The following is a 116,223-nucleotide window of genomic DNA, read 5'->3' as shown; positions in this document are numbered from 1 at the left end:
TTTATGTTCACACTACACCTCCCCCTCACTTCATCATTTGCAGTCCCCTGTCCCCCCTCACTTCATCATTTGCAGTCCCCTGCCCCACTCCCCATTTCATCATTCGCAGTCCTCCCCCCCTCACCCATTTTATTAATTTTATAAAGAAAAAAAAATGTTTTTCATAAAGGTTTTTCATACTTACCTCACTAACAATCGCCTACAGGGGCAGCTCTGCTTCTGGTGTCCTGGCAATAGCCAGTGGCGCTAGTACATGCCAGCGAGTTTGCGACGACATCATGGGATGGCATGGCATACACGCCATCACCAGACATCCAGAAAAAGCAGAAGGAGCTGCAGCTGCGCAGCTGTTCAGGTTTGCCAGGCCGTGAAGCTTCGGGAAAGCTCCCAGTGCCGAGGTGTGTTCTGCTGCGCACAGCACTTTATTACACCCTGGGGCCAGGTGAGCCGAAGCACAAGAGGGGGGTCCAGACTGGGTCCAGGCCCCCCTTTTTACTTCTGCTCTCCAGGCGCCATACAGCAGTAAGGGCAGTAGTACCATGATGGCGGCTCTGTAAAAGGTTGTCGATGTGAAGCCAGTGCTGCAGACAATAACAAACACCAGGTGGAGATTCAGTTATGGACCGAGGGAGGGCCAGTAAAGCATGGTTTGTTTTTTAAACTGTTGTACATGGCAGTCATAGTTTGCACTATTTTTTGGGGGTGGGTCTCCGATTCCTTCCTTTACCATGGTGTTTTGTAACAGTTATATATAGTCTGTGGCATTTTTCAGTTCTTCACACTCTTCTAATATCCAAATCAGAGCAGAAAAATTTGATGAAAGTCCCGATCGTGGTCACAATGAGCCGGCGAGATGCCAGGCAACAATTGAAAACATATTATATAAAACTGGTGAATATTATGTGGCTTAGACAGACAGCAGACTTTGGTAAATCGCATACTAACTAGTAAAATAGTGGCTGTATTAGTGGATAGTAAACTTATCTTTAGTACCCAGTGCCAGGCAGCTGCTGCCAAGCCAACTAAAATGATGAGTGTCATAGAAAGAGGCAGATATAATAATGAAGGGTCCATATAAGTCACTAATGAGGTCACATGTAGACTACTGTGTACAGTGCTGTGTACCTGTATGTAAGAAGGACAAGGCTGAACTTGAGCGGGTGCAGAGAACAGTGACCAAGGTTATTAAGGGAATGAGTGACTGCAGAAGACGGGCTATCAGACCGGGAGTTATTCAGTTTTGAAAATCGAAGGCTTAGGGGTAATTTTATTCCAATGCACAAATCTATGAGGAGACAGTGCAGAGATCTGTATAATGAACTTTTTACATATAGGTCTGCAACAGTGATAAAGGAGCCTCCTCTATATCTACAGGAAAGAAGGTCAATCGTAATCACTGACGGTGATTCTTTACTGTAAGAGCAGTGACACCGTGCATTATTTACTGTAAGAGCAGTGAGATTATGGATTCTTTACTGTAAGAGCAGTGAGACTATGGATTCTTTACTGTAAGAGCAGTGAGATTTGGATTCTTTACTGGAAGAGCAGTGATACTATGGATTCTTTACTGTAAGAGCAGTGACACTATGGAGCACTCTGTCACTCAATATTGTAATAGTCAATTCATTACACAAGTTTCAAAAGTGCATGAATGCCTTTTTTAGAAAGATATAATATATGTTATTGGTTCTAGATTCTGTTATGGGAATTTGATCCATTGAACTCGTCTGATTGCCATGCATGAAGTCAGTGAGGAATTTTTACCCCAAAATTGGGCTCTTAGCATCTGCCTAATGGGGTTTTTGTCTTCCTCTGGATCAACATGTCAGGATGCAGGTTGAACTTGATGGACTTTTGTCTCTTTTTAACCTTATAACTGGTGTAACTGGGTTGTGGAGACTCAGGGGTCGGTGGGCGCCCATGTCAACTAGCCGAAACCTCATTGAGCAGAGATCGTCTCGCCGCATGCCTGCTTTTTTTTTAACGTGGGCATAATGCTACTCAGACAACACAGGATGAGGATAGCACAATGTGGCAATGCTATATTGAACCACAAAACAGGCAGATAACACATAGAACAGTCCCTGCAAAATACCCCAAGATGGTGCATATTACTGAGTCTCACCCTTCCGCTAACTCGCCAGGATAATGACAGCTGTTACTTCAGAGCTCCTAGGCTCAAAGAGGAGGTAACAAGAAGCTTCGGAAGATAACAGTCCATTGAGGTACAAGGCCAGTTGACCCAAGGGTCACAACCTGGCTTCTCCGAACATCTCCATGGAGCCAGGCGACCGGTAGGTCCCAATCCTGGCTTTCTAAAAAACATATCCATGGTCCAGTGATGGTCAATGGAGCAAATCTGTAGTCTTCCAACTGAGGCCAAGGTCCCCTAGGTTGTTTCTTGTAGAATGATAGATCCGTGTCCCTCGTGTCCCCTGGATGTTTGGATGTCTTGGCAGAATCTTTAGCTGTCTCTCTCTGTCAGACTATAAAAAGGCATGTAACCTATTTTTATACTTAACAAGTGTCCTTCATTTAGTTTTGACATAAAGGCATAGTTTTTCCTCCTCTGTTTTCAAAGTCAACAAACTATCCGGCCTGCACAATGCATAATTAGCATATCAGTATTCATCAATCGTCATCAAGGATAAGAGCACAATATGTTATATGAAATGTCAACTTACAAGACATTATTACAGTCTTAGGGTATGCGCACACGTCAGGATTTCTTGCAGAAAATTCCTGAAGAAAACTGGACATTTTCTGCAAGAAAACCACATGCGTTTTTTTCATGTTTTTGATTCGTTTTTTTGCACGTTTTTGACGCGTTTTTTGTGCGTTTTTTCCCGGAGCTTCCCAAAGCATTAAATACATGAAAAATCCGCAAAATTAATGAACATGATGCGATTTTTACCATGATGCTTTTTTTGCGGAAAAAAAACGCATCATGTGCACAAAAATTGCAGAATGCATTATAATTGATGGGATGCATATGTATGTGTTTTTTATGCATTTTTATCATGCAAAAATGCAGAAAAAAATGCAACGTGTGCACACAGCCTTACACAAACAAAAGTCAGAAAGAAATGCTTAAATTCAAAAGTCAACACATAGATAACAGTCTGTTCTTCTTGGTTTGCTAAAATAGATGTCTGGTTAATTAAGATACAATGCTGTGTCTCCACTTGGGTGTTAACTGGAGACCTGGAATTTTACTAATGCATCAATGTATATATACATTATATGAATAAAAAGTATGTACCCCCTCCACATTCACCTTTAGGAGCTTTTCTGATCTCCCATTCTTCATCCATATACTTCAATATGGAGTAGGCAGATATTTTGGCTCCCTCTCTACTGGGAAAGATTTCTGTAAGACTTTGGAGATGTCTGTGGGAATTTTGCCCCTTCATCCAGAAGAGCATTTGTAGGGTCAGACCCTGATGTTGGGGGGAGGCCGGGCTCACTGTTTCCATTATAGGTGTTGGATGGGGCTGAGGCCGCTCACGTTCTTCCCTCCATGTCTGTCCAGTGATGGCAACTTTACACCACTCCATCCGAAGCTCAACATTGTGCTTGGTGATGTTCAGCCATGAAGCTCCCGGTGGGGCGCAGTGTTTGTGCTGATAGTTGAGGAGGTCTGGACTCTGCAGTTATGGGGTCAGCGGAGCGGTGGTGACTTTTCTGCCCTCTGCTCCTCAGCACTCTGTATCTTTACTGTCACAATGAGGTTTTGTCAAACATCTCTAACATCTCTAGCTGTCATGGCGGCGACAGGGTCTGTGGATTCCACAGATTTAGACAATCCCCCTTGTGACTCTATAGATTGCTATGGCCAGCAAAGAGTGACTCAAGCGTCGACTTCTAGAGCTGCAGCTCCTAGCCAGGTTACAAGGAATTAAATCTTTGCTGCACTCAGATTGTTGATTTCCTGTGGTCACTTGCTACTGGAGAACTAGTCATGTCTGCTCTTTTTCTATGTAAGTTGACTCCACAGATCAGGGGATACCAGCAATAGTGTTCCCTATACTGGTCTAGGAGAGGTGGACGTTCTGGTTATTAGTGGTTATTTCCATAGTTGTTGTGAGCGGTGTTTGCTTAACCCTTGCCTTTTTCCCTAGTAGTCTTTATATTACTTTGTTGACTCTCAAGCTTTACACTCTATATTCTTTTGTGTGTTGTGTGATTGTGCTTCACTTCAGACTAATGCTACTCAGGAGCATAGTAAGGAATGAGACTCAGGCATCTCCACCTTCAAGAGTACTCCCGAGTGCAGGGATAGCTAGGAACCCCTCGCCTGAGAGTCAACATAGGAGCACCCTTACCATCCCGTGGTCACACCGTGACAATTACGGGGTCTCCTCTTTGTTGCTGTGGTTCCTTCCACTTCTCAATAATATCACTCATAGCTGATAGGGGAGATTCAGATAGAAAAATGTCATGGACGGACTTGTCACCCCGGTGGCTCCTATTGCAGGACCACGCTGGTATCAGTGAGCTCTGCACCACCGGCTGCTGTGTCACATGGTTGTAAAGGCAGATAGCATGGCGGGGACCAGAGATTATACACCGCAACGGGGGGGCTGCATATTATATACCAAGGGCAATGCCGCTGAAGGGAAAACCTGAATTCAGTGATTAAGACATATGACCCAATACTTTTCTCCATAAAATAAACATATTTTGTAATAGCTATTTTACATCACTGTTGATTTACTTTATAGAGTTCCTAATTTAATCATGTCTGGTCCCGTCTTTAGGACTTGCCTTTTATCATCACTATCTGGAAATCAGTGTGACATCCTGTGATCAGGACTGATGCTGACAGGATGATGACTCCGTGAACACCACACATCAGCTTCTTCTTTAGATACAATGTGAATGATACACATCTTGCCATCACTGCAGAACACACCATCCATTTATGATTATTCTAGTGTATTTATTCAACCTTTTATTACTTTCATTCTGCAGATATGTCTAAATATGCATGAAAATGGCTGAAATGTGCAAAACCTGTCACAGTTCAATGCAGAGGTGATATAAGGCTGTGCCCATCACAGATCTAGAAAATGCTTCTTGAAATGTAAGATTCTGAACACATACAAATCTGTACAATAATGGATTTAGCTACATTGTAAAAGTTCAGTTTTGTGCTTGGTACATTGACGATGTCCTAATGATACAGTGGGGAAAATAAGTATTTGATACACTGACGATTTTGCAATTTTTCCCACCTACAAAGAATCTAGAGGTCTGTAATTTTTATCGTAGGTACCTGTGAGAGATAGAATCTAAAGAAAAAAATCCAGAAAATCACATTGTAGGATGTTTACATAATTAATTTGTATTTTTTTGCATGAAATAAGTATTTGATCACCAGCCAACCAGCAAGAATTCTGGCTGTCACAGACCTGTTAGTTTTTCTTTAAGAAGCCTCATACTCTGCACTCAGTACCTACCGTGGAGGAAATAAGTATTTGATCCCTTGCTGATGAACTTGCAGGCACATCTGGAGAAGCAAAATGGTAGAATTTTTTTTCTTAATGTAGACTATGTGGAAAGTTTCCTAACTTTTTTATTTAGGAAGCAAATGGGCAAAACAATTTTTTTTTTGTGAAGGTTTGCATATTTAGTCTTCAAAGTTACTTTTTTTTACCAAAGTCCAAGCTATATTCTAAAATGTGCACTTGTCATTCCTTCTTCCATTGTTATCCAGCAGACATTACTCGTCCAGGAGGTAGATCATCAGGGAGGCAACAATGAAGGACGCTTTTATGGAACTGTGTGAAAGGGAAAAGGAAAACAAAGTTGGCATAAAGTAAGTGGTATTGGATGGCCAAGGAAAAGCTGAGTTACTGAGTGATCAGTGTTTTCCACGCTTTGCGTCTCCTTCTGAGAATAATGTTTTTTTTTGGCTATTTAACGTGATTAATACTAACCTGTTCGGTTCATTGTGTCCTTTACTGTATAAAATTATTAACCTGCGGGTCAACGGTTGAAGGAGTCAAAGTGAATGAGATTTCTGAAATCTCTCATGCTGCCTAATTTATTCTCGCGGATTTGCATCATCAAAACGTTTTTGCAGCACGTCAATAATTTTAGCTTTTTCCAACATTCTTTTCACCCATTCAAATGAATATGAAAAAAACGCATGCAAAACATTTCAAATAGGCGCGTATTTTATGAAGCATTTTTCCTGCCAACACTTTGGTTTTCGCGGCGGAAAAATCTGCTACAAATATTCACTTTTGTGCAAATAACCGGACTTAATTCGCCAATACACAATAGATTGCTGACACTTGAGCGCTCATTGAGTCATCAGCTATCGCCCAACCATGATGTGTGTCATTGTTCTTCTACCAAGAAGTCCATAGGGTAATGTTTTAATAGTTATATTTTTTTTAACATAGGAGACAGTATTATAGTAGCTTTATTCCTCCACATTGGGGGGCAGTTTTAGGTATGCAAGTAGAGAGCCAGTCTCAAGTCTTTAGCAGCCTCTAACAGGTTTTCCTCCAGGATTGCCCTGTATTTAGCTCCATCCATCTTCCCATCAACTCTCACCAGCTTCCCTGCCCCTGCTAAAGAAAAGCCTTTATACACTGGATAAAAAATGGGGAGGATTAACACCCAAATTACGGCAGTTTTACAGACTCTATATAGTTTTTGTACCAATTTGTGTTCATCCAAGGCTAAGTACACGGGACAAGAACATGAAGACTACCCAACTGGGATTAAAAAAAAATTATATACCTTTGTTAAATACATACAATATCTAAAATTCCTAAAAATATAATGGGGAAGTGACAAAGAGACCCCACATATCCAAGATGGCAGAGAAAATAATAAATGTACAGTACAGACCAAAAGTTTGGACACACCTTCTAATTTAAAGATTTTTCTGTATTTTCATGACTATGAAAATTGTACATTCACACTGAAGGCATCAAAACTATGAATTATCACATGTGGAATTATGTACTTAACAAAAAAAGTGTAAAACAACTGAAATTGTGTCTTATATTCTAGGTTCTTCAAAGTAGCCACCTTTTGCTTTGATGACTGTTTTGCACACTCTTGGCATTCTCTTGATGAGCTTCAAGAGGTAGTCATGTGGGGCCATTATACAGTATGGAGCACCGTGTGGCCATTATACAGTATGGAACATCATGTGGGGCCATTATACAGTATGGAGCACTGTGTGGCCATTATACAGTATTGAGCATCATGTGGGCCATTATACAGTATGGAGCACTGTGTGGCCATTATACAGCATGAAGCATCATGTGTGGCCATTATACAGTATGAAGCATCATGTGTGGCCATTATACAGTATGGAGCATCATGTGTAGCCATTATACTGTACCCAGCATCATGTGGGGCCATTATAGAGTATGAAATACTATGTGGCCATTATACAGCATGGAGCATCAAGTAGGGCCATTATACAGTATGAAGCACTGTGTGGCCATTATACAGTATTGAGCATCATGTGGGCCATCATATAGTATGGAGCACTGTGTGTCCATTATACAGTATGGAGCATCATGTGTGGCCATTATACAGTATTGAGCATCATGTGTGGCCATTATTCAGCATTGAGCATCATGTGGGGCCATTATACAGTATGGAGCACTGTGTGGCCATTATACAGTATGGAGCATAATGTAGGGCCATTATACTGTACACAGCATCATGTAGGGCCATTATACAGTATGGAGCACTGTGTAGCCATTATACAGTATTGAGCATCATGTGTGACCATTATACAGTATTGAGCATCATGTGTGGCCATTATTCAGCATTGAGCATCATGTGTGGCCATTATACAGTATTGAGCATCATGTGTGGCCATTATACAGTATGGAGCATCATGTGTAGCCATTATACTGTACCCAGCATCATGTGGGGCCATTATAGAGTATGAAATACTATGTGGCCATTATACAGCATGGAGCATCAAGTAGGGCCATTATACAGTATGAAGCACTGTGTGGCCATTATACAGTATTGAGCATCATGTGGGCCATCATACAGTATGGAGCACTGTGTGTCCATTATACAGTATGGAGCATCATGTGTGGCCATTATACAGTATTGAGCATCATGTGTGGCCATTATTCAGCATTGAGCATCATGTGGGGCCATTATACAGTATGGAGCACTGTGTGGCCATTATACAGTATGGAGCATAATGTAGGGCCATTATACTGTACACAGCATCATGTAGGGCCATTATACAGTATGGAGCACTGTGTAGCCATTATACAGTATTGAGCATCATGTGTGACCATTATACAGTATTGAGCATCATGTGTGGCCATTATTCAGCATTGAGCATCATGTGTGGCCATTATACAGTATTGAGCATCATGTGGGGCCATTATACAGTATTGAGCCTCATGTGGGGTCATTTTACAGTATGGAGCACTGTGTGGCCATTATACAGTATGGAGCATAATGTAGGGCCATTATACTGTACGCAGCATCATGTAGGGCCATTATACAGTATGGAGCATTGTGTGGCCATTATACAGTATTGAGCATCATGTGTGGCCATTATACAGTATGGAGCATCATGTAGGGCCATTATACAGTATGGAGCATTGTGTGGCCATTATACAGTATTGAGAATTATGTGGGGCCATTATACAGTATGGAGCACTGTGTGGCCATTATACAGTATGGAGCATCATGTAGAGCCATTATACTGTATGCAGCTTCATGTGTGGCCATTATACGGTATGGAGCACTGTGTGGCCATTATATAGTATTGAGCATCATATGTGGCCATTATACAGTATGGAGCACTGTGTGGCCATATTTTTGTCTGTTTACAATTATTGTTTATGAAACAGTGTAATCAGCAGTGCTAAATGGGTGTGGTTGGGGCATGGGTATGGGTGTGACCAGATGTGAAATGGGTGTGGTCAGGGGCATGGCCTAAAATTTGCCGCTGTGTGCGCCGCTACCTTTGTCCCTCTTTGCCTTCTTCAAAAGTTGGGTGGTATGGATGAAGCGCTCTCAATCTCTACAGTGGAGCTACAACTAACAGTGGGCAGAGCTGCATGTGGCAGGAGCATGCAGGAGGGAAGGGGCAGAGATGCATTTATCTCTCTGCCTCTTGTCCTGCTGCAAACCAGCACAACATACAGTCTGTGGGCCTCATGCAGCCTGCCAAAAGATGTCGTCTGGCCCGTAGAGAATCAAGAGACTTTAGTTCTCATCTTCCTGTACTCAGCTCTTTTCACGTCTTTCAGATGCAAATATAGTTGGGCACTTTGGCGCCAGGACAGTAGCAGAGCAGAGGACGTCTTGTCAGTCTCCGTCCTGATGTGCAGCAGCATGATGTGGTGACAAAAAGAAAGCATGTAGAGAATTAAAGGAAGTAGGTAGTGATGAGGCATTAAATAAATACAGAAAATTAAATAATTTCTGTAAAAAGCAAATCAAGGCAGTAAAGATTGAGACAGAGAGACTCATTGCCAGAGAGAGTAAAAATAATCCCAAAATATTCTTTAACTACGTAAATAGTAAGAAACTAAAAAATGATAGTGTTGGCCCCCTTAAAAATAGTCTGGGTGAAATGGTGGATGAGGATGAGGAAAAAGCCAATATGCTAAATTACTTTTTTTCATCAGTATTTACACAAGAAAATCCCATGGCAGACAATATGATCAGTGATAACAAAAAATCACCATTAAATGTCACCTGCTTAACCCAGCAGGAAGTACGTCGGCATCTAAAAATCACTAAAATTGACAAATCTCCGGGCCCGGATGGGATACACCCCCGAGTACTGCAGGAATTAAGTACAGTCATTGATAGACCATTATTTTTAATCTTTAAAGACTCCATAATAACAGGGTCTGTACCAGAGGACTGGCGTATAGCAAATGTGGTGCCAATATTCAAAAAGGAGACAAAAACTGAACTCGGTAATTATAGGCCAGTAAGCTTCACCTCTACTGTGGGTAAAATCCTGGAGGGCATTCTAAGGGACGCTATACTGGAGTATCTGAAGAGGAATAACCTCATGACCCAGTATCAGCACGGGTTTACTAGGGACCGTTCATGTCAGACTAATCTGATCAGTTTCTATGAAGAGGTAAGTTCCGGACTGGACCAAGGGAACCCAGTGGATGTAGTGTATATGGACTTTTCAAAAGCTTTTGATACGGTGTCACACAAAAGGTTGATACATAAAATGAGAATAATGGGGATAGGGGAAAATATGTGTAAGTGGGTTGAGAGCTGGCTCAGGGATAGGAAACAAAGGGTGGTTATTAATGGAGCACACTCGGACTGGGTAGCGGTTAGCAGTGGGGTACCACAGGGGTCAGTATTGGGCCCTCTTCTTTTTAACATATTTATTAATGACCTTGTAGGGGGCATACAGAGTAGAATTTCAATATTTGCAGATGACACTAAACTCTGCAGGGTAATCAATACAGAGGAGGACAATTTTATATTACAGGAGGATTTATGTAAACTAGAAGCTTGGGCTGATAAATGGCAAATGAGCTTTAATGGGGATAAATGTAAGGTCATGCACTTGGGTAGAAGTAATAAGATCTATAACTATATGCTTAATCCTAAAACTGTGGGCAAAACCGTCAATGTTAAAGACCTGGGTGTATGGGTGGATGACAAACTCATGTTCAGTGGCCAGTGTCAGGCAGCTGCTGCAAAGGCAAATAAAATAATGGGATGCATTAAAAGAGGCATAGATGCTCATGAGGAGAACATAATTTTACCTCTATACAAGTCACTAGTTCGACCACACTTAGAATACTGTGCACAGTTCTGGTCTCCGGTGTATAAGAAAGACATAGCTGAACTGGAGCGGGTGCAGAGAAGAGCAACCAAGGTTATTAGAGGACTGGGGGGTCTGCAATACCAAGATAGGTTATTACACTTGGGGCTATTTAGTTTGGAAAAGCAAAGGCTAAGGGGTGATCTTATTACAATGTATAAATATATGAGGGGACAGTACAAAGACCTTTCTGATGATGTTTTTACACGTAGACCTGAGACGGGGAAAAGGGGGCATCCTCTACGTCTGGAGGAAGGAAGGTTTAAGCATAATAACAGACGCGGATTCTTTACTGTAAGAGCAGTAAGACTATGGAACTCTCTGCCGTATGATGTTGTAATGAGTGATTCACTACTAAACTTTAAGAGGGGACTGGATGCCTTTCTTGAAAAGTATAATGTTGCAGGGTATATATACTAGATTCCTTGATAGGGCGTTGATCCAGGGAACTAGTCTGATTGCCATATGTGGAGTCGGGAAGGAATTTTTTTCCCCAGTGTGGAGCTTACTATTTGCCACATGGTTTTTTTTTGCCTTCCTCTGGATCAACATGTTAGGGCAAGTTAGGTTAGGCTATGGGTTGAACTACATGGACTTAAAGTCTTCCTTCAACCTGAATAACTATGTTACTATCATGCACTGACCTCATCACACTACTGCCGTCGCCACAGCGCAGAGGTGGCGAGGATGCAACAGGAGACAGTAAGCACTCCAGGAGGAGCCGAAGATTAAGTACAGGTGGAGTTGGTGTTAGTGTTACTTTTACTTTAAGGGCATCGGGAGGAAGGGGGCACAGTATGCAGAGGGGCAACGTGGGAGATATTTTGGAGAGGGATTATGTGTGGGAGACATTGTGGATAGGATCAGTTTGGGGGAGATATTATGGAAAGAGGCAGTGTGGGGGACATAATAGAGAGAGGCAGTGTGGGGGGCACATTGTGGAGAGAGGCACTGTGGAGAGATATTATGGAGAACAGCAATGTGAGGGGACATTCTGGAGAGAAGAAGTATGGGGGGCATTACTGAGAGAGGCATTGCTGGGAGACGTGGCTAGGAACAGTGGGGGGAGTTTATTGAGAGAAGCAGAGTGTGTGACATTATGGATAGGGGCGGTCTAGAGGGATGTAATGGAGAGAGGCCGTGTGGTGGGACATTAAGGAAAGACAGTGGGGAGGAGACATAATTGATTGGAGCAGTGGTGATGTGTAAATGTACTGATGATGGTTCTGGACTGAATTCATGTAAATTTTAAATTTTTTTGTGGTCATTCGGATTGGTTCAGTATGCAAAACATGTTGTGTACTGTCCAGTACAGGCACAAGAAGCAGAGAGATAAGCACAGCACATCCACTTTTTTTGTAGCTACATTGTGGTGGAAAAGGTCAAGAGAGCAGCACTGCTCACCTCTCACCTCTGCTCTGTCTCTTGTGCTTTGTGGGAGCCAGCAACCCATATTGACAACCTTATATTTAAACTGAGTCCTGACAGCTGCTGATCAATGTCAGGACATAATGTACACAACATGTATCTATAGTTTTCACACTTGGCTATTTATTACTTTGCATGGTTGAATACTGTCATCAGCAAAATGTTACCATTCTGCTGGGGCGTAACGATCGCAGTCGCAGAGGGTGCGACCGGGCCCGTGCTGGAGGGGAGCCTTGTAACACCAATGCCTACTTCAGCTGGATGTGTGTCAGAGGACCAACCCCCAGCTGTATGCTTTAGCTTAGCTGGATGTCAAAAATGGGGGGACACCAGGCTGTTTTTTAAATTATTTATTTAAATAATTAAAAAAAAAAAAACCGGCGTGGGGACCTCTCTATTTTTGGTGACCAGCGATGATAACTTGACAGCTGAGGTTTGCAGCCCTTGGCTGTCAGCTTTGCCTGTGCTGGTTATCAAAAATATAACAGACCCCATGTCGCTTTTTTAACATTTATTTATAGTGCAGGCGCCGGCTGATGAACACTCCCATCAGCAGCACCTGCTCTCACTGTTATTAGCAACAGCAGGCATAGGTTGATGGGAGTAGTACTCACATCAGCCAATTACTCTGTGACCGGTTGTAAACTTTTTACTGCCAGTCACAGCTGCTGGCTTGTGCTGTCATCTGACAGTGTGGGAATCGCAGCTCTCTGACCAGTGGTAATCTTACCGCCGATCAGAGGCAGTGTTTGCAGCATTGCCACACAGATAACAATGGATGTTCAGGCCTCGCATTCAACTGAATGGGGTCCGGGTTCAGGTATTATTCTGGTACCTGAACCAAACTTTTTTTAAATGTTCATTCGAACCCGCCGGACCTTAACATTCAGAGATTCATTCATCACTAATTACAACCTGTTCTCACATTTCCTAGTAGCTCAGTGTTTTATTAAGTTGATTCCTAAGTGAAAAGTCACCAGTTCAAATCGAGGAGCAGCCATGAAGGAAGTTTTCGAAGAAAAGAGAAACTGCATCATCCAGCTCATCGATAGTAATCTCTCGGCCAAGAAAATGGCCAAACTGCATCATGTGAGCGCAATGACAGTTGGAAAAATATTAAATGAAGTCCATCCATTCAAGAGCCAAGAGGTGGATGTCTAGGCAAAATATCGGAGTCAACAAGTCATCACAAGATCTATCAGTTCTAGCGTGACAGTTCAGGTGGCTCATATGCTTTGTAACAGTCAGGCCGCCGTCACACATGCGAGTTTTACGGACGTAAGAGCGCAGAATCTACGTCCGTAAAACTCGCAAAAAATACGGCACAATTATTCTCTATGCCCCTGCTCCTATTTGCCGTATTTTACTGATCAGTATTATACGGCTTTCTACGGCCGTACAAAATCGCAGCATGCTGCGTTTGTCACCGTACTGCGCAAGAAATACGCCAATGAAAGTCTATGGAAGCGTGAAAAATACGGATTACACACGGACAAGCAGTGTGACTTGCGAGAAATACGCAGCGCTGTTAGAGAGAAAAGCCGGTAATTCAGTGCGGTGTACAGTAAAATCACACTGACAGCTTACAGTAGAATAGGTAGAATAAATGTGTACACATAGAATAGGTATATATATATATATATATATGTCAGTGAGACACATATATGTATATATATTAATATTTATTCCAGCGCTAGACAGCTTGAAAGCCGGTAATTCAATTACCGGCTTTTTCCTTCTCCTTCCTAAAACCCGACATGATTTGAGACATGGTTTACATACAGTAAACCATGTCTTCTCTCCATTTTTTTTGCAGATTCCACACTACTAATGTCAGTAGTGTGTATCTGCAAAATTTGGCCGTTCTAGCTCTTAAAATAAAGGGTTAAATGGCGGAAAAAATTGGCGTGGGCTCCCGCGCAATTTTCTCCGCCAGAGTAGTAAAGCCAGTGACTGAGGGCAGATATTAATAGCCTGGAGAGGGTCCACGGTTATTGGCCCCCCCCTGGCTAAAAATATCTGCCCCCAGCCACCCCAGAAAAGGCACATCTGGAAGATGCGCCTATTCTGGCACTTGGCCACTCTCTTCCCATTCCCGTGTAGCGGTGGGATATGGGGTAATGAAGGGTTAATGCCACCTTGCTATTGTAAGGGGACATTAAGCCTAATTAATAATGGAGAGGCGTCAATTATGACACCTATCCATTATTAATCCAATTGTAGTGAAGGGTTAAATAAAACACAAACACATTATTAAAAATTATTTTAATGAAATAAAAACAATGGTTGTTGCAGTATTTTATTCAACGCCCAATCCAGTCACTGAAGACCCTCGTTCTGTGAGTAAAAAAACATAATAAACCAACAATATACTTACCCTCCGCAGATCTGTAACGTCCAACGATGTAAATCCTTCTGAAGGGGTTAAAACATTTTGCAGCAAGGAGCTGTGCTAATGCAGGCTGCTCCTCCTCCTCCTCCTCCTCCTCCTCCTCCTCCTCCTCCTCCTCCTCCTCCTCCTCCTCGCTGCAAAACCCCAGGGAATGAGGCTAAAAATAGATCAATGATCTAGAAAGCTCCCTGGCTTTCTAGGTAATTTCCCACGATCTATGAACAGCCAGCAGAGGGCGCCTCACCGCAAATAAAGCTAAATATAGATCATTGATCTATTTTTAGCCTCATTCCCTGGGGTTTTGCAGCGAGGAGCAGCCTGCATTAGCACAGCTCCTTGCTGCAAAATGTTTTAACCCCTTCAGAAGGATTTACATCGTTGGACGTTACAGATCTGCGGAGGGTAAGTATATTGTTGGTTTATTATGTTTTTTTACTCACAGAACGAGGGTCTTCAGTGACTGGATTGGGCGTTGAATAAAATACTGCAACACCCATTGTTTTTATTTCATTAAAATAATTTTAAATAATGTGTTTGTGTTTTATTTAACCCTTCACTACATTTGGATTAATAATGGATAGGTGTCATAATTGACGCCTCTCCATTATTAATTAGGCTTAATGTCACCTTACAATAGCAAGGTGGCATTAACCCTTCATTACCCCATATCCCACCGCTACACGGGAATGGGAAGAGAGTGGCCAAGTGCCAGAATAGGCGCATCTTCCAGATGTGCCTTTTCTGGGGTGGCTGGGGGCAGATATTTTTAGCCAGGGGGGGCCAATAACCGTGGACCCTCTCCAGGCTATTAATATCTGCCCTCAGTCACTGGCTTTACTACTCTGGCGGAGAAAATTGTGCGGGAGCCCACGCCAATTTTTTCCGCCATTTAACCCTTTATTTTAAGAGCTAGAACGGCCAAATTTTGCAGATACACACTACTGACATTAGTAGTGTGGAATCTGCAAAAAAAATGGAGAGAAGACATGGTTTACTGTATGTAAACCATGTCTCAAATCATGTCGGGTTTTAGGAAGGAGAAGGAAAAAGCCGGTAATTGAATTACCGGCTTTCAAGCTGTCTAGCGCTGGAATAAATATTAATATATATACATATATGTGTCTCACTGACATATATATATATATATACCTATTCTATGTGTAGACATTTATTCTACCTATTCTACTGGAAGCTGTCAGTGTGATTTTACTGTACACCGCACTGAATTACCGGCTTTTCTCTCTAACAGCGCTGCGTATTTCTCGCAAGTCACACTGCTTGTCCGTGTGTAATCCGTATTTTTCACGCTTCCATAGACTTTCATTGGCGTATTTCTTGCGCAGTACGGTGACAAACGCATCATGCTGCGATTTTGTACGGCCGTAGAAAGCCGTATAATACTGATCAGTAAAATACGGCAAATAGGAGCAGGGGCATAGAGAATAATTGTGCCGTATTTTTTGCGAGTTTTACGGACGTAGATTCTGCGCTCTTACGTCCGTAAAACTCGCATGTGTGACGCCGGCCTTAGCCAAAAATTCTCTGGAAGAGATATATGTAGGACGCAGGTTAACAAGAAAGGAAGAGTCCTTGATGAATCACTTTTCTGTAGAAGCGTTTGCTCGCCTTAGACAGTATCAAAGATGCTTTCCATGTGCCAAAATGAACACGTCTATGTTTGGTTGCCAAGAAAATAACGATAGAGAACTTGGTTTTGTGAGTGGCTATTTTTCATTTTTAGGAAGGTTATTGAGGAGGGTTTTTTTTTAACTCCTTGCTCTCCAACTTTAGGAACAAGTCAATTCTTGTCTATCCAGTTACAGAACTGAAATGTGTTAATGCACCATGATACAAAACTAAGAAGGTCAATCAGCTGATGGCTTGGCCATGACCAGACTTGAAAAAATCAACAAATAATATATTTCCAGGGCCACTCTTTGATGTCATTTATACTTGCTTTCAGAAAAGATTATTGAGTTGATGGTTCTTTATTTTAATCCGGATTTCACATTGGCCAGAAAACTGATCCACTACGGTGGAGCTCCCAGGAAAATGAACCGTGCCGCCATAGCGAGGAGCATCTCCAATCATATGAGCTAGTTGGTAGAACTAGGGCTCGCTCCTGCCATTGTACTTTGTCATGTATGTCTGATCATTGGTTGTCAGCATGGGCCGGTCGGCTCCTCCCCAGTAAAATCACATTCAGACACTATAAAGAGCTGTATCTGCTAGTTCACCTGTTACGCACTGTCTGTGCCTGAGGACTCGGATGTACTGCTGATCTGTATGGGATTATACGTCTGCTGCCGTGATGGTAAAAAATCAGGAAACGCCAGGCCCAAACAATCTGCCAGATGAACTGATATTTTTTGTGAACGGGAAAAAGGTAAAAAAAAATAACCCCAATTTTTTTTTTTTTTTTTACTTTAATTAAGTTGGATTACTTTTTCATTAGTAATTAAAATATTCTCTTTGAACGTAAAGCTAAAAATAAGGAATCGATTTAAAAAAAAAAAAATGCTTTTGATTTCTCTTTTTAGTTTAAATTCAAATTTATTTTTTTTTTCCTTTATTTTTTTATGTAAGTTGATAACATGGTCCTGCAATAAAACAATCAATATTCATTCCAACAGGGCATAAAATGCAACAGATTTTCTATCTGTACAGTAGCGGCGCTATGCACTCACGATGCAAAAAAAATAAAAATATTTGCAGGGTAAATTGATAAGTGCTGTGAATTTCGGATCCGCAGCTTGTTAGTTTATACTGTGAGTCCATAGTTTACCTTCTGCAATGCGCTGGGTGAATTGACAGCTGTTCTGCACAAATTTTCAAAGCAATATCTGCAGCATTTCAATTATGATCTACGTTTGCACAATGAGTTTTTGGTGAGTTTTTATGCTGCATATTTTTTTTAAAAAATGCCAGTAACCTATTTTACTTAATGGGTGCAGAAAATCTGTCACATCAAGCGTTCAACGTGGGAACATAGCCTGATAAACATTAACTGCAGGTCTACAATGAAAATACATGTGTGAAGGTAATAATTATGAAGCGATACTTTTATCAATTGAAAAAATGTAAGAAAACAAATTTTTCACATTTTTTAATATTTAAATTGCATTTCGAAATATAATTTTAATATTTAGATTTTTTAAGAATTTTAATATATTCATTCACTTTTATTGCAATTTTAATTAACCTGACATTGCAATAAATTATTTTGAAGCTTTCACAATTCTGAAACATTATTCTGCATGAAAAAAAAAAGTTATTTTGATTGTTAAGAACTAAAATGTAATTGCTTTTGATGGTAATATGATATTGCATTAAGCAGAGATTTATATTTTGTGATACATATGGTCATACATTGAGAGATGTGATACTTTTATAAATTGTAAAAATGTAAAAAAACACATTTTTCAATTTTTGTAATATTTAATTGCATTTCGAAATATAATTTTAATATTTTCATTTTTTTTTATAATTTCACTTTTATTGCAATTTTAATTAACCTGACATTGCAATAAATTATTTTGTCACTATCACAATTCTGAAATATTATTCTGCATGAAAAAAAGTTATTTTGGTTGTTATGAACTTGAATGTAATTGCATTTGATGGGAATATTATATTGCATTAAGCAGAGATTTTTATATGTTGTGATACATACGGTTGAGAGACTCCATTGGATCCCAGAGTAAAAATTATTCAGAAAAAAACATATATGCATTAGCATGTAAAAGTTTGGGCACCCCTTGTGAAAATTACTTTTATTGTGAACAGTTAAGCAAGTTGAAGATGAAATGATTTCTAAAGGTAGGTGCACACAGTAAGCGCTGTGCTCCAGATGTCCAAGAAATCCCAGGTTTCCAGCTTCATAAAAACCCAGCCTCCTCTAACCTTGTGCCAAAAACAGCAGCCATAGGATCTTCTAAGCATCTGCCGAGCACTGTGAGAATGAAAATGATGGAGGCCACAAAGCAAACGAAGGCTATAAGAAGATGGCAAAGTGTTTTCAAGTTTCCCTTTCCTCAGTTTCAAATATAATTAAGAAATGGCAGTTACCAGGAACAGTGGAGATCAAGATAAGGTCTGGAAGACCAAGCAAAATTTCAATGAGGGCTGCTTGTAAGATTGTTAGAGAGGCAAATCAGAACCCCCGCTTGACTGCCAAAGACCTTCAGAAAGATATAGCAGACTCTGGAGTTGTGGTACATTGTTCTACTGTTCAGAGACACTTGCAATATGGCCTTCATGGAAGAGTCATCAAAAGAAAACCTCTCCTGTGTCCTCACCATAAAATTCAGCATCAGAAGTGTGCAAGAGAACATCTAAACAAGCCTGGTGCTTTTTGGAAACAAGTGCTATGGACTGATGAGGCTAAAACAGAAATCTTTGGTAACAATTCTTAACCCCTTCATGACCCAGCCTATTTTGACCTTAAAGACCTTGCCGTTTTTTGCAATTCTGACCAGTGTCCCTTCATGAGGTAATAACTCAGGAACGCTTCAATGGATCCTAGCGGTTCTGAGATTGTTTTTTCGTGACATATTGGGCTTCATGTTAGTGGTAAATTTAGGTCAATAAATTCTGTGTTTATTTGTGATAAAAACGGAAATTTGGCGAAAATTTTGAAAATTTCGCAATTTTCACATTTTGAATTTTTATTCTGTTAAACCAGAGAGTTATGTGACACAAAATAGTTAATAAATAACATTTCCCACACGTCTACTTTACATCAGCACAATTTTGGAAACAAAATTTTTTTTTGCTAGGAAGTTATAAGGGTTAAAATTTGACCAGCGATTTCTCATTTTTACAGCGAAATTTACAAAACCATTTTTTTTAGGGACCACCTCACATTTGAAGTCAGTTTGAGGGGTCTATATGGCTGAAAATACCCAAAAGTGACACCATTCTAAAAACTGCACCCCTCAAGGTGCACAAAACCACATTCAAGAAGTTTATTAACCCTTCAGGTGCTTCACAGCAGCAGAAGCAACATGGAAGGAAAAAATGAACATTTAACATTTTAGTCACAAAAATGATTTTTCAGCAACAATTTTTTTATTTTCCCAATGGTAAAAGGAGAAACTGAACCACGTACGTTGTTGTCCAATTTGTCCTGAGTACGCTGATACCTCATATGTGGGGGTAAACCACTGTTTGGGCGCACGGCAGGGCTTGGAAGGGAAGGAGCGCCATTTGACTTTTTGAATGAAAAATTGGCTGCACTCTTTAGCGGACACCATGTCACATTTGGAGAGCCCCCGTGTGCCTAAAAATTGGAGCTCCCCCACAAGTGACCCCATTTTGGAAACTAGACGCCCCAAGGAACTTATCTCGATGCATAGTGAGCCCTTTAAACCCCCAGGTGCTTCACAAATTGATCCGTAAAAATGAAAAAGTACTTTTTTTTCACAAAAAAATTCTTTTAGCCTCAATTTTTTCATTTTCACATGGACAACAGGATAAAATGGATCCTAAAATTTGTTTGGCAATTTCTCCTGAGTACACCGATACTTCACATGTGGGGGTAAACCACTGTTTGGGCACATGGTAAGGCTCGGAAGGGAAGGAGCGCCATTTGACTTTTTGAATGAAAAATTAGCTCCAATTGTTAGCGGACACCATGTCGCATTTGGAGAGCCCCTGTGTGCCTATGCAATGGAGCTCCCCCACAAGTGACCCCATTTTGGAAACTAGACCCCCCAAGGAACTTATCTAGATGCATACTGAGCACTTTAAACCCCCAGGTGCTTCACAGAAGTTTATAATGCAGAGCCATGAAAATAAAAAATAATTTTTCTTTTCTCAAAAATGATTTTTTAGCCTGGAATTTCCTATTTTGCCAATGGTAATAGGAGAAATTGGACCACAAATGTTGTTGTCCAGTTTGTCCTGAGTATGCAGATACCCCATATGTGGGGGTAAACCACTGTTTGGGCGCACGGCAGGGCTCAGAAGGGAAGGCACGCCATTTGGCTTTTTAAATGGAAAATTATCTCCAATCATTAGCGGACACCATGTCGCGTTTGGAGAGCCCCTGTGTGCCTAAACATTGGAGATCCCCCACAAATTACCCCATTTTTGGAAACTAGACCCCCAAAGGAACTAATCTAGATGTGTAGTGAGCACTTTGAACCCTCAAGTGCTTCACAGAAGTTTATAACGCAGAGCCATGAAAATAAAAAAAAAAAATTATTTTCTCAAAAATGAATTTTAGCCCGCAATTTTTTATTTTCCCAAGGGTAACAGGAGAAATTTGACCCCAAAAGTTGTTGTCCAGTTTCTCCTGAGTACGCTGATACCCCATATGTGGGGGTAAACCACTGTTTAGGCACATGCTGGGGCTCGGAAGTGAAGTAGTGACGTTTTGAAATGCAGACTTTGATGGAATGCTCTGTGGGCGTCACGTTGCGTTTGCAGAGCCCCTGATGTGGCTAAACAGTAGAAACCCCCCACAAGTGACCCCATTTTGGAAACTAGACCCCGAAAGGAACTTATCTAGATGTGAGGTGAGCACTTTGAACCCCCAAGTGCTTCACAGAAGTTCATAACACAGAGCAGTGAAAATAATAAATACGTTTTCTTTCCTCAAAAATAATTTTTTAGCCCAGAATTTTTTATTTTCCCAAGGGTTACAGGAGAAATTGGACCACAAAAGTTGTTGTCCAGTTTCTCCTGAGTACGCTGATGCCCCATGTGTGGGGGTAAACCACTGTTTGGGCACACGTGGGGGCTCAGAAGGGAAGTAGTGACTTTTGAAATGCAGACTTTGATGGAATGGTCTGCGGGCGTCACGTTGCGTTTGCAGAGCCCCTGGTGTGCCTAAACAGTAGAAACCCCCCACAAGTGACCCCATTTTGGAAACTAGACCCCCCAAGGAACTTATCTAGATATGTGGTGAGCACTTTTAACCCCCAAGTGCTTCACAGACGTTTACAACGCAGAGCCGTGAAAATAAAAAATCATTTTTCTTTCCTCAAAAATGATGTTTTAGCAAGCAATTTTTTATTTTCTCAAGGGTAACAGGAGAAATTGGACCCCAGTAATTGTTGCGCAGTTTGTCCTGAGTATGCTGGTACCCCATATGTGGGGGTAAACCACTGTTTGGGCACACGTCGGGGTTCGGAAGTGAGGGAGCACCATTTGAATTTTTGAATACAAGATTGGCTGGAATCAATGGTGGCGCCATGTTGCGTTTGGAGACCCCCTGAAGTGCCTAAACAGTGGAAACCCCTCAATTCTACCTCCAACACACCCCTAACCCTTATCCCAACTGTAGCCGTAACCCTAATCACAACCCTAACCCCAACACACCCCTAACCACAACCCTAACCCCAACACACCCCTAACCCTAACCACAACCCTAATTCCAACCCAACTCTAAGGCTATGTGCCAACGTTGCGGATTCGTATGAGATTTTTCAGCATCATTTTTGAAAAATCCGCGGGTAAAAGGCACTGCGTTTTACCTGTGGATTTACCGTGGATTTCCAGTGTTTTTTGTGCGGATTTCACCTGTGGATTCCTATTGAGGAACAGGTGTAAAACGCTGCGGAATCCGCACAAAGAATTGGCATGCTGCGGAAAATACAACGCAGCGTTCCCGCGCGGTATTTTCTGCACCATGGGCACAGCGGATTTGGTTTTCCATATGTTTACATGGTACTGTAAACCTGATGGAACACTGCTGCGGATCCGCAGCGGCCAATCCGCACCGTGTGCACATAGCCTAATTCTAAAGGTATGTGCACACGCTGCGGAAAACGCTGCGGATCCGCAGCAGTTTCCCATGAGTTTACAGTTCAATGTGAACCTAGGGGAACCAAAAATCGCTGTACACATGCTGCGGAAAAACTGCACGGAAACGCAGCGGTTTACATTCCGCAGCATGTCACTTCTTTCTGCGGATTCCGCAGCGGTTTTACAACTGCTCAAATAGAAAATCGCAGTTGTAAAACCGCAGTGAAATGCGCAGAAAAACCGCGGTAAATCCACGATAAATCGGCAGCGGTTTAGCACTGTGGATTTTTCAAATCCGCTGCGGAAAAATCCGCATAGGACCAGAATACGTGTGCACATACCGAAACCCTAACCCTAGCCCTAACCCTAGCCCTAACCCTACCCCTAACCCTACCCCTAACCCTAACCCTAACCCTAACCCTAGCCCTACCCCTAACCCTAACCCTAGCCCTAACCCTACCCCTAACCCTAACCCTACCCCTAACCCTACCCCTAACCCTAACCCTAGTTCTTACCCCAACCTTAGTGAAAAAAAAAAAAATTCTTTATTTTTTTTATTGTCCCTATCTATGGGGGTGACAAAGGGGGGGGGGGGTCATTTACTATTTTTTTTATTTTGATCACTGAGATAGGTTATATCTCAGTGATCAAAATTCACTCTGGAACGAATCTGCCGGCCGGCAGATTCGGCGGGCGCACTGCACATGCGCCCGCCATTTTGGAAGATGGCGGCGCCCAGGAAAGAAGACGGACGGACCTCGGGCGGCCAGGTAAGTATAAGGGGGGGGAGATCAGGGCACGGGGGGGGGGCGTCGGAGCACGGGGGGGTGGATCGGATCATGGGGGGGGGTGGATCGGATCATGGGGGGTGGGTGGATCGGAACACGGGAGGGAGGATTGGAGCACGGGGAAGGATTGGAGCACGGGGTGAGGGATCGCTGTGCGGGGGGGTGGATCGGAGCACGGGGGGGTCGCTGTGTGCGGGGGGGGGATCGGAGTGCGGGGGGGTTTGATTGGAGCGCGGGGGGTGTGATTGGTGCACGGGGAAGCGGACAGGAGGACGGGGGAGCGGAGCACAGGACGGAGGGGAGCGGACCACAGATCGGGGGGCTGGGGGGGCGATCGGAGGAGTGGGGTGGGTGCACATAAGTGTTTCCAGCCATAGCCGATGATATTGCAGCATCGGCCATGGCTGGATTGTAATATTTCACCAGTTTTTTAGGTGAAATATTACAAATCGCTCTGATTGGCAGTTTCACTTTCAACAGCCAATCAGAGCGATCGTAGCCACGAGGGGGTGAAGCCACCCCCCCTGGGCTAAACTACCACTCCCCCTGTCCCTGCAGATCGGGTGAAATGGGAGTTAACCCTTTCACCCGGCCTGCAGGGACGCGATCTTTCCATGACGCATATGCTGCGTCATGGGTCGGAATGGCACCGACTTTCATGACGCAGCGTATGCGTCAAAGGTCGGGAAGGGGTTAAAGGGATGTGTGGAAAAAAAAAGGGCACAGAATTTCACAAAAGCAACATCTCGCCAACCATTAAGCATGGGGGTGGATCATTGATGCTTTGTGGTTGTGTTGCAGCCAATGGCACAGGGAACATTTCACGGGTAGAGGGAAGAATGGATTCAATGAAACTTCAACACATTCTTGATGCAAACATAATCCCATCTGTGAAAAATCTGAAGGTGAGAAGAGGAAGAGGATGGCTTCTACAAATGGATAATGATCCTAAACACACAGCAAAATCCACAATAGAAGACCTCAAAAGCCGCAAGTTGAAGGTTTTACAATGGCCCTCACAGTCCCCTGATCTGAACATCATTGAAAATATATGTCTAGACCTCAAAATAGTAGAGGAAGCAAGACGCCCCAGGAATCTCACAGAACTGGAAGAATTCTCCAAGGAAGAATGGATGAAAATGCCTCAAACAACAAGTGAAAGACTCTTGTCTGGGTACAAAAAGTGTTTACAAGCTGTGATACTTATTAGGTACTAACCATGCAAAGTTCCCAAACTTTTGCATTGGCCAATTTTCCTTTCTGTAATTTTTGAAATGTAAAAGATTACCCTATATAAGAAAAAAATTATATATACCGTACTTTTTTTTTGCATTAAATAATAAGGAAATGTGTCGTCTTTAACTTTAGCCCATTTAGAGATTATTTAATCTTCAACTTGCTGAACTGTTCACAATAACAATAATTTTTACCAGGGGTGCCCAAACTTTTACATACCACTGTAAATACATACTGGGTCAAGCATGTGCCACAGGGACTCTCTGTCGAGCCCATTGGGTCACTGAGATTTTATGTATGCACTTTCTCAATGCAAATGCTGAGCAAACCTCTGTAAACAGATTGCACTGAATGTGAAACTATTTTATGTGGTTGCAATTATTTATTCCCTGTAAGTTTATAGAACTTTTTGCAATTTGTTTTAAAGGGGTTGTCCACCTCTGCAAACACTTTTTTATTTTTACTTTAATGGACGTATTTGGGGATGAAACACATTTTTTTAAAATTGGATTTCATCAACCATTTGTACCATTTGTTTTTTAAACCTCAGTGTTTGATTAATGCATGCGTTGCTGGCTGCAGAATAGTATTTCAGAGGTTGTTCTGAAGGTTTGACGGGAGAGTTTGTAGCCCTGTCTTTTTTTCTGACCAGTTCAAAGCTAATGTGACCACAAACCACATGAAAGTTAAAAGTGCACAGAAACAAAGAGCCTGTAAAACCAAGTGGTGAAACATTTTTAAAGGGAACCTGTCAGCAGGATTGTGCTCAGTAACCTACAGACAGTGTCAGGTCGGCGCCATTGTACTGATTACAATGATACCTGGTGATGAAATCCGTCTTGTGTATATAGAGGTGATCCGATAGCTGCTACTGCGTAAGCGCCAGTGGCGCCATGTTAGAAGAGGACATTTTTTCTTCTCTAGCAAGTCGGCGCCACCAGCGCCTGAGCAATAGCAGCTGCTGGCGATTTCCAATAGCTGCTACTGCGCATGCGCCAGTGGTGCCATCTTGCAGGAGGACATTTTTTTTCTTCTCTAGTAAGTCGGCGCCGCCAGCGCCTGAGCAATAGCAGCTGCTGGTGATTGACAATAGCTGCTATTGCGCATGCGCCAGTGGTGCCATCTTGGAGAAGGACATTTTGTTTCTTCTCTAGTAAGTCGGCGCCACCAGCGCCTGCGCAATAGCAGCTGCTGGCGATCGCCAATAGCCGCTACTGCGCAGGCGCCAGTTGTGCCATCTTGGAGGACATTTTTTTCTCTAGCAAGATGGCACCACCAGCGCATGCGCAGTAGCGGCAGCTATCGGATCACCTCTATATACACCGATAGCTGCTACTGCGCAGGCGCAGCGGGTGCCATTTTCAAATGGAATTTTTTTGGGGGGGAATATCAGGAGAACCTCAACCAGATTAATTATATGCACAGTACATATGCGATTATGCTGTAGCCCAGGTGCCACGGCCAGCGCCTGCCTGCAGAAGTTTTTTTTTTTTCAATATATATATAAAATATTCGTTATGTAAACTAGGGGGCCAGTCAGTGAGGGCTCAGTGACCTGTTAGAAGCCATACACATGAATACCTAATCAGAGCACCACATGAAGACCCCCCACAGGCCGCCCTGGAGCACGAGCATATGATTAGCTCAAAACTGAAAATAAAGATAAATATATATTATTAAGTTATATTAGACCACTAAATGGTATCAATAACATTTTTTTTAAGTTATCCCGCAAAAAACAAGAGCCCAACCAAAATGCCAAGAACAATGGTGCAGTTTGTGACTGTTCCCAAACCCCCAGTAAACAAAAAAATGTATGCAAATTTTGCAATACATTATAATGTTTACCCCATAGACACCGCGTCCCATAAAAAATTGCCCTAATATGTCAAAGTAGACATTAAATAAGAAAACAGAATAGACTTTCTAAATATGGAGATGAAAATTGAATGAAATGACTGCGTTCTTAAGGGTTAATATTCTAATTTCTGTATGGTAGAATAGGAAATTAGGCTACTTTCACACTAGCGGCGGAATCTCCTCGTCGCAATGCGCCGGGCAGAGATTCCGACGCTAGCGTTTGACGCACTGCACAACGGGTGCAGCGGATGCATTTCTCCGGCGCATCCGCTGCCCCATTGTGAGGTGCAGAGAGGTGGGGGCGGAGTTCTGGCCGCGCATGCGCAGTCGGAAAAAGCGGTCCGTCAGGAGCAAAAAACGTAACATGTAACGTTTTTTGCTCCCGGTGGTCCGCCACAACACGGCGCAACCGTCGTACGACGGTTGTAACGTGTGGCAAAGCGTCGCAATGCGTCGCTAATGATAAACAACTTTGCAGGATGCGTTTTTTGCCATAAACGACGCATTGGGACGTCTGGCAAAAAACACCAGTGTGAAAGTAGCCTTATTGTTACTTTATATAACGTTTAACCAATTCTTGGACATCCCTACATTCAGCACCAGCGATGTATCTTGGTACAATGTCGATAAATAAGGGAACAGCCCCAATGTGTCCCGTCCTGCACTGGCAGCAGAGCCGAGTAGTTTACGGTTTATCCAGGTCTTCAGCCTCTAATGTCAATATCGCATGTTCCAAATTCACTGAAAGCAAACAGAGACCTTGGACAGTGAGGGATGGATAGAGAAAGTACACTAGAAAGTTATCACAAATACCATGGGGAGGCTTAGTATTAAGAAATCCCTTCTGTGTTTGGAAGGGGCAGTTGCAGGAAAGATTGTGCATTGTGGGCCAATTATAAGGGCTCTTATATCTGATGGATAGGGATCAGGCAGACGGCTGTAGAAAGCTTACCTAGATCGGACTGGCCGGAGGCTCTCCCGACCAGAGCGTGACAGCTGCACAGAAACACATGGAGCTGTCGCGCTTGGGTCGGCCGGTCCATGCAGTCCGGTCCGATCTCAGTCCAATTTATATGGTCATCTGACTGCGTCCTTACACTGTGCAGAAACCTCTTGATCCTCAGGAGTGGCTGCAAACAGAAAAGGGTCACCGTGTAAGAACAAAATTTGGCTCCCTTGCAGTCCACTAGATCATCATAATGCACAATATCACCTGTTTTGGAGCAGAAGTGGGCCCCCTTACCTTTGGGGCCCTTGTGCAGCTGCCCGGGTTGCACAACATATTGTATGTCTGTCTATGTTGAACCATTGAGGATGGGAGGTGGTAGTGTCACTCTGCTAGAATACATACAAGTAGCTTTTTTTGGGCCAGTAGATGACTTCAGGTAACAGATGCCTCCATGTCTCAAGGAAGCTACTAAAATAAATGCATCTATGTTTTGAGGAGACAGTTCGCCATTTGACTCCAGGAAGATATTTTGCACTGACAAGTTCTATTTTAATTGGGCACTTAATGAAAGTGGTTGTCCAGTACCTATATACTAAGGGTCTTCAGTATCAGTTTGCTGGGGATTTGATCCCCCACCAATCGGCTTTTATCTGGTCTTGCTGCCGCCAGATGTACACAGAACAGCACAGCGCCATTCTCTGGGTAGTGGCTGTTCTCAGTACTGCAGCTTAGCCCCTATAGAAGTGAATGTGATCTGAGCTGCAGTGTATACAGCACAGCGCCATTCTCTGGGTAGTGGCTGTTCTCAGTACTGCAGCTTAGCCCCTATAGAAGTGAATGTGATCTGAGCTGCAGTGTATACAGCACAGCGCCATTCTCTGGGTAGTGGCTGTTCTCAGTACTGCAGCTTAGCCCCTATAGAAGTGAATGTGATCTGAGCTGCAGTGTATACAGCACAGCGCCATTCTCTGGGTAGTGGCTGTTCTTAGTACTGCAGCTTATCCCCTATAGAAGTGAATGTGATCTGAGCTGCAGTGTATACAGCACAGCGCCATTCTCTGGGTAGTGGCTGTTCTCAGTACTGCAGCTTAGCCCCTATAGAAGTGAATATGATCTGAGCTGCAGTGTATACAGCACAGCGCCATTCTCTGGGTAGTGGCTGTTCTCAGTACTGCAGCTTAGCCCCTATAGAAGTGAATGTGATCTGAGCTGCAGTGTATACAGCACAGCGCCATTCTCTGGGTAGTGGCTGTTCTCAGTACTGCAGCTTAGCCCCTATAGAAGTGAATGTGATCTGAGCTGCAGTGTATACAGTGTAGGGAGCTGCTCTTTTTCGGGCTTTGTACAGTGTGACTGTATGGCCGCAGTGGGAACGGTAAACTCCAATCTGAGGATAGACCATCAATGTATAAGTCCCCCGGACAACCCCTCTGAAATTCCGAATTTACTGATTTTACATAGATGTTACCGAAATTTGCAGTTAAAAATGGTGGAACAAGCACAACTTACTGCGGGCAATGAAACCTGGGCCAAGCGTGTTTACCAATGTCAAGTTTAATACGTGCATCTTCTTGAGGTCGCTATTTAATACGTTACGCATTGTACAATTCCTCTTACAAAACATCTTTTTACTGTTTGTTTTTTTAAGAATTTCACCTTGAATGCCTTCTGCTCTAGTCACATCCAGAGCTGCATTTAGCGTTCTGCAGTCGTATCTCAGTGATGCACCTTGCTGGTTCAGTATCTGGTGGATTGTGGGAGTTGTAGTGCTTGCGCTATTTTCTATACATGAATCGCAGACAGAGTTTCTTTTACATGTGGCCACCTTTGCTTTGCTGGAGGGTTTATCTTAATGTCATGTCCAGTGTCTTATGCAATTGTATATATTTACTTGATCGATTTGAACCGTGAGCCTTTTTTTTCTGTCAATCAGCAACAACTATGTACATATAATCCGTGCAAAAGAATTTAACCCTTTTTGAGTTAGTGCCATATTTGTAATATTAATATCGCTTTATTGCTTGAATTTATATGGAATCTCTTTGAAACTTTTCCATTACTTTTCGTATTCTAGTACAAAAAATATTATTATGACGGTGCTAATTTCTTTATCTCTTCTTAGGGAATCTGTCAGTATATTGTAGCATGTCAAAAACTGTATAGTGACAAACCATTATACCAGTTAGATTCTGCAAACTGGTCCTATATGTATGACAAATCCATATGACCCCTGTGTCCTCTACTAATAATGATTGTCTACCTCTGTCGGATAGCTTAGAGCTATAGAAATAGTTCGCTCAGTGTATTTCTGCCATATCCTATGACTAAGGGCACTGGGACGCCAGAAACGCGTCAGGTTCTTAGATATACATTTTGGATTCCATGTTTTTAATGAAATTTTAATAAAGCATTAACTCATTTTTACACATTGTGAACGGATGCACCCCTCATTTCCCTATCCTTGAGTATTTTTTATATACAGGGTGGGCCATTTATATGCATACACCTGGGTGGGCCATTTATAAAGTTGGCTCCAAAATGGCCGCCGTGTTCACCACCCATCTTGAAAAGTTTTCCCCCTCCCATATACTAATGTGCCACAAACAGGAAGTTGATATCACCAACCCTTCCCACTTTATTTAGGTGTAACCATATACATGGCCCACCCAGGTCTATACATATAAATGGCCCACCCTGTACGAAACCTCCATTAACCCCTTCACACTTCAGCCACTTTTCATGTTTGCACTTTTGTTTTTGCTCTCCTTCTTCCACAGAGATCCATAACTTTTCTTTAATTTTTCCACCAAAGAGTGTGACTCCGGCCATACACAATTCATTTTATCAAATAATGTACTGAAAAAATGGTAAAAAAAAAAAAGTTCCAAGTGCAGTAAAATGGTGAAAAGAAAAACAATGCAAATCCACCTGTAAAAGCCAAACTGCAAAGTTTTGAATGAATTTCAGCGGAGGAAATTATTTGTAACACAAATTACAAGGACTTATGTAAGGAAAAAAAAGCCCCCCCCGTGCCATCATGTGTATGACCAGCAGGTGGCATATATCCATCCCTTTTATCCCATGTATATCGCTTACAAAAGTTTTACTGTTTTCTGCAAGTTTTGAGTCTTGAATTTTTACCTGTTGAAATATTGCCTTTTGTACATTTCTTCTTATTTATTTTTGTAGGTTATCGAGAAAAATGCGGATCCTAAGATGACATTATTAACTTATCTTCGAAGGAAATGTATCCACATTGCATGTATATTTGAGTTTTTACATATATATGGAGCAAAAAGGAGGGAATTATGACATTTGCAGTGCCCGTGTGATAGCCCCTAAACAGTTTTGCTACAGAGAGCGTCTCTTGTACAGGAGATGGACCCCAAAATCTGCGGCCCCCGATTCATCATTATCTTTGTGCCTTTTTGACTTTTATGTTTGCACCTTATTTAATTTACTTTTATTTGGTTTCCCTTTTTTTTTGCCATCATGTGGGTTTCCTTATCCAAATGTTTTAGCCTAATTCATCATTTGCAACTTTTTGAAATATTTCTAAATTTTTGCGCTATTGTTCTGTGGCAAAGAACAAAATCCATTCAACATTTTCAAGTATAATGGTACTTTTTTTTCTAAGAGGGTGAAAAAGAGGTAAAAGACAAATAAAAAAAGCATATTTGATTTTGCGCAAAAATTCATCAACCTGCACGTGCTCCATTATGAAGAATTTGGCGCAAAGAATGACAGCGAATGACAGAAGACAAAAAAGTAATAAGCAATTGATGAATCGAGGCTGTTGATTTCAGCGTGTACCATGTAATACATAATTTCTCCTGTGGGGGTGCTGTGGGGAAATGAAACAAATTCTCCTACAGGTCACAGGTGATTTGCTGGGGCTTTACCCCCTTTTACAGTGTCCAATTTAAATTTTTTCTTCCAAGAGCCATAGCTTTTTTTTTAATTATTTTTGACTCCACATAGCCATATAGGCTCTTGGGTTTTTTTGTGGGACAAGCTTAGGTTTTGAATGACCCCATTCATTTTACCATAAAATGTATTAAAAATCAAGGAAAAAAAATTCCAAGTGCGGTGAAATGGTTAAAACAAATTCCTCCATTGTTTGGGGGTTTTATTTTTATGGCCAGTGCGATTGCAGCGATACTAAACGTGTCTAAATATTTTTATTATTTTAATCTTTTAAAATTTCGAGGGAAATATGGGAAATAAAATATACATATATTTTTTGTCAGTGGGTTTTTTTTTTTTTTTGTGCCGTTCAGCAGTCATTTTTACTTATGCCATTTAGTAGTAAATACTGTTTTGATCGCTTTATTACCTTTCTTTGGGGAGGTGAGGCGACGGAAAAACATCAATTCTGGCATTTTGTTGTTTTTTTTTCTTTACAGGATCTACTTAATGGGTTAAAAATATTATAATTTGATAGTTTGGACTTTTACAGGTATCAAATATGTTTATTTTTATTTATTTAAATGGGGGAAAAGCGGGATGCTTTGAATGGCACCAGCGCAGCTCCTGAGCCCCTCCACATAGTGATGGCACACTACTGCTGCACATGTACAGCAGGCATCACCGAGGGGTTAAATGGACTATGTTTGGTTATGTAATACTGATAGGACATATTAGTGTCAGATCTGTGGGGGTCTGACAACCAGCACCCCCCATAGTCAACTGTTTTACAGCTGAGGATATTGTAATGTATAAGAATTAGATCTGTCTCTTTAAGAAAGCGAGGGCGGGAGTTGAGAGGAGTTTCAGTTTCAGTTCTGGCCTGAGGAGGAAATCTTATGCTGCTGTATGTTGTGTGCTGGAGGAAATGAGAAGAATAAACTACAGTTAAAGCTTACTCTCTCTTAAATTCCTTACACCGTGTGGACATTACAACTGGCGACGAGGATGGGATGCGATCACCTGCTACTGTGAGTACTGACCCCTGCTTTACTGCTTCACACGCCAGCGCCACTGAGAGACTCCATCATGGCTGAATACTTGCACATGTTCCCACAGTTTGATATGACTGATGTCACTAATCTCTCTCATAACTGGAGAAAATGGTTAAATCGATTTGAGAATTTCCTGGAAGCAATAGATATAAAAGAGGAGAACAGAAAAAAAGCCGTGTTCCTGCATTGTGCGGGCACAGGAATCTATGACATATACAGCACATTACCAGCAGCGGAGACAGACACGTACAGCAAATGCTCCAAAGCTCTCACTGACTACTTCAACCCTAAACAAAACATCAGATATGAAAGATACAAGTTCAGGATTGCTAAGCAGCTTCCAGAAGAATCCATAGACACCTATGTCACCCGGGTGTGCATTTACTGACGTAGATGATGAAATCCTAACTCAAGTAATTGTCACCTGCTCGTCTAATACCATAAGGCGTAAAGCTCTGCAGCAGGATCTCTCTCTGCATGATTTACTCAAGATGGCCCGTGCTATAAAGATAGCAGATCGTCAGGCAAGTGCAATGGAGAGTGGGGATAATGTACATGTGCATAATCTCCAACATAACAGTGCACAAGGCAAGCAGGCCCCGCAACAGAAGAAATGTCATAGATGTGGACAAGATTTCCCTCACCACATGAACAAATGTCCAGCTATAGGACAAACTTGCAGTAAATGTGGAAAAGGGAACCATTTTGCAGTTGTCTGCAAATCAGCGCCCAACAAGTCTCCTCTGCCAATTATAAAACCTGCAAATATAAAAATGGTAAATCAGGATATAGAAGAAATGTCTGTGGCTGAGAACTGTGTGTTCACGACGTCTGCCACTGGCTCAGTGCAGTCTCCATGTATTACACTCACCATCTGCAACACGGATATCACCTTTACCATAGATACAGGAGCTTCGGTGGATATCATAGACAGCAATACTTATGAACAGTTGAAAACAAAGCCAGTCTTACAGCAAGTGCAGACTAAAATCTTTCCATATGGATCTAAAACACCTCTAGTTACAATGGGACAATTTGATGCTGAACTTAGCTATAAAGAAAATAGGCAGAAAACCACTTTTCACACATTACAAGGATCCGGAGGCTGTCGTCTTCTCAGCTATCACACTGCCTTGAAGCTAGGACTCATCCAGATTGTTCATACCATAACTGACCCTGCGGACCTGGATGTACAAGCCATGGTGAATAGTTTTCCCTCCCTATTTAGTGGATTAGGAAAATTAAAGGACTCTCAAGTGCATCTTCATGTGGATGACAGTGTCCGTCCAGTAGCCCAGGCTCACAGGCGTATTCCATTTCACCTGAGAAAGAAGGTAGAAAAGGAACTCCAATTACTCATGGATGATGATGTCATTGAAACTGTTTCTGGTCCCACTCCGTGGGTCTCTCCACTTGTGGTAGTTCCAAAACCAAGGACTCCAGAGCAGGTAAGACTGTGTGTTGACATGCGCCTGCCCAACACTGCTATTCAAAGGGAAAGACACATCTCACCCACAATTGATGACATTATTAATTTATTAAATGGAGCAACTGTTTTTTCAAAGCTCGACCTCAATAAGGGCTATCATCAATTAAAATTGAGTCCAGAATCCAGATACTTAACAACATTTTCCACCCATGTGGGTCTCAGAAGATACAAAAGATTGACGTTTGGGGTCTGCTCAGCAGCAGAAATTTTTCAAGATACGATAAGGAGTGTCATTCAACATATTCCAAATGCCTTTAATTACAGTGATGACATACTGGTTTTTGGGAAAACTCAAGCTGAACATAATCGTGCTCTATATGCTATCTTTGAATGTCTGCTCTCTGCTGGACTCACTTTAAACAAAGAAAAATGCGAATTTGATAAAAATTCATTGGAGTTTTATGGTCACATTTTCTTGGCGGAAGGAGTACGACCTGATCCCAAGAAAGTGGAATCCATCAGAGCAGCTTCAATTCCACAGGATGCCAGTGAAGTGCGCTCTTTTCTTGGAATGGCAAGTTACTGTGCTAGATATATTCCAAATTTTTCGACAATCAGCACTCCATTAAGGGAACTTACGAAACAAAATTGCGTTTTTCAATGGTCCCAAGACTGTCAGGCCTCTTTTGAAACAATCAAAAAGGAACTCTGCTCAACAACCACCATGGCCTATTTTGATCCAGCTCTTCGAACCGAACTGATTGTGGATGCTAGTCCCGTGGGACTGGGTGCAATTTTAGCACAATACAAGGATGACAATCAAAGTCCCCACATCATTTCTTATGCAAGTAAAAGCTTAACAAGCACTGAAAGAAAGTATTCACAACCTGAAAAAGAAAGCTTGGCAGTCGTCTGGGGATGTGAACACTTTCACTTATTTCTCTATGGCGCTCCCTTCACCATTGTCACAGATCATCAAGCTCTCCTTACAATTTTTGGAAATCCCCGAGCTAAAATGCCAGCACGGATTGAACGATGGGGTCTACGTCTACAGGACTATAATTACAAAATTGTTCACAAACCTGGAAAATACAGCAATCCGGCTGATTATCTCTCAAGACATCCCACGAATGATGATTTACCTGTGCATTCCTCCATTGAAGAATACATCCACTTTGTTGCAGCTCACGCCGTGCCAAAAGCACTTTCTGTTGATCAGTTTGTGAATACGACAACAAGTGACAAGACACTCTGTGCCTTAATACAAATTATTCAAAATAGAAGGTGGCATGAAATTCAAAAGAAAAAATTTCCTGAAGATGGGATTGATCTGAAAGAGTTAAAACTATTTTCAAATGTACGTGAGGAATTATCAGTCACTGAAGATCAACTCATCCTTGGTGGTACCAAACTGGTTGTACCTAAGGCCTTGCGCAACCTAGTCATACAGATAGCACACGAAGGTCATCTAGGAATTGTTGGCACAAAAAAGTTACTCAGAGAAAAAGTGTGGTTCCCAAATATGGATAAATTGGTGGAAGAGAAGATTGGACATTGCTCCACTTGTCAATTAATTACTCCATCATCAACTCTAGAGCCATTACAAATGTCTCCGTTACCCACTGCTGTATGGGAGGAAGTGGCAGTCGACATATATGGACCATTACCAAATGGCCAATACATTCTAGTAACAATTGATGAATATTCTAGATACCCTGTCATTTCATTCATCTCTTCAACGTCTGCTAATAGTGTCATACCAGAACTGGACGACATATTCTCTGCATATGGCATTCCAAGAGTGGTCAAAACAGATAATGGACCTCCATTCAATGGACATGTGTTTGCACAGTTTTCTGAATACTTGGGGTTCGGCCACAGAAAAATCACACCTTGCTGGCCGCAAGCTAATGGAATCGTAGAACGTTTCATGCGCACCATGGGGAAACGAATCAAGGCAGCTAGCCTGGAGCACACCCCACTGAAACAGTCACTATACAAATTCCTGCGCAATTACCGCAACACGCCACATACCACCACTAATGCTGCGCCATCTCATCTAATGTTCAGCAGAACTCTTCGTACACGGATCCCTGATGTGACCAGTCATCCCTTACCAAATGACTCTTCAGTTCGATCAACGGATTTCTTTAACAAGCAAGCCATGAAACATTATGCAGACAGAAGGCGACGGGCACAGCCATGTGCCATCAAAAGAGGTGATATGGTTGTTGTGCGACAAAAATCAACCAACAAAACCTCAGCTGTATATAGTCCTGCAAAATATAATGTTACTGAGAGGAAAGGCAGTATGGTCACGGCTGAGCGAGACGGACACTCCATCACTCGAAATTCCTCACATTTTAAAATCATACCGCAGAACAATGGTAATGAACTCCCACCAGTGGAAGATTTGATACCCGACGGTGGAGAGGACCAACAAGAGGTGACTGATCCGTCAGCACTGGACACCCCCAATGAACGCAGACATTACCCTACACGGGAAAGAAGGGCTCCATCGAGACTTATTGAAGAGATATAGTTTAAAAAAAAGGGGAATAAGACAATAAGACATATGGTTTTTCTTGGACATTTTTATGTTGTTACATTGTCAATATTTGTTTTAGGTTGCTAATATATGTATATAAAAAAAAAGAAAAGAGGGATGATGTAATGTATAAGAATTAGATCTGTCTCTTTAAGAAAGCGAGGGCGGGAGTTGAGAGTAGTTTCTGTTTCAGTTCTGGCCTGAGGAGGAAAATGTTATGCTGCTGTTATGCTGTGTGCTGGAGGAAATGAGAAGAATAAACTACAGTTAAAACTTACTCTCTCTTAAATTCCTTACACCGTGTGGACATTACAGATATCAGATGTAAACAATGGACAGACTGCATATGTTACCCATAGCAACCAATCACAGCGCAGCTTTCATTTCGCCAGAGCAGCTTAAGAAATGAAAGCTGAGCTCTGATTGGTTGCTAGGGGCAACAAAGGCCTACTTTATTTTAGGCAGCTTTGATAAAGGGAGCTAAATATTTCCAGAATGAAAGGCGCCAATACTTTTACATGAGTCTGATTCATCTCATTATCACCTTAACATCGCCGTCCCCAGTGGGGTTAACTGGGACGAAGCTGGGCTGCGGGGAAGGAGGCTGCGGAGCCTGCACCGTGATGATCTCCAGGTTCTGCGTATTCCAGCAGAAGATCCTGTATCCTTTCACATAAGATCCTAATATGGAGGCAGAGACTTTAATTACATGGCAAAAAAATGGTCCATGTAGGTTTGAGGCAAATTTCCTTAGAGCTGCTCCCTGTGCGCAGCCGTTCCTTCCTAATAATCCCCCGTTTTCTCCGGGTCCATGTTGTAACATAGTAACATAGTAAGGCCGAAAAAAGACATTTGTCCATCCAGTTCAGCCTATATTCCATCATAATAAATCCCCAGATCTACGTCCTTCTACAGAACCTAATTGTATGATACAATAATGTTCTGCTCCAGGAAGACATCCAGGCCTCTCTTGAACCCCTCGACTGAGTTCGCCATCACCACCTCCTCAGGCAAGCAATTCCAGATTCTCACTGCCCTAACAGTAAAGAATCCTCTTCTATGTTGGTGGAAAAACCTTCTCTCCTCCAGACGCAAAGAATGCCCCCTTGTGCCCGTCACCTTCCTTGGTATAAACAGATCCTCAGCGAGATATTTGTATTGTCCCCTTATATACTTATACATGGTTATTAGATCGCCCCTCAGTCGTCTTTTTTCTAGACTAAATAATCCTAATTTCGCTAATCTATCTGGGTATTGTAGTTCTCCCATCCCCTTTATTAATTTTGTTGCCCTCCTTTGTACTCTCTCTAGTTCCATTATATCCTTCCTGAGCACCGGTGCCCAAAACTGGACACAGTACTCCATGTGCGGTCTAACTAGGGATTTGTACAGAGGCAGTATAATGCTCTCATCATGTGTATCCAGACCTCTTTTAATGCACCCCATGATCCTGTTTGCCTTGGCAGCTGCTGCCTGGCACAGCGATGGTTGTGTCGCAATACGCTGTCCCCCCGTGTTTGTGTGCATTCTTAAGTGGAGCTGCAGTGTAAAGCATGGGGGAAAGACCTAAAAACAGTGTTACAATATTAAAAATAGTCATCCTTGTATGAAAAATATTCTGTTTAACGGTGACATCCTATACGCCGTCCATCATAGACACTACGCTGTGAACGCCTGCCTTGCTCCCATCTGTTCTCTGAACTGTGCGGCGGTCACCACGGTGGAAGGGATTGGCAGCACGAAAACCAGGCTGCACCCCATTCAGGTGAGTAGAACACCTGCAATCATTGGAAAGATTTGTCCGCGACATATTCCCAATCTATGTCCTCATGTTAGGATCGAGCATACAGCGAAGAGGGTGCGGTGCTGGAGTATGCCATCACGGCCCTCCAAAATAAGGAAAATCAGCATTACACCATGATAGGGATAAAGATAGCCATAGTGACCCCAAAATAATGACATCTCCATAACATCAGTTATGATGATCCAATAATAATGACAGTGACCCCATAAAAATAGAGTGACCCCATAATAATGGCATTTGCAGTGATCGTGTAATAAAGACTCCATATTAGTGACAGCCACAGTGACCGTATAATACTAGCAGTGACGGTGACCCCACAATAGACGGTCACATAATAAAGTCACCGCAGTGACCCCATAAGAGGCAGACACTGTTTTCAGCTTCTCTTTATGGTTCCTCCACAAGTGTCACCATCAGCCCCCCAGAGTCCCCCAAACACGGCATTTAACCCCTTCTCCACTGCAGCCACAGCTATGGAGCCTCACACTGTCAGGTTCACGTGGCTTCAGACTGAGAGTCCACAGTGATTTTAAGGCTGCTTTTTTTTTTGCCATCAGTCACAATCCATCGAATTTTGAAAAAAAAAAAAACGGATCCGGCAAAAGTTGCCATCGGATCCGTTTTTTTCTCATAGTCTTGTATTAGCAATGGATTGCGACGGATAGCCTCACGTTTCATCCGTTGTTCGCCGGATCCATCGAAAATTGTTTATCCGGCGGCCAGAGAAAACGGACATAGTAACGTTTTTGTGTACGTAGAAAAAAATGGACAGCGACGGATCCATCGCTGTCCGTGGTTTGCTAGAATGGAAGCCTATGGCGCCGGATCCATCAAATGACGGAATCCGGCAACGAATTCCGTTTTTTTTTTAACTGAGCATGCTCCCATTATTTTAGGATTCAATTAGCTAGATCAGCTAGTTGGATCCGGCAAAAAAAAATGGATCCGTTGCATCAGTTTTTCACAATCTGAAACGGATCATTTTTTTTCAAAATTTGACGGATTGTGACTGATGGCAAAAAATGATGTGTTAAAGCGGCCTTAGTTGCACAATTATGGTAAAATTGCCAAAATCCGGGAAGTAATTCTTGTGACTATGACATGGATGAGGTCGGCTGCAATAATTGCGACTGTCACACCATAGAAGTCGATGTAGCCATTCGGAAGACTTAATGGCCGTGGTCATAATTTTCTGACTTATTTTTCCAACTGCAGGAAAGAATAGCGAAGAGTCACGGTTCACAATGCGGGTTCTGCACGCCCGGGATTGTCATGTCTCTGTACGCGTTACTGCGCAATACACCGCAGCCCGACATGGAGAAGATAGAAGACGCTTTCCAAGGTGACATGATACCAGGATATTGTGAGACTTGCAATAGCTCACAACAGCACAGAGTATTTCAGGAGAGGCATGTGCTGGTCTGGTAAGGGGACAGTCCCCTGTCCATTTACGTGATGTTAATGAGGATGGAGCAGTGTCATGATTTGAAGAAAGGGGTGGTGGAGGGGTAGAAACAAGGGGGATGTCAATGACGAAAAAGATGGAGCAGTGTTCCCAGCAGCACAGAGTATTTCAGAAGAGGAGTGATGATCTTGTGTGGGGACATGTCTCATGATGTGTCATAGATCTTGAAAAGATGAGGAATTGAAACATTATACAATAAGTTTTATGTGATAAGATCGGATAACTTCTTAAAGGGGGTGTAGGATTACAGAATCGGGGCAGCTTTCTTGCAAAGCAAATAGCGCCACTCGTGTCCACAGGTTGCGTGTGGTATTGCAGTTCTGCTTTGCTTATTTCACTGGAACCAAGCTATAGTTTCAAACTGCAATCAGTGGTCAAATGTGACACTGTTTCTGGAAGGAAGCAAACAGGATTTTTTTTTTTAAACCCTGGACAACCCCTTTAACATGGGACTGGATACAAACTGATTCACATTAGTCATAAACCAGAACAGGATCTAATGTCTGACCGTCCCCACAACAGGGAATCTGTGCCGTTGTACGGGATATCGACCTATTCTGCAGGGATTCAGGACATTTGCCAAAGTGAGTACCCCAGTCAATGTCTGGAGGAAATGACTGGTAACGTATTTCTGACTACTCTCATCATATTTCTGACTACTCTCATCATCCTTGATGCTACTTTGATTAAAATGACAATAAAACAATCCCTAAAAATACTATTTTTTCTCAGAAACTTTAATTTTACCTTCTCTTCTTGGAGGCTATCCTCTTGATCAATAGATTTGAGGAATGGTGCAAAGTTTAGGATGTTTGTCATTTGCTTGTAGGAAGTAGAAACCTCCCCCCTTTCTGACACTTCATCAAGGATATAGACACTTTGCAATTTTTATTTACGGTATTTTTTTATTTTTATTTTAATGCTTGTATTTTTGGATAAATATTGTGTTTGCAATTGGTCTTTATTAAAAATGTTACACCATTTGGCTTTTAGTTCTTTGCTTTACTGTCATATTGCTGGTTTCGCTCAGACCAGACTGTGAAAAACAAATTGCAGCACGGTGCGAGTGGCCGTGTATATCGGACAAGACTCGCCAATTCAGGTCAATGGGTGCAAGAATGAAAATCGCATGGCACACAGACCATGCGTATGCCTTGCTATTTTTACGCACCCATCTCATAGGAAACCCAACATTTCATCAGCTGAGTACAGTAAATTCACAGCGTGAACCATCAGAATATAATAGAAGAGGTATACATAGAATAAAAAAAAATGGCGTGTGGTCTACCATATTATTTTTAACCAGCTGAAGGAAAGCCGACAGCTTTGGGCTGATATTTACAGTCTAGGAAGGGGGGTAATAAACATGGAGCTTACTAGGCTATTAATATCAGTTCCCAGCTGTTTACTTAGCCTTTACTGGTTATTTAAAAGGGGTGACCCCCCAAAAATATGATGTGAGGTCCCCTCTATAATAACCAGCAAAGGCTAGGCAAACAGCTGCCTCCTGAAATTAATAGCCTAGGAAAGGGCCATGGATATTGGCCCCCTCCCAGACTAAGATCATCAGTGCTTAGGCGCCCCAGAAATGGAGCATCCATCAGATGCACCAATGCTGGCACTTAGCCTCCGCTCTTCCCACTTGCCTCGTGCAGTGGCAAGTAGGGTAATAGTATTGAGGTTGATGTCAGCTTTGTATTGGCAGCTAACACCTCCATTACTAACCTCATAGTCAAATGTAATAAAGACAGAGACAAAGTAAAGTCTTTTATTTGAGCTAAAAACTACATGACCCTCTTTTACCCAATTATTAATATACAAAAAAAAATAAAAAACAAAGACATGCTCTCCTGTCTGCCGATAATCCATTTGTCTACGATGAGCTCAGCTACATCTGGATGCTTTGCTGAATGGCCGCATAAAATGCGACCGCTCAGCCTGGCATCCAGGAGACACTGAGCTGCGCATGTGAACGCAGCTTCAGTGCTGAACGCTGACGTCAGTAAGGTGACTGGAGTTCATAGATGAACTCTGGTCACCTCACTGACTTGTGTGAGAATTTCTCAGGCAGCTCAATGTCTCCTGGATGCCAGGCTGAGCGGTCAAAATTTATGTGACTGCTCAGCAAAGCATCCAGATGTAGCTGAGTTGGGCTCATCATGGGAAAAATGGATTATAGGTGGACAGACGAGGATGCCTCTGTCTGTATTACATTTGACTATGGGGTTAGTAATTGGGGTGTCTTACAGACCTCTCCCCTACTAACCTCTGGGATTGATGTCAGCTGACATTACAAAGCCGACATCAACCCCAATACTATTACCCCACTTGCCAACGCACCAGGGCAAGGGGGAAAAGCGGAGGCTAAGCGCCAGAATTGGCACATCTAATGGATGCGCCATTTCAGGGGCTGCTGATGGCTGATGTTCTTAGTCTGGGAGGGGGCCAATATCCATGGCCCCTTCCTAGGCTATTAACATCAGCCCGCAGATGTCTGCGTAGCCTTTGCTGATTATTAATTATAATGGGGACTCCACGTAATTTTACGCATGTGCATGTCATATAGATGTCATATGGATGCCAGGTGAGAAAAATCGCATTGTACTTGCATGACACTAAGGCCCACTTTTCATAAACAACATCGGACCGATTTTATTAACGCTGATGAGTGTGAACCCTAAAAAGGAGGAAAATGTGTTCATGCCTTGCTGCAGTTAGGCCAGCTCATTCCTGCCCATTCTCGATTTACCTTTTTTGTCCAACCAATTTCTGGTATTTTGGGTGATATTGAGACATTTATATCACCTGCGACATCGCCGCTTGTTTCTGCCACAGTGAATTATCTTATGTTCGTCCGCAGTTTTATAACAGAGTTTTATATTCTCAGGATGGGTGTTGTGGCAGAAAGACAGAAAATGGCTGCTGTATGGATAAAAAAGAGGAAAAAAAGGTAAGAATATTGTATTAACAATTGCTATGGGAAAAAAATAAAAGTGCCATGAGGCATCCAAATAAACTACCCATATAATGGTAGCATGCAATGCCCAGGTAGTAGTGCCATATAGTGCACAAATATCATTGCCATAAGGTGTCCAAGTATCAGTGCTGAAATAACAGTGCAGTGCCCAAAAACAGTGTTATAAAATATTACCATGCAGTGCTCAAATACCAGGGCCACACCATTATATTCTCAGGATGTATGTTGTGGCAGAAAATCAGAGAATGGCTGCTGTGTGGATGGAAAAGAGGAAAACAAGGTAAGACGCAGTCACTGTGTTACATTATGTCCTAGGAAACAAATAACAGTGCCATAAGCTGCCCATATAACTGGCGTGCAATGCCCAAAAAGTAGTGCCACATCATGACAGGTGTAAATGTCATGCACTCTCCAAATATCAGTGCTAAAATACTAAATCAATACAGTGCCCCATAAACAGTAGCGCATACACGCCATAAATAATAATGCTATACAGTGGTAAAAAACTAGTTACATCCAATGCCATACACTGCACATAGAGTAATACCATATATTGTACAAATAATAGCAACATACACGGCTAAAAAATCTAAATAACTGAACCATAATGGCCCAAAAAACAACACCATACAGTTCCCAAAGAATAATTCCATACAGTGCACAAATAAAAGTGCCATACATCACCAAAATAGCAATGTCATATACTTCTGAAATAACATTGTCATGCAGTTCACAAATCATTGTTCCATACTGTGGCCAAATAGCAATATTATGCACTCCGCAAATACCAGTGCAACCAGGAGCCAAATATTACTGTTTATAATACCGAAATACCATTTATGAACATTACCCCAACTACAGTGCCGTACAGTGGAGAAATACTATAGAAAATGCACAGAAAAAAAAAATCTCAGCAATTCTTCCTTTGATCCTATTATGTTTTATATTAAACTTTAGACTGAGAGATATAAAAAAAATTAAACTAATCTGTGTCCCAGGATATCAGCCATGTCCCCTGCCCTCATCTGCACTGTCCCCTGCCTGGCTATTACAAAGCTGGCTGCAGCAGGAGCCTCTCCCCTCTTTTCTATATCCCACCCCTAGTCCTGGAGACTGACACATAGAGCCAGCGAGATTATTTGTGACTCGAGTGCCTCTACTGTCATTTGTGAACCAGACGAGCCTCTTGACTTTTTAGCGGGGGGGGGGGGGGGGGGGTGGTTGAATACTTTTGCAAGATAAATATATATAAACTAATTAGGAAATAACTCCAAAAATTAAAGTAATGGCCCTCACTACTGTCAACTTCAGATGTTGTTGTCCACTGCTTGACCTCAGGGGCACTATTGGCCCTAACCCCACTGTCATGCCAATGCTTGGGGGACTTGAGCGCCGCCCTCTAGTGGGCAGAGAATGTATTGTAGAGATGGGACCTACAGCTGCTTCTTGTATTCCTTATAGACGCCGTCATCTTCTGTTTTGATTGACCCATCCGACTTCAGACCCTTGGATCCAACACAAGAACCGATCTTCCCTCCAGAGTTACTGGCAGGTTCACCACCTGTGCTACAAGTTTCTCACTTTTTTCTACATAGTGACATATTAAATATCATAGCATAATTATGTACTCACCTTGGAGATACTTGCCTTTCATACTTCCTTCCTCGGCTTTGCAGCAGCTTACTGACACTAGATGCTTAGAGTAAATTTGTGGTCTGCTGCTGTCCCTTATCCTATTCCTCCCTTCACAATTTGATCTGCTCAATCTGAGGTTTGATAATCTATAAATTGTACCACAAATCATCTGCTAATCTGCAACCATTGCACATGAGCGTATTCCAGCCATGGGCCTCTACCGTGCGTAATATGGCCCCGATTCATCATTTGCAATTTCTTGAAGTCACTTTTCATTTTTATACTCACTGATGGTTTTTGTGCCAAATTTTTCAAAATGGGGCAAGCGGTTCATCGATTTAGCACAATATCAAAATTGCTTTTTTTGTTTTTATCTTTAACCAATTTTTGTGACTTTTCAGCAGCAAAGGTTAAAAAGAACTTTTATAAAGTCTCTTACTTGTCTAAAAATGTGTCAAATTGAAAACTTATCTGGAAAAGAAGAGAAAGTAAAGAGTGAAATATGTAAAAAAAAAAATGCAACATTTAGTAATAGGCGCATTTCATAAAGCTTCTTAAACATCCGGATTAGCAAAGTAAAATAAAAAAAGAGACTTAAAAAAGAAAAGAGAACTTAAAAATACTTCACAAATACTGAAGCCCCTAAAAAAGCGCAAATTACCCCTGGAAAGTGAAGGAAAAGCAATGATGAATCGGGGCCTATGTGCCTAATAAGCTGCACCACTGCAACGACGAGCTGTTCTCATATATGTTCTCTTTACAGTTATATGGGGGTGCATCTCCAAAGCAGATGGTATTTAAAGGGGAAGATGTCACCTGGTATCAGCCCTCCAACCTCAAAGAGCTACTGAATCTAAAGGCTCAGTATCCTAATGCTAAACTTGTGGTGGGGAACACAGAAGTAGGTGAGGAGTGAGAGGAAGCGCTCAATATAGGTATATAAGGAACCGCTGCAAATCAGTCTGAGATAGGAAGACGTGTTATGTTCTCAGAGAAGTTGTTAAAGTCATCATTTTTTACTGGGGACAAAAATGAATGCAAAAAATACTCCTCCTAGGGTAAAATTGTGTCGTTAGTATATTAATTAGATTACTGATCCTGTACTGATCCTGAGTAACTGTAAGCCCTAGAGACTGTCAGCAGGTCGGCTTTTGTCTTGCATCTATAATATAACGCTGGGAGCGTCACTCTGTCCGAAGCCTTTATAGACTGCGCAGGCGCAAGCGCCGGCGCAGTCTGGCCCCCACAGAGTAACGCTCCCAGGAGATCGCGGTATGCGTAAGCACTGAACGCATACCGCGATCTCCACCGGAGAGTCAGGGACCGCCAGGAGGGTAAGTATATTCACCTTTCCCCGTCCCAGCGCTGCGTGCGGCTCCGTCTCCCGGCTCCTCTGCTGTGACAGTTCAGAGGGCGCGATGACGCGCTTAATGCGCGCCGGCGCCGCCCTCTGGCCAGTCACAGGCAGGGGAGCCGGAGTGTGTCTTCAAGAAAATGGCGCCGGAAAGCGCGGACTGCGCAGGCGCCGATTCCTGCTGCCGGAATTGGCGCCTGCGCAGTCCGCGCTTTCCGGCGCCATTTTCTTGAAGACACACTCCGGCTCCACTGCAGGTGTGTCTTCAAGAAAATGGCACCAGAAAGCGCGGATGCGCAGGCGCCGATTCCGGCAGCAGGAATCGGCGCCTGCGCAGTCCGCGCTTTCCGGCGCCATTTTCTTGAAGACACACTCCGGCTCCACTGCAGGTGTGTCTTCAAGAAAATGACGCCGGAAAGCGCGGACTGCGCAGGCGCCGATTCCTGCTGCCGGAATCGGCGCCTGCGCAGTCCGCACTTTCCGGCGCCATTTTCTTGAAGACACTCCGGCTCCACTGCAGGTGTGTCTTCAAGAAAATGGCGCCAGAAAGCGCGGACTGCGCAGGCGCCGATTCCGGCAGCAGGAGGACGAAGAAAATGGGCGGAAAGGAATGGCGTAAGTAACAAATTGCTGTGGCATGAAGCTGTGGCACTTCATGCCACAGCAATTTGTTATTTACGCCACCTGATTCCTTTCCTTGGTCCTGCTGCTGGAATCGGCGCCTGCGCAGTCCGCGCTTTCCGGCGCCATTTTCTTGAAGACACACTGCCGGCGCCATTTTCTTGAAGACACACTGCAGGTGTGTCTTCAAGAAAATGGCGCCGGAAAGCGCGGACTGCGCAGGCGCAGATTCTGCCAGCAGGAGGACCAAGAAAATGGCGGCGGAAAGGAATCAGGTGGCACAAGTAACAAATTGCTGTGGCATGAGGCTGTGGCACTTCATGCCACAGCTATTTGTTACTTACGCCACCTGATACGGGGCATATACTATGGAGCATCTTATGGAGCAGCGTATGGGGCATATGGATGGGAGCAGCAAATTAAAGAACGGTGCCGCAGGATGGGAGCAGCACATGACAGAACGGGGGCGCAGGATGGGAGCAGCACATGACAGAACGGGGGTGCAGGATGGCAGCAGCACATGGCAGAACGGGGGCGCAGGATGGGAGCAGCACATGACAGGATGGGAGCAGCAAATGACAGAACGGGGGCGCAGGATGGGAGCAGCACATGACAGAACGGGGGGCGCAGGATGGGAGCAGCACATGACAGAACGGGGGCGCAGGATGGGAGCAGCACATGACAGAACGGGGGCGCAGGATGGGAGCAGCACATGACAGAACGGGGGGAGCAGGATGGGAGCAGCACATGACAGGATGGGAGCAGCAAATGACAGAATGGAGGCGCAGGATGGGAGCAGCACATGACAGAACGGGGGCGCAGGATGGGAGCAGCACATGACAGAACAGGGGCGCAGGATGGGAGCAGCACATGACAGGATGGGAGCAGCAAATGACAGAATGGAGGCGCAGGATGGGAGCAGCACATGACAGAATGGGGGCGCAGGATGGGAGCAGCACATGACAGAACGGGGGCGCAGGATGGGAGCAGCACATGACAGGATGGGAGCAGCAAATGACAGAATGGAGGCGCAGGATGGGAGCAGCACATGACAGAACGGGGGCGCAGGATGGGAGCAGCACATGACAGGATGGGGATGCAGGATGGAGCAGCACATGACAGAACGGGGGGCGCAGAATGGAGCAGCACATGACAGGATGGGGGCGCAGGATGGAGCAGCACATGACAGGATGGGGATGCAGGATGGAGCAGCACATGACAGAACGGGGGGCGCAGGATGGAGCAGCACATGACAGGATGGGGGCGCAGGATGGGAACAGCACATGACAGGATGGGAGCAGCACATGACAGGATGGGAGCAGCAAATGACAGAATGGAGGCGCAGGATGGGAGCAGCACATGACAGAACGGGGGCGCAGGATGGGAGCAGCACATGACAGGATGGGGCGCAGGATGGAGCAGCACATGACAGGATGGTGACGCAGGATGGGAGCAGCACATGACAGGATGGGGACGCAGGATGGAGCAGCACATACCAGGATGGAGACCATATACCAATTTAAATGCTCGCCACCCGGGCGTAGAACGGGTTCAATAGCTAGTCCTTATATAATTGATGTAGACTTTGTTTTTTTTTAAGATTCCTTATCCCTCATTGTCATTTTGTAGGTATTGAAATGAAATTTAAGAACATGTTGTACCCGGTCATCATCGCCCCGAGTTCGGTTGCAGAATTGAATGCAGTTGAGCAGACTGAAGAAGGTGAGGTGCGGAAATCAGCGATCGGCTGATCCTATGGTTGTGCCTGTATCATTCCGTCAATCATCCATTCATAGGGATCCGATTTGGCGCTGCCTGCAGTTTGACCACCCTTGGTGACGTCCTCGGCAAAGCGGTATCAGACCATCCCCCGTATAAGACAGAAGTGTTCCGGGCGGTGCTGGAGCAGCTGAGGTGGTTTGCAGGACAACAGATCCGTAATGTTGCTGTAAGTACGAACCCCTGAATGTGTATCCCCCAATATCATTTGATTGGACTTTCAAAAACATAGTCAGATATTCTCCATTCACAACCAGAGCTGCATTCAGAAATCTGCCAGCTTCTACTTGGCACCTCTCAGCTCATCCCTAGTAGACTGGCTGAGTATACACACATAGATAGATCCCAATGCAATTTCCCCTACAGTATTCGGTTGCCATTTTTCATACATGGGCTCTTGGACCCCCTCAGTGACCATGATTTGGAAGAAACGGCAACCTATACATATGGCGTAAAGCCACTGTATGTATATGAGTGTATATTAATACTGTGTCTATAAACGCTATCTCCTACTCTTCCAGGCCATTGGTGGAAATATCATGACGGCCAGTCCCATATCTGACCTGAATCCAGTCTTTATGGCAAGTGGCAGCAAACTGCATATAATCTCCGAAGGTAAGAAAAAGATCCCTTATTTATGGTCTCAGAGCAGCGGGGATAACAGTATGGCTACAAAACCATTTACATTGCACTGTTCTAATATGACACAGGGGGTGCTATGAGCACGGGGGGCTTAGGGGTCCAACTAGAATTGAAGCCCCCTACAATCACAAGATGATGAAATTTAGTATAATCTACAAGAACTCTCTACAGTCACCACTAGGGGGAGCTCCCTGTATACAGAGATACATGATAATATACTCTGCAGTAACCACTAGGGGGAGCTCCCTGTATACAGAGATACATGATAAGATCCTGTCTGCAGCCACCACTAGAGGGAGCTCCCTCTATACAGAGATACATGATAAGATCCTGTCTGCAGCCACCACTAGGGGGAGCTCCCTGTATACAGAGATACATGATAAGATCCTGTCTGCAGCCACCACTAGGGGGAGCTCCCCGTATACAGAGATACATGATACGATTCTGTCTGCATCCACCACTAGGGGGAGCTCCCTGTATACAGAGATACATGATAAGATCCTGTCTGCAGTCACCACTAGGGGGAGCTCCCTGTATACAGAGATACATGATAAGATCCTGTCTGCAGCCACCACTAGGGGGAGCTCCCTGTATACAGAGATACATGATAACATCCTGTCTGCAGCCACCACTAGGGGGAGCTCCCTGTATACAGAGATACATGATAAAATCCTGTCTGCAGTCACCACTAGGGGGAGCTCCCTGTATACAGAGATACATGATAAGATTCTGTCTGCAGCCGCCACTAGGGGGAGCTCCCTGTATGCAAAGATACATGATAAGATCCTGTCTGCAGCCACCACTAGAGGGAGCTCCCTGTATACAGAGATACATGATAAGATTCTGTCTGCAGCCACCACTAGGGGGAGCTCCCTGTATACAGAGATACATGATAAGATCCTGTCTGCAGTCACCACTAGGGGGAGCTCCCTGTATACAGAGATACATGATAATGTTCTGTCTGCAGTCACCACTAGGGGGAGCTCCCTGTATACAGAGATACATGATAATGTTCTGTCTGCAGCCACCACTAGGGGGAGCTCCCTGTATACAGAGATACATGATAATGTTCTGTCTGCAGTCACCACTAGGGGGAGCTCCCTGTATACAGAGATACATGATAATGTTCTGTCTGCAGTCACCACTAGGGGGAGCTCCCTGTATACAGAGATACATGATAATGTTCTGTCTGCAGTCACCACTAGGGGGAGCTCCCTGTATACAGAGATACATGATAATGTTCTGTCTGCAGCCACCACTAGGGGGAGCTCCCTGTATACAGAGATAATACATGATAATGTTCTGTCTGCAGTCACCACTAGGGGGAGCTCCCTGTATACAAAGATACATGATAATGTTCTGTCTGCAGCCACCACTAGGGGGAGCTCCCTGTATACAGAGATACATGATAATGTTCTGTCTGCAGCCACCACTAGGGGGAGCTCCCTGTATACAGAGATACATGATAATGTTCTGTCTGCAGCCACCACTAGGGGGAGCTCCCTGTATACAGAGATAATACATGATAATGTTCTGTCTGCAGTCACCACTAGGGGGAGCTCCCTGTATACAGAGATACATGATAATGTTCTGTCTGCAGCCACCACTAGGGGAGCTCCTTGTATACAGAGATACATGATAAGATTCTGTCTGCAGCCACCACTAGGGGGAGCTCCCTGTATACAGAGATACATGATAAGATCCTGTCTGCAGCCACCACTAGGGGGAGCTCCCTGTATACAGAGATACATGATAAGATCCTGTCTGCAGTCACCACTAGGGGGAGCTCTCTGTATACAGAGATACATGATAAGATCCTGTCTGCAGTCACCACTAGGGGGAGCTCGCTGTATATAGAGATACATGATAAGATTCTGTCTGCAGCCACCACTAGGGGGAGCTCCCTGTATATAGAGATACATGATAAGATCCTGTCTGCAGCCACCACTAGGGGGAGCTCCCTGTATACAGAGATACATGATAATGTTCTGTCTGCAGCCACCACTAGGGGGAGCTCCCTGTATACAGAGATACATGATAATGTTCTGTCTGCAGTCACCACTAGGGGGAGCTCCCTGTATACAGAGATACATGATAATGTTCTGTCTGCAGCCACCACTAGGGGGAGCTCCCTGTATACAGAGATACATGATAATGTTCTGTCTGCAGTCACCACTAGGGGGAGCTCCCTGTATACAGAGATACATGATAATGTTCTGTCTGCAGTCACCACTAGGGGGAGCTCCCTGTATACAGAGATACATGATAATGTTCTGTCTGCAGCCACCACTAGTGGGAGCTCCCTGTATACAGAGATACATGATAATGTTCTGTCTGCAGCCACCACTAGGGGGAGCTCCCTGTATACAGAGATAATACATGATAATGTTCTGTCTGCAGTCACCACTAGGGGGAGCTCCCTGTATACAGAGATACATGATAATGTTCTGTCTGCAGCCACCACTAGGGGGAGCTCCCTGTATACAGAGATACATGATAAGATTCTGTCTGCAGCCACCACTAGGGGGAGCTCCCTGTATACAGAGATACATGATAATGTTCTGTCTGCAGCCACCACTAGGGGGAGCTCCCTGTATACAGAGATACATGATAATGTTCTGTCTGCAGCCACCACTAGGGGGAGCTCCCTGTATACAGAGATACATGATAATGTTCTGTCTGCAGCCACCACTAGGGGGAGCTCCCTGTATACAGAGATAATACATGATAATGTTCTGTCTGCAGTCACCACTAGGGGGAGCTCCCTGTATACAGAGATACATGATAATGTTCTGTCTGCAGCCACCACTAGGGGAGCTCCTTGTATACAGAGATACATGATAAGATTCTGTCTGCAGCCACCACTAGGGGGAGCTCCCTGTATACAGAGATACATGATAAGATCCTGTCTGCAGTCACCACTAGGGGGAGCTCGCTGTATACAGAGATACATGATAAGATTCTGTCTGCAGCCACCACTAGGGGGAGCTCCCTGCATACAGAGATACATGATAAGATCCTGTCTGCAGTCACCACTAGGGGGAGCTCCCTGTATACAGAGATACATGATAAGATCCTGTCTGCAGCCACCACTAGGGGGAGCTCCCTGCATACAGAGATACATGATAAGATCCTGTCTGCAGTCACCACTAGGGGGAGCTCCCTGTATACAGAGATACATGATAAGATCCTGTCTGCAGTCACCACTAGGGGGAGCTCGCTGTATACAGAGATACATGATAAGATTCTGTCTGCAGCCACCACTAGGGGGAGCTCCCTGTATACAGAGATACATGATAATGTTCTGTCTGCAGCCACCACTAGGGGGAGCTCCCTGTATACAGAGATAATACATGATAATGTTCTGTCTGCAGTCACCACTAGGGGGAGCTCCCTGTATACAGAGATACATGATAATGTTCTGTCTGCAGCCACCACTAGGGGGAGCTCCCTGTATACAGAGATACATGATAAGATTCTGTCTGCAGTCACCACTAGGGGAAGCTCCTTGTATACAGAGATACATGATAATGTTCTGTCTGCAGCCACCACTAGGGGGAGCTCCCTGTATACAGAGATACATGATAATGTTCTGTCTGCAGCCACCACTAGGGGGAGCTCCCTGTATACAGAGATACATGATAATGTTCTGTCTGCAGCCACCACTAGGGGGAGCTCCCTGTATACAGAGATACATGATAATGTTCTGTCTGCAGCCACCACTAGGGGGAGCTCACTTCATATTATCTTATTATGGAGATCATTGGATGCACCCGTGAATGAAGCAATATGTAAAACACGAGTCCGATTTCTATCAGCCCCATTAGGACGGAGCAGTGGTGCCTATGCCTGACCGTCCATTCATTCCCTATGTGGCTACCAAGTGCTGCTCTGGGCTTTTTTCAGCAGCCCCTGTCAGGAATATGCCCTTAGTGCTGCTCTGTTCCCTTCTGCCGATCAGTGCGGTTCCTGGTGGTCGGACCCTGCAGACAGGGGACAACTTCTCTTTATTACACATCTGATCAGATGCCTCCAGCGTTACCTGACCGTCCACAAATCGTTTTACAGGAAAGGAGCGGACCGTGCAGATGGACGAGAATTTCTTCACCGGATACAGGAAAACTATATTAAAGCCACAAGAAATTCTCCTGTCTGTCGAGATTCCCTTCTCCAAAAAGGTGATTAGTGTCAATTTAGCCTTCATGAAGAAACGACTGTAAAGAGGATCTGTCCATGTTTCTGCCAAACTATTGTGTGATCCTCTGTTATTCCTACTGGAAATGTAGCAGTGAATTGACTTCGGTAGCTTCTATACAGAGTCAGTAGTGATCGGATCGTATAAGGACTGATTAACGTGATTTATACATTTCCAGGAGGAATAACAGAGGAACAACACAATTAGATATTATAAAAACAAATACTACGAAATTGTTATTGTAAGGTCAATAGAAATATTCACTAAAAAGTCCGAACCCTGATCCTTCCTCACAGGAACGCCCCGGTAATCAGTGTGGGGGGCTGTAGACAGCCCCTCATATCTCAGCTCCCCCCCCCCCCCCGATAATTGTTACATCAGACGGATTGTAAGGCCGGGGTCACACTAGACCGTAATACGGACGAGTGCAAGGCGATAAAAAATCGCATAGCACTCGTCCCAATGTTAATCTATGGGGCAGCTCCCATCATCCGATATTTTCTCGGCCGTATTCAGGATCCGAGTGAAATCGCAGCATGCTGCGATTGTCAGCGTATCTCGGCCGAGAATCGCCAATGAAAGTCTATGGGGGTGAGAAAAAAATCGCACAGCACACGGACCAGCAGTGTGACTTGCGAGAAATTCTCAGGCATTGGGCAGGTGACAGGAAAGGCTCAGCCATTATTTGCTCATTTTGCAAGTGTGTGAGAAAATCTCACCATACGGATGCCATACGGATGTCACACGGATGTCACACGGATCATTTAATGCGAGAAAATCGCATCCTCGCACTGCACACGGATCACTGTTTTGGTAACATTTGTGCGATTCTCGTCCGTCAAAAACGGACCGTTTTTTTATACGTTGTGTGTGTCCCCGGCCTAACACTGAGGATCCTCAGACTGGATACAATTGTGCCCCAGTAATCAGTGTGGGGGGCTGCAGACAGCCCCTCATATCTCAGCTCCCCCGCCTGATAATTGTTACATCAGATGGATTGTATCACTGAGGATCCTCAGACTGGATAAAACTGTTCCCTGGTAATCAGTGTGGGGGGCTGCAGACAGCCCCTCATATCTCAGCTTCCCCCCCCTGATAATTGTTACATCAGACGGATTGTATGGGCCCCTTTCCACTTGTGAGAAAAACGGACGAGTGCAATCCGATAAAAAATCGGATTGCACTCGGACCAATGTTTTTCAATAGGTGACATTCCATTTGCGATTTTTTTTCCCAGCCGAAATCGGACTGAGAAAAATCTGTGTCGGCTGAGAAAAAAATCGCAGCATGCTGCGTATTGCTGAGATTCTCGGACGAGACTCGCCAATGTAAGTCAATGGGTGCGAGAGAAAAAACGCACAGCACTCGCACCATGCGAGTGCTCTCCGATTTTTACGCACCCGTGTCCTTAGAAAAGCCGGCAATTCAGCGCAGAGTACAGTAAAATCACACTGACAGGTTAGATGAGAGTAGATATATACACATAGAATAGGTATATATACATATATATATGTCAGGGAGACACCTATATATATATATATTTATATTTAATGCAGCGCGAGATAGCTTTAAAGCTGGTAATTCAATTCCCGGCTTTTGCTTTCTCCTTCACAAACCCGACATGATATGAGACCTGGTTACATACAGTAAACCATTTCATATCACCATTTTTTTTGCATATTCCACACTACTAATGTCAGTAGTGTGTATATGCAAAATTTGGCCGTTCTAGCTATTATATTTAAGGGTTAAATGGCGGAAAAAATTGGCGTGGGCTCCCGCACAATTTTCTCCGCCAGAGTAGTAAAGCCAGTGACTGAGGGCAGATATTAATAGCCTGGAGAGGGTCCATGGTTATTGCCCCCCCCCTGGCTAAAAACATCTGCCCCCAGCCACCCCAGAAAAGGCACATCTGGAAGATGCGCCTATTCTGGCACTTGGCCACTCTCTAGGAAAGTTTCTTTCTAGGAAAGTTCCCACGATCTATGAACAGCCAGCAGAGGGCGCCTCACCGCAAATGCAGGTAAATATAGGTCATTGACCTACTTTACCTTCATTCCCCGGGGTTTTGCAGCGAGGAGTAGCGCTGCATTAGCAGAACTCCTGGCTGCAAAATATTTTAACCCCTTCAAATGGATTTTCATAGTTGGACATTACAGATCCTCGGAAGGTAAGGATATTGTTGGTTTATTATGTTTTTTTTATTTACAGATCGAGGGTCTTCAGTGATTGGATTGGGCGTTAAATAAAATATTACAACAACCTTTGTTTTTATTTCATTAAAATAATTTTTAATAATGTGTTTCTGTAATTTTTTAACCCTTTACTAGTATTGGATTAATAATGGATAGGTGTCATAATTGACGCCTCTCCATTATTAATTAGGCTTAATGTCACCTTACAATAGCAAGGTGGCATTAACCCTTCATTACCCCATATCCCACCGCTACACGGGAATGGGAAGAGAGTGGCCAAGTGCCAGAATAGACGCATCTTCCAGATGTGCCTTTTCTGGGGTGGCTGGGGGCAGGTGTTTTTAGCCAGGGGGGGGCCAATAACCGTGGACCCTCTCCAGGCTATTAATATCTGCCCTCTGTCACTGGCTTTACTACTCTGGCGGAGAAAATTGTGCGGGAGCCCACGCCAATTTTTTCCGCCATTTAACCCTTGAATATAATAGCTAGAACGGCCAAATTTTGCAGATACACACTACTGACATTAGTAGTGTGGAATATGCAAAAAAAATGGTGATATGAGATGGTTTACTGTATGTAATCATGTCTCATATCATGTCGGGTTTAGGAAGGAGAAAGCAAAAGCCAGTAATTGAATTACCAGCTTTAAAGCTGTCTCGCGTTGCATTAAATATAAATATATATATATATAGGTGTCTCCCTGACATATATATATGTATATATACCTATTCTATGTGTATATATCTACTCTAATCTAACCTGTCAGTGTGATTTTACTGTACTCTGCGCTGAATTACCTGCTTTTCAAAGGAGACCCGTGCGTAAAAATCGGACAGCAATACGGATGTCATACGGATCTTGCGATAAAAAAATCGCATGACACTCGCATGGCACTCGTATGGCACTCGCAGACGTTACATCAGTTTTTTCGGTCCTTAAATCGGACCGTTTTTTTCTCACACAAGTGGAAAGGGGCCCTATCACTGAGGATCCTCAGACTGGATACAACTGTGCCCCGGTAATGAGTGTGGGGGGCTGCAGACAGCCCCTCATATCTCAGCTCCCCCGCCTGATAATTGTTACATCAGACGGATTGTATCACTGAGGATCCTCAGACTGGATACAACTGTGCCCCGGTAATGAGTGTGGGGGGCTGCAGACAGCCCCTCATATCTCAGCCCCCCCGCCTGATAATTGTTACATCAGACGGATTGTATCACTGAGGGTCCTCAGACTGGATACAATTGTGCCCCGGTAATCAGTGTGGGGGGCTGCAGACAGCCCCTCATATCTCAGCCCCCCCTGATAATTGTTACATCAGACGGATTGTATCACTGAGGATCCTCAGACTGGATACAACTGTGCCCCGGTAATGAGTGTGGGGGGCTGCAGACAGCCCCTCATATCTCAGCTCCCCCGCCTGATAATTGTTACATCAGACGGATTGTATCACTGAGGATCCTCAGACTGGATACAACTGTGCCCCGGTAATGAGTGTGGGGGGCTGCAGACAGCCCCTCATATCTCAGCTCCCCCGCCTGATAATTGTTACATCAGACGGATTGTATCACTGAGGGTCCTCAGACTGGATACAACTGTGCCCCGGTAATGAGTGTGGGGGGCTGCAGACAGCCCCTCATATCTCAGCTCCCCCGCCTGATAATTGTTACATCAGACGGATTGTATCACTGAGGGTCCTCAGACTGGATACAACTGTGCCCCGGTAATGAGTGTGGGGGGCTGCAGACAGCCCCTCATATCTCAGCTCCCCCGCCTGATAATTGTTACATCAGACGGATTGTATCACTGAGGGTCCTCAGACTGGATACAACTGTTCCCCGGTAATCAGTGTGGGGGGCTGCAGACAGCCCCTCATATCTTAGCTCCCCGCCTGATAATTGTTACATCAGACGGATTGTATCACTGAGGGTCCTCAGACTGGATACAATTGTAGCAAACCTCCCCTGTGTAGAGTGGGCTGCCGGCCCCTGGAGCACAGGAAGTATTTTACGCCTCTGACCCGTGGACCGATGGCGCCACCTAAGTCTCTTCCACCAGGCCAGTACTGATCCTCTTCTCCTCCAAGCACTTGTATTAATATAGATTATTACAGATGGCCCTTTTGATTCTCGTTTTGTTCCTGTTTTTTTGCTGAAATACAAAATAAATTAAAAATAAATAAAAAGTTATTCACCGTTATAGAATTTTTTCTTTCGTTTTTAATCCTAGCAGTAAAATTTGTCTTAACCCTATTTCTTACCCTTAAAAGGCTTGTAACAAAGTATGTAACAATGTAATGTTTGCAAAGGAGATATATATATAATATAAATGTGGCACCTCCCGCTTGTCCATGTCACCAAACTCCATGAGAGAGGTGAGGCGGGGACACATGGTTCATTAGTCTTGCTGCCTATGCAGACTGTGCAGTGGGTGAGATGAGTTTGTCATCCTCTGCTGCGCTCTGCATAGACAGTGACTGACATAACAAAGCTCACTTAGTCACACAGAGCTTAGTCATGTCAGTTGTTGCCTAGGCACAGTGCAGTGGGTGAGATTAGTTTGTCGTCTTCTAATGCGCTCTGCATAGACAGTGACTGAAATAACAAAGCTCACTTAGTCACACAGAACTATAACTGTCATCTCCGTTATTGCCCATGCACAGTGCAGTGGGTGAGATGAGTTTGTCATCCTCTGCTGCGCTCTGCATAGACAGTGACTGACATAACAAATCTCACTTAGTCACACAGAACTATAACTGTCATCTCAGTTATTGCCCATGCACAGTGCAGTGGGTGAGATGAGTTTGTCATCCTCTGCTGCGCTCTGCATAGACAGTGACTGACATAACTCTCACTTAGTCACACAGAACTATAACTGTCATCTCAGTTATTGCCCATGCACAGTGCAGTGGGTGAGATGAGTTTGTCATCGTCTGCTGCGCTCTGCATAGACAGTGACTGACATAACAACGCTCACTTAGTCACCCAGAGCTACAGTATAACTGTCATCTCAGTTATTGCCCATGCACAGTGTAGTGGGTGGGATGAGTTTGTCATCGTCTGCTGCGCTCTGCATAGACAGTGACTGACATAACAAAGCTCACTTAGTCACACAGAGCTTAGTCATGTCAGTTGTTGCCTAGGCACAGTGCAGTGGGTGAGATTAGTTTGTCATTTTCTAATTCGCTCTGCATAGACAGTGACTGACATAACAATGCTCACAGAGCTTTGCCATCTCAGTAATTGCCTATGCAGAGCGCAGCAGCCAATGACGAATTCTTGATTGTGGAACATAGACACTTTATTGATACAGAATCGGGGACAGTTAACTCTTTCTTGTTGTGACAGTGGGAATATTTCTCTGCCTACAAACAAGCGTCACGACGGGAGGACGATATCGCCATCGTCACCAGCGGGATGAAGGTTGTTTTCCAGCCTGAAAGTCACCGGGTGGAGAAAATCCAGCTGAGTTATGGAGGAATGGCCCCCATCACCATCATGTCAAAAGACACATGTTCATCGTTAGCTGGGAGGTAACGCACGGTGACCTGATCCAGTTGTTCTTAAAGGACTTCACTTATCCTCTAATCACACCCAAAGCTGCATTTAAAATCTGGCAACTAAAGTGCAATGCATTTTGGAAACCCAGATAACGGCCTATGTACATGCAGAAAATCCCTCCAATCAATTTAAAAAAGTAAAGAGAAAAAATTCTAATTATTACTAGATGATTAAAAGAAACTGGAAAACTTACTCAAGATTCAATGTAAGAATGTTTTTAATTGCAGACATATCTTATGGAGGCGCTGTATCTTTAAGTGCTCATACATAACTTGGCTTATCTTCTACTCTAGTCAGACCCAAAGCTGCATTGAAAATCTGGTAATCAGAAAGTGATGTATTCTGGTAACTTATATGATGTTCCTGGATGCCATTTGCATGTAACATGGCCACCAAGAGCAAAATTTGATTGCAGCTCTGGAGGTAACTAGTGTATAAGACATAAAGTAACTCAGCATTATTACTAGAAAACATAAAGTCCCTGGTAAAGTTATTCAAGATGTAAAACTTTAATTCACTGTGGAAATCTTTAAGTAGAAAATGGCTACTAGTTTCTTATAAATCACATAGCTTATCTTCTACTCTAGTCACAGCTAAAGCTGCATTTGAAAAAAATATATATATATAAAAAAAAATAAAAGATCGTATAAATAAAATCTGATTGCAGCTCTGGATGTAACTGCAGTATAAGACATAACGTGACCCCAATTTTAACCAGATAACTTAAGTTAATCAATGTTTTATGTAAAAATGTTGTTCAATGTGGATATGTTAGACTAGAGGGATCCTGTATCTTTAAGTGGATTATTAAAACCATGCCTTAAAAAAATCTGAAAAATTGGCAGCAGAGAAATTGTTAAAGACTGTAAAATTTTAAAAAGTTTTTTAAGAACTTTCTAATTTCGGCTCAGAAATGATTGTAAAAACATTAGGAGCTGTAGTTTTCAGGTTTGCCACTAGGTGTCAGCACACTAACTAGTGTATAGGTGCCTTGTGATGCCTGCACCCCATTGTTCCCCATTGTTCCCCATTTTTTGTCTCCACACAGAGAATGGGACGACCGCTTACTACAAGACGCCTGCAGGCTTCTAGCCACAGAGATGTCGCTGTCACCCAGCGCTCCTGGGGGAATGGTCGAATTTCGGCAGATCCTGACTACCAGCTTCTTCTTTAAGTTTTATCTCACGGTTCTTAAGAAACTGGCAGCGGATTTAGTTGATAATGTAAGAACTTCCTCTTGGGATCTTCTTGGATCTTGTTTTGATGTATAATGTTTTATCAACATTAAGAAATTCTTCATATAGGTATTATCCACCAAATTAAGAATTTAAAGGGAAACTATGTAACCATATAAATTCTTGTTAAGTAACCGCATGAATAATTCTGAATAATTTTTCTGATATACTTGGTGAGATTCTAGTGATTTTTTTTTTTATTTTTTACAGAGCACAGTTCCCTTATTCTCTACTTAAATGTGCTTGTAAAAAGCTGAAATGCCCGACGCTGCCTCCAGGGGGCGATATGTATACAATACTGTATACTCCTATTGAAATGAATAGAAGCATAGACAGATTGCCCCCTAGTGGTGGCAACAGGTAGCTGTAAGTTTTGCAAATACAAGACTACGAAATTAGGATTATATTAGGGAATGATTATTGTTCTAAAATAACAATCCCAATTAATTTCTCTGAATTTTCAACATCTCTTTATGCTGATAGTAGAAGAGACGTTAGTTTTTTAAGATTTAAGGTTAATAATCCCTCCTGACTTGATCCTGCTTACTCAGCTGCATTTTGTTACAATGTATCGCTGAGGTTAGAGCCACAACCAAGGAGAGCAATTTGACCCAGCGGTCTGTTCGGGTTAATTTAAGGACTCCCTATTCCGATACATTGTAACAAACCTTCTGCTGTGTGAGAAGCACCAAGTCAGGTCAGGATAATAATAATAATAATAATAATAATAATAATATGTATTCAACGGCAGGAAGCAGAGTGGTCTATAAATCGTAACATTAAATGTATTACAAAGTTACAGAGTTATATGTCATTCTCAATTATTATTTTTTTTATTACCATTCCTTAAGAATAATTTCCGTGAGACTGTCGTCCCAGAATACGAGAGCGCCACCGAACTGTTTCACAAGCCTCCGATCTCCGGTGTACAGCTGTTTCAGGTATTTAGTTCCTTACTCAACTTGGCTAAAAAAAATTCCTTTAAAAAATTTTTTTTATTACATTAAAAAAACAACATTTTAATATAAATAAGAGCCTGTGGATAATTGCATTTACAGAAAAAAAAAGAACATGCTATTACTAATATGTCCACTTGGTGGCAGCATTGCAATTATTGTCTGTACAATAATTGGCGCTATATAAATAAAAATTATTATTATTATTATTATTATAATCTCTACAATGCACAAGATAATGCCTCATTTTTCACCTTACTGCGGGATTAGTCTGGTCTCCTCCTCTGGGGCGATGGCTGTTCTCCTTTTTTGCACTGTCATTTATAACTTTTTTTTTTCTGCCAACATATGCTTTTATGAGAAATTGTGTTTTTGTGAGACGAATATAGTTTTTTCTTAAATTTAGTGGAAAAAAAACAATATGTTTATAAAGGGAAAAAAAAATCGGTTTGTGACGCCATTTTCTGAAACTGATGACTTTTTATTTTTTCGCTGATGTTTGTTTCTTTTTGATTGCTTTTTAATGCATTTTTTAGAGAGGTCTGGCAAAATGAAAATCAGCTATTTTGGCTATTAGAATTTTTTTTTTTCCTTTTCATGGCGTTTGCTTTATGGGTTAATTAATTGTATATCTTGATAGAGCAGACTCTTATGGACTCACTGATGCCAAATATCTGTATTTATTTATTTTCTTCATTGTTTTATTTTTAAACTTAGAAAATATAAATATTTATGTTTACAAACTTTTTTTTTTACATTTTTTATTTTAAGGGGACTTGAACGTGCAATTGACCTAATTCGGTCCAATCTGCCAGTATTTCAGTATATAGTGTAATTGACATTCTCCTATGTAAGGCCAAGATGGCAGAACTGGGGGTCCCCAGAAGACCCTGGTTGTAACGATAATTAATCGGGCCCCTATAATCATGTCCGGTGGGAGGCAATTGGAGCCAGTGGCTGCACACTTCGGCAACCAGTCCATTTAAATGCCGCTGTCAGTGATGATGAACAGCAGCATTTAAATGGTTAAACAGCAGCAGCAATCGATGCTGGCTCCAGTCGCTGCTGTTACAGGCAGATGCCGGCTGTATAACACAGCTCCTGAGCTCGACCAGTATGGTGCTGGCAAATCTGGGATTGTTGGCACGTACGATTGCAGGTCTGTACTGGATGCTACAGAGAAATGAGAGGCATAAGTCGATTAAGGCAGAGCTTTGGGGGTGGACGCCCCAAAAATAGAGAGCGATCAGCAGAATATAAATGGTAGATGGCAGGGTGAACGTCGATGTATTACATTGCACCGAGACAGGAGACTTCTTTATATTTGCTTCACAGGAAGTTCCGGCCGGTCAGGACCCCGAAGACTTTGTTGGCCGTCCCATAATGCACTTGTCTGCCATAAAGCAAGCTACAGGAGAAGCCATATACTGCGACGATATCCCCCATTATGAAAATGAGCTGTATTTAGGGTTAATAACCAGCACCAAGGCTCACGCCAAGATCATGTAAGCAGATGGGTTTTGGGGGAGCAGATCATTGGGTAAAGAGTTAGGCCCCCCGTTTATACCAGCCCTCTCTGCTCCTGTTGAAGACCCCAGGGACCCGTCCATAGTCATATCTAACCTTTACCACTCACTCTCCCCATTTGTAGAAAAATTGCCCTAGACAGTCCTGAAAAATCAGGATTGCCAAAAAATGTGTGCACCGAGGGTCCTATTTTGACGTGACCCTTTGGTTTTGCATTTGCTTCTCTGCAGATCGATTGATAAATCCGGGGCCGAGGCTTCACCAGGATTCGTTTGTTTCCTTTCTGCAAAAGATATCCCAGGGAGCAACATTACTGGGATCAGATACGACGAGCAGACATTTGCAGAGGAGACGGTAAGTCAGGAATCCCTATGGCAGTTGCTATTGTAGCTAGAAAAATTGGCTGATAACAGAGGACAATGCTGTGAATTCAGATGCACACTGAATGGAGGAAAGCTCTGGTGCTCCTTTATATGGACTTACACTATGGATCTATGACCAATAACCCAATTATGCTTTTGCCAATACTGATGGCGATAGTGATGGGCTCTACAGGTTCAGTGCACCCCTGGCATATGCCCATGAATGCCGGGCGCTGACATCAGCCCTGGATGTGAATGTTTTTTGTCTGTACCTCGCAGGTGACTTGTGTTGGACAAATTATTGGAGCCATCGTTGCAGACACTCAGGAACATGCCCAACGTGCCGCCAAGGCTGTGCAGATCGTGTACGAGGAGTTGGAGCCCATTATTACCATCCAGGTACGGACCTCGGAGGACCCGACCTGCCTGGTTCTGCGTGTGACTCCGTCCTAGTTACAGTCTTTTTGTGCTTGTTTCCAGGATGCCATCAACCATCAGTCATTTTTCCTGCCCATTCAGAAGATAGAAAACGGGAACATAGAGAAAGGATTCCAGGAGGCCGATCACACCATGGAGGGTGAGGGTCGCGTGTTCAACATTAGTGTAGACCCATGTCACCATATCCACCATTGCTCCATAGTGCACACATATAGCAGTGTGAAGGATGGCACCAGAGAGATCACACAGAATCCCACCACTGTCACCACATGCGATGAACTTGCACCTTGCCACTCCACCTGGTGTCACTAATATGTCAGAGGGATCACATGGTACGGTCTTCGCACTTGCACCAATGTGATATTTCGCACCCCCTGGGGACACGTAACGTCAGCTTGGCACAGTCTTACGCAGACACCCCCTGTCCACACGGGCTCAGGGAGGCACGGGGAGTGAGAGGATGTGGCCCACGCAGTCACTGATGTGGCACCACATTCACTCACACCCTGAGAGGCCTCGTTCACTAGCACCAGTGAAATAGCGCCTGATCAGCCTGATAGGACTGCCACCAGTTCCTTGTTAGATATAAGCCCGGTCAGTTAAAAGGGATTATATTGGGCCAAAAACCAGCCCTGGTAGCAGGAAAAGTTAAACCGAGAACAACGATGTGTGAATTTGTGAATTGAGATAAAAGAGCAGTCAAAGGGTAAAATTATATATTTAATCACCTTAAGGGCACACTAGACAATACACTACATACACAATGGTTATACATATACAATGGTCAGATATGCAAATACAGATAGTGGTGGGACAAAGTGTGTAGAAGATGAGTCAGTTACCAGTCACATGAAAGGCCTGGGTTATGGGGGAGGGGCTGCCACATGGGAGGTTGGTGGTCCCCTCTGTTCCTTGACTTCTCCCCACACTATATGTTGTCATGACCTCCCCGGAAAAATGTAATAGGCCATGCTTCACACGAGGATTTAACCCCTTGGGGTCACTCCCCTCCTGCTACCTGGGCTAGACCTATATCCCTGCCCCTTGCATCTAGCAGCTAAAAACTCCAAAACCTAAGATGGGTCATTATTCCTTAATGGATAGTCTTAGGGAGGTGGTTTTGGCGCCATCGGATCTAGCTGGGCCCCTGATATAAGTTGAGACCAAACATGGCTTTGCTACCTGGCTTCTACTAGCCATTTCATGTTTTCCCCCACCCTGGGGTGCTAGAACGGATCAAAACCCTGGAAGGCATTCAGCCCTTTGTGGTAATGTAACCAGTGTGTGGCTAGGACATACGATAAATTCATATTCGTCTTATGAGATCTTACCTGACTGAACAAAGCAGTTACACTGCATGGGCTCAACAGGAGGTCTTCCTGTAGGAGCTTGGATACTAGCTAATGTGGCTGGACCACGTGCCTAACCAGGTGTCCTGTTACAGCTGCACATGCTTTCAGAAGGATTGTAAGCTGCCATTAAATCCCCCCCATCCTTCACAAGAAACCCTACATCGCACATAGTGCACACATACAGCATACATAGTCCACATGTACAATACAAATACAGCACATAGTGCACACATACATGAGCCTTACAGAACACAGTGCACACATATAGAAGCCTTACAGCACACATACAAGATAGATAGTGCACACATACAACACACATAGTGCACACATACAGTAGCCTTACAGCAATCATACAACACATGTAGTGCACACATACAGTGCAATATACATCATGCACATAAACAACAGACATATAGCACTCATACAGCACACACAATGCACAAATATAGCAACCATTCAGCATGCATGGTGCAAAAACATAGGACAAACGCACTGTACACATAGAACACATACAGCACACACAAAGGGTACATGGTGCATGAATAGAGTAGACATGTAACACATATAGTGCACACATATAGTGGACGCATGCAACACAAACAGTGCAACAACAAAGCACACATAGTGCAGCCACATAGCACACTTGACACACATAGCGCAGCCATACAGAACACATAATGCAGCCATATAGCAAACATGTGACACACATAGTGCAGCCATACAGCACACATAGTGCATCCATACAGCACATATAGTGCAGCCATACAGAACACATAGTGCAGCCATATAGAACACATAGTGCAGCCATATAGCAAACATGTGACACACATAGTGCAGCCATATAGCAAACATAGTGCAGCCATATAGCACACATAGTGCAGCCATATAGCACACATAGTGCAGCCATATAGCACACATAGTGCAGCCATATAGCACACATAGTGCAGCCATATAGCACACATAGTGCAGCCATATAGCACACATAGTGCAGCCATATAGCACACATAGTGCAGCCATATAGCACACATAGCGCAGCCATATAGCACACATAGCGCAGCCATATAGCAAACATGTGACACACATAATGCAGCCATATAGCACACATAGTGCAGCCATATAGCACACATAGTGCAGCCATATAGCACACATAGTGCAGCCATATAGCACACATAGCGCAGCCATATAGCACACATAGCGCAGCCATATAGCAAACATGTGACACACATAATGCAGCCATATAGCACACATAGTGCAGCCATATAGCACACATAGCGCAGCCATATAGCACACATAGTGCAGCCATATAGCACACATAGTGCAGCCATATAGCAAACATGTGACACACATAATGCAGCCATATAGCAAACATGTGACACACATAGTGCAGCCATACAGAACACATAATGCAGCCATACAGCACACATAGTGCAGCCATACAGAACACATAGTGCAGCCATATAGAACACATAGTGCAGCCATATAGCACACATAGCTCAGCCATATAGCACACATAGTGCAGCCATATAGCACACATAGTGCAGCCATATAGCACACATAGTGCAGCCATATAGCACACATAGTGCAGCCATATAGCACACATAGTGCAGCCATACAGCACACATAGTGCAGCCATACAGAACACATAATGCAGCCATATAGCACACATAGTGCAGCCATATAGCACACATAGTGCAGCCATATAGCACACATAGCTCAGCCATATAGCACACATAGTGCAGCCATATAGCACACATAGTGCAGCCATATAGCACACATAGTGCAGCCATATAGCACACATAGTGCAGCCATATAGCACACATAGTGCAGCCATATAGCACACATAGTGCAGCCATATAGCACACATAGTGCAGCCATATAGCACACATAGTGCAGCCATATAGCACACATAGTGCAGCCATACAGCACACATAGTGCAGCCATACAGAACACATAATGCAGCCATATAGCACACATAGTGCAGCCATATAGCACACATAGTGCAGCCATATAGCACACATAGCTCAGCCATATAGCACACATAGTGCAGCCATATAGCACACATAGTGCAGCCATATAGCACACATAGTGCAGCCATATAGCACACATAGTGCAGCCATATAGCACACATAGTGCAGCCATATAGCACACATAGTGCAGCCATATAGCACACATAGTGCAGCCATATAGCACACATAGTGCAGCCATATAGCACACATAGTGCAGCCATATACTAATAGTATTTGCACCCAGCACTTACTATCTTGCGCTGCTACCACTCATAGCTGCTGTAAATAGTGACCCCAAACAGCGCCATATATGTGCTGCGACCCCCAATTGTCTGCACCCCTGTATTGTGTGTGATCTTGTAAGTGGGAGCAGACATGGTATAGTGAGAACCCCTATATATCTTTATGTACCCCTAAATGCCTGTCTCTGTGCACCCCATATAGCTATTTGCACCCAATGCCTGACCTGTGTCTGTGTGCACCCCCATATATCTATATGCACCCCTATACACCTGTCATATGTGTCTGTGTGCACCCCCATATATCTATATGCACCCCCATACGCCTGTCCTATGTGTCTGTGTGCACCCTATATATCTTTATGCACCCCTATACTCCTGTCCTATGTGTTTGTGTGCACTCCCATATATCTAAATGCATATATCTAAATGCAACCCTGTACACCTGTCCTGTGTCTGAGTGCACCCCATATCTCTATATGCACCCCTATACGCCAATCCTGTACCCATGCGCATCCCAATATCTTTATGCACCCCTATATTAATGTACCATGGGACCCTCATTAAACTGTATGGAGCATAATATGGGCCTCATTATACTGTATGGAGCAATGCATGGGGCTCATCATATACTGGAGCATTATATGGGGCCCATTCTGTGTGAAGCAATTTATGGGGCTCATACTGTATGGAGCGTTATATTGGGCTCAAACTGTATGGAGCTGAGTACACTATATGGAGAAATATATGGGTCACATTATTCTGCATGGAGCAATATATGGGCCTCATAATACTGTATGGAGGAATATACTGTCCGATTTCTGAGCTATTGTAGAATGTACAATAGATATCACTAATGTAATGTAAGAAGTGAAATCTTTGGCATTGTACTATATCTATATTTATCTGCCATATCTGTGCATCATGAATTGTGGTATATGTTAAAGGGGCCCACAGACTTTTTCGCCCGGGGCCCAGAAAAACCTGGAGCCGGCCCTGCTAATAGTGCACACATGCGACAGACATAGCGCAGCCATATAGCACACATAGTGCACACATGCGACACACATAGTGCAGCCATATAGCACACATAGCGCAGCCATATAGCACATAGTGCAGCCATATAGCACACATAGTGCAGCCATAAAGCACACATAGTGCAGCCATATAGCACACATAGTGCAGCCATAAAGCACACATAGTGCAGCCATATAGCACACATAGCGCAGCCATATAGCACATAGCGCAGCCATATAGCACACATAGCGCAGCCATATAGCACATAGTGCAGCCATATAGCACACATAGTGCAGCCATAAAGCACACATAGTGCAGCCATATAGCACACATAGTGCAGCCATATAGCACACATAGTGCAGCCATATAGCACACATAGCGCAGCCATATAGCACATAGTGCAGCCATATAGCACACATAGCGCAGCCATATAGCACACATAGTGCAGCCATATAGCACACATAGTGCAGCCATAAAGCACACATAGTGCAGCCATATAGCACACATAGTGCAGCCATAAAGCACACATAGTGCAGCCATATAGCACACATAGCGCAGCCATATAGCACACATAGTGCAGCCATATAGCACACATAGCGCAGCCATATAGCACATAGCGCAGCCATATAGCACACATAGCGCAGCCATATAGCACATAGTGCAGCCATATAGCACACATAGTGCAGCCATAAAGCACACATAGTGCAGCCATATAGCACACATAGTGCAGCCATATAGCACACATAGTGCAGCCATATAGCACACATAGCGCAGCCATATAGCACATAGTGCAGCCATATAGCACACATAGCGCAGCCATATAGCACACATAGTGCAGCCATAAAGCACACATAGTGCAGCCATATAGCACATAGTGCAGCCATATAGCACACATAGTGCAGCCATAAAGCACAAATAGTGCAGCCATATAGCACACATAGTGCAGCCATATAGCACACATAGTGCAGCCATATAGCACACATAGCGCAGCCATATAGCACATAGTGCAGCCATATAGCACACATAGTGCAGCCATATAGCACACATAGTGCAGCCATATAGCACACATAGTGCAGCCATAAAGCACACATAGTGCAGCCATATAGCACACATAGTGCAGCCATATAGCACACATAGCGCAGCCATATAGCACATAGCGCAGCCATATAGCACACATAGCGCAGCCATATAGCACATAGTGCAGCCATATAGCACACATAGTGCAGCCATAAAGCACACATAGTGCAGCCATATAGCACACATAGTGCAGCCATATAGCACACATAGTGCAGCCATATAGCACACATAGCGCAGCCATATAGCACATAGTGCAGCCATATAGCACACATAGCGCAGCCATATAGCACATAGTGCAGCCATATAGCACACATAGTGCAGCCATAAAGCACACATAGTGCAGCCATATAGCACACATAGTGCAGCCATATAGCACACATAGTGCAGCCATATAGCACACATAGCGCAGCCATATAGCACATAGTGCAGCCATATAGCACACATAGCGCAGCCATATAGCACACATAGTGCAGCCATAAAGCACACATAGTGCAGCCATATAGCACATAGTGCAGCCATATAGCACACATAGTGCAGCCATATAGCACACATAGTGCAGCCATATAGCACACATAGTGCAGCCATATAGCACACATAGTGCAGCCATATAGCACACATAGCGCAGCCATATAGCACATAGTGCAGCCATATAGCACACATAGTGCAGCCATATAGCACACATAGCGCAGCCATATAGCACATAGTGCAGCCATATAGCACACATAGTGCAGCCATATAGCACACATAGTGCAGCCATATAGCACACATAGTGCAGCCATATAGCACACATAGTGCACACATGCAACACACATAGTGCAGCCATATAGCACACATAGCGCAGCCATATAGCACACATAGCGCAGTCATATAGCACATAGTGCAGCCATATAGCACACATAGTGCAGCCATAAAGCACACATAGTGCAGCCATATAGCACACATAGTGCAGCCATATAGCACACATAGTGCAGCCATATAGCACACATAGTGCAGCCATATAGCACACATAGCGCAGCCATATAGCACACATAGTGCAGCCATATAGCACACATAGCGCAGCCATATAGCACATAGTGCAGCCATAAAGCACACATAGTGCAGCCATATAGCACACATAGTGCAGCCATATAGCACATAGTGCAGCCATAAAGCACACATAGTGCAGCCATATAGCACACATAGCGCAGCCATATAGCACATAGTGCAGCCATATAGCACACATAGTGCAGCCATATAGCACACATAGCGCAGCCATATAGCACACATAGTGCAGCCATATAGCACACATAGCGCAGCCATATAGCACATAGTGCAGCCATATAGCACACATAGCGCAGCCATATAGCACATAGTGCAGCCATATAGCACACATAGTGCAGCCATATAGCACACATAGTGCAGCCATATAGCACACATAGTGCAGCCATATAGCACACATAGTGCACACATGCAACACACATAGTGCAGCCATATAGCACACATAGCGCAGCCATATAGCACACATAGCGCAGTCATATAGCACATAGTGCAGCCATATAGCACACATAGTGCAGCCATAAAGCACACATAGTGCAGCCATATAGCACACATAGTGCAGCCATATAGCACACATAGTGCAGCCATATAGCACACATAGTGCAGCCATATAGCACACATAGCGCAGCCATATAGCACACATAGTGCAGCCATATAGCACATAGCGCAGCCATATAGCACATAGTGCAGCCATAAAGCACACATAGTGCAGCCATATAGCACACATAGTGCAGCCATATAGCACATAGTGCAGCCATAAAGCACACATAGCGCAGCCATATAGCACATAGTGCAGCCATATAGCACACATAGCGCAGCCATATAGCACACATAGTGCAGCCATAAAGCACACATAGTGCAGCCATATAGCACATAGTGCAGCCATATAGCACACATAGTGCAGCCATAAAGCACAAATAGTGCAGCCATATAGCACACATAGTGCAGCCATATAGCACACATAGTGCAGCCATATAGCACACATAGCGCAGCCATATAGCACATAGTGCAGCCATATAGCACACATAGTGCAGCCATATAGCACACATAGTGCAGCCATATAGCACACATAGTGCAGCCATAAAGCACACATAGTGCAGCCATATAGCACACATAGTGCAGCCATATAGCACACATAGCGCAGCCATATAGCACATAGCGCAGCCATATAGCACACATAGCGCAGCCATATAGCACATAGTGCAGCCATATAGCACACATAGTGCAGCCATAAAGCACACATAGTGCAGCCATATAGCACACATAGTGCAGCCATATAGCACACATAGTGCAGCCATATAGCACACATAGCGCAGCCATATAGCACATAGTGCAGCCATATAGCACACATAGCGCAGCCATATAGCACATAGTGCAGCCATATAGCACACATAGTGCAGCCATAAAGCACACATAGTGCAGCCATATAGCACACATAGTGCAGCCATATAGCACACATAGTGCAGCCATATAGCACACATAGCGCAGCCATATAGCACATAGTGCAGCCATATAGCACACATAGCGCAGCCATATAGCACACATAGTGCAGCCATAAAGCACACATAGTGCAGCCATATAGCACATAGTGCAGCCATATAGCACACATAGTGCAGCCATATAGCACACATAGTGCAGCCATATAGCACACATAGTGCAGCCATATAGCACACATAGTGCAGCCATATAGCACACATAGCGCAGCCATATAGCACATAGTGCAGCCATATAGCACACATAGTGCAGCCATATAGCACACATAGCGCAGCCATATAGCACATAGTGCAGCCATATAGCACACATAGTGCAGCCATATAGCACACATAGTGCAGCCATATAGCACACATAGTGCAGCCATATAGCACACATAGTGCACACATGCAACACACATAGTGCAGCCATATAGCACACATAGCGCAGCCATATAGCACACATAGCGCAGTCATATAGCACATAGTGCAGCCATATAGCACACATAGTGCAGCCATAAAGCACACATAGTGCAGCCATATAGCACACATAGTGCAGCCATATAGCACACATAGTGCAGCCATATAGCACACATAGTGCAGCCATATAGCACACATAGCGCAGCCATATAGCACACATAGTGCAGCCATATAGCACACATAGCGCAGCCATATAGCACATAGTGCAGCCATAAAGCACACATAGTGCAGCCATATAGCACACATAGTGCAGCCATATAGCACATAGTGCAGCCATAAAGCACACATAGTGCAGCCATATAGCACACATAGCGCAGCCATATAGCACATAGTGCAGCCATATAGCACACATAGTGCAGCCATATAGCACACATAGCGCAGCCATATAGCACACATAGTGCAGCCATATAGCACACATAGCGCAGCCATATAGCACATAGTGCAGCCATATAGCACACATAGCGCAGCCATATAGCACATAGTGCAGCCATATAGCACACATAGTGCAGCCATATAGCACACATAGTGCAGCCATATAGCACACATAGTGCAGCCATATAGCACACATAGTGCACACATGCAACACACATAGTGCAGCCATATAGCACACATAGCGCAGCCATATAGCACACATAGCGCAGTCATATAGCACATAGTGCAGCCATATAGCACACATAGTGCAGCCATAAAGCACACATAGTGCAGCCATATAGCACACATAGTGCAGCCATATAGCACACATAGTGCAGCCATATAGCACACATAGTGCAGCCATATAGCACACATAGCGCAGCCATATAGCACACATAGTGCAGCCATATAGCACACATAGCGCAGCCATATAGCACATAGTGCAGCCATAAAGCACACATAGTGCAGCCATATAGCACACATAGTGCAGCCATATAGCACATAGTGCAGCCATAAAGCACACATAGTGCAGCCATATAGCACACATAGCGCACCCATATAGCACATAGTGCAGCCATATAGCACACATAGTGCAGCCATATAGCACACATAGCGCAGCCATATAGCACACATAGTGCAGCCATATAGCACACATAGCGCAGCCATATAGCACATAGTGCAGCCATATAGCACACATAGCGCAGCCATATAGCACACATAGTGCAGCCATATAGCACACATAGCGCAGCCATATAGCACATAGTGCAGCCATATAGCACACATAGTGCAGCCATATAGCACACATAGTGCAGCCATATAGCACACATAGCGCAGTCATATAGCACACATAGCGCAGCCATATAGCACATAGTGCAGCCATATAGCACACATAGTGCAGCCATATAGCACACATAGTGCAGCCATATAGCACACATAGTGCAGCCATATAGCACACATAGTGCAGCCATATAGCACACATAGTGCAGCCATATAGCACACATAGTGCAGCCATATAGCACATAGTGCAGCCATATAGCACACATAGCGCAGCCATATAGCACATAGTGCAGCCATATAGCACACATAGTGCAGCCATATAGCACACATAGTGCAGCCATATAGCACACATAGTGCAGCCATATAGCACACATAGTGCAGCCATATAGCACACATAGCGCAGCCATATAGCACATAGTGCAGCCATATAGCACACATAGTGCAGCCATATAGCACACATAGTGCAGCCATATAGCACACATAGTGCAGCCATATAGCACACATAGTGCAGCCATATAGCACACGTATATATAGTGCTTCATTTTTCATTCTGGATGCATTGGACTAATTCAGAAATTGTTGCCGAGGTGGGGTTCCTCTTTACGTGAGCCGCCTCGTGGGGTCGTGTTATCTTTTAATGTGGCTTGGAGAAAATTTGTGTTGTTGTTCCTCAGGGGAGCTTTACATTGGAGGGCAAGAACATTTCTATCTGGAGACCAATTGTTGCATTGCGGTGCCAAAGGGCGAGGACGGAGAGCTGGAAATGTTCGCTTCCACCCAGAATACGACGGAGACACAGGTAAGACCACTAGGAGTTATAATGGCACATGTAAAAGCCATGTTGTCCATTGCCACCAATCAGAATCCAGCACTGGGTGGATCACATTGTTGGTTGTAAGTGGAAAATACCTTTCTCCACCTTAGCAATTCGCGGCTCACGCTATCGGGGTCCCCGCTAACCGCATACTGGTCCGCGTGAAGAGAATAGGGGGAGGCTTTGGTGGAAAGGAATCCAGGTATGCGGTCCTGTCTACGGTCGTGGCGGTGGCGGCCTACAAGTAATTACCATTTTATCTTCATGCATTTATATCATATGAGTCCACCTTACGTGGAGACGGTAATTCTGGGCACCCGTTTTCTGTAGACTGGGCCGTCCAGTGAGGTGCATGCTGGACAGAGACGAGGACATGCTCATAACCGGAGGCAGACATCCCTATCTGAGCCGTTATAAGGTAGATTCTTTTACTTACTTAGAATTTAGAAAATTGGTGACAAATGTTCAAAAATCCATATCTGAGGTCTGTGTGCGGCTTCTCAAAAATACCACTAAACTATAATAACACCGCTATATAGCTTACAACTACACCAGAGCACAGTACTTCAAAAATAGCGCCATGTAGTGCTCAAGTAATACTGTCATATACATTACAAATAATAGTATCACAAAGTGCAAAAATATCACATCACAATAAGCAAATAATAATGCCATATAGTACTCCAGTAATACTGTCATATACATTACAAATAGTAGTATCAAAAAGTGCAAAAATATCACATCAGAGTAAGCAAATAATAGTGCCATACAGTGCTCAAATAATATTGGCATATACAACTCAAATAATAGTGTCACACAGCGCAAAAATATCACATCCCAGGAATTAATATATTACAACACTGTATTCAAATAATAGTGTCATACAGTGCAAAAAATGATCACATCAGAAGTAATATTGTTACACAGTGCTAAAGTAAGACAGATCCCGTATAATAGCACAACACAGATTAATGTCTTCTCACAATGCATCAATAAATGTACCATAAAGTGGAAAATATCACATCACAATATGAAAATATTAATGTCGTAGAGAGCTCAAGTAATAGCGTCATACAGTGACCAAATGATAACACCAAACAATGCTCAAGTAATAGAATCATACAGCGGCCAAACTAAAAATCACAATGGCCCATTAATAGTGCCGTACAGTATGTACAGTGAGTAGATCTAACCGTGCCCAAATAGGACTATGCAGTGCTGCCAAACAATGCCAGAATGTCTGTGTCATACAGTGCACAAGTAATACCAATATCATATAGTGACAGAATAATACCGCAATATGATGCTTTAATATTAGTCCTATACAGTGTAGGTGTTCAAATAGTGACGCTAGGCAGTGCCAAATTTACACCACAACACAATGCCCCAATAATAGTGTTATATGCGCAAGGTTTACTATTCTGTATTGCCTAAATAAATTCACTATAGAGTGCCAAAATAATACCACCACACTGTGCTAATTAATGCTACCAAAATAATTGTAAAATAATCACACAGTGCCAACTACAGCATAATACTTTAATGAGTGCTCTAGTAATAGTGCTGTAATACTACTACAACCAGAGCCCAAATACTCCCACCATACACTGTCCCAGTGAGTGCTGCAGTACTAGTAGCCTACAGTGCCTACATAATGCCATACAGTGCACACGTAATACCATTATTCAGCGCCTATAGCACCACACTGAGCCGAAAAACTGCCGTACAAACAACAATTCAACCTTAAAATTAAGGTTTGGGCTCAATCTCTTCATTACCCCAAAGCCCAGGGACACAGATGCCCCCTCCTCGCACCCCTCCCCATCCTTTACTGACTGACGCATGATATCGGTATATTTTCCCAGATCGGCTTCAAGAAAACAGGACAGATAACGGCGCTGGAAGTTTCGTATTACTCAAATGCCGGTATGTCAATGGACCTGTCCCATGCGGTAAGTATTGCCTCTCGCTGACGGGTACACGTCTATAGTGCATGTGTGTCCCCCCCTGCATCCCCTGCTGGTTCAGTGTCTGCACGGGGCGTATTCTGGGACCTGCCATCTTTATATTATACCCTGCATTATCGGAGCTCAGCTCATACTTGCTGACTGTTTCCAATACATTTCAGTGCTGATTTCTCTTCTTTTTGGCAGGTAATGGACAGGACGTTATTCAGCATGGATAATGCTTACAACATCCCCAATATTAAAGGCACGGGGTACGTGTGCAAGACCAACTTACCCTCTAATACAGCCTTTCGCGGTTTTGGTGCTCCACAAGGAATGATGGTGGCGGAAGCCTGGATGAGTGACATAGCCGAGGTGTGCGGACTGCCGCCGGAACAGGTGAGTGCTGCCAACAGGCAAAAATATCCTTCAGGTGAATTCAAGGGCGTTGGTGGAGGCTCCTGATCTCAGATTGGGCAGATACGATCTTCCTTCTGACCAGACTCTGCCACGTCCCAGAAGGTGCCCAACAGAGAGAGAAAAACATGTCAGATTCCTTACAGAAACAGCGCCACTCTTATCCATAGGCCATTGCCGGTATTGCACTTCTGCAATTCTCTAGAATAGGGCTCACCTGCAATAAATACCACCCAACGTACAACGACGGCAGAAAGCAGAAATGTTCCTAGAATCTTATACACATGGCGTTACGATCTGCGCTCCGACTATTAGAAGGACAGACGTGTCCGGATATTCTGATATCACAGAGCGGCTCCTCTCCACCCGCAGGTCCGGAAGCTGAACATGTACCGGGAGGGAGACCTCACTCACTTCAATCAGAAGCTGGAGGCGTTCAATGTCCACCGCTGCTGGGACGAGTGTCTCCAGAGCGCCCGCTACCAGGAGCGGAAAACCGCCATCGCAAGGTTCAACAAGTGAGGACAAAATTATCTCTCTATTGTCTATTATCTATCTACTATCATCTATCTATTATCTATCTATTATCTCTCTAGCATCTATCTATCAACTATCTATTATCTATCTATCTACCTATTATCTATCTATTATCTATTTATCATCTATTATCTATCATCTATTATCTATCCATCATCCGTCTATTATCTATCATCTATCTATCTATCTATCTCTCTATCTATCTATCTCTCTATCGATCGATCTATCCATCCCTCCATCTATCATGATTTCTGTCATGTCCATATTTTGTGCTCTCTCACAGGCAGCATCGTTGGAAGAAGAGGGGCATCGCAATCATCCCCACCAAGTTTGGCATCAGCTTCACGTTGTCATTTCTCAATCAGGTTTCTTTGCCGTCTTTCCTGCGTGTTCTGCGTCCCATCGTCTCCTTCCTACCATAACCATCATTATGTGTCTTACAGGCCGGGGCCCTGGTCCACATATACACAGACGGGTCCGTCCTCTTGACTCACGGGGGGATAGAAATGGGTCAAGGACTTCACACCAAGATGATTCAGGTGATGTTACCGGGATCAAAGGTATCGGGTGAATTATGAGAACACAAACGTCTTATAGCTTTGGTGCATTTATAGTGAGTGAAAAATGAAGCAACATAATCAGCATCAATGCAGATAATAATAATGTGTTTATTTTTTATATAGCGCTAACATATTCCGCAGCGCTTTAGTTTGCACACATTATCATCACTGTCCCCGTTGGGGCTCACAATCTACATTCCCTATCAGTATGTCTTTGGAATGTGGGAGGGGAGGAGAACCCGGAGGAAACCCACCGAACACGGGGAGAACATACAAACTCCTTGCAGATGTTGTCCTTGGTGGGATTTGAACCCAGGACCCCAGCGCTGCAAATCTGCAGTGCTAACCACTGAGCCACCGTGCTGCCCTAGATCTACTGTATACATCTCCATGGTAACAGACTACAAACAAGAAGTGTAGTCGGATTCTGCAGTCACATTGCTGCTACATAGTAAGAAGTAGGAGTCACGTGACTGGGCCTTTTTGATTTTCTTATTTTTTTTCCATTTTGTAGGTTGCCAGTAAAGCACTGGGAGTACCCACCTCAAAAATCCATATTAGCGAAACCAGCACCAACACCGTCCCCAACACATCTCCGACCGCTGCATCAGTGAGCTCGGACCTCAACGGCATGGCCATATATGTAAGAGCCTCGGCGGGGGCACACGGAAGCAACAAGACCCCCAACTCAGAACGAGCCCCCCATGTACTACTCCTCCATCATTGCTACTACTCACTACTGAGATCCCAACCTCGGTCCTCAGTAAATTAACCCTTAAGAGCACTTCTTGGTTTAAGTCCTAAAGGACACAACTATAGCTATTTGCAGGTTGATTTGATTACGGCAGAACCAAATTTACATTTTTTTTTTTTAGTTTCAGCAATTTCACACAATAATTATATATATATATATATATATATATATATATATATATATATATATATATATATATATATATATTTTAGTAAATCACTTGTTTTTTGTACCCATTTCAAGACCCATAACATTTTCACTTTTAAGATAATGGAGCTCATTCTGTGTTTGGCATAAATTTGATTATTTGTTTTTTCTAAATTACATTTTATTCAGTTATTTCGTGAGGCAGGATGAAAAAAATGCATTAGTGGCATATTTAAAATGTATTTAATGGCAGGATAAAGTAATTATTGTGTATATTACATGTCACTACGGCAACTGCAATACTAATTTTTAAAGGTGTTTTTTTCCAATTTTTTTTTTTTTTCATTTTCTCCATTGCAAAGCAGTGAGCTCCCCCTAGTGGTGACTGTATAAATCTGGATCCTGTCAGCTCCCCCTTTTGGTGGCTCTAAACAGCCAACTGTTAATGAACAGTTTTTTTTATTTTTTTATAAAAAAAAAATAATTGTTAGCCCTCCAAAGAAGCTGTGGTGCAGTTTTTGGTAGAGGGTGATTGGCCCCTGAGTGCTCACAACCATCACTCCTCTGTCTGAATTTCTCATATACGTATAGGCTGTTTGATGGAGATTGATTTCCTTTGTCCATGATCGTCTCATCCTTTATAATTCCAGAATGCGTGTCAGACATTACTGCAGAGGCTGGAGCCGTACAAAACAGCCAACCCCAGTGGGACATGGGAAAGCTGGGTGGGTATCTCTTATAATTAGCATACATTTATAATGCACCAATGTATTACATGAACATTCACCAATCAGGGGTGCTGCGTGCCGCCGCGCCATATTGAATCACATGTCACGCCTTCAAATGAATGATCAAACATGTAGTATAGGGGGATCTGACGCTGCGCTGATAGATGAAACGGGGTCACAGGTGACAGTTCTGTAAATGATACCCATGTGCCCTAGACCATACGTATAATGAATGCTTAGTTTCCTCAACCCTTAAAATAAAGCTGTGAATTCTGAAAAAAAGATGTTAAAGTAAATTAAAGTTTGCAAAAAAAATGAACTGATCGTTTTATGTTGAGGCGTTGTTGATTGCAGTTATTGGTGTCATTTTGCAAAAATCATGGAAGCAATCATTCTGCGAAAATCAATGGACTTTTTGCAGCAGCTGTAAACTGAGTTGTTCCACCTTTAGTTATTATAGAAGTGGTCATCTGACACCTAGTGGACAATATTAATAACAATAAATAATAATGATTGTTTTTATAGCGCCAACACATTCCGCAGCGCTTTACAAATTATAGAGGGGACTTGTACAGACAATAGACATTACAGCATAACAGAAATACAGATCAAAACAGATACCAGGAGGAATGAGGGCCCTGCTGCTCGCAAGCTACAAACTATGGGGAAAAGGGGAGACACGAGAGGTGGATGGTAACAATTGCTTTAGTTATTCGGACCGGCCATAGTGTAAGGCTCGGGTGTTCATGTAAAGCTGCAAGAACCAGTTACCTGCCTAAGTATGTAGCGGTACAGACACAGAGGGCTAATCTAATATATAAAGCTGAATGTGTGTGTGTGTGTATATGTATGTTGGGCAGCACGGTGGCGCAGTGGTTAGCACAGCAGCCTTGCAGCGCTGGGGTCCTGGGTTCTAATCCCACCCAGGACAACATCTGCAAAGAGTTTGTATGTTCTCTCCGTGTTTGCGTGGGTTTCCTCCGGGCACTCCGGTTTCCTCCCACATTCCAAAGACATACTGATAGGGATTCTAGATTGTGAGCCCCATCAGGGACAGTGATGATAATGTGTGCAAACTGTAAAGCGCTGCGGAATATGTTAGCGCTATATAAAAATAAAGATTATTATTATGTATGTATGTCCGGGATTGGCATCTGCACCGTCGCAGCTACAGCCACAAAATTTTGCACAGTCACACGTCTGGACCCCGAGAGCGTCACAGGCTATGTTGTAAGGTGAAATTTTAACCCCGCGCGCTCCAATAAACCAAACAATTTTGCCCCTATCTACATAATGGGGAAAAAGTGAAAGGAAAAGTGTTGGAGGCAAATTGACAGCTGCCAGATGTGAACAAGGGGGACTTAAAGAGTGAGAGCGATGGCGCCAAAAAGTATATACCGTACAGTTGCTAAGGTGGGGCCCCGACATGGGATACTCACCACACACGGGGATATGAACACACACAAAATGCGCCACACACTACCACGTGCTTGAACACATATACCACCCTCAGCACACATTTCACCACACATACACCAACCTCGCCACATAAAAGTCGAAACACAAAAGTCGCCGCTCAAAACTCGCCACGCGCAAAACTCGCCACATGCAAAACTAGGCTCACGCAAAACTCACCACACGTGCAAAACTCATATCATGGAAAACTCGCCACACGCAAAACTTGCACATGCGGAAAAGTTGCCACATGCACAAAAGTTGCCTCACACAAAACTTGCACATGCTCAAAACGCACCACACATAAAACTCGCCATGCGCAAAACTCGCCATGCGCAAAACTTGCTGCACACAGCTCGCTACACTAACCTGTCACATGCAACTTGACACAAAAAGTTGCTACCCGCATGTCGCCACACAAAACTCATCTCACAAAGTCGCTACATGCATGTCGCCACACGCAACTCAACACACACAACTTGACACATGACTCGCCCTAAAACACACAAGTCTGGTATTATTCTTCAAAAATAAAAATCTGATTAATAAGCAGACAAACTACAAGAGCAACAAATGTACCATATAGGAAATACAGAAGCTGTCAGTCACATGACCTGTCAATTATGTGTATGTGTGAGCTAATATATACTGCCAGGGGGGAGGGCTTCCTGTTGGCTGGGGATTTATCAGGCTGCCAATTTAGCTTACAAATACTGAGGTAAAAATACTGACCAAATAACGTGTGAACGAGGTCTAATACAGGAGGAGATGACACACAGGTATATACTATATACAGGGGAGATGACACACAGATATATACTGTATACAGGAGAGATGACACACAGGTATATACTATATACAGGGGAGATGACACACAGGTATATACTATATACAGGAGCAGATGACACATATATATACTATATACAGGGGAGATGACACACAGGTATATACTATATACAGGAGGAGATGACACACATATATATACTATATACAGGGGAGATGACACACAGGTATATACTATATACAGGAGGAGATGACACACAGGTATATACTATATACAGGAGGAGATGACACAGGTATATACTATATGCAGGAGGAGATGACACAGGTATATACTATATACAGGAGGAGATGACACACAGGTATATACTATATACAGGGGAGATGACATACAGATATATACTATATACAGGGAAGATGACGCACAGATATATACTATATACAGGAGAGATGACACACAGGTATATACTATATACAGGGGAGATGACACACAGGTATATACTATATACAGGAGGAGATGACATGGCCAAAAGTATTGACACCCCTGCAATTCTGTCAGATAATACTCAGTTTCTTCCTGAAAATGATTGCAGTCACAAATTCTTTGGTATTATTATCTTCATTATCTTCATTTAACCCCTTTACCCCCATGGGTGGTTTGCACGTTAATGACCAGGCCAATTTTTACAATTCTGACCACTGTCCCTTTATGAGGTTATAACTCCGAAACGCTTCAACGGATCCTGGTGATTCTGACATTGTTTTCTCGTGACATATTGTACTTCATGATAGTGGTAAAATTTCTCTGATAGTACCTGCGTTTATTTGTGAAAAAAACGGAAATTTGGCGAAAATTTTGAAAATTTCGCAATTTTCAAACTTTGAATTTTTATGCAATTAAATCACAGAGATATGTCACACAAAATACTTAATAAGTAACATTTCCCACATGTCTCCTTTACATCAGCATAATTTTGGAACCAATTTTTTTTTTTGTTAGGGAGTTATAAGGGTTAAAAGTTGACCAGCAATTTCTCATTTTTACAACACCATTTTTTTTTAGGGACCACGTCTCATTTGAAGTCATTTTGAGGGGTCTATATGATAGAAAATGCCCAAGTGTGACACCATTCTAAAAACTGCACCCCTCAAGGTGCTCAAAACCACATTCAAGAAGTTTATTAACCCTTCAGGTGTTTAATAGGAATTTTTGGAATGTTTAAATAAAAATGAACATTTAACTTTTTTACACAAAAAATTTACTTCAGCTCCAATTTGTTTTATTTTACCAAGGGTAACAGGAGAAATTGGACCCAAAAAGTTGTTGTCCAATTTGTCCTGAGTACGCTGATACCCCATATGTGGCAGTAAACCACTGTTTGGGCGCATGGGAGAGCTCGGAAGGGAAGGAGCGCTATTTGACTTTTCAATGCAAAATTGACAGGAATTGAGATGGGACGCCATGTTGCGTTTGGAGAGCCACTGATGTGCCTAAACATTGAAACCCCCCACAAGTGACACCATTTTGGAAAGTAGACCCCCTAAGGAACTTATCTGGATGTGTGGTGAGCACTTTGACCCACCAAGTGCTTCACAGAAGTTTATAATGCAGAACCGTAAAAATAAAAAATCATATTTTTTCACAAAAATTATATTTTTGCCCCCAATTTTTTATTTTTCCAAGGGTAAGAGAAGAAATTGGACCTCAAAAGTTGTTGTCCAATTTGTCCTGAGTACGCTGATACCCCATATGTGGCAGTAAACCACTGTTTGGGCGCATGGGAGAGCTCGGAAGGGAAGGAGCGCAGTTTGACTTTTCAATGCAAAATTGACAGAAATTGAGATGGGACGCCATGTTGCGTTTGGAGAGCCACTGATGTGCCTAAACATTGAAACCCCCCACAAGTGACACCATTTTGGAAAGTAGACCCCCTAAGGAACTTATCTAGAGGTGTGGTGAGCACTTTGACCCACCAAGTGCTTCACAGAAGTTTATAATGCAGAACCGTAAAAATAAAAAATCATATTTTTTCACAAAAATTATATTTTTGCCCCCAATTTTTTATTTTTCCAAGGGTAAGAGAAGAAATTGGACCTCAAAAGTTGTTGTCCAATTTGTCCCGAGTACGCTGATACCCCATATGTGGCAGTAAACCACTGTTTGGGCGCATGGGAGAGCTCGGAAGGGAAGGAGCGCCGTTTGACTTTTCAATGCAAAATTGACAGGAATTGAGATGGGACGCCATGTTGCGTTTGGAGAGCCACTGATGTGCCGAAACAGTGGAAACCCCCCAATTATAACTGAAACCCTAATCTAAACACACCCCTAACCCTAATTCCAACGGTAACCCTAACCACACCTCTAACCCTGACACACCCCTAACCCTAATCCCAACCCTATTCCCAACTGTAAATGTAATCTAAACCCTAACCCTAACTTTAGCCCCAACCCTAACTGTAGCCCCAACCCTAACCCTAACCCTAGCCCTAACCCTAGCCCTAACCCTAGCCCTAACCCTAACCCTAGCCCTAACCCTAGCCCTAACCCTAGCCCTAGCCCTAACCCTAGCCCTAACCCTAATCCTAGCCCTAACCCTAGCCCTAATGGGAAAATGGAAATAAATACATTTTTTTTTATTTTTCCCTAACTAAGGGGGTGATGAAGGGGGGTTTGATTTACTTTTATAGCGAGTTTTTTAGCGGATTTTTATGATTGGCAGCCGTCACACACTGAAAGACCCTTTTTATTGCAAAACATATTTTTTGCAATACCACATTTTGAGAGCTATAATTTTTCCATATTTTGGTCCACAGAGTCATGTGAGGTCTTGTTTTTTGCGGGACGAGTTGACGTTTTTATTGAAAACATTTTTGGGCACGTGACATTTTTTTATCGCTTTTTATTCCGATTTTTGTGAGGAAGAATGACCAAAAGCCAGCTATTCATGAATTTCTATTGGGGGAGGCGTTTATACCGTTCCGCGTTTGGTAAAATTGATAAATCAGTTTTATTCTTCGGGTCAGTACGATTACAGCGATACCTCATTTATATCATTTTTTTATGGTTTGGTGCTTTTATACGATAAAAACTATTTTACAGAAAAAATAATTATTTTTGCATCGCTTTATTCTCAGGACTATAACTTTTTATTTTTTTGCTGATGATGCTGTATGGCGGCTCTTTTTTTGCGGGACAATATGATGCTTTCAGCGGTACCATGGTTATTTATATCTGTCCTTTTGATCGCGTGTTATTCCACTTTTTGTTCGGCGGTATGATAATAAAGCGTTGTTTTTTGCCTCGTTTTTTTTTTTTTTTCTTACGGTGTTTACTGAAGGGGTTAACTAGTGGGACAGTTTTATAGGTCGGGTCGTTACGGACGCGGCGATACTAAATATGTGTACTTTTATTGGTTTTTTTTTTTATTTAGATGAAGAAATGTATTTATGGGAATAATATATATTTTTTTTTTTTCATTATTTTGGAATATTTTTTTTTATTTTTTTTACACATTTGGAAAATTTTTTTTTAACTTTTTTACTTTGTCCCAGGGGGGGACATCACAGATCAGTGATCTGACAGTTTGCACAGCACTCTGTCAGATCACTGATCTGACATGCAGCGCTGCAGGCTTCACAGTGCCTGCTCTGAGCAGGCTCTGTGAAGCCACCTCCCTCCCTGCAGGACCCGGATCCGCGGCCACCTTGGATCCGGGGCTCGAGCAGGGAGAGAGGTGAGGAGACCCTCGCAGCAACGCGATCACATCGCGTTGCTGCGGGGGGCTCAGGGAAGCCCGCAGGGAGCCCCCTCCCTGCGCGGTGCTTCCCTGCACCGCCGGCACATCGCGATCATCTTTGATCGCGGTGTGCCAGGGGTTAATGTGCCGGGGGCGGTCCGTGACCGCTCCTGGCACATAGTGCCGGATGTCAGCTGCGATAAGCAGCTGACACCCGGCCGCGATCGGCCGCGCTCCCCCCGTGAGCGCGGCCGATCGGCTATGACGTACTATCCCGTCCAGGGTCAGATAAGCCCAGGGCACCTCGACGGGATAGTACGTCTAAGGTCACAGAGGGGTTAATTTGTCTTAAATGAAAAAATACAAAAATAATTGTCCTAAAGCCAAATTGGATATAATTCCACACCAAACATAAAAAAGGGGGTGGACAAAAGTATTAGCACCATTCGAAAAATCATGTAGAAGGACGTAGATCTGGGTATTTATTATGATGGAATATAGGCTGAACTGGATGGACAAATGTCTTTTTTCGGCCTTACTAACTATGTTACTATGTTACTAACTATGTTACTATGTGATGCTTCTCTAATTTGTGTAATTAACAGCACCTGTAACTTACCTGTGGCACCTTACAGGTGTTGGCAATAACTAAATCACACTTGCAGCCAGTTGACATGGATTAAAGTTGACTCAACCTCTGTCCTGTGTCCTTGTGTGACCACATTGAGCATGCAGGAAAGAAAGAAGACCAAAGAACTATCTGAGGACATGAGAAACCAAATTGTGAGGAAGTATGAGCAATCTCAAGGCTAAAAGTCCATCTCCAAAGACCTGAATGTTCCTGTGTCTACCGTGCGCAGTGTCATCAAGAAGTGTAAAGCCCATGGCACTGTGGCTAACCTCCCTAGATGTTAATGGAAAAGTAAAATTGACAAGAGATTTCAGCGCAAGATTGTGCGGATGTTGGATAAAGAACCTAGACTAACATCCAAACAAGTTCAAGCTGCCCTGCAGTCCGAGGGTACAGCAGTGTCAACCCGTACTATCCGTCAGCGTCTGAATGAAAAGGGACTGTATGGTAGGAGACCCAGGAAGACCCCACTTCTTACCCCGAGACATAAAAAAGCCAGGCTGGAGTTTGCCAAAACTTACCTGAAAAAGCCTAAAACGTTTTGGAAGAATGTTCTCTGGTCAGATGAGACAAAAGTAGAGCTTTTTGGGCAAAGGCATCAACATAGAGTTTACAGGAGAAAAAAAGAGGCATTCAAAGAAAAGAACACGGTCCCTACAGTCAAACATGGTGGAGGTTCCCTGATGTTTTGGGGTTGCTTTGCTGCCTCTGGCACTGGACTCCTTGACCGTGTGCATGGCATTATGAAGTCTGAAGACTACCAACAAATTTTGCAGGATAATGTAGGGCCCAGTGTGAGAAAGCTGAGTCTCCCTCAGAGGTCATAGGTCTTCCAGCAGGACAATGACCCAAAACACACTTCAAAAAGCACTAGAAAATGGTTTGAGAGAAAGCACTGGAGACTTCTAAGGTGGCCAGCAATGAGTCCAGACCTGAATCCCGTAGAACACCTGTGGAGAGATCTAAAAATGGCAGTTTGGAGAAGGCACCCTTCAAATATCAGGGACCTGGAGCAGTTTGCCAAAGAACACTGGTCTAAAATTCCAGCAGAGCATTGTAAGAAACTCATTGATGGTTACCGGAAGTGGTTGGTTGCAGTTATTTTGGCTAAAGGTTGTGCAACCAAGTATTATGCTGAGGGTGCCAATACTTTTGTCTGGCCCATTCTTGGAGTTTTGTGTGAAATGATCAATGTTTTGCTATTTGCTTCATTCTCTTTTGTGTTTTTTCATTTAAGACAAATTAAATGAAGATAATAATACCAAAGAATTTGTGATTGCGATCATTTTCAGGAAGAAACTGAGTATTATCTGATAGAATTGCAGGGGTGTCAATACTTTTGGCCATGACTGTGCTATATACAGGAGGAGATGATTTACAGGTGTATACTATATACAGGAGGAGATGACACACAGGTATATACTATATACAGGAGGAGATGACATACAGGTACATACTATATACAGGGGAGATGACACAGATATATACTATATACAGGGGAGATGACACAGATATATACTATATACAGGAGGAGATGACACACAGGTATATACTATATACAGGGGAGATGACACACAGGTACATACTATATACAGGAGGAGATGACATACAGGTATATACTATATACAGGAGGAGATGACACACAGGTATATACTATATACAGGGGAGATGACTCACAGGTATATACTATATACAGGAGGAGATGACACACTGGTATATACTATATGCAGGGGAGATGACATACAGGTACATACTATATACAGGGAAGATGACACACAGGTATATACTATATACAGGGGAGATGACACACAGGTATATACTATATACAGGGGAGATGACACACAGGTATATACTATATACAGGGGAGATGACACACAGGTATATACTATATACAGGAGGAGATGACATACAGGTACATACTATATACAGGGGAGATGACACAGATATATACTATATACACGAGGAGATGACACACAGGTATCTGTTGTGAATTCTGTGGCTGAATTCACTCCTGTGGTCACAAGTGGTACTGCAGCTTCTGGGCTTCCTCCCTCAGGTGTTCTGGTGAGCTCGTTGGCTGCCTTGTTATTTAACTCCACCTGATTCTGTCTTCCTTGCTCCTTGTCAATGTTCCAGTGTTGGATCTGAGCTTCTGGATCTTTCCTGTGGCCTGCTGCTCTGCTTAGATAAGTGCTTCTTTGCTTTTGTTGCTGTTTTTTCTGTCCAGCTTGTCTATTCGTTTTTGCTGGAAGCTCTGAGACGCAAAGGGTGTACCGCCGTGCCGTTAGTTCGGCACGTTGGGTCTTTTTGCCCCCTTTGCGTGGTTTTTTGCTTTAGGGTTTTTTGTAGACTGCAAAGTTCTCTTTGCTATCCTCGCTCTATCTAGAATATCGGGCCTCACTTTGCTGAATCTATTTCATCCCTACGTTTTGTCTTTTCATCTTGCTAACAGTCATTATATGTGGGGGGCTGCCTTTTCCTTTGGGGTATTTCTCTGAGGCAAGTCAGGCTTGTATTTCTATCTTCAGGCTAGTCAGTTCCTCAGGCTGTGCCGAGTTGCATAGGTAGTGTCAGGCGCAATCCACAGCTGCCTTTAGTTGTGTTTAGGATAGGTTCAGGTATTGCGGTCTACAGAGATTCCACGTCTCAGAGCTCGTTCTATTGTTTTTGGGTTATTGTCAGATCACTGTATGTGCTCTGATTACTGCACACTGTGTTACTGGATTGCCTACATAACAGTACAAGGAGCCAAGCTAATGATTCTCAATAGAGGGAAAAAAGAAGTTCTGACATCATTTTTTTTTCTCAGCTCTGTGTTCAGTCTTTTTTTTCCCCTAGACATTAGGGTGCTTCAGGACACAGCTGTCGACATGGATATTCAGGCTCTGTGCTCTTCAATGGATAATCTCGTTATAAATGTACAAAAGATTCAAGATACAATTGATCAGAAATCTATGCTAGAACCAAGAATTCCTATTCCTGATTTGTTTTTTGGTGATAGAACTAAGTTTCTGAGCTTCAAAAATAATTGTAAGCTATTTCTGGCCTTGAAACCTCATTCTTCTGGTAATTCAGTTCAACAGGTTTTGATTATTATTTCTTTTTTGCGCGGCGACCCTCAGGACTGGGCATTTTCTCTTGCGCCAGGAGACCCTGCATTGAGTGGTGTCGATGCGTTTTTCCTGGCGCTCGGATTGCTGTACGATGAGCCTAATTCAGTGGATCAGGCTGAGAAAAATTTGCTGGCTTTGTGCCAGGGTCAGGATGATATAGAAGTATATTGTCAGAAATTTAGGAAGTGGTCAGTACTCACTCTGTGGAATGAATCTGCGCTGGCAGCTTTGTTCAGAAAGGGTCTCTCTGAGGCTCTTAAGGATGTCATGGTGGGTTTTCCTATGACTGCTGGTTTGAATGAGTCTATGTCTTTGGCCATTCAGATCGGTCGTCGCTTGCGCGAGCGTAAATCTGTGCACCATCTGGCGGTATTGTCTGAGATTAAACCTGAGCCTATGCAGTGCGATAGGACTATGACCAGAGTTGAACGGCAAGAACACAGACTTCTGAATGGGCTGTGTTTCTACTGTGGTGATTCCACTCATGCTATTTCTCATTGTCCTAAGCGCACTAAGCGGTTTGATAGGTCTGCTGTCATTGGTACTGTACAATCCAAATTCCTTCTGTCCATTACCTTGATATGCTCTTTGTCATCGTATTCTGTCATGGCGTTTGTGGATTCAGGCGCTGCCCTGAATCTGATGGATTTGGATTATGCTAAACGTTGTGGGTTTTTCTTGGAGCCTTTGCGGTGTCCTATTCCGTTGAGAGGAATTGATGCTACACCTTTGGCCAAGAATAAACCTCAGTACTGGACCCAGCTGACCATGTGCATGGCTCCTGCACATCATGAAGTTATTCGCTTTCTGGTGCTACATAATCTGCATGATGTGGTCGTGTTGGGGTTGCCATGGCTACAAACCCATAATCCAGTATTGGATTGGAACTCTATGTCGGTAACCAGCTGGGGTTGTCAGGGAGTACATGGTGATGTTCCATTTTTGTCTATTTCGTCATCCACTCCTTTTGAGGTCCCAGAGTTCTTGTCTGATTATCAGGATGTATTTGAAGAGCCCAAGTCCGATGCCCTACCTCCGCATAGGGATTGTGATTGTGCTATCAATTTGATTCCTGGTAGTAAATTCCCTAAAGGTCGTTTATTTAATTTATCCGTGCCTGAACACACCGCTATGCGCAGTTATGTGAAGGAATCCCTGGAGAAGGGACATATTCGCCCATTGTCATCACCACTGGGAGCAGGGTTCTTTTTTGTAGCCAAGAAAGATGGTTCGCTGAGACCGTGTATTGATTACCGCCTTCTTAATAAGATCACTGTTAAGTTTCAGTATCCCTTGCCATTGTTATCTGACTTGTTTGCTCGGATTAAGGGGGCTAGTTGGTTCACTAAGATAGATCTTCGTGGTGCGTATAATCTGGTGAGAATCAGGCAAGGAGATGAATGGAAAACGGCATTTAATACGCCCGAGGGTCATTTTGAGTATCTAGTGATGCCGTTCGGACTTGGCAATGCTCCATCTGTTTTTCAGTCTTTTATGCATGACATCTTCCGTGAGTATCTGGATAAATTCCTGATTGTTTACTTGGATGACATTTTGATCTTCTCAGATGATTGGGAGTCTCATGTGAAGCAGGTCAGAATGGTTTTCCAGGTCCTGCGTGCTAATTCTTTGTTCGTGAAGGGATCAAAGTGTCTCTTCGGTGTGCAGAAAGTTTCATTTTTGGGGTTCATCTTTTCCCCTTCTACTATCGAGATGGATCCGGTTAAGGTCCAAGCCATCCAGGATTGGACTCAGCCGACATCTCTGAAAAGTCTGCAAAAGTTCCTGGGCTTTGCTAATTTTTATCGTCGCTTCATCTGTCATTTTTCTAGCATTGCCAAACCATTGACCGATTTGACCAAGAAGGGTGCTGATTTGGTTAATTGGTCTTCTGCTGCCGTGGAAGCTTTTCAGGAGTTGAAGCGTCGTTTTTGTTCTGCCCCTGTGTTGTGTCAACCAGATGTTTCTCTTCCGTTCCAGGTCGAGGTTGATGCTTCTGAGATTGGAGCAGGGGCGGTTTTGTCACAGAGAGGTTCTGGTTGCTCAGTGTTGAAACCATGTGCTTTCTTTTCCAGGACGTTTTCTGCTGCTGAGCGTAATTATGATGTGGGCAACCGAGAGTTGCTGGCCATGAAGTGGGCATTCGAGGAGTGGCGTCATTGGCTTGAAGGAGCTAAGCATCGCGTGGTGGTATTGACTGATCATAAGAACTTGACTTATCTCGAGTCTGCCAAGCGCTTGAATCCTAGACAGGCCCGTTGGTCGTTATTTTTTGCTCGCTTCGATTTTGTGATTTCGTACCTTCCGGGCTCTAAAAATGTGAAGGCGGATGCTCTGTCTAGGAGTTTTGTGCCCGACTCTCCGGGTTTATCTGAGCCGGCGAGTATCCTCAAGGAAGGAGTCATTGTGTCTGCCATCTCCCCTGATTTGCGGCGAGTGTTGCAAAAATTTCAGGCTAATAAACCTGATCGTTGTCCGGCCGAGAAACTGTTCGTCCCTGATAGGTGGACTAGTAAAGTTATCTCTGAACTTCATTGTTCGGTGTTGGCTAGTCATCCAGGAATCTTTGGTACCAGAGAGTTAGTGGCTAGATCCTTCTGGTGGCCATCTCTGTCACGGGATGTACGTACTTTTGTGCAGTCCTGTGGGATTTGTGCTAGGGCTAAGCCCTGCTGTTCACGTGCCAGTGGGTTGCTTTTGCCCTTGCCGGTCCCGAAGAGGCCTTGGACATATATTTCGATGGATTTCATTTCTGACCTTCCCGTTTCTCAAAAGATGTCAGTCATTTGGGTGGTCTGTGATCGCTTTTCTAAAATGGTCCATCTGGTGCCCTTGGTTAAATTGCCTTCCTCCTCTGATTTGGTGCCTTTGTTCTTCCAGCATGTGGTTCGTTTGCATGGCATTCCTGAGAATATTGTTTCTGACAGAGGTTCCCAGTTTGTTTCAAGGTTCTGGCGAGCCTTTTGTGGTAGGATGGGCATTGACCTATCTTTTTCCTCGGCTTTCCATCCTCAGACTAATGGCCAGACCGAACGAACCAATCAGACCTTGGAAACATATCTGAGATGTTTTGTTTCTGCAGACCAGGATGATTGGGTGTCCTTTTTGCCGTTGGCTGAGTTCGCCCTTAATAATCGGGCCAGCTCGGCTACCTTGGTCTCTCCATTTTTCTGCAATTCTGGGTTCCATCCTCGTTTCTCTTCAGGACAGGTTGAGTCTTCAGACTGTCCTGGTGTGGATTCTGTGGTGGACAGGTTGCAGCAGATCTGGACTCAGGTAGTGGACAATTTGACCTTGTCCCAGGAGAAGGCTCAACTTTTCGCTAATCGCAGACGCCGTGTGGGTCCCCGACTTCGTGTTGGGGATCTGGTTTGGTTATCTTCTCGTCATATTCCTATGAAGGTTTCCTCTCCTAAATTTAAACCTCGTTTTATTGGTCCGTATAGGATTTCTGAGATTCTCAATCCTGTGTCCTTTCGTCTGACCCTCCCGGACTCCTTTTCCATACATAATGTATTCCATAGGTTGTTGTTGCGGAGATACGTGGCACCTATGGTTCCATCTGTTGAGCCTCCTGCCCCTGTTTTGGTGGAGGGGGAATTGGAGTATATTGTGGAGAAAAGTTTGGATTCTCGTGTCTCTAGACGGAAACTCCAGTATCTGGTTAAATGGAAGGGTTATGCTCAGGAAGATAATTCCTGGGTTTTTGCCTCTGATGTCCATGCTCCAGATCTTGTTCGTGCCTTTCATGTGGCTCATCCTGGTCGGCCTGGGGGCTCTGGTGAGGGTTCGGTGACCCCTCCTCAAGGGGGGGTACTGTTGTGAATTCTGTGGCTGAATTCACTCCTGTGGTCACAAGTGGTACTGCAGCTTCTGGGCTTCCTCCCTCAGGTGTTCTGGTGAGCTCGTTGGCTGCCTTGTTATTTAACTCCACCTGATTCTGTCTTCCTTGCTCCTTGTCAATGTTCCAGTGTTGGATCTGAGCTTCTGGATCTTTCCTGTGGCCTGCTGCTCTGCTTAGATAAGTGCTTCTTTGCTTTTGTTGCTGTTTTTTCTGTCCAGCTTGTCTATTCGTTTTTGCTGGAAGCTCTGAGACGCAAAGGGTGTACCGCCGTGCCGTTAGTTCGGCACGGTGGGTCTTTTTGCCCCCTTTGCGTGGTTTTTTGCTTTAGGGTTTTTTGTAGACTGCAAAGTTCTCTTTGCTATCCTCGCTCTATCTAGAATATCGGGCCTCACTTTGCTGAATCTATTTCATCCCTACGTTTTGTCTTTTCATCTTGCTAACAGTCATTATATGTGGGGGGCTGCCTTTTCCTTTGGGGTATTTCTCTGAGGCAAGTCAGGCTTGTATTTCTATCTTCAGGCTAGTCAGTTCCTCAGGCTGTGCCGAGTTGCATAGGTAGTGTCAGGCGCAATCCACAGCTGCCTTTAGTTGTGTTTAGGATAGGTTCAGGTATTGCGGTCTACAGAGATTCCACGTCTCAGAGCTCGTTCTATTGTTTTTGGGTTATTGTCAGATCACTGTATGTGCTCTGATTACTGCACACTGTGTTACTGGATTGCCTACATAACAGGTATCTATAATATAACGCTGGGAGCGTCACTCTGTCCGAAGCTTCTATAGACTGCGCAAGCGCCGGCGCAGTCTGGGCCTCACAGAGCGACGCTCCCGGGAGCAGGACATAAGGATGGGGACGCAGGATGGAGCAGGACATAAGGATGGGGACGCAGGATGGAGCAGGACATAAGGATGGGGACGCAGGATGGAGCAGCACATAAGGATGGGGACGCAGGATGGAGCAGCACATAAGGATGGGGACGCAGGATGGAGCAGCACATAACAGTATGGGGACGCAGGATGGAGCAGGACATAAGGATGGGGACGCAGGATGGAGCAGGACATAAGGATGGGGACGCAGGATGGAGCAGCACATAAGGATGGGGACGCAGGATGGAGCAGCACATAAGGATGGGGACGCAGGATGGAGCAGCACATAAGGATGGGGACGCAGGATGGAGCAGCACATAACAGTATGGGGACGCAGGATGGAGCAGGACATAAGGATGGGGACGCAGGATGGAGCAGGACATAAGGATGGGGACGCAGGATGGAGCAGGACATAAGGATGGGGACGCAGGATGGAGCAGGACATAAGGATGGGGAAGCAGGATGGAGCAGCACATAAGGATGGGGACGCAGGATGGAGCAGCACATAAGGATGGGGACGCAGGATGGAGCAGGACATAAGGATGGGGACGCAGGATGGAGCAGCACATAAGGATGGGGACGCAGGATGGAGCAGCACATAAGGATGGGGACGCAGGATGGAGCAGCACATAAGGATGGGGACGCAGGATGGAGCAGCACATAACAGTATGGGGACGCAGGATGGAGCAGCACATAAGGATGGGGACGCAGGATGGAGCAGCACATAAGGATGGGGACGCAGGATGGAGCAGCACATAACAGTATGGGGACGCAGGATGCAGCAGCACATAAGGATGGGGACGCAGGATGCAGCAGCACATAAGGATGGGGACGCAGGATGCAGCAGCACATAATGATGGGGACGCAGGATGCAGCAGCGCATGACAGGATGGGGACGCAGGATGCAGCAGCACATAAGGATGGGGACGCAGGATGCAGCAGCGCATGACAGGATGGGGACGCATGATGGAGCAGCGCATGACAGGATGGGGACGCAGGATGGAGCAGCACATGACAGGATGGGGACGCAGGATGGGAGCAGCGCATCACAGGATGGGAGCAGCGCATCACAGGATGGGGACGCAGGATTGGAGCAGCGCATGACAGGATGGGGACGCAGGATGGGAGCAGCGCATGACAGGAAAGGGAACGCAGGATGGAGCAGCGCATGACAGGATGGGGACGCAGGATGGAGCAGCACATGACAGGATGGGGACGCAGGATGTAGCAGCGCATAGCAGGATGGGGACGCAGGATGGAGCAGCACATGACAGGATGGGGACGCAGGATGGAGCAGCACATACCATGATGGAGACAATATACCAATATAAATGCTCGCCACCCGGGCGTAGAACGGGTTCAATAGCTAGTATACTATATACAGGGGAGATGACACACATATATACTATATACAGTAGGAGATGACACACAGATATATACAGGAGCAGATGACACACAGGTATATACTATATATAGGAGGAGATAACACACAGGTATATACTATATACAGGAGGAGATGACATACAGGTACATACTACATACAAGAGGAGATGACAAACAGGTATATACTATATACAGGAGCAGATGACTTACAGGTATATACTATATACAGGAGGAGATGACACACGTATATACTATATACAGGAGGAGATGACATACAGGTATATACTATATAAAAGAGGAGATGACACATAGGTATATAGAGGAGGAGATTACATACAGCAGGTATATACTATATACAGGGGAGATGACATAAAGGTATATACTATGTACAGGAGATAACATACAGGTATATACTATATATAGGAGGAGATGACATACAGGTATATAGTATATACAGAAGAGATGACATACAGGTATATATTATATACAGGAGATGACATGCAATGAGAATCTGGAATTGCTTGCCTGAGGAGGTGGTGATGGCGAACTCAGTCGAGGGGTTCAAGAGAGGACTGGATGTCTTCCTGGAGCAGAACAATATTGTATGTGAGGGGGAAAATAAGAGGAGTGAGGGGGAAAATGAGAGGTGTAAGGGAGAAAATGAGAGGCGTTATGGGAAAATAAGAGAAGTGAGGTGCTATAACTAACCACAGATATTTACTATGCCCAGGCAATGCCGGGCTCTTCAGCTAGTAACTGCATAAAGTGTATGAGAACATGATGCGAGGAACCCAATATTATTTTTTTTTTGAATGGGCCACACAGGGATAGTTAGGTTAAAGCGTTGAGGCGGTAGGCCAATCTGAACAAATGAGTTTTTAGGGCACACTTAAAACTGTGGGGATTGGGGATTAATCGTATTAACCTAGGTAGTGCATTCCAAAGAATCGGCGCAGCACGGGTAAAGTCTTGGAGATGGGAGTGGGAGGTCCTGATTATTGAGGATGCTAACCTGGGGTCATTAGCGGAGCGGAGGGCACAAGTAGGGTGGTAGACTGAGACCAGAGAGGAGATGTAGGGTGGTGCTGAGCCATGGAGCGCTTTGTGGATGAGGGTAGTAGTTTTGTACTGGATTCTGGAGTGGATGGGTAACCAGTGTAATGACTGGCACAAGGTAGAGGCATCAGTGTAACGGTTCGTGAGGAATATGATCCTGGCAGCAGCATTCAGGACAGATTGGAGCGGGGAGAGTTTGGTAAGAGGGAGGCCGATTAGTAAAGAGTTACAATAGTCCAGACGGGAATGAATAAGAGAAACAGTAAGAGTGTTTGCAGAGTCGAAAGTAAGAAAAGGGCGAATTCTAGAAATGTTTTTGAGATGCAGATAAGAAGAGCGAGCCAGTGATCGGATGTGGGGGGTGAATGAAAGCTCGGAATCAAGGATGACCCCAAGGCGGCAGGCATGTTGCTTTGGAGTAATGGTGGAACCGCACACGGAGATGGCAAAGGTAGGTTAGTAGAGGGAGAGAACACGAGGAGTTCAGTTTTTGACAGGTTCAGTTTCAGATAGAGGGAGGACATGATGTTAGAGACAGCGGTAAGACAATCACTGGTGTTTTCTAAAAAGATCAGTGTGATATCAGGAGCAGGAGTGTATAATTGGGTGTCATCAGCATAGAGATGGTACTGGAAACCAAATCAACTGATTGTTTGTCCAATAGGGGCAGTATACAACAAGAAGAGGAGGGGGCCTAGGACTGATCCTTGAGGAACCCCAACAGTAAGGGGAAGGTGAGAGGAGGAGGAACCAGCAAAACATACAGTGAAGGATCGGTCAGAGAGATAGGAGGAGAACCAGGAGAGAACGGTGTCCTTGAGGCCGATGGAGCGGAGCATAGTGAGGAGGAGCTGATGATCCACAGTATCGAATGCTGCGGAGAGATCCAAGAGAATTAGCATGGAGTAGTGACCATTAGATTTAGCTGTTAGTAGGTCATTAGAGACTTTAGTGAGGGCAGTTTCAGTAGAGTGTAAAGAGCGGAAACCAGATTGAAGAGGGTCGAGAAGAGAGTTATCTGAGAGATAGCGGGTAAGACGGGAGTGGACCAGGCGTTCGAGGAGTTTAGAGACAAACAGAAGATTAGAGACAGGTCTGTAGTTAGCGGCACAGTTTTGATCGAGGGATGGTTTTTTAAGTAATGGATGTATGATGGCATGCTTAAATGAGGAGGGAAAGATACCAGAAGAGAGAGAGAGGTTGAATATTTTTGTTAGGTGAGAGGTGACAGCTGGGGAAAGGGACTGGAGGAGATGTTAGCATTACTGCAAATTAAAACCATGATAAAAATAAGATCTGGTAAAACTTTCTTTTTTTTTTACCCCATAGATCAAATCTGCTTATGAAGACAGTGTCAGCCTATCGGCCACCGGATTCTACAAGTATTCCTACATCTGCTATTGTCTGCCTGTCCTTACAGTGATAACGCTTTAATCCAGCATTTCCCATAAGTGAACATGTATCCACCATTTTCATTGAGCCTTTTTCTTTTCACTTAAGGATTGATGGGATTGGTTATGACCCTGTGAAGAATCAGGGGAATCCGAGCAACTACTTCAGCTATGGGGTCGCTTGTTCTGAAGTTGAAATTGATTGTTTAACTGGTGACCACAAGGTAAGATATAATATAACACATAAAATAGTTGATGCTGTAATGAAATATAGTATAGTGGCATGTAGTCTTCATACACTTTAATTTGCATCAGCTATTAGCAAAGCATTTTGAAGAGTCCGCCTGCAGTCACCACTTGGGGGGCGGGGGGGGGGTCACATTACATAGTGATTTATGCAGCCACCACTAGAGGGAGCTCACTGCATACAGATAAATACAGCCACCACTAGGAGGAGCTCACTACATACAGATAAATATAGCCACCACTAGACGAAGCTCGTTACATACAGATTTATACAGTCACCACTAGAGGGAGCTCACTACATGCAGATTTATACAGCTACCACTAGAGGGAGCTCACTACATAGAGATTTATACAGTCACCATAGCGGGAGCTCACTACATACAGATTTATCCTGCCACCACTAAGTGGACTTCATTACATACACATTTATACAGTTACCATTAAAAGGAGTTCACTACATATAGATTTATACAGTCACCACTAGGGGGAGCTCACTATATACAGATTTATCCAGCCACCACTAAGTGGAGTTCATTACATACACATTTATACAGCCACCACTAGGAGGAGCTCACTGCATATAGATTTATCCAGCCACCACTAGGGGGAGCTCACTACATACAGATTTATACAGCCACCACTAGGAGGAGCTCACTACATACAGATTTGTACAGTCACCACTAGGAGGAGCTCACTGCATATAGATTTATCCAGCCACCACTAGGGGGAGCTCACTACATACAGATTTATACAGCCACCACTAGGAGGAGCTCACTACATACAGATTTATACAGCCACCACTTGGAGGAGCTCACTGCATACAGATTTATACAGCCACCACTAGGAGGAGCTCACTACATACAGATTTATACAGTTACCAATAGGAGGAGCTCACTACATATAGATTTATACATTTACCACTAGAGGGAGCTCACTACATACAGATTTATACAGTTACCAATAGGAGGAGCTCACTACATACAGATTTATTGTTACGTTGTGACTGTACATAAATAGGGAAAGAAGCCCTGCACTGTCCCTAGGGCTGGGACCCTAACTACCCCTACTCCCAAAGATACCTCTAAAGGTTAGTATATTTGGGCCACCAGCCTTACTGTTCTCCTGTTATACCCTAAGCTGACCCCTCCCTCATTAGGCCAGGGACATAAATGTTAGATAAACAAGGAAAAAGGCGAACAGCACTAGTGGAACGTATAACTTACACTTTTGAGATGATAGATCCTATATTCTGAGCTTTGGCAATGCGCGTGCTCCGCACAGAAGAGCATCATGTATTTGTGAAGTATATAGAAAAATGCGGCACTCCCCACATTGAAAAGATTCTTCATAAGTCCTTTATTCCACAACACGGGACATGGACAACAATTGACATGCAGGTTGTGGAGGCGCATGCGCATGCCTCCATATATTTTTCTATATACTTCGCAAACACATAACAAAAAACAACTTACATGCTAAACATTCACCAAAGGAAGAGAAGAATTTAGGGAAGGATAGAAATGTACAAAACCAAATGGGAATAGGACAATGAGGAAAGCATACACCCCAAAACCGCATACAACAATCTCCAGCATCAGCAACGATTTCCAAATCAGCACAGCGACTCTAAGGAGCTAGGAAGTAAAACTTTCATCGGCGAGGAAGAGAAGGTCTGGCCAGATTTTACAGTGAAAGGAGATGACCAGGTCAGGAACAGCTGTGAGATGGAGCTGCATGTTTCCAACCAGCATAGAAAGGGTTGTTAACCTCTTCAGCGCCAAAGGAAACAAAATCCATTTAGCATGAAACACAAACGCACAGGATAAATGTAAGATCTGGGATTCACAATACGTAGTGATCTTCTAACCCCAGATCTCCCAGGAGGCCGTGATCCACTCGTGACATTTATGCAGCCACCACTAGGAGGAGCTCACCGCATAGGAGATATAATTGAAGAGGGTCTGAATGATGTGAGCTCCCTCTAGTGGTGACTGCAGGCAAATGGACTTCATTTATTTCTATGGTTTTGCAGGAGGTTTGGAACTCTGTATCAGACAAATGGAGCTCAACATGAAATGATTGGGGCACAATACATGTGATATTCAGTCTTCTTTTATGATTTTTTTTCAGAACTTGCGTACAGATATAGTGATGGATGTTGGTATGAGTCTTAACCCGGCAATTGATATAGGGCAGGTGGGTGACAATGTTCTTACATCCATTTATCCGCCATGTTATATGTGGATCACACCAGTACTAAAGCGTGGAAATGTAAATTTGACATTCTTACTATGAGAGTTTCACTTCTCTCCTTTATCTCCTCGCTGTTGCAGTCATGGAGCTATTGTGCTTGTTCTGGGGTTGCTACAATATCATGGACTAGTTATGGCTTCTTTACATGGGTTTCTTCTATACTCATGAATGAGTTCTTGTCACATGATAGAAAGCCCATGCACTAAAGCGTTAGTCTGCTTAGGTTACTATGGCAACCCCCAGCGCAATATTTCTATTAAGGGCTCATATTCATTTGAGAGGGAAACAGACCAGTGCGATCCGATAAAAAAAAAAAAATAGGATTGCACTCTGACTAATGATGTTCTATGGTTCTCGGCTCATTTGCAATTTTTTTCTCAGCTCATATCGGACTGAGAACAAAAAAAATCACAGTATGCTGTGAGTGTCCTCGTACATCAGACGAGACTCGCCAATGGAAGTCAATGGTTGTGACTAAAAAAATAATAAATTGCACAGCACATGTAGCATGTGAGACATTTCATCAGCCGTGTACAGTAAAATCAGTGTGACAATAGAGTAGATATATAAAGATGTCAGTGACTTATATAATTAGTGCAGTGTATTTGTAGCGTGGGATCCCCCAAAATTTTGTTAACCAGCAAAGGGAGAGCGGACAGCTAGGGGCTGATGTTTATAGCCTGGGAAGGGGTAATAAACATGAAGCTTCCCAGGCTATTAATATCAGCTCACAGCTGTAAACTTAGCCTTTACTGGTTATTAGAATGGGGGACCATGCCAAAAAAATGACGGTGGGTCCCACTATAACTAATAACCAGCAAAGGCTATGCAGAGAGATGCAAGCTGACATTAATAGGCTAGGAATGGGCCATCAAGCCCAGGGGTTAGTAATGGGGAGGCTTCTATAAAACGCCCTGTTACTAACCCCATATTCATAGTGTAAATAAAAAAACACCCAGAATAAAGTCCTTTAGTTGAAATAAAGCCACTGACACCTTTTATTTTAATTAAAAAAAATAAAAAAGTAAAGTTATACTCACCTTTACGCCTAATCCAATGAAGACAATGTCCCCTGTAAAAGACCAAAATAATAAACAACCATATTCGTCACCTATTGTTGTGAATTCCGCTCTTGGGCTCCCTCCGGTGGTAATAAGTGGCACTTTTGTGAGTTCTGCTCTTGGGCTCCCTCCGGTGGTTTTAAGTGGAATAGCTGCTCCTTGGATTTAGCAGTCTGCAGCTGCTTCCACTGATTGTCTTTCTGCTCGGCTATTTATGCCTGGCTCTTTCCTTCAGCCAGTGCCTCTTGTCAATGGTTCCTGGTTGGATTCACATCTCTGCTTGGATTTCCCTGATATCCTGACCAGTTCAGCAAAGATAAGTCCTTGCTTTGCTCTTTTCTGTCCACTTGTAGTGGACTTAATTGTTCTGTACATTCTCTGTTTTTGGTCCAGCTTGTCAGTATGGATTTATTCAGTTAAGCTGGAAGCTCTGGGAAGCAGATTTACCCTCCACACCTTTAGTCAGGTGTGGAGATTTTTGTAAACTCTGTGTGGATTTTTCTAGTTTTTTAATACTGACCGTACAGTATTCTGTCCTGTTCTATCTATCTAGCTAGACTGGCCTCCTTTGCTACATCCTGGTTTCATTCTACGTATGTCATTTCCATCTCCACTCAGTCATTATTTGTGGGGGGCTGTCTATCCTTTGGGGATTTTCTCTGAGGCAAGATAGCTTTCCTGTTTCTATCTTTAGGGGTAGTTAGTTCTCCGGCTGTGACGAGGTGTCTAGGGAGTGACAGGAACATCCCACGGCTACTGCTAGTGTTGTGTTAAGCTTAGGAACTGCGGTCAGTACAGGTACCACTTCCTTCAGAGCTCATCCCATGTTGCTCCTAAACCACCAGTTCATAACACCTATTCAACATGAACATGATCCTCAGATGCCCATGTCCCCTGTAAAAGAAAAAAAACTGCCATATTCCTTACATCTCTGGCGATAAGAGAATTAATTTGTCCCTTGACAAGTCTAGCTCTGCTACATCTAGATACCTTGCTTAACAGGAGCATGATGTGAGCGTTCAGCCTGGCAGCCAACAGAGACACTGAGCTGCACATGATATCGCATCATCAGTGCCTTGCAGTATCGTGAGAACGGTGAGCGGAATTCATAGCCAATGATCTCCATTCACTCAATAATGTAACTGCTAGCATGAAAACTTTCTTACGCCAAGAACTCTGCATGAAAACTTTCTTACGCCCTAGTGGTGACGTCAGTAAGGTGAACAGAGTTCATCGGCTAAGAACTCCGCTCATCTTATTGATGTTACTGCAAGATACTGATGCTGGTCTTTTACAAGGAACATGGACATCAAAATAAATGTGTCAGTGTCTTTATTTTAATTAAAGGACTTTATTCTGGGTCTTTTTTATTTACAATATGACTATGGGGTTAGTAATGGGGGTGACATCAACCCCAATACTATTACCCCACTTGCCAACGCACCAGGTCCCCCATTTTAATAACCAGTAAAGGCTAAGTATACAGCTGTGAGCTGATAGTAGCCAATATCCATCACCCCTTCCTAGCCTATTAATATTACCTCACAGCTGTCTGCCTAGCCTTTGCTGGGACCCTGTGTCATTTTTTGGGGGGAGGTCCCCCATTTTAGTAACCAGTAAAGGCTAAGTATACAGCTGTGAGCAGATATTCACAGCCTAGGAAGCTCCATGTGCATTACCCCCTTCCCAGGTTATAAACATCAGCCACCAACTGTCCGCTTTCCCTCTGCTGGTTAACAAAATTTCGGGAGATCTCACAACGTTTTTTTCTGTAATTTATTGATTCATAAAATATAAGTACAGTAAGCTGCACACACACTCTACTAATTATATGTGTCACTCATGTGTATCTACATATGTATTGAAGAAAATGTACTTTGAAAAGGATCTTTAAATGACAGAGAATTCCTCTATGTAAAAGCCGATGTTAAAATCGCATTGCAGACGGATGCTAGGTGAGAAAAAACACATTGTACACTTGCCACGTGCATAACACTCATCTGACTTTTCAGGGTGAACATTGGACCTATTTTATTCACGCTGATGGGTATGAGCCCTAAGTGTAAGAGTTGGTGAAAGAAGGAATAAGAGAAATTATACCATTAAATACTTTTTCAATCTGAGACATAAACAGTTGATTCCTTCATTAGCAGACGATCCGTATAATTATTGTGTCACGTTCTCAGATTGAAGGGGCTTTTGTCCAAGGACTCGGCCTTTTTACATTGGAAGAGCTAAAATATTCCCCAGACGGTAACCTGTACACACGAGGCCCCGGGATGTACAAGATCCCAGCGTTCGGTGATATCCCAGACGAATTTAACGTGTCGCTTCTTAGGGACTGTCCAAACAGCAAAGCGATCTACTCATCGAAGGTACGACCATCATGCTAGAATAAAAAACTCACAAATAGAAGTTCATGATTTGTTCTTTTCTGTCTATAAATTGTATTTAACTGTGTATGGGAAAGCTGAGGAATGATATCGCTTCCATTATGGCTCTTAAAAGTTGCACATTTGTCACACATGTATCAAACTTTATAGAATGACAAAATACCTGCAGCCACCAACAGGGGGAGCTCACTACATAGGGATTAATACAGTCACCACTAGGAGGAGCTGACTGCATACAGATTTATACAGCCACCACTAGAGGGAGCTCACTACATACAGATTTATACAGCCACCACTAGGGGAGCTCACTACATACAGATTTATACAGTCGCCACTAGAGGGAGCTCACTACATACAGATTTATACAGCCACCACTAGGGGAGCTCACTACATAGATTTATACAGCCACCACTAGGGGAGCTCACTACATACAGATTTATACAGCCACCACTAGAGGGAGCTCACTACATACTGATTTATACAGCCACTACTAGGGGGAACTTACTACATACAGATTTATACAGCCACCACTAGAGGGAGCTCACTACATACAGATTTATGCAGCCACCACTAGAGGGAGCTCACTACATACAGATTTATACAGCCACCACTAGAGGGAGCTCATTACATACAGATTATACAGCTACCACTAAGGGGAGCTCACTGAAGACCGATTTACACAGCCATCACTAGGGGGAGCTCTCTACATACAGATTTATACAGCCACCACTAGGGGGAGCTCACTACATACAGATTTATACAGCCACCACTAGGAGGGAGCTCACTACATACAGATTTATACAGCCACCACTAGGGGGAGCTCACTACATACAGATTTATACAGCCACCACTAGGGGGAGCTCACTACATACAGATTTATACAGTCACCACTAGGAGGGAGCTCACTACATACAGATTTATACAGCCACCACTAGGTGGAGCTCACTACATACAGATTTATACAGCCACCACTAGGGGGAGCTCACTACACACAGATTTATACAGCCACCACTGGGGGGAGCTCACTACATACAGATTTATACAGCCACCACTAGGGGGGAGCTCACTACATACAGATTTATACAGCCACCACTAGGGGGAGCTCACTACATACAGATTTATACAGTCACCACTGGGGGGAGCTCACTACATACAGATTTATACAGCCACCACTAGGGGGGAGCTCACTACATACAGATTTATACAGCCACCACTAGGGGGAGCTCACTACATACAGATTTATACAGCCACCACTAGGGGGAGCTCACTACATACAGATTTATACAGTCACCACTAGGAGGGAGCTCACTACATACAGATTTATACAGCCACCACTAGGTGGAGCTCACTACATACAGATTTATACAGCCACCACTAGGGGGAGCTCACTACACACAGATTTATACAGCCACCACTGGGGGGAGCTCACTACATACAGATTTATACAGCCACCACTAGGGGGGAGCTCACTACATACAGATTTATACAGCCACCACTAGGGGGAGCTCACTACATACAGATTTATACAGTCACCACTAGGGGGGAGCTCACTACATACAGATTTATACAGTCACCACTAGGGGGGAGCTCACTACATACAGATTTATACAGTCACCACTAGGGGGGAGCTCACTACATACAGATTTATACAGTCACCACTAGGGGGAGCTCACTACATACAGATTTATACAGTCACCACTAGAAGGAGCTCGGTCCATATGAAATTATTCAGAGAGTGTTAACTCAATAGGAGCTGTAAAAACATCCACATATTTAGCTTCTCTTAGAGGTGAATTGCAGGAAACATGATGACTGTGTTGGGAAGCAAGGGAAGTCTTGCAGTGTTTTTCCTGTCTCTCGGGATCTTTTGAATTTTCATGGTGAATTATACCCAATAAGACCAGCTGTACAACTCCCACAGTGGAGGTCACATGACATGAGTGATAGATTGTTGCATTCTCTTATTTATATTGATACATTGTATCATTGCATTTCCTATCTAGGCGATCGGGGAGCCTCCACTCTTCTTATCGGCTTCCATATTTTATGCCATTAAAGACGCCATTATGTCAGCCAGAGCCGAGTCTGGTATCACTGGGATGTTTAGATTGGACAGTCCGGCCACTCCGGAGAGGATCCGTAACGCCTGCGTGGATCAATTCACCAAACTGGTAAGAGTATATGAGGAGATGCCGTACGGTTTAAAGGGAATCTGTCACCTAATTTTGGGCCTATAAACTGCGGCAACTGCCATCAGGGGCTTATCTACAGCATTCTGTAATGCTGTAGATAAGCCCCCGATGTAACCTGAAAGATAAGAAAAACAAGTTAGATTATACTCACCCAGACGTGGTACCGGGGCGGTCCCGGTGCGGTCCAGTCCGGCGCCTCTCATCTTCATACGATGTCGTCCTCTTCTTTGCTTCCTGTCGTGGCTCCTGCACCGGCATACTTTATCTGCCCTGTTGAGGCTCCTTACCTATCCCTAAAGCTAGGGATGCTCTAGCTATCCCTGCTCCCCGGATTACTTCTGATGTGAAGAGGCCAGGGCCACGTGCCTTGCTGAGCTCCTTAATCAGCCCTTATCGGTCCCCTCCAGCACCCAGGATAGTGGGAAGTAATAGTGTATAAGAATACCCAAACCAGACTGACAAGGAACAAGGGAAGGTGTACAGGGATAAATGAAAATACCTATCATACAAATATTCACTGAAAACAGAGTAGAACACTAGGAAGTAAAGGAAGGGAAAAAAGAAACAGGAGAGGATGAGGATATGTACACAGACAAGTCACCAAACAGTCTTCAGAATAAACACTCCAACAATCAAAACCTCCAACTCCAGAACCAGGCAGTATCAAACTAAAGCTGGCAATCCCAAATTGCCAGAGGCCTGTGTATATATATATATATATATATATATATATATATATATATATATATATATATATATATATATATAGCAGAGGGGAGTGCCCAACACTGAACAGCTGAGACCAACAAAGCAGTAAAGCTAGCAGATTTCAACTGAGCAGATTAACCCCTGCACTACTAGCAGAAATTTGCATGGCTTAATAGGATGGTGAATAATCAGTGTAGGAGTATGAGAAATCAGACACCGCAGTCTTCTAGCCCCTCTTTTTCTCGGTAAACTCGTGACAGGTGTACAGTAGATGAATCGGCCCCAAAGTGTTTTCTGATTGCACAGATTTCAAAAAGGAAGCCCATCACCTGCCTGCTGGTTGTTTATAAGCAATAAATCAATTAGAATAGAAGGGAAAGTAGAAAAAAAATATATATTTATGACCGTGAGCTGTAAATTGATATCCAGTAATAAAGCTTCACTTTATTGTTTTCCTGCAGTGTCCTGTCCCTGAACCTGGAACATTTAAGCCGTGGTCGATAAGAGTCTAAATAAGAGGAACGTCCCGCTATTATAAACAGAATATAACGCTAACCTTTCTCCAGCGCCAATTGTGCTACTGGATCAGCGGAGGACTGAAGAATGGCAAATTGTTCACTGAAGCTGACTGTCCATGACATCTCAATCTGGAGTGACAGCCCGTAGACCACCTGATATGGATCGATACATTGTAGTCATGAGTCATGTTTGTATTTCACATGTTTATGTATCAATGTCGCCCGGCCGTGCCCTGATCTGACACCTACAGAAGGGCGAAACAAGCCGATGCACTGTGCCTCAAACTCCAAAATTAAAGTGTTTCTCCAACTAATCTCCAAGATTCAGTGCTGAGTATTATTCTAATATATCTTTATAGATTATTTCTGAAACAAAACTACAAATCCTCTACTTCTACAGCCAACAAACTAAATAATATAATTCTGCCTATCAGCAGTCACCACTAAGGGGAGCTCACTGCATATGGATTTATTATTGAGCTCGACATTACACTGGGAACCATAATAATAATAATAATACAAAGTGAAACAATTCTGCAAATTTTATTATTATTTATTATTATAGCGCCATTTATTCCATGGCGCTTTACATGTAACCCCTTAGTGACAGAGCCAATTTGGTACTTAATGACCAGGCCAATTTTTGCAATTCTGACCACTGTCACTTTATGAGGTTATAACTCTGGAACGCTTCAACAGATCCCGCTGATTCTGAGATTGTTTTTTCGTGACATATTGTACTTCATGTTAGTGGTAACATTTCTTCGATATTACTTGCGATTATTTATGAAAAAAACGGAAATATGGCGAAAATTTTTAAAATTTTGCAATTTTCAAACTTTGTATTTTTATGCCCTTAAATCAGAGAGATATGTCATGAAAAATAGTTAATAAATAACATTTCCCACATGTCTACTTTACATCAGCACAATTTTGGAAACAAAATTTTTTTTTGTTAGGGAGTTTTAAGGGTTAAAAGTTTACCAGCAATTTCTCATTTTTACAACACCATTTTTTTTTAGGGACCACATCACATTTGAAGTCATTTTGAGGGGTCTATATGATAGAAAATAATGAAGTGTGACACCATTCTAAAAACTACACCCCTCAAGGTGCTCAAAACCACATTCAAGAAGTTTATTAACCCTTTACGTGCTTCACAGGAACTGAAACAATGTGGAAGGAAAAAATGAACATTTAACTTTTTTTTGCAAACATCTTAATTCAGAACCGTTTTTTTTATTTTCACAAGTGTAAAAACAGAAATGTAACCATAAATTTTGTTATGCAATTTCTCCTGAATACGCCAATACCCCATATGTGGGGGTAAACCACTGTTAGGGCGCACCGCAGAACTTAGAAGTGAAGGAGCGCCGTTTGACTTTTTCAATGCAGAATTGGCTGGAATTGAGATCGGACACCATGTCACATTTAGAGAGCCCCTGATGTGCCTAAACAGTGGAAACTCCCCACAAGTGACACCATTTTGGAAACTAGACCCCTTAAGGAACTTATCTAGACGTGTGGCGCGCACTTTGAACCCCCATGTGCTTCACAGAAGTTTATAACGTAGAGCCGTGAAAATAAAAAAATCGCTTTTGTTTACACAAAAATGATCTTGTCGCCCACAAATTCTTATTTTCACAAGGGTAACAGGAGAAATTAGACCACAAAAGTTGTTGTGCGATTTCTCCTGAATACGTCGATACCCCATATGTGAGGGTAAACCACTGTTTGGGCGCACCGCAGAGCTTGGAAGTGAAGGAGCGCCGTTTTACTTTTTCAATGTTGAATTGGCTGGAATTGAGATTGGACGCCATGTTGCGTTTGCAGAGCCTCTGATGTGCCTAAACAGTGGAAACCCCACACAAGTGACACCATTTTGGAAACTAGACCCCTTAAGGAACTTATCTAGATGTGTGGCGCGCACTTTGAACCCCCATGTGCTTCACAGAAGTTTATAACGTAGAGCCGTGAAAAAAAAAAATCGCATTTTTTCTACAAAAATGATCTTTTTGCCCACAAATTTTTATTTTCACAAGGGTAACAGGAGAAATTAGACCACAAAAGTTGTTGTGCAATTTCTCCTGAGTACGCTGATACCCAATATGTGGGGGTAAACCACTGTTAGGGCGCACCGCAGAGCTTGGAAGAGAAGGAGTGCCGTTTTACTTTTTCAATGTAGAATTGGCTGGAATTGAGATTGGACGCCATGTCGCGTTTGGAGAGCCCCTGATGTGCCTAAACAGTAGAAATCCCCCACAAGTGACACCATTTTGGAAACTAGACCCCTTAAGGAACTTATCTAGATGTGTGGCGCGCACTTTGAACCCCCATGTGCTTCACAGAAGTTTATAACGTAGAGCCGTGAAAAAAAAAATCGCATTTTTTCTACAAAAATGATCTTTTTGCCCACAAATTTTTATTTTCACAAGGGTAACAGGAGAAATTAGACCACTAAAGTTGTTGTGCAATTTCTCCTGAGTACGTCGATACCCAATATGTGGGGGTAAACCACTGTTTGGGCGCACCGCAGAGCTTGGAAGAGAAAGAGTGCCGTTTTACTTTTTCAATGTAGAATTGGCTGGAATTGAGATCGGACGCCATGTCGCGTTTGGAGAGCCCCTGATGTGCCTAAACAGTAGAAATCCCCCACAAGTTACCCCATTTTGGAAACTAGACCCCCCATGGAACTTATCTAGATGTGTGGTGAGAACCTTGAATGCCCAAGTGCTTCACAGAAGTTTATAATGCAGAGCCGTGAAAATAAAAAATATTTTTTTTCCACAAAAAAGATTTTTTAGCCACCAAATTTTTATTTTCACAAGGGTAACAAGAGAAATTGGACCCCAAAAGTTGTTGTCCAATTTGTCCTGAGTATGCTGGTACCCCATATGTGGGGGTAAACCACTGTTTGGGCGCACGGCAGAGCTCGGAAGGGAAGGAGCGCCTTTTTGGAATGCAGACTTTGATAGAATGGTCTGTGGGCATTATGTTGCGATTGCAGAGCCCCTGATGTACCTAAACTGTAGTAACCCCCCACAAGTGACCCCATTTTGGAAACTAGACCCCCCAAGGAACTTATCTAGATGTGTGGTGAGAAGAACTTTGAATGCCCAAGTGCTTCACAGAAGTTTAGAATGCAGAGTCGTGAAAATAAAATATATTTCTTTTTTCCACAAAAAAGATATTGTAGCCCCCAAGTTTTTATTTTCACAAGGGTAACAGGAGAAATTGGACTGCAATCGTTGTTGTCCAATTTATCCCGAGTACGCTGATGCGCCATATGTGGGGGTAAACCACTGTTTGGGCGCACGGCAGAGCTCGGAAGGGAAGGAGCGCCTTTTTGGAATGCAGACTTTGATAGAATGGTCTGTGGGCATTATGTTGCGATTGCAGAGCCCCTGATGTACCTAAACTGTAGTAACCCCCCACAAGTGACCCCATTTTGGAAACTAGACCCCCCAAGGAACTTATCTAGATGTGTGGTGAGAACTTTGAATGCCCAAGTGCTTCACAGAAGTTTAGAATGCAGAGTCGTGAAAATAAAAAATATTTTTTTTTTCACAAAAAAGATTTTGTAGCCCCCAAGTTTTTATTTTCACAAGGGTAACAAGAGAAATTAGACCCCAGAAGTTGTTGTCCAATTTATCCCGAGTACGCTGATGCCCCATATGTGGGGGTAACCCACTGTTTGGGCGCACGGCAGAGCTCAGAAGGGAGGGAGCACCATTTGACTTTTTGAGCGCAAAATTGGCTGTCGTGTTTGGAGACCCCCTGATGTACCTAAACAGTGGAAACCCCCCAATTCTAGCTCCAACCCTAACCCCAACACACCCCTAACCCTAATCCCAACCTGATCCATAATCCTAATCACTAACCCTAACCATAATCACAACCCTTACCCCAAAACAACCCTAATGTCAACCCTAACCATAACCCTAATCAAAACCCTAAATCCAACACACCCCTAATCCTAATCTCAACCCTAACCTCAAACCTAACCCTAATCCCAATACACCCCTAATCACAACCCTAACCTTAACCCTAATCCCAAACCTAACCCTAATCCCAAGCGTAACCCTAATGCCAACCCTAACCCTAATACCAACCCTAATCCAAACCCTAACCCTAATCCCAGCTCTAACCCTAACTTTAGCCCCAACCCTAGCCCTAACTTTAGCCCCAACCCTAACCCTAGCCCTAGGGCTACTTTCACACTTGCGTCATTTGGCATTCCGTCGCAATCCGTCGTTTTGGACAAGAAACGGATCCTGCAAATGTGCCCGCAGGATGCGTTTTTTGCCCATAGACTTGTATTGCCGACGGATCGTGACGGATGGCCACACGTCGCGTCCGTCGTGCACTGGATCAGTTGTGTTTTGGCGGAGCGTCGGCACAAAAAAACGTTCAATGAAACGTTTTTTTGTACGTCGCATCCGCCATTTCTGACCGCGCATGTGTGGCCGTAACTCCGCCCCCTCCTCCCCAGGACATAGATTGGGCAGCGGATGTGTTGAAAAACTACAGCTGCTGCCCACGTTGTGCACAATTTTCACAACCTGCGTCGGTATGTCGGGCCGACGCATTGCGACGGCCCCGTACCGACGTAAGTGTGAAAGAAGCCTAACCCTAAGTTTAGCCCCAACCATAACCCTAAATTTAGCCCCAACCCTAACCCTAAATTTAGCCCCAACCCTAGCCCTAACCCTAGCCCTACCCCTAACCCTACCCCTAACCCTACCCCTAACCCTACCCCTAACCCTAATTTTAGCCCCAACTGCTGTTCTCCTGCCGGCCGGCAGATGGAGACAGATGGCGGGTGCACTGGGCATGCGTCCGCCATGTTCTGCTGCCGGCGGCCAGGAGGAGCAGCAAGAGGATCCAGGGACCTAGGTGAGTATGCTAGGGTCCCCGAATCCCCCTATTTCTCTGTCCTCTGATGTGCAATCACATCAGAGGACAGAGAATTACACTTTACTTTTTTATTTTTGCGGTCGCCGGTAAACCGTTAATTACCGGCGATCGCAAAACAGGGGTCGGTAATACCGACCCCGATCATGCTCTTTGGGGTCTCGGCTACCCCCGGCAGCCGAGACCCCAAAGATTCTCCCGGTGCCGGCCGGCGGGCGCACTGCGCATGCGCCCGCCATTTTGAAGATGGCGGCGCCCACCGGGAGACACGAGGAGCATCGGGGGAGCTAGGTGAGTATTGGGGGGCCACCTGGGACCCCTTTTCTCTGTCCTCCGATGTGCGATCACATCGGAGGACAGAGAAATTAAAAAGAGATCGCTTTTTTTTTTTGCGATCGCCGGTAAACGGTTAATTACCGGCGATCGCAAATGCGGGGTGGGTTAAAAAACCCCCGAATCATGTTCTCTGGGGTCTCGGCTACCCTCGGCAGCCGAGACCCCGGAGAAAATCGGCCTCTGGGGGGCGCTATGGACTTTTTCCACAGCGCCGTTAATTAACGGCGCTGTGGTTTAAGTACCCTTAGCGGCCGCCGTTAAAAGGCGTATCGGCGGTCGCTAAGGGGGTAAGGAGGGGTATACATAATAATAACAGGTATAATAATCTGGAACAATACAAGTCACAACTGGTACAGGAGGAGAGAGGACCCTGCCCGCGAAGGCTCACAATCTACAAGGGATGGGTGAGGATACAGGAGGAGAGAGGACCCTGCCCGCGAAGGCTCACAATCTACAAGGGATGGGTGAGGATACAGTAGGTGAGGATAGAGCTGGTCGTGCAGCGGTTTGGTCGATCGGTGGTTACTGCAGGTTGTAGGCTTGTCGGAAGAGGTAGGTCTTCAGGTTCTTTTTGAAGGTTTCGATGGTAGGCGAGAGTCTGATGTGTTGTGGTAGAGGGTTCCAGAGTATGGGGGATGCACGAGAGAAATCTTGTATGCGATTGTGGGAAGAGGAGATAAGAGGGGAGTAGAGAAAGAGATCTTGTGAGGATCGGAGGTTGCGTGTAGGTAAGTACTGGGAGACGAGGTCACAGTGTATGGAGGAGACAGGTTGTGGATGGCCTTGTATGTCATGGTTAGGGTTTTGTACTGGAGTCTCTGGGCAGTGAGGAGCCAGTGAAGGGATTGACAGAGGGGAGAGGCCGGGGAATAGCGGGGGGACAGGTGGATTAGTCGGGCAGCAGAGTTTAGAATAGATTGGAGGGGTGCGAGAGTGTTAGAGGGGAGGCCACAGAGCAGGAGGTTGCAGTAGTCGAGGCAGGAGATGATGAGGGCATGGACTAGGGTTTTTGCAGATTCTTGGTTGAGGAATGTACGGATCCGTGAAATATTTTTGAGTTGAAGGTGGCAGGAAGTGGAAAGGGCTTGGATATGTGGTTTGAAGGAGAGATCAGTGTCAAGGATTACCCCGAGACAGCGAGCTTGTGGGACTGGGGAGAGTGGGCAGCCGTTTACGCTAATGGATAGGTTCGTTGGGGGGGGGGGGTCGCGAGAGATGGGGGAAAGACAATGAATTCTGTTTTGTCCATGTTAAGTTTTAAAAATCTAGCGGAGAAGAAGGATGAAATAGCGGATAGACATTGAGGGATTCTGGTTAGTAGGGAGGTGATATCTGGTCCAGAGATGTAGATCTGTGTGTCGTCAGCATAGAGATGATACTGAAAGCCGTGAGATTCTATGAGCTGTCCCAGGCCAAAGGTGTAAATGGAGAAGAGCAGGGGCCCTAGAACTGAACCTTGCGGGACTCCGACAGATAGGGGCGAGGTGAGGAGGTGGTGTGTGAGTGGGAGACGCTGAATGTCCGGTCTGTTAGGTATGATGAGATCCAAGATAGGGCCAAGTCTGTGATGCTAAAGGGATGAGAGGTTCTGTAATAATAGGGAATGGTCCACTGTGTCAAAGGCAGCCGACAGGTCCAGGAGGAGGAGGATAGAGTAGTGTCGCTTGCTCCTGGCGCTTAATAGGTCATTGGTGACCTTAGTTAAAGCAGTTTCAGTGGAGTGGTGTGACCGGAAGCCTGATTGTAAGCGGTCGAAGAGGGAGCAGGAAAATAGATGGGAGGACAGTTCAAGATGGACGTGTTGTTCCAGAAGTTTTGAGGCATAAGGAAGAAGTGATATAGGGCGATAGCTAGATACAGAGGATGGGTCAAGAGAAGGCTTTTTGAGGATAGGTGTGATTGAGGCATGTTTAAAGCTTGAGGGGAATACACCAGTTGTTAGTGATAGGTTAGGGTTAGGATGAAGACTGTGGCGAAGTTTGGGATGAAGTGGGATGGGATCTCTTCAAGTGCCCAGGTGGTGAGATGTGATCTTGAGGGTAGAGTGGAGAGTCGATCTTCTGTAATGGTGGAGAAGTTGGTTTTGGAGGTGGAGGGCTGGGTAGTTGGGAAGAAGGGCTCTGGGGGTTGTCCAGATGTTCTCAATCTTCTGCTTGAAAAATGAGGCAAAGTCTTCAGCGGAGATAAGTGGGGAGGGAGGAGGTGCTGGGGGACGGAGGAGAGAATTGAAGGTGTTGAATAACTGTTTAGGGTTGTGAGACAGGAAGGATATGAGAGATGAGAAGTAGGTTTGATTTACTGTGGCGAGTGTGGTCTTGAAAGTAGTGAGGGACTGTTTGAATGCGATGAAGTGCTCGTTGGAGTGGGATCTTTTCCATCTGCGCTCAGCAGCCTTGGAAGCTCGCCTCAGTTCTTTGCTCAGGCTGGTGTGCCAGGGCTGTCTGTTAATTTTGCAAGCTTTGGTATGTGTGAGAGGGGCAAGAGATTCCAAAGCTGCAGCTATTGTGGTGTTATATAGAGCGGCAGCGTCATCCGCATTGTGTAGGGAACTTATGTCTGTGACAGGGAGGAGGCATTCAGAGAATGAATGTAGGTCAAGATGTTTAAGATTTCTGCAAGGGTGTGAAAGTTTGTGGGGTGGGGATTGTAGACAAGGAGTGGAGAGGGAAGAGAATGTGAGTAGATTGTGGTCAGAAAGAGGAAGAGGTTAGAGAGGTTAGATAGGGAGCAGAGGCGGGTGAAGATGAGGTCCAGTGTGTGACCATCTTTGTGAGTGGCTGCAGAAGACCATTGAACGAGGCCGAAGGAGGAAGTGAGAGATAGAAGTTTAGTGGCAGCTGAGAGGGAAGTGTCAATGGGGATGTTGAAGTTGCCGATGATGATAGTGGGGATGTCCGCAGAAAGGAAATGAAGTAGCCAGGTGGTGAAGTGGTCAAAGAAGGTGGTGGCTGGCCCTGGGGGGTGGTAAATGACAGCCAGTTGGAGGCTGGAGGGTGAGTAGATGCGCACAGAGTGCACCTCAAAGGAAGGGAGGGTAACAGAGGGTGGCAGTGGGATTGGGATGAAGGAGCAGTTATCTGACAGGAGAAAACCTACTCCACCATGCTTGCTGCTGGGGCGAGGTGTGTGAGAAAGGTGGAAGCCACCATACGAAAGTGCAGCAGGAGAGGCTGTGTTAGAAGGGGTGAGCCAGGTTTCGGTGATGGCGAGGAAGGAAAGTTTGGTAGTAACAAAAAGATCATGGATGTAGGAAAGTTTGTTACAGACAGAATGAGCGTTCCACAGAGCTCCTGTTAGTGGGACTGGGGAAGTGGGGGCCGAGCAAATGGGTATAAGGTTAGAGAGGTTACGGAAGGTTGTGATAGAGCGTGGATGGGAGGTAGAAATGACTGTGGGGATGTGGCGAGGAGGACCAGGATTTGGAGAGATATCACCAGCAGTGATAAGGAGCAGAGAACGTGTTAGCAGGTGCTAGCAGGAGAGGGCATGAGGTGGCTGTCTGTGCTTGGAGACAGAGGATTTTATGTTGAGTAACAGTTTAGAGGAGGAGGTGAGATGGATGGGGAGGATTGAGGAAGAGATGAACAGTTCCTTAGTAGGTGTAGGGATTAGGAGGGTTAGCAGAAAGTGAAGGATTATAGGGGTGAAAGTGAAAACAAACAGAAACATTGTTTACAGTGACTGTGTCCAGTTCCCTCCAGTTCCAATTCTGGTTTTAATTCTACATTAATCTTCACACTTCTAGGACACACTTATAGGAATCACACTGCAGACTAAAGTCATTGCAGACTTGTGCTAGGTAATATATTTACAACTGAGTGCATTCTGGTGTGAAGCAGAGAGGAGTGGTCTCTGTTCATCTTGGTCAGAAAATTAAGAGTGGACCAGATGCATATAATCAAGCCAAAGTAAACAACGCCATAAATAACATGGGTGGAGGGGGGTTGGGTAAAGCTGGGGTTAGTTGAAAGACATACCAAGTGGAATCTAGGAGTAGAGGTAATTCTGTGTGGAAAGATGGATGATGTACTATATGTACTTCATAGACAGACAAGGCAAATAGTATATATTAGTAATTATTTGTATTGTTTTGTCTATAGAGCTCCTATAAACACACATATGTTTCAGTGGTCACAAGACGGTATAATACATACACATATATATATATTTTATATATGCATGTATATATCTATATAATCGTCTAAGGGGCACTTCCGTCTGTCTGTCTGTCTATAACGGAAATCCTGCGTTGTTGATTGGTCGCGGCCGGCCGCTACCAATCAGCCTCAGGCTTAGTCTGGCCGCGAACTGGCCCCTCCCTACTCCCATCCAGTCAGTGCCAGTGTGTCGCCCCATCCCGGACCAACCTTTTACTATTGATGCTGCCTATGCAGCATCAATAGTAAAAAGATATAATGTTAAAAATAATTTTAAAAAATTAAAAAACCTGCTATTCTCACCTTCCGCCGTCCACCGATGCGCGAGATGCTGCCACCAGCTTCCGTTCCCAGTGATGCATTGCAAAATTATCCAGATGACTTAGCGGTCTCGCTAACCGCAGCTTACATGAACAACATATGGCTCTTTTTAAAGAAAGTCAACCAGTATATAGAATTAAAGATAACTATTTAGGCAGAAATAGCCCCGATTCCTGGACACCATGTAAAAAAATGTT

At 43.9% G+C, this 116,223-nt stretch overlaps 1 protein-coding gene across 4 annotated transcripts; it reads left to right on the top strand.

The window, feature by feature from the left end:
- The first annotated feature begins 16,878 nt into the window (after nt 1-16,878).
- XDH (xanthine dehydrogenase) lies at nt 16,879-106,612 on the top strand. Of its 4 annotated transcripts, none has more exons than XM_069768384.1 (37): nt 16,879-17,025; nt 30,414-30,471; nt 36,727-36,823; nt 37,819-37,927; nt 39,182-39,308; nt 39,954-40,015; nt 42,319-42,381; nt 42,626-42,688; nt 43,870-43,956; nt 44,807-44,948; nt 47,648-47,740; nt 47,815-47,966; nt 48,319-48,412; nt 52,508-52,617; nt 58,177-58,361; nt 59,438-59,612; nt 60,476-60,565; nt 61,916-62,085; nt 62,338-62,461; nt 62,749-62,868; nt 62,950-63,046; nt 73,445-73,569; nt 73,695-73,786; nt 73,915-74,002; nt 75,450-75,536; nt 75,738-75,929; nt 76,320-76,465; nt 76,768-76,849; nt 76,928-77,023; nt 77,559-77,687; nt 78,596-78,670; nt 96,866-96,918; nt 97,037-97,151; nt 99,304-99,369; nt 102,674-102,862; nt 104,884-105,051; nt 106,242-106,612. In XM_069768384.1, exons 1-37 carry the CDS (start codon nt 16,951-16,953, stop codon nt 106,290-106,292), a joined length of 4,047 nt encoding a protein of 1,348 aa, XP_069624485.1. In that variant the 5' UTR covers nt 16,879-16,950; the 3' UTR covers nt 106,293-106,612. The 4 variants fall into 4 exon arrangements, with proteins under 4 accessions (XP_069624485.1, XP_069624484.1, XP_069624486.1 ...); XM_069768383.1 differs by having other exon boundaries at nt 73,695-73,828; XM_069768385.1 differs by lacking the exon at nt 42,626-42,688 and having other exon boundaries at nt 73,695-73,828.
- The last annotated feature ends 9,611 nt before the right edge of the window (nt 106,613-116,223 follow it).

This window comes from Ranitomeya imitator, chromosome 5 (genome assembly GCF_032444005.1).
Source record: "Ranitomeya imitator isolate aRanImi1 chromosome 5, aRanImi1.pri, whole genome shotgun sequence".
Lineage (NCBI taxonomy): Eukaryota > Metazoa > Chordata > Amphibia > Anura > Dendrobatidae > Ranitomeya > Ranitomeya imitator.
The sequence above is the reverse complement of the archived record's forward strand: the minus strand, read 5'-3'. Positions and strand labels throughout refer to the sequence as shown.

Coding starts and splice junctions, on each gene's coding strand:
- XDH (XM_069768383.1), top strand. CDS start 16,951: ATGGTAAAAAATCAGGAAACGCCAGGCCCAAACAATCTGCCAGATGAA. Junction 40,016..42,318: donor GATTCAGGACATTTGCCAAA/GTGAGTACCCCA, acceptor TTATATTCTCAG/GATGGGTGTTGTGGCAGAAA. Junction 58,362..59,437: donor TGTTCATCGTTAGCTGGGAG/GTAACGCACGGT, acceptor GTCTCCACACAG/AGAATGGGACGACCGCTTAC.